Source organism: Martes martes, assembly GCF_963455335.1.
Source record: "Martes martes genome assembly, chromosome: 2".
Lineage (NCBI taxonomy): Eukaryota > Metazoa > Chordata > Mammalia > Carnivora > Mustelidae > Martes > Martes martes.
The window spans coordinates 46,005,581-46,107,498 of NC_137889.1; the positions used below are offsets into that span (position 1 = coordinate 46,005,581).

Below are 101,918 nucleotides of genomic sequence, written 5' to 3' on the forward strand. Positions count from 1 at the left end.
CAGACTCCAGTCTCCATGGGCCCCAAGTCTGTGATCTCCAGGAAGGAACACTTGGGTCATGAGTCAGCCCCAGGTGGTAGACTAGTCACACTTGATCCGCATTTGAATGTCATCATCATCATGAACTCCTGACCCCAGCACCAGCTGACTGTGGGGTGCCCACTTGCTCCTCTGAAAGAGAGCAAGGAAGAGGGGGGTCTGAAGGCTACTGCCCCCTGAAGACAGCAGGGACAGAGGACACAGCCCTGGCTCTGTTCTGAAAGAAACAGCCACCTCCAACAGTAGCTACTGGACATCTGAGAGCCAGCAATGGGGTGGGACATTTTTATTTGCAGCAGTGAAGTCATGACATTGCCCCCAAGTGTCCCTGGGCATCCGCCACCAGTGGGACCTCATAGAGTCTGGGCACAGGGAAGTTTGCCCATCTCACCCCATGCCTTCTCCACCGGCCGTGCAGCTCCGAGCTGTCTATTCCCAGCCTACAGCAGAGGGCAGCAGAAGCTTGGCTCCCAGGTCCTGCTTCTCCCGGACCCTCACCCCCCTCCACCCCTCAGCTCGCACTAAGACACAATGCTCCTGGGGCCTGCCTCTATGGATTGGAGAGGTCCTGGGATCCCCAGGATGCTCTGTAGCCCTCCTTCACTCTTGGCACTGGCCCAGTTGGCTCGGGTACTTGCCGGGGGCCCTGGCTCAGCCAGCGTTGGGACGCACCTTACAGAGCCTACACAGCTCAAGGTGCACATCCCAAAGGCAGGGCTGAACCAGGGGGTGGTCAGAAAGCTGGGGCAGCCTCGGTGAAGAAAAGCTGAAGGGCTTTTATCTGGGGGGTCTCCCATCCCCAGGTGAGCTGGATTCAAGGTCAGAGCAGGAAACTCCAGGGAGAACAGAGAGGACCCTAGGAAGAACTCAGGGTCTGCTTTGTTATTGCTTTGGGCAGAGGGGCTTTGCCCCCAGGAGATCAAGCTGGTGCCCAGAGGCTGGCACCACCATTCCCGTCCTTATCAGCTACAGGGTGGGCACATGAGGGATGAGTGAGCCGAGGAGGGCAGGGACCGTGTGCCTTCTCCAAGAAGAGAGCCAAGGTGATGAAGGAGAGCCTCTTTGGGCCGCCCTGCATCTACATGTGTGTGCACACAGAAATGGGAGAATCAGCAGGTGCGTGTGTGTAAACTGAGGGCGTCCATCAGCGTCTGCGTGTGCATGCCAAAGGAGCATAGTGCAGGGGACTGAGCCCCGCAGTGTGGAGGCTGCGGCCCCAGGCTGCAGTGCGGACGTGAGCAGGTAAACAGAGACCCGGAGCACCAACGGGAGAGACCAGAGAGTAGGAAAGCTAAGCTGAAAAATGGGACGGGTGGTTCTGCTCCCCCATGCCCCTCCCCTGGGGCCAGAGCCCAGAGAAAGCAGCAGATCAAGGGGGGCAGGGTCTTGGGGCGACCAATGTCCACACAGGAGAAGGCACAGGGCCACTGAGTTGCCTGGCACATCTCCAGGTCTCCACGCTGATGACAACTATGGTGAGTGGCTCCCCTGGGCCCACCCACAGTGTGTATCCATGCTCACAGGTGGGGGCAGCGGGGGGGGGGCAGGGGGGCATGTCCATGAGGCCGTGCACGCAGGTTGGTTACACCTGTCTTCACATGTGCAGGCACACGTGCTGCTCACAGAGAGACTTCCCTTCAGCCTCCCGCAGCCACCCAGACCCCAGAGGCCGGGCACCCTTTAGGCACTGAGATCCACCACAATGTGTCGGTACACGAGCGTCTGTCCCTTGAAGCTGGGGGCCAGGAGCAGCTGGGCGTCACCAGCAGGCATGTAGCAGAATGCCCGAGGGGCCTGCACAGCCAGCTCCTGGAACCGCACGAACTTCTGGCGCCCCTCGTCCCACTGGTAGATCTGCGTGAAGGAGAAGTCACTCCCCAGCGCCAGGTAGCGGCGGCCGCCCACAAGGAAGGGCTGCATGGCCAGGGAGCCTCTGGAAGGAAGGGCCTGCACTTCGGAGAAGCGGGTGCCCTCCCAGCGCAGGATCTTAGAGTCGCCGATATAGCGGCTGAGACACAGGTAGCTGTCGCGACCGGCACGGAAGTGTTTCACAGCCTGGGCGTCGGGCACCTGGGTCACCTCGCCCTGGGCCACAAACTGCTTCTGGGTGCGACTCCACTGGTAGATGACAGGCGCCTGGGAGCTGCTAGATACAATCAACCGTGGCTTGCCCTCGCCGTCCACAAACTCCAGGTCAGTGTCACGGTGCCAGGCGTGCAGGGCCTGGTGGGAGTAGAAGCCGTTCTGGTGCCAGCGGTAGAGGCTGGTGGCACCCGCCTTGGAGCTGTCGGCCACGGCAAAGTACCAGTCGCCATCAATGCGGAAAGCCTCGAGGTCGTTGGGCTTGCGCACACGCTGTGGGTCGATGTCCTGCAGCTTGGTGAAGCGTGTGGTGTTGGGGTCCCAGTGGTAAATATAAGAGCCCCCAAACAGCTGGGCCACAACCATGTACAGCTGGCTGTCCACCACCATTGGCTTGCAGTGCACGGCAGAGGGGGCTGCGGGGAGAGAGAGAAGCAGCCTCAGGCAGGGTCAGGCAGCCCCGCAGGCCCCCACCCCATGCCATGTCCTTGCAAGAGGGGGGGTCACTCCCCTCCGACCCTGGCCCAGAACTAAGGCTCTCGGGGACAGTGGTCCTCCCACCGAACTTCACCCACTTCTCCCAGCTGATCATCTGTCTCAGCATCATTCTCCCTCCACCCTTGCCCCCAGGGTTAAAACATCAGCTGACATGGAGCACAAAACAGGTGTCCCTACGTATTGACCGGATGTTTATCCATAATATTGATTATGGAATGTTTATTGTGTGAAGCCCCTGGGCTGAGTGTGAACAACTGATCATCAGAAATGGATCCTGTTATTTTGCCCATATTTAGCCCATTTAACATTGACAGGAGCAGGCTCAAAGTCTAAGTGACGCCGAAAGCTCCCTGGCTGGCCGGATGCCAGGCAGCGGAAGGAGGAAGAGACTGAGCCCTTCCACAGACAGGTCATAGAGCCAAGGTACACACCATGACACTTTGATGTTTGGATAGTTGTGTACAAAAACACATTATCCTAAGAATTCCCACTTTTGCAAGGGCTGTTATGGACGAGGATGTCTGCACGAACCTCCTTCTGCTCAACAACCAGATCGATCTGACCTCTTCTCAAGCACGTGAAGCACACAGGGCCACACTCTTCACCTGTCCTGGTGTCTCTATTTATCCGCCCTCCTCCTTCCCAGTGCTGCTTTACGCACCCTCCTCCTCCCCATCTCTCCCCCCAAGAAAGCCCATGCTGAACCCCAGGCCTCTGGCAGTCACCGCAAATCCCTTCCACAGCCCTAGTCCACCTGCCCAGATACTCATGACTCCTTGGCTCCCAAGCTCAGACCCTCCATGCCCACACACCCAAGAGCACCTCAAAATCCAGCTGGCCATGACTGGGCACACATCTACCCTCAAACCTGTTCCTGCTCTTCCTCCTCTATGTTCTCAACTTCCACCTGTGACTCCACCCAGTCGCCCCCTCCAGAAGCCTGGAGCCATCCCCAACACCTCCCTGTCCCTCACTCACCCACAGCCGATCAGTCCCAAGTCCTGTCAGCCCTCCCTTCTGCTTTCTAATACAGTTTGTGTAGGATTGCTGTTATTCCTTCTGTAAACATTTTCTAGAATTTACCAGGGAGACCATCTGGCCCTGGATCCTTCTTTTGGGGAAGGGTTTCTTTCTTTTTTTTTTTTTTTTAAAGATTTTATTTATTCATTTGTCAGAGAGAGTGAGCACAGGCAGACAGAGAGGCAGGCAGAGGCAGAGGGAGAAGCAGGCTCCCCGCTGAGCAAGGAGCCCGATGTGGGACTCGATCCCAGGACCCTGGGATCATGACCCGAGCCGAAGGCAGCCGCCTAACCAACTGAGCCACCCAGGCGTCCCAGGGTTTCTTTTTTTATAAAGACTTCAGATTCTTTCAGAGATACAGGGTAATTTAAATTTTCTGTTTCCTCTTGTGTCAGTTCACTCCTCCATCCTAAGTCTCTCTCTCCATCCCGACTACTGTTGCCCCAGTCCAAACTCCTGCCTATCCCCCTAACGGTGTGCCCACATGTCTTGCCCCATGCCAAGCCACTCTCCGCACGGCATACAGAGAGACTGTTCTAAAATACCAGGTGGTTTGTTTCACACACTCTGCTCAAAACCTGTCTGTGACCTGGTCCTCATGTCTCTTGGGTCTCACCTGCCTCTCCATCTTGAACCTTATGCCATAGTCACATGAGCTCCTTATGGTTTACACGTGCACACACTCATGCACTAAGCTGTTGCACACCTTCTTGAATTTGCTCATACTGTTCTTGCTGCCAGAATACCCTTGCCACATTTTTTCTCTGCACTAAGTCTCCCTCAGCCTTCTAGACTCAGCTCAAATTCAGTGGATCCCAAACTGAGCTCACTAGCCACTCCTATCTCCTTCTTGGTTCACTGGAACAAACGAGTTACTCAAGCCAGGCACTTGGGCATCACCTCTGACTCTCCCTCACCCTTCAAGGCTCAAGTCAGACATCCCCTCCACCAGGAAGCCCTCCTTGATTGCCCAGGGTACGCTTCTCCTTTGTGGTCCTAGAACATCATATTCATATCTCCCTCCTCATACCCACCTATTATATGGATGTTATCTGTGTATGTATTGGCCTCTCCCCAAAGACTGGAAAGTTATTATGAGCAGAGACCATGTCTCATCTATGCCTCTACCTGTAGGTACTCAATGGAGAGGAACAATGGAGCCCAGCGCCTCTCCACCCCTTTAAATGTGGGCCACCAAAGCCAGCCGGGGGTAGGTACCTGGTATTCTATCATAATCTCGAAGCTGCCGTTCCACATAGTCCCACTTGAGGACAGTGCAAGCGCTGGCACCTGGCTGGGCCAGAGCCAAGTAGAGGTCGCTGGAGTAAAGGAAGGGCTCGGCTGACACCGCTGGGAAGGACAGGGTCTGGTACAGCACGAAATCTGTAGGGATGAGCGGTGAGCGGTGGGAAGAAGAAGGCTAAGAGTTTGTTGGGGGGTAAGTGCTGCTGGACCAGGATGGTGGAGGCTGGGGGTGCTTCCCGAAGTGCCTGTGAGCACCCGGGGAGACCTGTGGTGGGGGGAGGGGGGCACCTCCTACCGGTGGTGATGCAGTCGAACTCTCGCAGCGGCAAGTCCTGCACCTTGTGCTCCTGGAAGCGGGGTGGGCTGGCACAGTAGATGGGAGCCACGGTGGTGTTGGTGTGCGCCAGCCACTCCACAAGCCACTTGACCTTGCAGTCGCAGTTGAGCGAGTTGCCCCGCAGGTCCCTGGATTGCGAAGGTGACAGAGGGAACACAGAGAGGAGCAGGCTCCCAGTGGCTCTGCGCCCCCCACACCTCCCACCCGGGGGCTCTCTGGGTTTTTGCAAGTGGGCATAATCAAGACTGCCACTCGCTGCTCACATGGCATCTTTGCGCAGATTAGAGAGAAGTCCCCCTTGGGCTAGATGCACCCCCATGGACATGGGTTTGGCCAGTGGTGCCAGGGCCGAGTTTCAGTCCCTGCTGGCCTCCTGGGTAGGGTGCCCTTTTGCAGTGTGTAACCTGCACCACTATGTTGCATCTCAGTTCCTTCAGACCTTCCACAATCCCGGGTTGTTGCTTTTTTTCTTGTGTAAATACTGACTGATGATTGTGGCTATACAATAGGACATTAATGTATGATCAAATCAAACATACGTTTTAAAAGCACATGTTTAAGAAGCATATACATACACATTGTGTATCCACGTAAACTTCCAGGAGGCATCCCCAAACCTAAGCCCTCCCAGGCTCTCAAGAACTTATGATCTTCCCAATTCTAGCTCGCACGCCCCTCTCTCCAGGGACGTGCCCCTCTGCACCATTGTTGAAAGTGGTAGGGCTCAGACTTACAAGTCACTAAGGATATCCAGGGGCCGGAAGATGTCTCGAGGCAGTGTCTGCAAGTTATTGTTGGCCAGCGATCTGTAAGAGAGACCCCTGGGTCACCTGACTGAGGCCAAAGACCACAGGAGATGCGAGGCTTTGGTCCCGTGTGTGTGTGTCCGTGATGTACTCACAGGTGTGTCAAAGACTTGAGTCCTCTGAAGGTAAACTTGGATAGTGCCCAGATGTCATTGTTCTCAATGAAGCTGGAGACAATGAGAATTTGTTGTAGATGCCACTCAGTATCCCAGACCCCCAATCAGCTATTTCTCTCCGCCCCAGCTAGATTCCTGCCCGTGGGCCTAAGGCAGGCTTCCATTCTGATTCTGGTGACATGAATGAAGACTGTGGTGACAGGGCATCTGAACAGGGTGGTCTAGGCAGAGGGATGGATAAAATGACCGTCTGCTTGAGTCCAGCAGTCAGAGGACTCAAGGGCTCTCCCTCCCCATTGCCCCCAGCCTTCCTCATCCAAGCTGCCCTCTCAGCCCACCCAGGCTGGGGCTCCCTCCTCCTTTCTGGTTCCTATTTCCCCCACTCCTTGACACACACAGGTACTGCAGGTGTGACAGTCCTGTGAAGGCGTTGTCTCCAATCAGAGTAAACTTGTTGGAGTTGAGTAACCTGGAGAGACAGAGAGCGAATTAGAGCTTCCAAGGGTGTGCCCGCTGTGCCAGCCCCCAGCCTGCCACCACACCCTGGGGCTTCCTCACAGTCCCGGGCCCTGCTGCCCCACGTCGGGACCCCAGAGCAGCCCAGCACCAAGAACAGCCAGGAGCTTGTTCTGGGCCCACAAGCTGTTTGCTTCAAGGGCAGAAACAGTCAGGGGCAGAGCTCTCCTACCAAGCTGGGTCCTTCCCCACTGTGTCTCTCTGTCTCTGTGTCTGTGTGCATCCTCTGTCTCCCACCCTCACCCCAGCTCACTCACTCCCTGTCAGACTGGTGGTGAGCTTGAGGGTAACCCATGTTGAAAAGGAGCTGGGGTAACTCACAAGCACTCTCTCCTGCGACTGGGGCTTCAAACAGGAACCGCCCTTGTTAAAATTCCACACCCTCCCACATCCCTCCATTTTGACCCCCCCAGCTCCTTCAGATCCTGGTCCCCGGGGTCAACTGTCTCTAAGACAACCCCTCTCCCTTGCAGTGTCCACCTTCTGGCACCAACCCCAGCTACTGCACCCAGTTCCTTTGGTCTATGAGGGGCAAGTCCATTCCTCATTGGGCCCCGAATACCCACTGTTGGTTTTCACAAGCACCTCCCACCTTCCTTCTCCCCACTGCTGTCCCCTGCACCCTTCCTGACTATGCTGCTCCACCTTTTGTGGCTTTCCTAACCAGCAGAATTTTAAGGGACACCTGCCTCTTAACCTGCAATGGCTACCTGTAATTGTTCTCCTCTCCCCAGTCCAGGATCTGTCCCCTTCCACTGCCCCACCCCGCACCCGCCCTTCCCCAAGGTCCAGCGTCCTTACAGGAACTGCAGCAGGGGCAGGTGGGAAAACGCTCCATCCTGGATCTCTGAGAAGGCGGCATTCACCAGCGTCCTGCAGGGGACACTGGAGTCAGTACTGTGGGGACTACGCAGGGACTGGGGGCGGAAGGGCACCCAAGGTGAATAGGGCACTGCCTCTCCACAGTCTTACACTGGAAACTCCCCATTTCACCAGCCTGGGCCCCCTACCTGGGGCTATCGTTCTTTTCCCTTCAGAAACTCACTGCCTTTCTTCATGGCTCTCCTCCCCTACGGCCTCCCTGAGCACCAGTGGCCCCAGGCTGAGCTTCCCCTTCAGCCAAAAAGAAGGTTCCATTACCCACACCTTCAAGATCATCCAAATGCCCACCGTGTGCTAGGTGCTGTTGAGGGATAGGGCACTGGAATGGGGGGCGGGTGGGGTTAGCCTCCTGCTCTCAAGGACCACACAGCCCATCTGGTCCCTGAGGCCACTTACTGCAAGGGACAGGCTGGCTGGCCCAGTCCAGAGTGGATGGAAGACCAGTGCAAGGCAGCGGTCCCGTGCCAGGGCACTGTGTGGGTGTATGTCCCTTCCACCCCTCCCCCTGCTTCCACCCTCCCTCCCCCTACAAAAAGGCTTTCTGCCCTTGGAGTGACATCACAGACAGGGGACCGCATGCTCTTGTAAACAACCCCTCCCCCCGTGTCCAGAGCCCTGCACACAGTAGGTCTCATTGATGCTGATGCCGGTGATGATTCATTCTTGGCTCTAAACTCCTGTTTTCCCCAGCCATGGCTGCTGAGCCTGCATGACTACAGAACTCCCGGCAGGGCTGGTGCCATGAATCTCCAGTCCTAAGGACCCCTGGAGTCCTCCTGCTCCCCACACTTTGTGCAGGGGGAGCAAGGGTTTTCCGCATCCACTGTCAGAAGGCTCTTGCCTTGCTCCCTCTATCCGCTCCCCCACCTCCTGAGCCAGGGCAGGACACTCACAGAGAGATGACCTCGGAGGGCAGGTTCCTGGGCACGGCCTTAGAGTCCACGCAGAAGGCGGTGTCCCTGGTGCAGGAGCAGCTGGGTGGGCAGGGGGGCGTCTTAGGGGGCCTCTTGGCACTGACTTGCAGCATCAGGCAGAAGCCGAGCGTGGACAGCGCCAGCAGCCGGAGCCGGGAGCCCCGCCTGGCCCGCAACCCCGCCATGCTGCCTGCAAGCTCTCTCGCGGGCCACCGGCCGCAGCCCCCGCCCCGCGGCTCTCTGCCACCCAGCGCGGGCTGCCACCTCCCAGCCACCGCCGCCGGCCGCCACTGCCGCAGCTAAGAGCCCGGCTGCCCGCTGCGGAGAGCGGACTCCTCCGGCCCTCGGGCGCCGGCTCCGTCCCCTCCCCTGCTCGTTCTCGCGAGCCGGCAAGGAGAGCTGCGCGGGCCCGGAGCCGAGCGAGGGCTGACCGGCGGGGGCGGGCGCGGGCTGCGGCGGGGGCGCGCGCAGGGCGGAGGGAGGGGGGGCGGGGGGCGGGGGAGTGGCGGGGGGAGTCCTGTGTTGGGAGTAGCCCGAGAAAGGAGTGGTTACGGCGGTCTCCGGGGCCGCCATCTGCTTGCAGGTCCGGCGCCCAGAGAGACTGTCGCGAATGCAGGTGTGCGAGGTGTGCAAGAGCATCGTCTGCTGGCATGACTGTGCACGTGTGCGCCTCTGCCTCTGCCTCTGCCTCTGCACGGGCACTTGCACGTAGGCGCCCATCCCCTCGTGGGGGCATTGCTGCATTGTGGATCCCCGTGCCTCTGTGTGCCTATCTGTCATGACCCTCAGGGGACATATCCTCTAAACAAGAGTTCATGGGTGTGTCATAAGCCACATGTGTGTGTAGCTGTGTTCACATGTGTTTCCATGAGCCAGTGAACAGAATGTGCCTTTGTGCCTCTGGGAGCTGAAAAGGGAAATGTTTGTCACTGAGTCTGAGTGGGAGTGTGTGGAATTCTGGAACAGCTCTCCCTACCCAACCACAGACTGTTGAAGCTGGGTAGAGCCCTGGATGTTTCCCAGGCCGGCTCTTTGTCACAAATGAGGAAACGGAGGCCCAAACTAAGAGGAAAGCAGCCCAGCTTGGTGTCACATCTACTGTGTGTTGTGTACTCTGCGTGCTTAATCCTTCCAACCTTTTAAGGTAGATGATATTAATCCCCTTTTACAGATAAGAGAAGTGAGGCTGGTGGTTCCAGAGGAAAGGGACAGAACAGGGATTTCAACCCACTCTGCCCCAATTCCAAAGTTCAGAGTCATACTTCTGTACCAGGGCTTTCCAAAGCATGGTCCAGGGAGTCCAGGAGAATCTTCTGGGGAGTCACTGAGGTCAAAATAATTGTCCTAAGAATGTTAAACTTAATTTTACTTTTTTACTTTCATAGTCTCACAAAAGTATCCTGGAATTTTCCAGAGGCTACACCATGTATCTTCAACTAAGCCAGCAATTAAAGAGATTTGCAAGGGGTACCTGGGCGGCTCAGTCCACTGAGTAGCCAAAGACTCTTGATTTTGGCTCAGGTCATGATTTCAGGGTCCTGGGCTGGAGCCCAGCGTGAGGCTCAGCACATAGGAGGTAGTCTGCTCGAGGATTCTCTCACTCTCCCCCTGCCCCTCCCTCCGCTCATGTTCTCTCTCTCTTTCTAAATAAATAGATCTTGAAAAAAATAAAGAGATTTGCAAAAATGTAAAACAACGGCACTCTTATCTCTAATTTTTTTTGCTTTGTAAAATAATTTTTAAGATTTATGTTACTTATGTTAAAACAGAATGGGTTTATTATTGCAATTTTCACTAGTTGATTAATACTTTTAAATTTCTTAGTAAATATCAATAGATATAACCCACATAAACAGATCTTGTGGGTCCCCAATTTTTTAAGAATGTTAAGGGGTCCTGAAACCAAAATGTTTGAGAACTGCTGCTCTCCTCCGTGTTACTTCCCTGGGGGTCTCTGTGTGGGACTGATTGTGCTTAAATTTCGCACAGGACCAGGGGAGCCTGGAAGTCAGGTGAATGGGCTGCCAGTCTGGTGTTCTTTCCATAGCAGGCTAGGAAACTGAGATCGCTGGGTTTAAGATGTGTCCCCAGCTGTGCCCAGCCTCTGCCAGCAGGGACTTCTCTGGTCAGAGCTTACGTCTGCCCATGTTCTCTCAACCAGGGATGCCCTGTCCCTTTGATGCTCACTTGCCACGGCCCATCCAGCTGCCCGTGCAGCCCTCCGCATGCCAGCTTGTGGGACAACAAGCAATGGGGGTGGGGAGGGAGGCCTGGGCAGCTGGGCAGCCGTCCCCACCCGTCCCTGGCACAGTTCTGCCCAGCGCACAAAGGGCGGAGTGATTCTTGTCCCAGCCACTGCAGCAGGGGAGCTGGAAGGGGGAAAAGAGGAGGTCCACACGGGAGGGGAGGCTACCATAGGGCTCTCCATCACCCACGGTTCTCCCAGAGGAATTTAGCCCAGAGACAGACAGAAAGGGAGAGACTTGGCCCTATTCTCAGCTAGGGAGAAGAGCTGTTTGGGGGGATGAAACAGACGATATTAATCATGACGATTGGATTGATGATGTCATTGGATCCTCACAACAGCTTGGAGAAGGGGACGGGACAGGCAGACTAGTCCCATTTCACAGCCGAACACACTAAAGGAAAGGCAGAAAGATGGATTCGTTCAGGGTCGCAGAGCTGGCTAGAGAAGCATCAAGAGCTCCATATGCGGAAGAAATGAACTATTGACCACTCCCCTGGGGCCCCTTCATGCTTGATGACCATCTTATCCTTGCATATAATGACATGCTGGCTGTGCGCATGCTCTGTGCCCTGCAGCAGGTACAAAGAAGCCTCAGGAAACCATGGCCTCAGGGCCAGTCCCCGGGGAAGATAGGGCAATGAGAAGCTCCCGCATTGCTGATGAGAACAGCTGTGAGGGCTAAGCGGCAGGTGAAAGGGCAGCAGGAAGTCCGGAGATTGGGGGGGGGGGGGGGAGTGGCAGCCTGGGTCAGCAAGGTGGCAGAGCAGAGACCATTGGCCCTTCCCTGGCCTTTGGAGCTTGATGGCACTTGGAGAGGTGGGGAGGCATTGAGGGTGGGATTTCCAGGAGGGAGAAAAGGCCTAAGCAAATGCCAGCATGTGAGAAGTCTACAGCAGAGCAGATAACTGGGGTGGGGGTGGGGGGTGAATGGGGGACAGCTCCCCACGCCCAGCTAAAGGTCCCTCCTTCCTTACTTCCAAAGAAAGACCTCTACTGGGTCAGTGTCAGAGGGGTAGGTGCTAGCATCTGAACTCCCCTTATGAAATTTGAGGGCAACCTTCTTTGCCCAACCTCCGAACAGGGCAAAAGCAAGTGAAGGGAAAAAAACAGAAAAAGAAAAGCCATAAAGCTTGTGAGAATTACAGCCTAAGGGCAGCCTGCAGGGGAGACTGAGGACCTGCAAGAACAGAGGCATCTCTCCAAGAGAGACTCCTTTCTCAGCCCCAGCTGATGACGGCAAGCCCTCCACACGGTGCCTGATCAGGACAAGCCCCACAGCTGGACCCTGCGGCCCCCTGAGATGCCCGCAGGGACCCCGAGATGCTTGCAGTCCTCCTTGGCTCTCCCACTGGCCTGCTGCCCACCTGGCTCAGGCCCAGTGCATGGGAGTCAGCCAATCAATCCCAGTGTTGCCAGGACAACCCAGGGGTGGGAGAGGGGCGCTGGGGGTGGGCAGGGGTGGGCACCGCAGGCAGCTGTCTCCTACATCTGGCACCTGCACACATTTGAGAGGAAGATGCCTCCCCCTCCTCCCTGGACACCGCCCCTGCGCCCCCCCCCCCACCCCCCAGCCACCAACACACACTGTTCCTAGGACACTTGCTGCTAGAGGTTTCGGCAAATATTTAAAGGAGCAGTTGGTGTGGGGTGGGGGGCGAGGAGGGTGGTGGGAGCAAACATTCCCTTCCCTCCCCTCTCTCCTTCCCTGAGCTTCTCAGGCACTCTCAGCTCAGATGTCATGCTGTTGTGCAACCCGGAGGCTGAAGGCTCTCCTGCTGGAGAGGAGGTCCTCATGGGGACAGGGTAACTCGCCAGGACTAGAGAGCTGGGGGCCAGCTCATGACAGAAGGGCAGGACCAAGGTGCGAGGGAGCCCCCAGGCCAGGGACAGGAACTGGGGTGAAGTGTTGGAAGTAAAGTAGCAGGAACCAGAGGAGTGAGGGTGGGCTGCTGACTTAGACACTTAGAAAGTTCCAAGGGAAAAGGCACTGTAGAGACCACCAGCAAGTGGAGGAGAACGCAAGAGAAGGAATGCAGCCGTGGGTCGATTTGGTTTAGTAGGACAAAGCAACAGAAGCGGCTTTGAGGAGGGAGGTGAAAGAGTTGGAAGAGAGAGGGAGGAGGTCCAGAAGGGGCATCACATGGGGTGAGGAGTGTTCTTTAGGGTCACAGGGTTTAAAAAGAGGAGCCTAGAGGGATAGGGTTATAGGTGGCACCAAACAGGTGAGATTTAAGAATGAAGAGATTGGTGGGTACCCGGGGGGTTCATTCGGTTAAGCGTCTGCCTTCGGCTCAGGTTGTGATCCGAGGGTCCTGGGATCCAGGCCCTCATCAGGCTCCCTGCTCAGCAGGAAGCCTGCTTCTCCCTCTGCTTGTGATCTCTCTCTCTGTGTCTGTCAAATAAATAAATAAAATCTTAAAAAAAAAAAAAAAAAGAATGAAGAGATTGGGACCCCATCAGTCATCACACCCAGCCCTGTGCTGGGCTGTCTGGGCACAAAAGAGAAGTGTCAGGTGTGGAATCTGCTACCAAAAGCCTTCCGCTTGATCTCTGAAAATAGTTCACTGTTTACTTGACGCAGAAAACCCAACAAAATCATTCACATCAAGAGGTTCAAATCCTCACATTCATTTTAAGAACACTCATGAAACTGCACAGGTCATCAAGGGCATGTACATCCCCAAAGCCACCAAGTATCTGAAGGGTCACTTTACAGAAGCAATGCAGGCCATTCCATCACTGTAACGGTGGAGCTGGTAGGTGTGCCCAGGGCCAAATGGTGGGCTGGACACAGGACCAGTGGCCTCAAAAGAGTGCTGAATTTTTGCTGCACCTGCTTAAAAATGCAGCGAGTAATGCTGAACTTGAGGGTTTAGATGTAGATGCTCTGGTCATCGAGCACATCTCGATGAACAGAGCCCCCAGATGAGCCGCTAAATTCACAGAGCTCATGGTCGGAAGCTCCCCACACTGAGATGATCCTTCCTGAAACAGAGCAGACTGTTCCCAGCCCAGAAGAGGAGGTGGTACAGATGAGAAAGCCCACAAGAAGACTGGAAAAACAACAACGTATGGCCTGGGGATAAATTCAACCTAAAATAAATGCGAATAAAAGCAGGCGGGAAAGGCCTTTAGCTTACAAACAGGTCCATAGCAAAGACTGAAAAACCACACAGTAGTAGGTAAAAATGTATAGCCAGAGGGGACAGAGTTTTCAGAATTAGGAAAAGCATGGCTACCGGCAAGGGAGGTTAGGTACCAGATGTGTGGGAAGAGACCAGGCAGGTGGCATACTTGAAGTGAAAATGTGAGGCTCTTTGAGAAATGGCCACATGCAAACCCCCACACTGATGCCGAAGCACCCACCTGCCTCCAGCAGGGCCTCCTGGGTCTGCAGGCACTGCCTCCTCACTCCCCTTCCTGACGCTCATCCCTGTGACAGGGGAAATTCTGCTAGGAGGTGTAGTGGACTCCGCACTGGGTCAGACCCCTGGCTGCCTGAGAGGTTCAACATGGCGGAGGAACAGGGAAAGCCACAGACTGCAGGGGCAGGTGCCAGCAAGAAAGGCGGCCAAAGCCAGGAAGACACCTATGGTGAGAGGCGCAGATTGCCCAAGGGTAAGTTTGCTCAGCTCACCCAGCTTTGCTCTGGCTGAAGCCAAGAGGACTCATGTGCCAGGGCCAAGGGCCCTCAGGGGCTCTTGCAGCTGGCTTATCGGGACCTCAGTTCTGGAGGGCCAGGAACAAACAGACTTCAAAGTCAAGGGCTTGGCTGGCAGAAGGGGGCCGGATCCTTCACCTCTGTTCGCTCTCCCTACCGGCACATATAAGACCCTATTCACACTTGGGAGATGAGAGGGTAAGGTGCCTGCAGCAAGATGGATGTGGGCAGCAAGGAGGTCTTGATTGAGAACCCGCCCGTGAGTATGACCATGTGGGGACATGTGTGTGAGCTGGGCTCCGCCTCATCCAAGCTCTTCGAGCTGGTCTCTTCACCTAGCTTCATTCATTGAGTTAACAAGGACTGTGCTAAGTCAGGTCAGGGACACCAACCACTAAGGGAGAGTCCCTTGGGGAGAGGGACATGGCAACCAATCATTCCAGCACGAGGGGCCAAGAGCCACCCTAGTGGTCAGTGGAAAGGGCGGCAGAGGGCACTGTGTAAGCAGCCACTATGCGGGGAGTCACAGGAAGCTTCACAGAGAAAATGACATTTGATCTGGCTTCAGAAGAATAGGTAGCTCACTAGGGGCAGAAGGCAGGCACTGCAGGAAGAAGGGGTGGTATGTGTAAAGACAGGGAGGTGTGAGAGAGCACACCCCATGGTCAGATCCTCCCCACACGGAGATGATCCTTCCTGAAACAGAGCAGATTGGGGGAATTGTTCTGGGGAACAGAGAGGGATGGGGATGGCTGGGGTGCCGGGGTACAGAGGAAACAGCAGGAGATGAGACTGGTGCTAGACTTCACATCTAAGCATTTCTGTTGGAATCCAGGCCACCTCCTCCAAGAAGCCTTCTCTGATCTCAGCCCTCCTCTGCACATCCATAGCATTGGTGTCGCGCTGTGGGAGAGGGTCTAGCTTGTGCAGGGAGAAGAGGCACCCTCTTCATGACCTCATACCTGTCTCTTTTCCTGTCCCACCATGTCAGGACTACTCGGCAGCCCCCCAGGGCCGTTTCGGCCTCCCCTGCTTCCCTTCGAGTCTCAAGCGCCTTCTCATCATAGTGGTGGTGATAGTCCTTGTGGTCGTGGTGATTGTAGGGGCCCTGCTAATGGGTCTTCACATGAGCCAGAAACACACTGAGATGGTGAGCAGGCCCAGAATGGGGTAGGGAGTGGGTAGAGGACCCACCAAAAAGGGGGGCTGGGTGGGCTGGGCAGACAGTGAACTGTTCGAGGGGGATGGAGGGGAGGAGGTAAGGGGTGCCTCAAGAAAGAACAGAAGCAGGAACAGGGTGGCAACCCCGGCTTTGGCTTTTCCACCAGGCCTGTCGCTGGCTTGGCAGCCTGTTCCTTCTAGCATCTGGTCCCATCCAACCTGTCTGAGCTCTCAGCAAAGAAGGGATTGCATTTTAGTAAAGAGGGCTGAGGGTGGACATGGGGACCAAAGGGATGAGTGGAGAAAGAGAAACACCAGGCCACCCTGTGCCCTCCCCCAGGTCCTAGAGATGAGCCTTGGGGGGCCGGAAGCCCAGCAGCGCCTGGCCCTGCAGGAGCGTGCAGGCACCACTGCCACGTTCTCCATTGGCTCCACCGGCATCGTAGTGTATGACTACCAGCGGGTGGGTATCCCTGAGCCCCTGACCCTGGGGAGGTGGCCCTATGACAGGACTACTAGACCATGCAGCTGTGCCACTCCATGCACATCCATCTCTCCCCAGCCCCTAGCCCTTTCCTCCCCAGGCGGAGCCCCAGATTCCAACGGGTCTCCCTCTGGGGCCTAACCTAGAGGGAGATGGCCCCGGATCAGGGTTAGGGAGTGAGCAAGGCAGGGCCTTCCTGAATGCACTCTGGGGTTCCTGTGTTCAGCTCCTGATTGCCTATAAGCCAGCCCCGGGAACCTGTTGCTACATCATGAAGATGGCTACGGAGAACATCCCAAGTCTTGAGGCTCTCACTAGAAAGTTCCAGAACTTCCAGGTAAGTGTGTTGGTGAGGAGGAGGGAGTTGTCCTCCTCCCAGGGCTGTTGGGAGGAGCATTTGAGATGGCAGCTGTTTGTCACCTGTAAAGTGCTACTCCCTGGGGGCTGCCAGGTGTGTGCCCTTCTCTAAACTCACCTGTGCCACACCTTCCCTACCTGTTCCCCAGCTCTTCTCTGATGCCAAGCTGCTGGCCTCAGCTGAACCTCACCAACTGGGGGCTTCTGACTCCAGCACAGCCCCCTCTTCACTGGTGAGGAAAGTAAGACTTTTAGGAGGCTCAGAAAGATGGCCTGACATGCCAGAGGTCCTACAAGAAGGGCCACAGGCAAGACAGAAACTCAGGTCCAGGGCTCCAAATCATGTGTTCTTCCCAGGTCAAGCCTGCAGTGTCTACCTCTAAGCTGGGCCAGGAAGAGGGCCATGATGCTGGTTCAGCATCCCCTGGGGACCTGGACCTCCTGGGCACAACTGTGAGCACCCTATGTGGCGAGGTGCCCCTCTACTACATCTAGGACTCCGCAGGTGAGCAGGTGTGACCGGCAGGGCAGCGAGCAGCAGTGGCCCAGGAAGGCTGACGCCACTTTGACATGTCAGCTGACCAGGAATTGGGGAATCCACTGAGCTGGGTCATCTAGGGAGCTGGGGGGGGGGTGTTTATAGATGGCCCCCTCCCAGTCCCTCTCCCGGACGCAATAAACAGTGCTTCTTTGCTTCCTAGGACCTGTGGAAGCCCCGAGTGAAGAGGAAAGAGCCATGCGCTAAGGCTCTTCTGCAGAGAGGCAGAAAGCTGCTCCTACCCACACCACAGACACTGCAGCTGGAGAAATGGGAGCTGTGGGGAGAGGTGGGAGCGGGCAGAGGAGACGCGGCTCCTAGGGCCAAGGGGCTCCTACCACGAAAGAATAAAGCAGCCTGACTGAAAAACAAAGGGTGCGCCTCTTCCATCCTCCCGCATCCCTCCGTCCTGCTCTTGGTGGGGCCAGTTAGGAGACGGATAGGTCCCTGGGGGAACGACGGGGCTTTCCCTCTTCCCCCTCGGTCAGGGCGTGACGGGGGACAGGGGCCAGTGGCGAGGGGACGAGGCAATCCACGGGCTTTAGGCGCCCTCCAGTGGTGTCTCCCGAGAGGACGAGAGACAGCGACAGAGACCGACAGAACTCGAGAGACAGGGACCGCGACGGGAGAGGGCGAGGGTCCGGGAAAGGCAGAGACCGACAGACGCCGGCGGGGAAACGCAGTCGGAGGCCGAGCGGCGGAGGCGCGCCGAAGCCGCGGAGCGACCTGACAGCGTGTCCCGCTGCCCGGGACGGGGCTCGGGCCCGACGCCCGCGGGACGAGCCGCCGCTAGAGGGCACCTCGCGGGAGCGGCCGTCGGCCGGGCACCCCGGGGCCCGGCGCCCCCTCCCCGGCCCCGCCGGCCCGCGCCCCGGGCCGCCGGAGCCCCCTCCCGGGGCGGGCCCGCTCCGCGCCGTCCCCGCCCCCGGCTGGCGCACCGCCCGGCCCGGCCGTGCGCTGTCCCGGACCCGAGCGGGGCCGAGCTCCCGGCGAAAACCCGCCCTCCAGCGAGCTCATTTCCCTAAAAAGGGGGGGGGAGGGAGGAGAGAAGGAAAGAGGAAAAGAAGGGAAGGGAGCAGAGAAGGCTGGAGGCGCAGGGAGAGGGCCGAGGAGCCGGGCCGGAGAGGGGGCGGGAGACAGGAAGGAGGGGGGCGAGGACAGGGAAGGGGGAGAGGTAGGGACGCGCGAGGGGGGGCAGCGCGGGGAGGGAGCGCGCGGGCGAGCGGAGGGGAGCGCCCTCCCCTCGCCGCCAGTCCTCCGCTTCCCCTCTCGCCGGCTCCCGCGTCCGGGCGCGACCCGCCGCCGCCGCCGCCGCCGCGCCCGCCGCCGCCACCGCCGCCGCCGCCGCCGCCGCGCCCTCCAGCATGCCCGGCGTGGCCCGCCTGCCGCTGCCGCTGCTGCTCTGGCTGCTGCTGCTCCCGCGCCCCGGCCGGCCGCTGGACTTGGCCGACTACACCTATGACCTGGGGGAGGAGGACGACTCGGAGCCCGTCAACTACAAAGACCCCTGCAAGGCGGGTAGGCGCCCCCCACCCTGCCGACCGGCCGCGGGGCGCAGGGGCCGGAGCGCGGGCAGGCCCGGCGGGGAGGCGCGGGCTGCTTAGGGTTCGGGGTTGGGGGAGGACAGTCCAGTGTGGGAAGCCGGGAGCTGCCTGGTTGGCAATGCAGTGGGGAACAAAAGAAAGAGGGAGAGAGGGAGGGGGAACTTTGGGGGACTTTTAGGACTGAAGTTTTGCTGCTATTTGTGGAAGCTGCTGCCGCTGCCTTCTCTTCCCAGAGGATTCCTGGGGAAAGCTCCTTGGGTCCCGGGAGAAACCTGCGGCCAAGGAGGCTTTTCCTCCTGCAGGAAACTTTTCTGGCCAAACTCGTGTGTGTGTGTGTGTGTGTGTGTGTGTGTGTGTGTGTGTACACGCGCGCACTTCTCCCTTCTCCCCCAGCTCGGGCTCCAGGCGTTGCTGTTTTCCAGCCTGTCTGGGCTGCCCCCCAGCCGGCACATCTGTTTGCCCAGGCGGTGCGGGAGGCCTGCATCTCCGAGGAGCAAGTCTCCTGAGGCCCCCCACCCAGCCCAAGTGAAGGAAGAAAGTTTTTCAAGGGATCCTCTGATGTCATGCTCCTGGGGTATCCCTTGGTCCCCCCACCAAACACAAGGCTTCTGGGACAGAGGAGACAGCTGTCAAAGTTAGAGAAGCCAGCCATGGAGGGGGGATTACCTCTGCCCTTAGGTGCCAGAGGTACCTACCAAGGCCAAGTTGGGGTGGAAAGGGGAAAACCACAGAGAACTCAAATACTGTGTATCAGTTCTCTTAGTCCAAGACACTGGAGGCTAATTAGCTGAGGTCAGAGCCCTGGAGCGTGTGTTTGTGTGTGTGTGTTCTTTGTCCATGAAGACCCCATGTAACCCCTTCACTCCTGCTAGACCCAGAGGGGTCTTGCCCCTGGAGTGACCAGATGGCCAGGCACTCAGGCCATTTGCCTAATCAGATGACCCTGAACAGGGCTGCCTGGAACAAGAGAACACACAGGCCATAAGATACCATCAAAATCTTTCCTCAATTTCCTGCCTCTGATTTTGGCCTGTCTCCAAATAGCTAGGACAGGGGTAGTAGCCTGGTCCACTTGAGTGGACTTCTAGAGTTCTAGAAGTGCCTGTATGTGGCATAAGGGGTTGGGTCCCTTTATTCCTGACCCTGGGCTCCCTACTTTGGGTGGATGGATCACAGCCAGCTACAGAAGAGGTAGAGCCTTCCTCCAGTGGGAGGAGGAGAAGCCAAATCTCTCAGCCCTTCTCCACCCTTGCTGGGCTGTGGGTAAACCAGACACTAGCCATCATCTTTCTCCCTGGGCTTGGAGTGGGCATGAGGCTAAGTGGATGGAGCTTGGGCTTTGGAGGCTGGCAGACCTAAGCTGTCAATCCTGGACCCACAACTCATTAGCTCCACCACCTGGGGAATGTTAATTATCATCTCTGAACTTTGCTTTTCTCACCTGTAAAATGGAACTGATCCTATGTCTCTCTGTAGAGTTGGTGGTAAAGATTAAATACGAGAACATATATAAAACACTTATTAGAGATTAACATACAGTAAGCACTTAATAAATGTGTGCTGCCTACTCCCCTGTTTTCTATGCCTCACACTCCCACTTCATTTTTTTTTTTTTTTTTCTGAAGGAATGGGCTGGGTTTGCAGGAAAAGGGAGTGTCTCCCTGTCCCTGTCCTTGTGTCACTTATTCATTCAGCTGATCAACATGGACTGAATGCTAATAATATGTGTCAGGCCCTGGGCTTGATGTTGGGGGAGAAAGAGAAAAGTGTAAGACATGTCCCCTGCCCTCAAAGGGTTTCCAGTCCAGGAGGGGCACAGGATGGACGGGGATGTCATCAACTGCACCAACCAAGATGCATTCCGTGCCACCTTGGAAGGACAGGGCTTAAAGGCTGAAGGAGCCTCTTCCCTCTCTGCAGTCCTGGCGACGGTGGTGGTGGCAGAGAACAGGGGTCACGGGAGGCTTGGAAGTTTTGGGGGTTCTTCATGGAGGAGGGAAGACCTCGAAGAATGGGAAGGAAGTCAATCTGACGTATCTCACCCCTGGAGGGTTTGGGAGTGATTTTTGGAGGAGGCAGCTGGAGGCTGAGGGCTCTATCCCCAGTCTCAGATTTCATGCTAGGGTGGGGCTGGCTGAGTTGGAACTTCAAACAAGGGCTCTGGAGAAGGCTCTGCCCCAGGGTGAAGTGAGGCTGGTGGGGAGCTGGGCCAGGCCTGGGGGTGGCCGAGAGGGCCCGAGAGCCTGACAAGGCCAAGAGTCAGGGTCAGATCAGGCCTCCCTCCTGGGTGTGACTGCTGCAGCCTTGCCTACCTCCGCCCTGACTCCCTAAGACCCCAAACCAACAGCTTCATGCCTCAGGTCCCTAGGCTTTTCTCTCTGTTCGTGTTGCCATGTCCTCTTGCCCCCTCTAAGCCTCGGGTGCTAGACATGATGGCGGCAGAAACACCTGGCTTTATGGCCTTCGGATGTCCCTGATAGGCCCGCTTACCTCTGCTCCCTTGACCCCTTCCAGCTCTCCTCTTCTCCTCCTTGCACACAAGGACCAGGAATGAAAGCCCTATTGACTCCCCTGGCTCACCTCTCAGGATAACCAGGTCCCTTCTTGTGAGATTACCTCCTGCACTTACGTCAGAGTTAGGGCAAAATTGAGGCCAACAAGGTAAAATTAAGACCCCTGATACCCTGGAGAGTTTCCTGGATCTTGTGGGCAACACTAGAACAATAAGTGGGAAGCTGCCTTGGTCTGTGTGTGTGCTGAGAGCTGGTTCCACCAAGCTCACACTCTGGTGTGCAAGCTCTCAGGTGCACATAAGAACTGTCTCTCTGTCTCTCTCTCTCCTTCTCTCCCCCTTGTCCAAAGAGATTGTGAGTCAGCCCTGATTTCTTACATGGTAGGATGCCAAACCATCCAGGGGGACCTTCCCTGAGATTCCCAGCTCTTGGGAGTGACCCTCAGGGCTCTGGGAGAGACCCAGGAGGCAGGAATTAGGACACAGTTGCTCCCATAGGCAGAGAAGCACACGGGGACTGCCCTTGAGCCAGTGAGGACCTGACTTTGGCCCCTGATGGCAACTCACGGGTTTGCTCTGAGAAGAGGAGGTGGGGGAGTAGCTCACCAACCCTCATCACTGTCCCCACCCAAAGGGCCTTGTGCCCCAGGTTTGGACTTCAAGGGCCCTTGGTCATAAGCTCTGGAGGTTGAGAAGCAATCCCTTCTCTTGACGGACCACATTCCCCCTCCAGACACTCGGAATGAGTCACCCACCCACCTGTGCCCCTGCTCCCTGAGTCACCTTCTCTTTTAGGTGCCCCAAGGGAGGAGGAAAAGACAGAATCTCCCTGGGCTCCAGATGGAGGGGGACCAATGGGACTCCCCCAGAAAGAAGGAATTCTCAAGAATTCTAGTTCCTCCAGAGGTTTTGGGAGGTGTTGGGGGAGGATAGGGAGGGTGTAGAATGTGTCTCTCAGGCCACTAAGAGCTGCCTAAGGATATCAGGAGGAATCAGCTCATCTCTCTGTGTCTCTGTCTCTCTCTTCACCCCCATTCATTTCTAAGGGTGCCCTTCTCCCTTAGGGGGTATGGGCTGTGAAATGTATACATGGAATTAGCTGTGTGTTTGAATATATGAGGGCTTGCACGAGGAAGTAGTCAAGAGAGTGTTTGGGCACATTTGTGGGTGTCCCCCTGCTTTCTGGGCAAGTCCCTTCAACTGTGCACGTGGGTACTCCGAGTGCACGTCAGGAGGCGTGCAAATACTCGCCTGTGTAGCAGCACACAGCTGTGATTAAGTACACGCACGAGTCTGTGGGAGCTTGAGAACGTTCTCCTCCAGCCAGAAGCTGCATTTGTGTGATGGGACGTGCGTATGCCCTATGCCCGTGGCATTGGGGCGCCATCACACTGGCGAGCTCCTCTCCCTCTCCCCAGACGGGGATGCCTTGCCGTGCCCCCGGGGAGGAGACTCTGCGGTCAAGAGGCCCGCCTAGAGGATGGGCACATGAAGTCCACCTTACTCTTCTCTTTCCTCGCCTGCTCCCAGCCTGGCTATGGAGTGGCCACGAGGGCTCCTGGCTGGTTTACAGCGAGAAAACAAAACAAACTTTTGATCCTGTGTTGAAAACAGCTACTACCCTGACCCTGACCCCAGGGCTTCCTTCCGGGTAAGGGGGTGGGGGGTTGTCCAGGACTCTCCAGCATCCAGATTCCCAAGAGCTTCCCCGTGGGGGAATCCCAAATGGGCAGGGCCTTCAGACTCAATGCCTGCCCACTCCATGTCTCCCCACCCCCACTCTGTTCCCACACATTCTTCAGCCATGACATTCCCCACCACAGGACGCCCCGCTCGGCAGAAGGGCTCTGTGGCCGGCCGAGGGCCTGTCCCGCCTTCCACTTGCCCTGCCCCCCACACTGCCCTGGTCTCGCAGGCCAGCACGGTTCCGTGTGCTGTGTGCTTGGAATTCAAGGTTCTGCTTCTGAGCACTCTGGGGCTTCACTCAGCCAGGAGCCCAGTGGGGTGAACCGATATGCCTTTAGGAAGTAGAGAACTGATCTTGAGCTTATGGGGCTGTTTTGGGGTTAAGATTAATAGGAGCCATTTAGTGGGTGCTTACTGTGCTCCAGGCTCTGTGCTAGGCGCTTTTTTCACATGCTTATTTCATTCCATCATCCTGGGAGACGGATTCTATTGTTAGCTCCTTTTTATGTAGGAGAAAATTGAGGTTTAGAAGAGTTTATGTGACTTGTCAGCTAATAGGGGCCAAGCTGGGATTCAAAGACAGGTCTGTCTGCCTACAAAGACTTTGCTTTTTGCTGCGATGTCCAAAGATGAGTCTAAATGTCCAGCTACACATGTATATGATGATGCCCGTGGGTGTGGGCACATGAGCCTGGAGATGCCAGTGTCTGTGCAAAGCGTGTAAAGGTGTGAGGGTATTCGTGTGACGTGCATGTGCTTTTGTAAATGTTGGCCTTGCCTTCTTGGAGTGTACCTTTCATCCCGCGAGCTTTGCGGGTCAGCTGAGAAATATCTCCTGTTGCTATCCCATCAGTTGCCAAGCCGAGGCCCCCAAAGATGATGTTTTACAGAAAAGAATCTTTCTCCTGTGGTGGAATAGATTCTGGGCCACTTACCAGCTGGTGACCTTGGGCAAGTCATTTCCCTTCTTAGGCCCAAGTGTTGTGATTTTTGAAGTCAGGGAGATGGGGCAGAATCAAGCCATGAGGTTATCTCTCAAAGAGTCTGTAACTGTACACTCCTGGGCAAATGGACAGGTGGAGTATGATTTAATGGGCATGGCCTGAGTGGGCCAGGGTCAAGTGAATTCATTAATGGGAAAGCACTCTGTCAGCTGGGAAGCACAATGTAGATTTCAGCCTTTACATAGAGTGTCCTTATGGCTACCATGACCGGCTTCCTGGGTCTGGAGCTTGCAGTTTGTCTGTGGGCCTTGAAACTTGTGCACATACGTGTTTTGTGTGTGTGTGGTTGTGTGTGTCTGCGTGAGTGTCTATTTCTGTGTGTATTTACAATATGGGTTCTACACACAATAATGCACTTGAATACAATGAGTGCTAGACTGGGAATCAGGAGGCCCGAGTTATGCATCCAGCCCTCTCCAATGACGAGCAGCTGGGAGACCATTTCCCTTCCAGGCCTCAGTTTCCATATCTGTAAAATGGAATGTGGCCTGGATAACTGCTAGAGGGACTCCCACATTCTGTCGATCCAGGTCTAGGTTGCATCAGAGTATGTGTTTGCAGGCCCAAAGAATATCGACGTGACGCCCCACTTGAACAAACATTCTGGAGTGCCTTCCACCTGCAGGGTCGATGCGGGCGGTGTGGGCGCTGCTTGGGGCGTGTGGGAGGTAGGGAGCATGTCTCTATGACTTACACTGCTTTGTGTTTGAGGGCACGGTTGTGGATGTCACCGTGTGTCTGATTCTACATATGATGAAGTGTTTGTGTGTGTGTGTGTGTCCACCCAGCGGGCCATCTGGGGCGGAGAAACCTGTGTGCAAGGCCTCAAGGTTAAAACAATTTGTGTAATGCCGCCGCCAGGCCTGTGTAGCACTCGGGATGAGAAGCAGATGTTGCCATGGGTGGAGCTTCAGGGAAGCGGCTCTGTGCTCCAGCTCCGTCCAGTTCAGCCTCCGGCCTCCCCCAGCCCAGCAGGAAGCTGCTTCCGAGCTCCTTCCAGAGCGCTCAGCACCACAGCGTCCTCCTGCTCCCTGCTCCCGACTTCTCAAAAGACAGGCAAATTGTTTAGCCCATCTCTCCAAACACATCTCTCCCCAGGTCCGGAGATCAAAATGGCCTATTCAGGGGGCTCTGTCCTCCCCCCAACCCGCCCTTCTTGCTCCAGAGAAGGGACCCTGAGACTCAGAATAGGAGTCCCTTGAGAACGGTTCAACTTCCTCCTAGCTGGGCAGCTCCCGTTCTGTGTCCTGCTTTCCCTGATGCGTCTCTTTGCTCTGTCCTTATTCACATCCTCTGCTCCGTCTAACTGAAACCGCATTTGCTGAGTGGATACCGTGAGCTCAGCACAGCGCCAAGGGTCTGGGCCTACCAAGTAGACACTGTTATCCGACCGCCTTCTGCTTTCTCCATGGCACCCATCACCGTTCTTGAGTTCAGTGTTTGTTTCCTTGTGTATTGTCGAAGGTTAGCTCTCCACAAACAGGGCCCTTTTCTATCTGGTTCATCACTCGAGTGGTGCCTGGCCCACGGAAGGTGCTTACTAAGTATTCGCTACAGAGTGATGGGCAAAGTGACATGACCGTGTCTTCCTCTGGTAGGGCGAGAGTATCAGCTTTGCTGGATTCCCAACTCCAAAGTGAGCATGAGTCTCCTGAGGGAGCCTCAAAGCCAGTCCCCCATAGCCTTCTTCCTCAGAAGGTGTTTGAGGACGAAAGTTTCTGTAAGGGAGCCCCTGGAGTGGAGGCTGTCAGTGCTGGGTAGAAGGATTAACTACCTCCCGGCCTCTTCTTTTCTCTCTAGCTGCCTTCCTTGGGGACATCGCCCTGGATGAGGAGGACCTCAGGGCCTTCCAGGCGCAGCAGGCTGTGGATCTTAGGCAGCGGGCAACCCACAGGTCTTCCGTCAAAACTGCAGGTATGCTGGGTACAGGCTGGCCCTCCTATGTCCCAGAAATGGGTTCCAGAATTGGAGAAACAAGGAACCTCCCTGTTTCCCAGCCAGGGTCTCTCAGGACAGAGGCTATGAGCTTGAACCCAGCATAATGGCTTGTCTTCCCTTGGGATAGCTTCATCCCTTCCCCGGAGGAACAGCAAGTGTAGACAAACCTGGGAACTAGACCTGACACTCTTTTTGCTTACAGTTGACAAAGGACTTTCAAAAGCATTACCTAACTTAACTGTCCCCAGCCACCTGCACAGGCAGGCGTCAGGACAAGCCCTGCCTTGCAGATACAGAAACTAAGGCTCACGGGGGTAACGTGACTTGCTCACGATCACAGAGCTGGTCAGTGGCAGAGCTGGGATAGGAACCCAAGCCTTCTCACCCCAAATCTGACGCTCTTCGCTCAACACCCCAACCCCTCCTGACTTCTTGTGCTCCCTCTTTGCAAGCCTTTACGCATCTTTCCAAGCCCATCTCCAGAGCTTTGCTGGGGAAACCTTCCCTGATCGTCCCTCCACTCTCTGTTGACCACGTCAGTGAACCATATTTCAATAGTTTTTTTTGTTGTTGTTAATATGTCTATCTTCCCTGCTGGACTCAAAGCTTTTCAAGGTCAGGGACGAGTCCTTCTCACCCTTGAGTGTGGCCCAAGCGGCTAGCAACCCACGGGGCCCTTGGGAATGGGTGAGAGAAGAGGAGGAGTCAGGGCACGGGCTGCTTCCATTCTGTCCAGCCTTGTCACTGCTCTGGGACGTGGTGCTGCCTCCAGGGAGCTCTCTGCCTGCCAGGGATGGGGATTCTCACCTGGAGCCCATTCAGCTTACACTCTACAGGGCTCAGAGAGTTGCCCTCTCCCCATAAGGGAGGACTGTGGCAGGGGCAGCTATAGAGAGCTGGCCCTGGAGGGTGACATGGTGGCCTGATAACTGGCAAGGCTTCCTGGGCCTGAGAGAGGACCGGCAGACAGTACAGGCAGAATGGAGGGGTTGGAGTGCCAGGGCCCATCACGAACCCATCAGGTGACTTTGGGCAAATCTTTGGCCTCAGTTTCCTCATCTGTCCAGTATACATAGTGACACTTGCCCAGAGAGCTACTATGTCACAGGAGAACGTGCATTTGGGAACACATAAAGACATCAAGTTACGTATGCTCCACAAGGAGGAAGTTTTATTAGGTGAGAAGGGAGCATTTCCTAGTCCCAAGCTCCCTGCATTTCCTAGGAAATTAGTACACCATGGTTTTCCTTTTCAGTTATGCTCAATCCCCGCTCTCCGTGGTAGTTATGAATAGAGCTATCGGACAACCTTGCTCCATAAAGTCACTGTGAACACTGAATTCGCAGACCCTAAGCCATTCATCACTCCTAGGAGAAATGCAGTGTTCGCTTCCTGCCAGCCTCTTGTCATATGATTTTCATCAACTGATCGGTTTGTGACCCCGTCTTACGTGTATGTGTGTTTCTGTTTAAAGACCCCTGATTTAGGGCACCTGGGTGGCTCAGTTGGTAAAGCGACTGCCTTCGGCTCGGGTCATGATCTTGGAGTCCCGGGATTGAGTCTCACATGGGGCTCCCTGCTCAGCAGGGAGTCTGCTTCTCCCGCTGACCTCTCTCCTCTCATGCTTTCTCTCTCTCATTCTCTCTCTCTCTCTCTCTCAAATAAATAAATAAAATCTTAAAAAAAAAAAAAGACCCCTGGTTTAACACACAGTGGATTCATTAACACGGAGCCATGGCCAGCAGCCCTCTGACTCATGACCGAATGAAGGTTATGTAACACACATGTATGTTCTCCATAAAGCACATCAAATCCATCTAGCACTCGGGACACCAGACGGCATGACAGTGCTTCAGCATCATCGGGGTGGAAGGAAGTCATTTTAAACAGCGAAGTCACCAACAAAAAGCCCCCAAATGCAAAATAAATAAATAAATAAAAGAGTGGCACTAAATAGACTCTAAAAAGGATACTTATTGACAGCGTCACCTTGTTCCACCTGAGCTGGGCATGTGGGTGACTCACACTTTTCCCCCCGGCTCTGCGCAGGTCGGCGAATAACCATGAGAAAGCGGACGGTATTGATTTGGGGATTACAAATAAGTTTTAGTGAGTGGGCGAATACGGAATCCCCCCAAAATGAGGATAGATTATATAATGTTTCCCCCGCTACCCCTTCATTCACTTGCTACCAACGTCTCCGTCTTCCAACCCCAGGAAATTCCTCTGCCTTTGACTGCCAGAGCACTGGTGGGCAGCTGCAGAGGAGAAGCCGGGGGAGATGGCGGGGCAAGTCCCGGAGCCGGCGGGCGGCCACATCCAGACCAGAGCGAGTGTGGCCGGATGGGGTCATCCCCTTTGTCATTGGGGGAAACTTCACTGGTGAGTGTGATTATGGGGGACGAGGGAGGGAGGAAGCCTGCGTCTGGGCCTGGCCTTGGGGCGGCCGGGTCACGTAGGAGTGGTACCTTCTGTGTACCTGTCCAACAACAGGCTGACACTCTAATAGTGGGTGGGCCCAGCTGGACCCTGTGACCCCTTCGCCCCCTTCATCCTGGCAGGTAGCCAGAGGGCAGTCTTCCGGCAAGCCATGAGGCACTGGGAGAAGCATACCTGTGTCACCTTCCTGGAGCGCACTGATGAGGACAGCTACATCGTATTCACCTACAGACCCTGCGGGTGAGCAGGGGCCCCTGGGCGCTGCACCCTCGGCCGCCATCCCAACCTATATTCTGCCCCGGGCACTGCTGCTGCCCCAACGGGACCTGACACTGCGTCACCTGTCTCCCCCCACCACCCCTGCCCTGGGACATCTCCCCAGGAGCTGCCCGGATGTGGCTATGACCCCTGCACACAGCCTGGGCATCCCGCGCTCAGGCCCCTCCCCCGCGCCTCGCTCCCCCGCCCCCCTGGCAGCCTCGCCCGGCCCCTGAGTGGATGCACTCCCCCAGCTCGGGACCGCCCCCCTGAGCTGGCCCCGCCCTCCAGGTGCTGCTCCTACGTGGGTCGCCGTGGCGGGGGCCCACAGGCCATCTCTATCGGCAAGAACTGTGACAAGTTCGGCATCGTTGTCCACGAACTGGGCCATGTCATCGGCTTCTGGCACGAACACACGAGGCCAGACCGGGACCGCCACGTCTCCATCGTGCGGGAAAACATCCAGCCAGGTAGCGCCTTGACCTTGGTGCCTAGCTGTGTGTCGCAGCAGCCCCGGGGGGGGGGTGGCGCTCCAGGGCCTCTGGTGGGGGTGGGAGCTGCTGCCTGGAGCCATCGCTTTTGGTCAGCTTAGTGGGCAGCCCTTGTCCAGGACCCAGGTTTGTCCAGACCCCAGCCCTGAGGCTTCTGCTCCCTGCCAGGAGCCGCTCTGTGACCGTTGATCAGTTATAGAGCTGCCTGGGGGGCTGGGAGAGGTCCAGGTCCTGGACGCAGAGGCCATCCGGCAAGCCAGAGCCCAGCTGCCCTGGGGTGGCGGGGATTTGGTGGAGGGAATTGGCACATCCCCCATGCCATCTCAGCCTTTCTCTTCACTTTTCCTCAGTCTTCTGCCCTTTGCCTAGTCTCTCCTCTAAGGGTTTTTTCTTTCTTGTTTCTCCAGGCTACCTCCCTCCCCTCCCATCCTGCTTCCTTCCTCCCTCCCAGGCCTCCTCCACTCTTCCCCGCTTTCATCTCCCTGTGGTTCTAGAAATGAGTGCTTCCTTCCCATACTCCCTAAGCCTTCCCTCCAGCCAGTCCTCATTGACCCTGCCCCTCTGCTGGACAGACTCTTCTAGAGACCTACCCTTACCCCCAGACTTCCCTTGGCCACTCCCCAGACCCCCAGGTGGGGGGGCACCTCTCAAGTGCAGGGAGAACCCCACCCCTGAAAATGTGGCACCGCACCCCACACAGACCCACCCCTCCTACCCCCCCACACCTTTTTCCTGGTCTTCGCAGGGCAGGAGTATAACTTCTTGAAGATGGAGCTCCAGGAGGTGGAGTCCCTGGGGGAGACCTATGATTTTGACAGTATCATGCACTATGCCCGGAACACGTTCTCCAGGTGAGAGATGGGGCCTGGCCTCCTCTGGGGCAGCCCAGTCCCGCCCCCTGTAGGCCATTCTCTTTGGGCCTCTCATTTTGCACTAGGCTGCCCGACTGGGGCAGTCCCCAAGGACAAGCATGGACTTCCGGGTGGCCGCAGCCCCCAAGCAGAGGACCCGTGGGAGCCACCCGCCCTGCTGTCCTCTTCCATGCTGGGTCCATGGCCCGGCCGGGACTCACAAAGCCTAGTACCATGTAACTGAGGGCACCTGGCCCAGCAGGCTGAAAATCCAGCCACTCTACTGGCCACTTAGATAAATGCTGTCGCCCCAGAGCTGTATCAGCCCAAGGGAGCTGAGCTTTTCCCTCATCTTTCAGCCAAAAGAGGCACATTTTTCTCACTGGGGTCATCCTTTCTAATCAGTCTGCCTTTTTGTAACTGACTAATTTGTACAAAGGCTTCCTCCTGCCCTGAACTAGCCTCTCTGTCCTGCTCACAAGTGCATGCACACTTACTCCTTTTCCTGGGCCCACATTCCCAGAAATCACAGCCAGAACCCCCCAAGGTAGTGGCCCAGCCTCTGGCCCCCACAGCTTCTCCTTAGCAAAGTGTGGGAAACGGCCCCTCCCGCCTCCTCCTCAGGCTCCCCTTCCTGGCCTGGCCTTTCCCATGCCTGGCTCTTTCCTCATCCTCTGTCTGCTCTCCTGCTCCGTCCCAGCCCCTCCTCAGACTCCCTGCCTCCAGACCTGAGGGAACAGAGACAGGAGGAAGGGTGGTGAGGTCATCTGCCACCCCCACCACGGCCACAGACCTCCCCTGGACATTTCCCACCATATCCCACCCTCCCCCCTGCTGAGTTCCACCCAACTGGGTGTGAGTCAGGGACCCTGGGGAGGTAGAGGGCTGCCTGCTTCCCTTCGCCCTGCTCCTCCCAGATGGCAACACCCAGGACTTAGCAGGCAGGAACTCAGGGGGGACAGGAGGCACTGATGGATCGGGAGTCATGGGGCTGTCCCCAGAGTCTGGTCTGGCCAGGGCAGAACTTGTCAGGAGCAGGCTGTAGCAGCAGGATGAGTGCGGGCCCTGGCAGTCCCAAGAGAGAGGGTTAGCCCGAGGGGCCACAGAGCAAGGACTGGGAGAGGCTGGCCACATGATCAGCAGGGGTCCAAAGATCTCCTGATGCTGGGCACTGACTGGGCCTAGACTGAGCCAGAGCACCAGCAGGTCCCCGAGTCATGCGGAACCTGCGTCTCTGACCTCCCAGAGTATTCCTGGGGCTCCCCCGGGCTCCAGCCGTGTGGCTGCCACGGAGCAGGGTGGCTGCTGGTCAGTGGGCAGCATAATGACAGGGTGAGATATTTCCACCCGTCCCTGACCCTACGGAGGAATGTCTGGGCTCTGGCAGGGTCGTGACCTTGGGTGCACACAGGCACGCCACCCGTCCTTCCATCAGACTCTCACCCAAGTCGGGCTTTTCCTCCTCAGGGGCATCTTCCTGGACACCATTGTTCCCAAGTACGAGGTCAATGGGGTGAAACCTCCCATCGGCCAAAGGACCCGGCTCAGCAAGGGGGACATCGCCCAGGCCCGCAAGCTCTACAAGTGCCCAGGTTGGGGCAGGGAGGGACGGGCAAGGGAGGGGTGGAGGACAGAGCCCCGAGGCAGCCAGTGGCCAGGGCCTGGGGCTGAGGAGGCTAAAGCCATAAGTCTTAGGGAAGGCCAGAGGCTGCCTGGTGTTGTGGGTGGGAGCACCCAGGCAGGGGCACTGTTCAAGATAAGGAAACAAACGGGGGCTGGGATTGGGTGGTGGTGAGGTGTCAAGCTCCACACCTTCTGGGGGTCTGGGAGAATAGGGCAGTCGGAGCAGTAAAGAGGGCTAGCAGCGCAATTCCCAGGAGTGAGGTAGAGCGAGGCCCACCAAAGGAACTGGACCTTCACTCTGGAAACCCTGTTGCCTTGACAACAGGGCATCCTGCAGCACTAGGCTGAAGAGGTCAGACCTGTGAGCTTATATGTGAGGAGCAGGGAGTGGATCTTAAAGGGACAGGACCACCCCGGACTCCCTCCCCTCCTCAGACATTCTTCTCCCCGTCAAAGGAAGCCAGAGCTCAGGGCGGGAAGCCAGAAGGCTGGGGGGGATTGGGCATCTGCAGCCAGCAGTTCAGTCATTTCCTTTCCTTGACAGCCTGCGGAGAGACCCTACAAGACAGCACAGGCAACTTCTCCTCCCCCGAGTACCCCAATGGCTACTCCGCCCACATGCACTGCGTATGGCGTATCTCAGTCACACCCGGGGAGAAGGTAACCGAGCGTCCCCTCCTCTGCCAGGACCCCAGAGTAGGAAAGCATAGTCCATTGTGGCTGTGAATGACCTACCTGGGAGATGTAGACCCATTCACCCCATAAAAAATGGAGCACTGCCTCGAGGAGGGGCTTCTAGCTATCCTTGTAAGGGAAGGCTGGATCACAGAGAGTCCTTGTTACACAAGAGGTACTTTTCTGAGGGCTTCTCAGGCTCACCCACAGGGTTTTCATGTGGAATCTGGACCCTTCACCCACCCCTGCACTTCCCATGTCCTTCCAAGCATTTTGACTGTTTCCAAAAGTCAGCGTTAAGACTTTATTTCCCTTGATTAGAACATTGCACTTAATGTACTAGTACCGTATGGAGCCCAGCTAGATTTTGTTCCTGGTCCTGTTGTCCAGTCCAGCAGCTCTCAGGACCATGTGGAATCCGAGTCCTCCATTCAGCAGGTAGCCGTCCCTCGCACTCTGTCCCGAATTGTCGATGAGCATGTCTTCTGGGTCTTTGGAACCTGGTCTTTGACTGAAACACTGAACGTGGCACGAATCAAGGCAGATCCAAGATCCCTTTCTGATCTGACATGGTTCATTGGTAGACTTTGGGCAGAGTTATTCCATTGTCTATGACACCCCTTAATATCACTACCAACCAGCCATGAGTCACTGCCTTGTTGACTGGGAAGTGAGCTTCTCACACCATGCTTTTGTCACCTTCATATTCCTGGTACAGGAAGTAGTTGCTGAACACTGAATAGGTAGACGGACTGCTTTACCAAATCAAATCTAGCGGTAGTAGATGGTAAAACACCTTTTAAAATGGAAGTGACATTTGTCTGATACTTTGTTTCAAGTGAACCTGCACTGGTTCCTAGGATTCAAGTGTCTCCTTTCTAAGTGGTGGCAGACTGTCTGTTTAACTGGGGATTGACATTCAACTCAGCGGTTTGCAATTCCCAGAATTCACTCCAAACCCTCCTTCTAACACAGGCACGCATGCGCGCGCACACACCCCGCTTTTGAAAATTGGCAAAGCTTTTGTTCTGAGCTCTCAAGATTACAGACACTGATCACATCTGTAAGTTATTTGAGTGTCCTCTGATGTCATTTTTGAGCCTAGAGGCAAAAGCCAGTTTAAAGAGGTGCTCCCTGACTCTCCTCCAGTATGAATCGGTTTCCATTTCCTTTCCAAACTGCTTATTTTATTTTTCGCAATTTAAAGATCATTCTCATTTGTGCTAGGCTTCTGTTGAGGGTTGAGTAATTCCATCACCTCTCTCAGTTAACATTCTGTCACCCTCCTTGAAAAATCAACCCATCCCCTATTTGTTCTTTTTTTTTTTTTTAATTCTGAATTGAACTTAAAATATCGCTGTCCTTTTTGCTGCCTCGTTCGGAGCATGCCCTGGCTTCCTTGATCCTTCTGCCAGAGGTCTCCAGTGCTGCAGCCTTTGGAGATCTCACAGCGGATAACAATAAAAACAACTAACGGTTATTGACCGCGTGATGGGCCGGGCATGTATTAAATTCTTTATGTGTTATGTCTTGTAATTAACACAGTGACATTCTCGGCTGGTGCTCATGTCATTCCCGTTTTGCATATGAGAGAACAGACTTGGGAAAATTAAGTAGCTGGCCCAAGAAACTGGATTACGACACAAAAATCCATGATTGCAGTACTGGGTATTCTAAAGCCTTGTCCCGTATCAACAATTGCTAAAGCGTCCTTCCCCAGACTGCTGTGCACACTGCTCACCCAGCACAGGGGGCGGAAAGAGGCACGAGGTAGTCCCGGCTCCAGGAACATAGAGTAGAGTAGAATATTGCCGTCTTTCCTGTTCAGAAGATTTGCTCAGTCAGCAAGGATATGACAACTTGGTCAGGATCCGTCTCCTTCCCTGCGGTTCTGAGCTGGCATGGGCTGGCCCTAGTCTCCAGTAGACACATGGCTGGGCCGCAGGATCCTCTCTGTGCCTGGAGCCTCTTCCCTCCACAACTCCCCAGAGACCCCCCAGCCCTTTTCAGAGGGCTGCCTGGGGCTCCAGAGAGAGAAGAAGGCTACAGAGAAAAATTCCAGATTCGTCAGTGCATGGTTGCAGAAAGAGCAAAAGTAAAACTCGCTCCCAGTCCTGGATGCAGTTGTAGAGTCATAAGTGAGCCAGAGATGGACCCCCGGGGGACAGGCGCCCTCGAAGGGCTCTCAGAGGCTGGGGAGCTAGGGAGGATGGCCTCGTGACGCCATAGCCGCCATTCCTTGCTGCGCGCCCGTTATGTGCCAGGCAGAGTAGTAGGCATCTCGTGTGCATGACCTCGTTATTTCTCTCATCTGTTTCGTGGCGCAGGGGCTGTTGTCTCTCAGGTATGGACGAGGGTGTCGGGGCTCAGAGTGCAGAACTCTGCCCAGGTTTACACAGGCAGTCGTGGTGGAACCAGCATTCAGTTCCAGGACTGCCCGACTCCAAAGTCTATCCTCTTTCAACAGTCACCCTGGGATAAACCCGCCTGCGTTCAGGGGTAGACTTTGATGTCTCTCCTGGGCTGAGAGGTTGTTTTCACTTGCTCTCCATTTCTCTGCTTATTGCCAGAAGTACGAGTGATACATGCATTTTATCTTATATGGTTATGCAAGTCAGGGATATGTCAGAGAAGAAAAAGCCCGGTTGGAAGCCTTCTTTTAGAACCCCCAAGTGTCCACACTGTGCGTTATTAGCAGCTGCCCCAAAGAGGACTGACAGTGTCTCCCAAGCCACAAACCCAGCTCCTTCTGAGTGGGAAAGTGGTTTTAGGAGATCACGGTCTACTGTCGCAAAGAAGCCGAGAAGATAAGAACTGAAAATGTCTTTTGGATTTGGCAGTAGTGTCCACCCCCATTCCCATCCCTGCCTTGTGATAACCTTCCCATGCTTCAAGTTACCCCTCAGATCCCGCCTCCTCTGTCATGTCTTCTCTGACCCCCACCTCCCGTCCCCCAGCTGGGAGAGGGGAGCCCACCCTCTTCTGGCAGGTCCCGTGCGGGACCCTCCCCTGAGCTCCTGCTTCCCCGTGCTGAAGGGCGTGGGGCTCTGAGGGTGAAGGCCAAGCTGACCCTCATTCTTGGCGCAACTGTTCGGCCAAATCGAGCGGCGGGCCTGGGGAGGCCACATGGAGTGGTGGTTCAGGGTGTGAGTTGAAGAGCCAGAGTAGAAGAGTGTCCGGGTCTGACTCCGGTCTGCTGTGCTGTTTACTGGATATATGATCTCGGGGAAGTTGCTTAACCACTCTGGGCTTCGTTTCCCTATTTGTAACGTGGGCCTGGTGGTAGTGCCTCCATCAGGGGGCTGATGATACAAGGATTAGACAAGTTCATGTACGTGAAGTGCTTAGAGCAGCGCCTAGCACGTGGTGGGGGTTCAATCGAGGCTAGCTGTTATTATCATTCTGTTAACGGAGAAATCCCTAGTCAACCTCCCCGGGTTCCACATCCCCCATCTGCCTCCCTCTACTTCCAGTTTCTGGAATGAACCCATTTCAAAGTTCAAAATCTTAGGCAAACTCAGCTCCAATAGTGAAATTAACTTTTTTTGAGTGATGTACACTGTAGTATATATGTGTGACCTGTATGTACGTTGTATGTGTGACTCTTACATGCGTCAGTGTTACAAACCTTACGTAGATTAACTCCCTGAGTCCTGTGAGGTAGGTCTATGACCATTGCCATCCTACAAAGAAGGGAATGGAGGCCCAGAGGTGTGAAATGATGGGCCTCAGTGGTCCAGCAAGGCAGACAGAAGCCAGGCCATGGGTCCCCAGGAGTCGACATATTGTCCCAGTTGCTCCCTGACGGCAGCCCGCAAACGTGATGCGTACCTCCCATGCACCTGGAGACCCTGCACACTGTATCTCATTTAATCCCCCAGCTCCTCAGGCTCACCTCCACGTTTTAGACAAAGACACCAAGGCACAAAGAAATCAGGCCACGGGCCCAGAGTCGCCAGCCAGGAAGTGGTGGAGCTGGCCAGGTTTTCTTTGGCCAAGGGCAGTGCCCCTGCCACCAGAGCACAGCTGTTTCCACATGACAGAAGCTGTTACGACGCTTAATTAGACAGCTCTGGTCTCAATATAGCCACGGCCGTGCCTCCCTGGAGGGGGACCCTAACCGCCAGCACAGGTCTCTTCCTCCTGAGTGAGGCCACCTCGGGTCCCTCCTGCCCGGTGGGAGGTCTTGGGTGGGCCCTTTGAGGCTGTGCTGTCTGGGCGTGGCCTCCTCAGAGGCTGTGAATTCATCCGCCCCGGACAGAGCCAGAGTTGTTCCCGAGGATGATGGGAAAGTTGCTGCTGTTCTTAGCCCAGCTGCTGACCAAATTGATTGGCAGACCCAGGGAGGCCGCATGGAATCATGGTGAGGGGTGTAAGCTGAGGAGCCAGGGCTCTCTCCCTGGGCCCTCTGCTTTCCTTCTTCCATCCAGCAACTTCTTAAAAGAGGGTTTTGTTATTTGTCAGATAGAAGGATGATGTATCCGTGCTGTAAGAATTTTGAAAAATAGAAGAATTCCTCAGGTAAAAAGTGGATACTCTCCCCTGGATTCTCCTTCAAATCCCACTCTTCAGAGGCGACTAGGCATGAGTAACACTTGCTAGGTCCTTTCAGACCCTTTCGAGTACGTGTGTGTGCATGTGTGTATGGATACATGGTCTCAGGTACCTTGCCTTTCACTCAACAGTTAATTGTGGTCAGGGTTCCGTGTCCACAAATCAACTTCTACCTCAGGCGTGTTCATGGCTGCTTAGCATGCTGTCATCCCCATTTCTCTTCACTGCTCGGCCATCGCCTGTAGGTCTCCACTGAGGGATGTTTCATTTAAGTTTTTTATAAGTTTCTAGTATTAATCAAAATCACTACAGTATATATCTCAAGATTTAGATCTTTATGCACTGGGGCAAATATATCTGTAAAATGGATTCCTAAAAGCAAAATTCTATTCAAGAAATATTTATGAAGCAACTCCTATATGCCATGCACCAAAGATTCTGTAGTGAATTAAAATTCCTGGCCTTGAAGGGTTTACGGTTTGGCAGGGTTGGGGGACGGGCAAGCAAATAAAAAGTAAACGCAGTAAGTTAGATGGTGATCGATGTCATGAAGGAAATCAGCAGTAGGAGATAAAGGAGCGAAGTGGGGATTACTGTTCCAGGTGGGAAGGCCTCATTCACATCAGGTGAGTTGGAGGAGAAATGGACAGGAAATGAGGGAACACTTTGGGCAGATAGCTGGGAAGAGCTTCTAGGCAGCAAATGCAAAGGCCCTGAGGCAGGAGCAGGCTTGGTATATTTGAAGACCAGCAAGGCCAATGTGGCCACAGCCAAGTAAGCAAGGAGGTCATTGTGGGGAGAGGGGGTCAGAGAGATGGTGGGGGGTTAGACCACAGATGGCCTTAGAGAACATGGTGAAGACTTTGGATTTTACTCTGAATAACATGCATTAAAGGATTTTGAGCAGTGGGGAGATAAGATCCGGTTTCATCACGAAAGGCCTGCTGTGGTGAGAGGTAGTATCAAGAGTAGGGACTACTGAACTAATCTTGGAAAAAGTTGATGGCAGGGCCAGGACCGCGAGTCAAGAAGGGGAACGGGTGGTTTGAGGAGAGAAGGGGAGGCTGTAAAAGGTGGGCCTGGCAGCTCGAAGGGCCCAGTCAGTCTCGCATTTCAAGTGAGACAGTCAATGTGCTTGTGTTTTCTCTAGCCACTACATTTGACCATCTGGGAAGAGGCACAGAGTAGGTAGAAGCCAGATTTAATCAGGGATTTTCAGGAAGAGGAGAAAGTTGAGGTCCTTTGCAAGGAGGTAATAATAAAGTTAGACCATGGATTTGCTGGCCTTTGCCACTTCCTCTGTGTCCTATTTCAGGCATTTTCTAGAAAGATAAAATATTGGGCACACTGTCTCCAGAGCAAGAGCCAGATTTTCAACATCAGTTTTTTCAAAATATGAGGACTTCTTTCTGGATAATAACAATAGCTCTCATGATGACTGATAACAATCATCAAGGGTAGTATAGGCACTTTTCCAAGCCTGGGCTTGCTCGGTTACATCCCAGAGAACCACAATTAAGAAACACTTCCCCAAACACAAACACATTTCAGCCCATGTTACGAATCAAAAGAAGAGAAGTAGGATGGGTGTGGGTCCCAAGCTAGGCAAGGAGAGATGTGAGTACGTGAAGGTAGAAGGCAGGAAAACCCCATAGGCTCAGGTTGACGGTCCTGGTGAATTGGAAGTGTTGCTGGACTCCATAGAGACCGGTAAGCGAGGACAGATGGGGGCACGTGGCCGGACGGTGGGCTCCTCGAAGCTGAGCTTCTGTGGGAGGAGGCATAGTTACTGGTGAGAACAAGGTCTAGGGCATGATGTGCCATGTGTGGTGAAGAAGAGGTGGGGAGAGGAGGTCATGGCGGAGAGGCCAGGAAACAGGAAGCATCGTCTAGGTGGATGTGGAAATCACCGAACATTCTGAAGGGAGTCAGGGAATGATGGCGAGCCAGAGCTCTTCCCTGAAACTCGACCATCACAGCTTTGATGACAGGCTATGGACCACGGTCACCGGTGCCAGCTTTGGGATCATTTTCATTCTCGCCTCTGCTCTGCCTGCCTCTAACTCAGCCATGTGCCAAAGGGGACACAGATCTCCTTATTTTCTTTTCCTCCAGCAGGGAAGCCAGCTAGATCTAACAAGTGGGCCTGGTAGGCACGGGACACACCCCTTAGGTCACAGCGAACCGTTCCCTGGAGTTCCCTGCTTGTTGGACTCTAAAGACACAAGAGGCTTTGGGGCACATTCTGGAAACCACTAAAGCAATTTCCCTCCTGGTCAGTGTGCTTCTGTACCTGTTAGTATGTGTACCTGCCAGGGAGAGTTGGACATTACCAAAGTGTCAAACATCCCTCCAGTGTGACGTGACCAGCTGGTGAGTTCATGCTCAGGAGGCACTCAGGGCAGTGGCGATGAGCTCCCATGTCAGGGTGACGTGCTCTTTCCTAGGGTCATTCTCGGGGCCGCTGAGGTCAGAGAGTTTGGGTGATTTACCCAAGGACTCACATCGGGAAATGCAGAGGTGACATCCCAGCTCAGGCCCATGTGTGTGGAGTCTGAGTTTTTTCACTAAGTGAGATTTCAGATGTATATATCCTTCTGAATCCTAAGCCCCTTGACAGGGACAGACCTGAAACCCATTCACAGGAAGCATTCGGACCTGGTATTCCCCTCAGCCGCTAGGATGGCCCCCTGCCTTGGATTGTTGTTCAATATATATGTGACCACAGTGACTCAGCCCTTCTTCTCTGCCTCTCCTCTCTGGACCCTTCATTCCCATTTCAGAGTCCCCGATACCCACATGCCACCCTGGGCCCTTCCTCCCACTGAGACAGCATCCCTCTAAAGGTGCTGGATTCGTGTTACTGAACTTGACCAGGAGGAGAGCTGGGTAGAGGCGGAAGCAATGGCTCCTCATGAAGGGAATAAGAAAAATGAGACATTTTACTTATTAGATTCCACAAGGCTACATATATTAAGTGAGAACCAGGATGTCTGAGAAGGATGCTGGCTGTCATTGGCAGACAGCTGGGGAGAGGAGGGACGTTTCTGTGCCTGGAGCTCATTTTCGGGACCTCTTCACTATTCACAGAGGGGAAGGCAGGCCCCCACCATGGGCTGGCAGGCGAGGCTGGTGAGACATAGGGGGCTGCGTAACTCTCCTCCTCTTCTTCCCATGTCCCCTAGATCATTCTGAACTTCACGTCCATGGATCTGTATCGCAGCCGCCTGTGCTGGTATGACTACGTGGAGGTCCGGGATGGCTTCTGGAGGAAGGCGCCCCTCCGAGGTAACGCAGGAGCCTACCCCCTCCCCCACCTCCTCTGTGGCTGTGGCAATGTGTGATTTGCAAATATCATCTCCCATTCAGTGAATTGCTTTTTTGTCTTGTTGACAGTTTCCCTCACTATGCAAAAGCTTTCAGTTTGATGTGGCTAATTCCTTCTTAAGAACTACTTAAATCAGTCTCTTCATCCTCTGCTGAAACCCAAAGCCTGGCCAAGGGTGATCTGGCCACCCTGGTGTGGGAGCCAAGAGTCCTGGCAAAACTAGTGCCTTCTAGCTCTATCACTAAGTCCCTTTCCCAATCTGGACCTCAGAGTCCCCGGTATGGGCTTCTGGGCCTCCTGCTGGGGTGGCGCTCAGTGTGTGGGTCGCGGGAGTCATACAAGTGGACACAGGGAGACAGACAGGCACAACTCCCCAGCTCCAGGCTCTCTTCCTCATCTGGGCACTTTCAGAAGCTCCATTTTCTCTTTCTGCAAGGTCTGGCTTAAGGGTGCCCACAGGGTAGCCTGGCACACTGTGGGGGCTCCCCACCTGGAATAGTGGCCCCCACTTGTTTGCACAGGATACTTTGTCCCTTGTTGGTGAGGGGAGTGGTGAGTAAGCGGGGGTGAGTATTCAGAAGCACGGGACAGAAGATGCTTTAATGGCATGGAGTTAGGGCTAAGAGAGGCTTTTCCTTCAAGCCTGAGGAGCTGTGTGAATTCTCCAATCTGGACATACTCCTAAGTTGCCCAGGACTGCCCATTAGCGTTAGAACCTTTGTTCCACAGCCCGGCCTGAAGCAGGCTGATGAATCATTGCTACCATCTCTTTATGATATTCGAATACTTCTTATTAGTCACCCAAAGCAGCTGTCATTACAACACTTCCTCCTCCAGACGTGAAAGCGTTTCCAAGATTCCACTTACTTGCTCGTAACTTGCATTCCTAGGTCATCACCCTCTGTCCCTTGCCGAAGGTTGGGCAACACCCAATCTTATTTGGAACGCGCAAGTCATCCCTCATTGATTCTTGACTACCAAGAATTCCACACATGGCCAGCTTCATCTGCTGACACGGATTCTTCTCAGGGTTTATTTCAAAGGGGACATTTTCTGACCCAGTCCCTGGATTCTAGGATTTCCTTGGGGTCCTCTGACATCTCTTGCATTTGGTCAGATGAAAACATTAGTAATGTCCAAAGAAAACTCTGTTCATTCTTGGTGATTATTTGTTTGAATGGAGATCAAATGAGAACAGTAATGGCGGTAATATGCTCCTTTAAAAAAAGTAAATAAAACACAGATACAGCTGGTTATCGTGAGGAGCCCCTTTCCTCCCTGAACTCATATTCCATCCCACAGGTGCACAGAACCCTCTAGAAGTCTAGTACTCTCTGGCTCTTCAAGGCCATGCTAGGTCCATGCTAGGTCTTGGACCAGACTCAGGCCAGCTGCAGGGTCTTGGGAATTCGTGCCAAGTGCAGAGCAGGGCCAGAGCCCCTGAGCCCCCTGCAGTAGCAGGACGGGCTTCCTGGAGCAGGGAGGTGAGAACGACCTGCTTCAGGCCTCACTGCCCTCTGTCCACACTGTCTGCACAGGCCGCTTCTGTGGGGGCAAACTACCCGAGCCTATTGTCTCCACCGACAGCCGCCTCTGGGTGGAGTTCCGCAGCAGCAGCAACTGGGTCGGGAAGGGCTTCTTTGCCGTCTATGAAGGTACTGAGGAAGAGTGACAGGAGGAGTCAGATACGGGGTCCCCGGGCATCCCAGAACTGCTTGCTCCCAGGGGCAAGGTCGAGGGCCCATGAGGGAGGAAGCAGAGATCCTGGTGGGATTGGCCAGGCCCCAGGGGCACTGAGAAGCAGGGAGGCCCGTGGGAAGGTTTGGAGGAGGGGGAGAGAAGGGCTCTTGAGTTGGGCAGAGCATCCTAACTGACCTCGCTCTGTGTCCCCAAAGCCATCTGTGGGGGAGATGTGAAAAAGGACAATGGCCACATCCAGTCGCCCAATTACCCCGACGACTACCGGCCCAGCAAAGTCTGCATCTGGCGGATCCAGGTGTCTGAAGGCTTCCACGTGGGCCTCACCTTCCAGTCCTTCGAGGTAGGTCAGAGACCCTTCAGGCACACTTCTTCGTGGGCTTCCAGGTGTTGGGCCTGGCAACCGCCCCTCCCCCTGCTGACTGAGCCCCAACCCTCAGATCGAGCGCCACGACAGCTGTGCCTACGACTACCTGGAGGTACGTGATGGGCACAGCGAGAGCAGCACCCTCATCGGACGCTACTGTGGCTACGAGAAGCCCGACGACATCAAGAGCACGTCCAGCCGCCTCTGGCTCAAGTTCGTCTCTGACGGATCCATTAACAAAGCCGGCTTTGCTGTCAACTTCTTCAAAGGTGCTCCCTCCCGTTCGCCATGCAGCCCATCCCCCGCGGCGGATCCAGCCCCTTCATTCCTTTTGCTAGTGTTTAAAATTGTCTGGTGTTGTGTGGTCAGAAGCCTTCGCATGAGATCCGTCCTGTGTCCACAGGTCAAAACGTGCTCAACAGCTTGCTCATCTTGCTTGACTGACCCTTTATGCGGGTTGATCAGCAACTCCCATCTCCCCCTCCCCCAGCCCCTGGCAACATCATTCCACTCTATCTCTTCGTACTTATGTCTTGGACTTGACTATTTTAGACAGCTCATGTAAGTGGAATCCTGCAGTTGTCTGTCTGTCACTGGCTTCTTTTACTCAACAGAATGTCCTGAAGGGGCTCCTGGGTGGCTCAGTGGGGTAGGCATCTGTCTCTTGATTTTGGCTTGGGTCCTGGGATCAAGCCCCAAGTCAATATGGAGTCTGCTTGAGATTCTCTCTCTCCCCCTCCCTCCACCCTTTCCCCCACTCGCGCCCTCTCTCTTTCTCTCTCTCTCAAATAATCTTAAACAAAGGTAATTTCCTTAAGATTCATCCATACTGCATATGGCAGAATTTCCTTCTTTTTTAAAGGCTGAATAGTATTCCACAGTGTGTCCAGAACACATTTTTTAAATTGAAGAATACTATGGTGAGTGCTGTGAAGTGTGTAAACCTGGCAATTCACAGACTTGTACCCATGGGGCTAATAGTTTTTAATAAAAAATAAAAAATTTTTAAAAATTAAAAAAAAAGAAATTGAAGGGTAATTGACATACCATATCCTATTAGTTTCAAGCATTCAAGCATAGTGATTCAACATTTATGTACATTACAAAATGGTCACTATAGCGAGTCTAGTTACCATCTGTCCCCTTACAAAGTCGTTACCGTCTTATGGACTATACCCTACACTGTACGTTACATCCCCCGTCTTCATTTATTTTATAGCTGGAAAACTGTATGTCTTAATCCCCTTCACCTGTCTTGTTCATCTCTCCAGTCCCTCCCCTCTGGCACCCATCGGTTTGTTCTGTGTGTCTATGAGTCTGTCTCTGTTCTGTTTTGTTTGTTCATTTGTTTTGTTTTTAGGCTGCACGTCTAAGTGGAAACATAGGGCATTTGTCTTTCTCTGTCTAGCTTATTTCACCTAGTATGAATTCACTTATTCCGTGGTGTTCAAATGGCAAGGTTTCATCCTTCCCATGGCTGAATGATGTTCCCCTGAACGGCTCTCCCCCATCTTCTTTATCCATTGATCATCTATCAGTGGACCCTTCGGGTGTTTCCATAGCTTTGCCGTTGTAAATCACGTCGCAGTGGGCAGGGGGGTGCGTGTATCTCTTCAAATCGCTGTTTCATCTTCTTTGGATAAATACCCAAAAGTGGAATTGCTGGATCATATGGTATTTCTATTTTTAACTGCTTGAGGAACCTCCATACTGTTTTCCACAGTGGCTGCACCGATTTGCATTCCCACCCACAGTGCAGAAGGGTTCCCGTTTCTCCACTCCTCCACCAACACTTGTTATTCTTATCTTTCTGATACTACCCATTCTGACAGGCATGAGGTGGTAGAGCTCAATGTGGTCTTGATTTGCATTTCCCTGATGATGAGTGATGTTGAGCATCATGTGTCTCTTGGCCATCTGGGTGTCTTCTTTGGAGAAATGTCTGTCCAGATCTCCTGACCACTTTCCAATCAATAGTTTTTTGTTTTCTTTTAAATATTGAGTTTTATGAGTTCTTTATATATTTTGGATATGAACTACTTATTACATATGACATTGGTAAATATCTTCTCCCATTAAGCTGCCTTCTCGTTTTATTGATGGTTACTTTCACTGTGCAAAAGCCTTCCAGTTTGACATCGTCGCATTTGTTTATTTTGCTTTCATTGTCCTTGCCTGAAGAGACAGAGCCCCCCAAAATATCACTGTGACCAGTGTCTGAGAGCTTACTGCCTATGTTCTCTTCTAGGAGTTTTATGGTTTCAGGACTTATATTTACGTCTTTAACCCATTTTTAGTTTCTTTCTGTGTATAGTGTAAGTGTCCAGTTGAATTCTTTGGCATGTAGGTGTCCAGCCTGTCTATTTATTAAAGAGACTCTCGGGGGGCACCTGGGTGGCTCAGTGGGTTAAGCCTCTGCCTTAGGCTCAGGTCATGATCGCAGGGTCCTGGGATTGAGCCCCGCATCGGGCTTTCTGCTCGGCAAGGAGCCTGCCTCTCCCTCTCTCTGACTAACTCTCTGCCTACTTGTGATCTATCTCTCTCTCTCTCTCTCTCTCTCTCAAATAAATAAATAAATAAATCCTTAAAAAAAGAGAGAGAGAGAGAGAGACTCTCGGGGTGCCTGGGTGGCTATGTCTGTTAGGCATCTGCCTTCAGCTCCGGTCATGAGCCCGGGGTCCTGGGATCGAGTCTCGTGTTAGGTTCCCTGCTCAGCGGGGAGCCTGCTTCTCCCTCTCCCTCTGCCTGCCACTCTCCCTGCTTGTGCTCTCTCTCACTCAGTCTCTCAAATGAATAAATCAAGTCTTTAAAAAAAAAAGAGAGAGAGAGACTGTCTTTTCCCCATTGTATATTCTTGCCTCTTTTGTCATAGGATAATTGACCATATAATCATGGGTTGTTGTTTTTTTTTCCTGGACACTCTATTCTCTTCCATTGATCTAGTTTTCTATTTTTGTGCCAGTACCATACTGTTTTGATTGATTGATTTTTTTTTTTAGAGTTGATTGATTTGTTTTTGATTATAGCTTTGTAGCACAGTTTGGATTATGGGAGCATGCTACCTCCAGCTTTGTTCTTTCTCAAGATTGCTTTGGCTGTTCAGAATCTTTTGTGGTTCTGAAGAGATTTCAGGATCACGTGTTATGCTCTGTGAAAAATGGCATATTGATGGGGATTGCATCAGATCTGTAGATTGCTTTGGGTGGTATGGATGTTGCAACAGTGTTAATGCTTCCCATCCCGTACCACATTTTCTTTATCCTTATCTGTCGGTGGACATTTAGGCTGTTTCTACATCTTGGCTCTTGTGATATTGCTGTGGTGACTTCACACGTTCTTTATTCAGCCTTTCGACACACAGGCTCTAGGAGGGGTGCATAGACCCTGGTGCCCTGCCCTTGAACTTATGGCCTAACTGGGGAGAAAATGTGAATTCCACTGAAAAACTGCGTATCTCATTGAGTAAACGACAAAGTTATATAAAAGTAGTTGACGCATGGTAGGTGCTCAGCTATGAACTGAAATAATAACTCAAGAGTGGCCCTAAAGTCCAGAAGTTTGTGTAGAAGACATGCCAATGAGGCACAGAGGCAGGGAGTGATGTAGAAGCTTGGGGAGGAAGCCGGACAGTGTGGAGATGTCTTTCCCAGTGTCACAGGGGGCCAGTAATCCATCTGAACCTCATTTCCTCATCTGTAAGATGGGGATAGTAAGAGCCCCTCCATCACAGGTCATGTCAGGATTAAAGGAGAAAGGAGGAAATAGCACTTACCCAGGGAATGGCACACAAGAGGAATCAGTTCATGGTGGTGGCCACCAGCCCAGCCACTGTGGAAGGCTCTGGGGGGCCCACCTGTCCCCTCTTTTAGGTCACTACCTGTTCCTTTGGGGCTCTCAGGAGTAGGATCACCTGGGGACTGGGTGGGTGCTGGGTGGGGCAGGGAGGCCCACAGCCTCAGAGCTCTGAGTGGTCCACAGCCTGCTGCCACCCCCTACAATGGGGCTGGAGGTGGTCACAGGAAACCTGAGGGAACCTAGACTTGACTCACAAGCAGAGGGCAGTAGGAGAGACCCAGGCCCCAGCCTGGCGGTCATTGTCCCCCTTTCCTTCCAACTGGCAGAGGTGGACGAGTGCTCCCGCCCCAACCGTGGGGGCTGTGAGCAGCGGTGTCTCAACACATTGGGCAGCTATAAGTGTAGCTGTGACCCTGGGTACGAGCTAGCTCCGGACAAGCGCCGCTGTGAGGGTGAGTGTCCCCTCCCCCACCCATGTGAAACTGCCCCTATGACCCAAGCCCTCCAGCCAAGATCTCTCCTGCTCTTGGACACTCCCCTCCCCTGTGAAGCTAGAACTCCCTAGCACGTTCTTCCCTACTGGTGGAAAGGAAGTCCCCCAGAACACACTTACTAAGTGGATACACTCTGGGTTGTTCTTTTGTTTTTCTTTTTTCTCATTTTTATTCCCTTAAAATGCTGATCTTGACTGGCTGACTGATTTCGTCACCCTCCAGAAGGTCATGATCCCCAGTTTGGAAACCACTGTCCTCAGACACGCACTGATTCTTTTTTTTGGCCTCTCCCAATACCCTGCCTAGGTGAAAGCTGGTGAAAGCACTCCCCGCCAGCTACCTCCAGCTCCACCTGGTCCTGCCGGGCGGGCTTCTCTCTACCCGCCTCACCAGGCTTCCGGTCCCCAGTGCCCACCGCCCAGCCTTCCCTGAGCCCCTCACCCCCCTCCTCCCTCTCAGCAGATGTCCTGGCCATTCTGTTGCTGAGAAGGTAGAAGTGTTCACACACACAGCTCCTCAGTTCCTCATACTCTGAAGATACCCTCCTTATCCTGCCTGCTTCCCTCCCGCTGCTGACAGAAGAGACAGACACAAGCCCCAGGGCTGCAGGGAATCCAAGATCCCCAGCTCCCACACCTGTCTCTGGCCCCGACCTAGAGTGGGGGCTCCTGGCGGGTGATGGCACCTCTCTTGTCCGCTCCCCCAGCTGCCTGTGGTGGATTTCTCACTAAGCTCAATGGCTCCATCACCAGCCCGGGCTGGCCCAAGGAGTACCCCCCTAACAAAAACTGCATCTGGCAACTGGTGGCCCCCACCCAGTACCGCATCTCCCTGCAGTTCGACTTCTTCGAGACAGAGGGCAATGACGTAAGTGCCCACTGGGCTGAGTTGATGCAGGAAGGTCTGAGGCGTGGGAGCCGGCTTCTGTCCCTATAAAAGAAATACCCAAAGAATGTAGAGGAGGAGGGACTGCTCCCAATTCTAGGAAGCGGGGGAGGCTGGAGGAGGAGGGCTTGAAGGCCAGGGGCACACACGTGGTGATGTGGAGTGAGGCAAGACTTGGGGCTTGCGTGGAGAGCACGAGAGGATCCAGTGGGGCTGACTTGGCACCCTCTTTGAGTTATTAGATTCTGTAAAGTGGGTGACTGAAGACAAAAGGACCCTCAGAGCAGGGAGCCTTCCCAGGTAGGGGTGGTCAGGAGAGACTTCCTGGAGGAGGCAGGCCTGGAGCTGCACTGCCCTGCAGGTGTGCAAGTACGACTTTGTGGAAGTGCGCAGTGGGCTCACAGCTGACTCCAAGCTACATGGCAAGTTCTGCGGCTCCGAGAAGCCTGAGGTCATCACCTCCCAGTACAACAACATGCGTGTGGAGTTCAAGTCTGACAACACAGTTTCCAAAAAGGGCTTCAAGGCCCACTTCTTCTCAGGTAACCCGGACTCCCCAGCTCTGAGCCCGCCCCCACCGTCCCTGCCACTGTACCCCTGCATTTTCTAGCCCTCCCAGTTGCCAGGTCAGCAGGCTTTGTCCCCTGCTCCCCCCACTAGCCCTCCACCACCAGGCCAGCCCCTCCATTCCGGAACCCTATTACTCCAAAATCCTCTGGGATTTGGAACCAGCCTGAGGATGGGCAAGACATAAGCATGCAGAAATGAAAGGAGAGGGCTTTCCAGGAATCAGGAGCCATCATGCTGAGGCCCCAGAGACAGCAGGCCCTGGGAACAGGGAGTTCATTGTGGCCAGAGAACACGGGGTACATGTAGAGGAGAAAGGTCTTTGACTTGGACTGTGTGGGGCAGATCTGGGGGTGACCACATCTCTAATCAGAACCTACACATGCCAAAAGGGTTCATTCCGGGACCTTCAGAAAAGATGAGGAGCCTCCCTCTCTTCAAGGCCAAAGCCTTCCCACTCATCCTCAGCCCTTGGGTGGGGGACTCAGAACCAACTGACATATGTTTACTAAGAGCTGTCCCACATAAGGCTTGGGATCAGGTCCCTTGGTGGCTTCATCTTTGGGTGGCCAGAAAGGTAGTCTCTGAGCAAGGCTTCCAGGGGTCCCAAGGGACACTTCCCCTGCTTTACTCATCTCTCTGTGCTTCATCCGGGGGTGAGGGTGGTGGTCTTTCAGAGGCAGTTGGACCTGGGACATAGACAGCGTGGGGTGAGGACTCCGTGAAATTGAGTAGGGGGAGTGGGAGGCAGAGGGAGTGGCTGGAGCGGCTGGTTTTCTGTGGGAGTGGCCCAGGGATCCTGGTCCCCAGCAGGCCTGGTGGGCCGGGCATGGGTGGCAGGAAGGCAGGAAGCCCCTGGCCGAGTCCATGCTGCCTTCCTTCTCCCCTCCTTTGCCCAGGGTCCTGCATCCTCGAGCCCCCTACATTGTGGTCCTTCACCCCTGCCTGCCCCACCTGGATGCCATGCCTTGCCCCTGTGCCCTGGTCCCTGCTTTGGCACTGCCAGCCATCCTGCTCTGCTTACCAGCCCAGCCCCAGCCCCTGCCCCACTGCTTGCTCAGACCCCTCCCCATGCAACACGAATCCTTTTCTTCCCTGTGCCCACCTGGAAATCCTACAGGGTGCTCACCTGAGGGCTGAGGGGGTGTAACACCTACTCAGGGATGGGCTTGGTCCTGGGGAAACCATTACCTGCTTACTCTCGTCTCTTCCTGCCCTTCTGTCGCTCCGGTCTTGGAGGGGGGAGGGGGACCAATACCAGCACATCTGTCAGGCCTAGAGCCCAGGGCTCTCCACCCCCAGGTACTGCCCTACCCTGGCATGACACTGGGCCAGCCGCCCCTCAGCCCCGCACGGACACGCGTGCGCACACACACACACACACACACACACACACCTGCACACCGTGCACACATGCGATGCCCTGCGGCACAAGAAACCTGCAGAAGACCCGCACTGGTGGGCATCAAGGTTGAGCCCTCAGGGCGTGGGGCATCTGACTCTGGCTCCCCAGGAGGGGGGCTCTTTGGACTTTTGGGACACCCAGCGAGGAGACCCTAAGCCAAGAAGGAGAAGAAAGAGCCTGAAGACCTTCAGTCTGACCCCAGCCACCTTCCGGGGCATTTGGCACTGGAGGGTGAGTGCCCTCTCCTTGTCCGGGCCCATGTCCACCCCCGCCCCCTGCTCCTGCCCCTCCTGCACCCTGCTCCCCTAGCTCCGAGGGAGGCTGCCTCACCCACTCCCACCAGCGTCCAAGCCCCGGCCCAGGACACTGCGGCAGGCCTTCCTCGGGACTCACTTTTCTATCACTCGTCTGTTCAACCACCCATTTACCCACGCAGTCATTCACGGGCAAGTATTTCTTCTACCCCTCCAGTGTGCCAGGCACCGTACTAGGTAGGCATTTAAGGTACACATATGAGGAAGGCGTGCGGATCAAGACGTTTCTGAGAAATCTTTGCTCAGTTCGTGAGCTGGGAGCCCTGAAGCTCCCAGCATAGTCACAGGCAAACCCCCAAGACAAGTCGTAGGGTGCCCCTCCCCACCACCTTCCTGCGGGAGGAGTGGGGTGTGCCCCGAAGGCAGCTTCCACAGGCCCTCAGCCGGCGTCCCTGGTGAGGTTCTGAGGCGGAGCTCTGGGAGGGACTTGGGGACTCCACCTCTCCATCCTGAGTTCCCACGGGCCCCCAGGGGTCTGGCCTACATGAGAATGGAGTGCAGAAGCAGGGCTCCGGTCCTCAGCCCCTCTGCTGATGGAGACCAGGAACAGGGCTCCCTTTGTCGAGGACCCCATTTGAACGGCAGGGGTCATATTTCTACCTTGCGGTTCTCCGCTGGAATTCTGGGTGTCCATCCAGTCTACACACCTTCCCCGAATGACTGCCTCTGTGCCAGGCACACCGTCCCCAGAGTGAGCTCAGACAGACTGGAGAATACGTGGGTGCCCGGAACCAGGTGTTTCTCTGTGTGTCAGTGTGCGTGGGTGTGCGTGTGGTGGAGCGCGTGTGGGGGTTGGCCTGAGCTTGAGACGCTGCGTGTGTGAGAGAACTTGAGACCCCCCCCCATCTGCCAAAGAGCCTGTGGTCTCTGCACGTGTTTGTATTTGTACCCATGTGCTGGTCCCTGAGTGCCTGCGTCCACCCCTGTGCCTCTGTGTCGGCGCCCGTGCACGCCTCCTCACACAGGTGGGGGAGTGAGGAGTGAGGTGGATGGCTGGTGATGTGCGTGCACCGGGTAGCCGTGTCTGCCTGTGTATCCTGGGCCCTTGTGCGTGCGTCCCCGAGGGTCAGTGTCTCTGCTGCCGTGTAGGGACAACAGCACATCCCTGGGGGCATCCTGCGTCTGGCAGCACGTGGGTGTGAGTGTGCACAAGGCAAGCTGCAGGGGCCAGAATGAGATGGCGGGGCTCTAGGCCAGGGCCCCCCTTTCTGTGGGCAGCTCCCCTCTAGTGGAGATCTGTCTCTCTCCTCCCCTAATCTGCGGCCCCAACCATTGGGGACCCAAACCACTTGATACTCCTGGATCTGTCCTCCACCTCCTCCACAATGGCCCTCTCACCTCCCCAAACCCCTCCTGGCCCTCTTCCTGCCACAGGCTTTCTCCCAGTCTGTCCCCTGTCGCTGTGCCCCTTCCCACCTGCTGCTCCTCCTTGAGCTGGCTGCCCAGACATGGCTGTCCCGCATGTGTCTCCCACTGCCATCCCGCAATGCCCTGTGACTCCACCTCTGAGTCCGGGCTGCTGTTCACTGCTCTCCCTCCCTGGTCCCTGCCCTCCACCCCCACCCCTTGGTCCCTTTTCTCCTTCTCTCTCTCGTTTCAGAAAAGAGGCCGGCTCTGCAGCCCCCTCGGGGACGCCCCCACCAGCTCAAATTCCGAGTGCAGAAAAGAAACCGGACCCCCCAGTGAGGCCTGCCAGGCCTCCCGGACCCTTTGTTACTCAGGAACCTCACCTTGGACGGAATGGGATGGGGGTTTCAGTGCCCGCCCACCCCCCACCTCCACTCGGCCATTCCGGCCTGCCCTCCTTCTGGCCGGACAGAACTGGTGCTCTCCTCTCCCCCTGTTCCCCCTCCTGTGGACAGGGGACCTTCCCCGCCCCCACCCCTCCCATTTTGATGGTGTCTGTGACATTTCCTGTTGTGAAGTAAAAGAGGGACCCCTGCGTCCTGCTCCTTTCTCTTGCAGTCTGCTTGTCCATGTGTCTGTTTTTTCATTTGTCCGTCTGTCCAGTAAGCAGGTAATGGTAGAGGGTGCCCACGTTGGTCAGCTCCAGCCCCCAGCCCTCCATCCACCCCACTTCTACTTTCTCTCCCCACAGCTGGGCCGCTCTGCTGGCTCTGCTGGAGGCACCGCCTGGGACCCCGCCACCACCACCACCACCGCCACCGCCACCATGGCCTGGGCACCCCGGGGGGAGGAAGCCCAGCCAGCCTCCCGCTGCCCCTGGGGCAACCACCTGGCCCTTGGCCCTGCACAGACCTGGGCCCCGCCTTGTTTGCTCCCCTGCAGACAAGGATGAGTGCTCCAAGGATAACGGTGGCTGCCAGCAAGACTGCGTCAACACGTTCGGCAGCTACGAGTGCCAGTGTCGCAGCGGCTTCGTCCTCCACGACAACAAGCACGACTGCAAGGAAGGTGAGCACTGCTGGGGCAGCCCCCCCAGAGCCCCCAGGGCAGGGCCCACCTAGAGCTGCAGGGACTGGAGGCGGGGGCCCAGGAGGCTGGGGGTGCCACCACCATCTGGCTCCAGTCGACTCAAGGACATGAGTGTGGCCTCTGAGGTCACCTTGTTCGGCCTCCCACCAGGTCCACAGACTCCCCACATACACTTCCATCTCTCCTTGTGCCCATCAGGAGGGGAGGGGCTCACGCCCATCCCCGACCTCCATCCTGAGAGTGATCTGGTGGTTAGTTCTTAAAATGGCATGGCAGTTAAGGGCATGGACTGCCTGGCCCAGCCCTGCTGCTTGGCCAGCCGCACACCCTCCAGGGCCTCCCTTTGCTCCCGCGGGACAGCTAGGTGGTCACAGAGCCGCTTCCTCAGGGCACAGAGCTCACAGCAAGCACAACTACGTATGTCAACCATATGGGTCACGTTTCAGACCCCCGGGGGACACTCAGAATAGGGTCACTGCCTCCCAGACACTGAAGCCCTAGATATTTGAAATATCTGGCTAGATATATAGCCCAGATATTTGAAAACAGTTCTCATATCATCACCAATATCATCCAGTACTTCTGTGGTCACGACACAGCATTGGCCTTCCAAGTCATTAATTCTGTTGTGTCCCTTCCTGCTGAGGACACTATCCCAGCAGCACAATGCAGACTCGGCTCTGCCACTGAATGTCTACGTGACTCTGGGTGAGTCACTTCTCCTCTCTGAGCTTCAGGTTCCTTATTCATGAGATGATCAAACAGTGGGCCCTACCTTGGCGCATGCTACGTTTTATAGATCTCACCTGAGCACCTAGCCCAATGCCTGGCAAATGCCTCTTCTCACTGTCAACCAAGGTACAGACAAATAAACTTCTGGCTAAGACAAACAGAACTGAAGCGCTCCACAGTGACCCAATGGGTGTTCCAGAGCTTCCAACCCCATCCCTTCGGGCTCTCCAAATGTGGAGTTCTGGACTCACAGGGCCTCCGCATCTTTTAGCTGGAGGGAACCTTATTTCGAGGCTGTCCAAAGTGCACTCCCCCCCACCTTTCTGTACTGTGTGAAAAAGAGTACATCAACACTAACACAGTAGCTGGGAGAGGGTTTACACTTCTGGGCGGATAGCCTGGACCTCATGCTGGGTCACTTCAGAAGCACTCAGCGGCCTTACTGACATGCGAGGCGAATTACAGGTCAGTAGTTCCTGAGTGCTGTGCAGAGTTTGGCAGGGGGCTCAAGGGGGGTCCCTCTGCCCCCAAGGAGGTTGCAGTCTAGCTGGGGGAGGAGTGGGCCTGCACACAGAAGTTGGAGGGCAGGCTAGTGTAGAAGTGGGGGACGGCAGTGAGTGTGGTGGTGGGGAACCACAGAAGGCTGACGGGAGCTCCACCTGCCTCCATGAGGGCCTCTGCACAGCCCGCCCGCTGCTCCCAGAGCCTCGTGGCTGTGCATCCGTCCTGCGAGCCGCTGACCGTAGGCACCCGCCTGTCCCTTTCTCCTCCCCAGCCTTCCGTACACTGGCTGCCCGTTTTCCCCCGGGGGCACCTGTCAGATTGGATGATAATAAATAACGAGCATCAGCCCTTCCATTTGTTGGGGAGGCCATGCTCTCAGAGGCAGACGGCAGATTGCAATGGATGAGGCAGCCATGAGTAGTGAGAAGAGGGTGACAGCAAGTTTTCTTGAAGGTCGACTGACAAGAAAAGGAGAGAGGATAGGCAGCAGCTGGAGGGGCACGTAGGGCCGTGGGAGAGCTGTTTCTGGGTGGGGCAAAGCTTTAGGAAGTTCCACGGCCTGGCAGAGCCGGCACAGGGAGTGAGGGTGGGTAATTTGCAGTATAAGCATCCCCAGCTGGTGGGTAGCAGTGAGCCCCAGTTCACAGAAGGAGAGACACCTTCTTAGAGACGAGAAAAAGGAATGGTAAGTTTGCAGGTAGGAGCCAGGAAGTTGAAGTGGTTCCTATCTGAGGCCCTGATTTTCTCCAGGAGACAGGAGGTGAGCTGGTCGTCCAGGTGGGAGGGGCTGGGAGTTGAGAGGGCTGAGGGTTTGGAGCCGCTGTTGAGGAGGTGAGAAGGTAAGAGGCAGAGCTGGTGAAGGACAGCTCCAAGAGTATCAAGTGGTTTGGATCTCCAGTGGTTGGGGCCACAGTTGAGGTTCTCCAAGATGACATAGTAGGGCAGCCAGGGTGATCAGCCCCATGGTCCAGCCAGATAGGGAAGTAAATTAAGTCAACCAAGGAGGAAATATTGGGAGAATCCAGAAGGATAGAGGCCATGGAGTGTTCTCTTAAAGCTGAAGAAGCAGTGAAGGGACAGTGAGGGCCTGAGCACCCTAGAAGAACAGAGAGATAATATTTGTAGCACGAGGAGATGGTGGGTGATGGCAAGGCCCATGGTAAGGTCATAAGCAAGCCCCCCTTGAGAGGAAGAAGATAACACCAGGAGAGCTGAGAAGATCAGGGACAGAGAGGGCAGCCCTAGGATGGCCTCAGGAGTGGGTAGAGAACTGAGTCAGGTACCAATGTCTTCTGCGATTGTGGAGGTGTGGCAAGCCAGAAGATGACAGCGTCACAGAGGGCAGAGGGGGTGTGGCCGATGGCCTCCGAGACCCAGGGATCTGCACAGGGGCAGCTGTGAGGGTGGCTTCCATGGATGCTGCCAGGCAGGGCCCCGCACGGAAGCAAGCAGCTTATTTCTCCAGCCGCGGGTAACAGAACAGAAAAGAAGTCATGCGAGCCTTCCATCCAGGGGCAGGTGAGGGACAAGAGAAAGAAGCAAAGAGGGCAGGAGGGAAGGGCTTTGTTCCTTCCTTCACAGGGGGCATTGGAGCCCTGGGGTCCTTGCTGATCCTCTGCCTCTCACTTCCCCATAGCCGGCTGTGACCACAAGGTGACATCCACCAGTGGCACCATCACCAGCCCCAACTGGCCTGACAAATACCCCAGCAAGAAGGAGTGCACCTGGGCTATCTCCAGCACCCCCGGCCACCGGGTCAAGTTGGTAAGGCAGCCACACCCCAGCCTGCACGGGCACCCCTGCTCCTGCATGCCATCCTGCCACCACCTGTTTCCTGTCTGCTCCAAAACCCTGAGTGACTCAGAGTGACGCAGACTGCAGGCTGTTGGCCTGGCTGAGCCCACAGGCTGTCACCCCTCTGAGGATCCTAGTGAGACGCCCGTCGGGTCTGGACATAGGCCCTGTCTTCCATTGCCCCCGGACCTGGGTCCTCCCTCCTTGCTTCCAGCCATGCCACCAGCAGTGACCACGTCCCCAGTCTCCAGGAGCTAGGGTCCAGAGGCCTAGATATGGGGCCCCCTTGCTGCCACCCCTCAGCCACATTCTGAATTTGCTATCCTCCCTCATGCCCTCCAGACCTTCGTAGAAATGGACATCGAGTCCCAGCCCGAGTGTGCCTATGACCATCTGGAGGTGTACGATGGGCGGGATGCCAAGGCCCCCGTCCTGGGCCGTTTCTGTGGGAGCAAGAAGCCCGAGCCGGTCTTGGCCACGGGCAGCCGCATGTTCCTGCGATTCTACTCGGACAACTCCGTCCAGAGAAAGGGCTTCCAGGCGTCACACTCCACAGGTGAGGCCACCTCAGGCCAGGGCACCGGGCAGCCAGTGCCCACATGTTGTCGTGTTCAGCAAGCATCTGCTGGTGCTGGTCCCAAAGGCAGGCCGAGGCTCGGGAGGCTCAAGGTGGCGGGGGGGGGGGGGGGGGCGGGCAGTGTGATAAAGAGCATGTGAAGGCACAGCTGGACCAAGCCTGCGGCCTGGGTGGGGAGAGGCTGTGTTCCAGGGGCCGGGCCAGGGAGCAGAGAGGGAGCATTAAAAGGAGAGTGGGGGAGGTCCCGATTAGGGGCCATGAAGTTGGAAAACAGAGGGCAGTGACGGCAGTGGGTGGGGAAGCCAGAGATAGGGAGGGAAGCCCCAGAGTCCCCAGCGGTAGGACGCCTGGCCATGCAGCAGCCCACCCACATTCCAACCCCCAGAAGTCACCCATTCATTCATTCTACAGATATTTACTAACACATAACATGTTTGAGGCAGTGCTGTAAGTGCCGGTCCCCAAAATGAAGCAAACATCTCGGCCCTGGAGGGGCTTCCTTCGTAATCCCTTGTCTGTTTATTCAGCAACCCTTTACTGAGCTGTGGCCCCCGCTGCGAGCCTCGGAGGGGCACGCGGCGATGAATCAGGCAGGAACCCTTCCCCCACCCTCAGCCCAGGAACTCCCAGTCCAGAGGTGAGCCGGGCGGTGCACAGATAACGAGAGCACCAGACAAAACATGATAAGCTCGAGCGGCCAGTGGGAGTTGGCGGGGTCATTCCAGCGGGGGGAGGAGCCCAGGCACAGCGGCAACCCCAGGATAACTCGGGGTATGTACAGGGGACCAGAGGTCCTCTTGTTTGGCCTGAGCAACAGGTGTGTGAGGAGAGGCGCGAGGTGAAAACGAAGCAGCAGCAGAGATAGGCCGGAGCCCGGGCTGGGGAGCCCTGGAACGTCAGAGCAAGGGTGTCAGGCGCAGGCTTCACAGGCTCCTTGTGGGTCTTGAGCCCCCTGTGGGGGCATCCCCAGGACCAATGGGTGCACAGCCTCCCCTCCACCCTTGCAATTCAGTTCCTGCTCTGGGGCCCGTCTCACCCCCTCCCCACCCCCTCCCTCCAGGGAAGCATAAGCACCGGGCCTCCTAGAGGCCAGAGGGCTTCCTGGGGCGAATGGACACCGCTGTCCCTGCCAAGCATGCTCTCCTTTGCCCCTCCCAGCAGAGGGTCACAGACTGGAGGCCCGGAACTCCCTCTGGCCCTCAGACCTGCTCTGTTTGGCCCACACTGTGTTTTTTAACAATGTGAGCCAACATTTAAAAAATCAAGAGTTTTCACCGAATATCCAGATGTAGCTCTTCTCTCTGAAGAATGGAAGCTCTGGCAACTAGGGCCCACATTCTTCCACAGCGGCCGTCAGACGGAGCAAATTAGCAAAGTCCTCTTCTGACAAGCATGCCCTCCCCAAGCAGCCCGGTGTGTCCCCAGGCCTCTGTGGGCGTCGATCCAGAGGTGGAGCCCCAGAGCACTTGTCCTGGGCCAGGTCCACACCCGCCCACCACCAGCCACGTGGCCCTCCCTGCGGGTCCTCTGTCCAGCCGTGAGGGTTCAGCGTGGTAAGGTGCAGCACCTGGCCCTCGGCTGGGCTCGGGCACTGGTGGCTGATCTTGCTGTCCTCCCACAGAATGTGGAGGCCAGGTGCGGGCAGAGGTGAAGACAAAGGATCTTTACTCCCACGCCCAGTTTGGCGACAACAACTACCCTGGGGGGGTGGACTGCGAGTGGGTCATCGTGGCGGAGGAAGGCTATGGCGTGGAGCTGGTCTTCCAGACCTTCGAGGTGGAGGAGGAGACAGACTGTGGCTATGACTACATGGAGCTCTTCGATGGCTATGACAGCACAGCCCCCAGACTGGGGCGCTACTGCGGCTCAGGGGTGAGACTCCACCCTCCTCCCCCCCTTGCCCCCCTCACCCCCCAGTGCCCATGCGGCCTCAGCAGTTGTGGGATACCGGAATGGGTGGTAGCATAGGCCTGGCCCTCTGCAGGAGCCTGGAGACCAGGCCTGGTGGGTGGCTGCTCACGGAGGCCTGCCCTGCCCTGGGCCATCCCCACCCAGGAAATTTGGTCCTTTTCTGGCCAACACTGTGGTTTCTGCAGCCTCTGGGACGGGCCCTGCCCTGACCCGAGCCAGCTCAGGACTGTTTCGTTGGACCTACGGGGTAGCTTGCATCTGGAGAGGAGGCTGGAATTCCCTCTGCCTAACCCCCTCATCCCTTGTTTCAGTCCCAAGGCAGCTTACCAGGGCCTGGGGTCAGGGGCAGCGGTTTGGGGCAAGAGCCAGGAACCTGGGGCCTGAGCCGAGCCTGTGCTCCCCAGTCATTCCGGCCCATAAAAACACCCTCATCTCTTCCACTGCCAGTTTCTCCCCTTGGTGGGAGGCCAGCTGGTCCCGGGTTTGTCAGTGCTGTCTGTCCAAGCAGATGCTGAGCATTGCTTCCTGGGCCATAAAAATGGCACTTGCAGAGGCAGTGGGCAAAAGCTTGCTCAATGGGATTTTAACCGAGGCCTCGGGAAAACCACAAAGGTGGATTTATTTTCCCCTCAGTCAGAGCTTGTGGCTTCTTTCATTTTTTTCTTTTGTTTTTGTGAATCCTTTCCCCCTTCAGAGAACGTCATCTTCCCTCTCCATTACACACGGGTGAACACATGGGCACACACACACCATTACAGGCACATGCACGCACCACATATACACATACACACACCCCATTACACACGGGTCCACAAACACACACCATTATACATGGGCACATGCACGTACCACACACAACCCATTACACATGGGTGCACACACACCATTACACAGGTGTGCACACACACCATTACACACGGGCATATGCACACACCACACACATTACACACAGGTACACACACACACCAATACACACGGGTACATGCACGCACCACACACACACCATTACACATGGGCACATCCACACACCACACACACCATTACACATGGGTGCACACATGGACACACACACCATTACACACGGGTGCACACACGGGTACATACACACACCATTACACACAGGCACATGCGCGCACGTGCACACACACACACACACACGTACACAACCTCCCTCCTGTCACCTCCCTGGTCCCTCCCCTCTTTCCTGGCCATGCTCCAGGGCAGCCTGGGCACCAGAGGAAGGGTTAAACTTCCCAGAGCTGCAGCACCCGCTGAGCCCAGCATTAGCCAGCTGAATGTGCCCTTAGGACAGAGCTTCAGCCTCTGTAGGACTGGGACAGGGTGAGGAGGTGGGGATGTGGGGCAGTAGCAGGGCACATAAACCACCCCCCCCCACCTGCCTGGCTCACTGCTCTGGAGTCCCCTGGCTGCCAAGCCAGCAACCCCTCCCCACTTTGCCCTTTGTAACTCCCTCGATCTGGCACATTCCACTGAGCCACACATCAAGTCCGGCGTCCCCAGGTAGCTTCTTCCAGAGACTTCCACCAGGCTGGAGCCAACAGGAGGGAACCTGGGGAAGGAACCCAAGCCCGTCAGGGCTTCCTGGCAAGGTTGTTGGAAATGTCCCCAAGGTTCTCGGAAATGACGCTTTCTATGCCCTGAGAGCCAGGGCATCTGTGTTGATGCTCTGCCGGTAGCTCTTGCTCCACTCCGAGGGCCCGCAATGGAGGGGAGGAGGAGCTTGCAGGAGCCTAGGAAGCTGACCGTAGCCAGAACTAGGAGAGGACAGAAGGGGAATGGCCACATCCACGGCTGGGGACACAGCTGTCCCATATTCTCCAGGAGACAGCTGAGACAGTGAGAAGACAGCCTCTCAGAGGACCCACTCCCTTTACAAAACCCTTTCACAACCATCCTCTCGTTTGCTCCCCGCCCTGAACCACCCCGCTTGATCCCTGCCCCCCCAGCCCTTCTAGGCTTGGAGAGCAGGGAGCTTTTCTCCCATTTGCCCTTGAGGGAAGCGAGGCCCAGAGAGGGGCAGCGCCTTGCCTAAGACTTCACAACTAGCTAGTTCATAGCAGCGCTGGGTTTAGAGTGAAGTGTGAGTCTGAACTGAAAGACAAGTTCCCTGTTCCCTGCTTTCTTCCCTCCTCCAGGTAGCCCCTTAAACTCCCGGTGGCAATAGTCTTCCTCCTGCTTGTCAGTGGGGCTGGGGGCATCTGGTGAATGTCTGGGAGCACCCACCTTCCTTAGAGCAGGGGATCCCAGGGAGGAAAAAAACAGCAGCCTCAGCCTCATGCCCATCCCTTTCCTCTGTCAGCCTCCTGAGGAGGTGTACTCAGCGGGAGACTCTGTCCTGGTGAAATTCCACTCAGATGACACCATCACCAAAAAAGGCTTTCACCTGCGGTACACTAGCACCAAGTTCCAGGACACACTGCACAGCAGGAAATGACCACTGCCCTCCCGTGGGGATGGGGACGGGAGGCCTGCTGCCCTCAGTCACCTGGACTGCACAGCGGGAGGTGGGCAGGAGGCGGGCACCCCGTCCCTGTCCCCCAGGAGTCCCCCAGGCGCCAAGACCTGCGGGCCGAAGGTCCAGGTGAGGCTGTCCTCAGGAGGTGGGGGAACTGGACTCTTTCACGATCCCTTCCTCCCTGCCCCCACCAGAGCAAGGGGGCCAGAGCCAGGGAGCCAGAGCTTTCACTGAGACACTTGAAGTGGCCATTCCTCTCTGGGGGCCTGGCCTGGTGGGGAGAGCATCTGTCAGCCCAGCCGCCCATTTTCCCTGCCCTCTCTGTGCGCTAGCTGCATTGCCTACAGCCGGTGGTATATCTTCATTGTAATGTACGTTTCCCACCCCTCCTCCAACCTCCCTTTGGTTTTTTGAAGCCCCCACTTCCCCACTTCCTGGGGCGTGAGTGTCCACAGGAGTCCCACAGGAGCCACAGTGGGGAGACGCAGGGGAGGGGGTGGGGGAAACAAGACAGGGCTTCTCTCGGGCCCAGCGGCTGGTCAGCCACACCAGGGCACCCAGACAATAAACTGAAAGTGTTACAGCCAGGATCTTGTGCCAGATGCCGTCTGGGACATGGTGGGGCGGGGGAGGAGGCGGGGGAGGGGGGCTGTCTCATTCCAGATGTGCAGACTTGCTGCGTCTGGGACTAGCCGATGGCCAGGACACCTGGCCTCGCTGGCTGCCCGTCCATCCCTGAGGGTGTGATTTCACACTCGGGCACACACAAACACAGCCGCCTCGCACACTTCAGCCTGTAGGCGTACAGCATACACGCAGTGCTCATAGCCCTCCCACACAGCGTGAGGAGTGGAACATTCTGTAAAGAGGCTGTGTGGGGGCAGGGAGGGGGGGTATGTAAAAGGGGACGGGCATGCCTCTGTCTAGCTGGTGTCCATCCGGGTTTTCTGTCTCTGTCTGGGAAAAGGGGTGGGTGGGCTGGAGGGTGTCCTACGGAGCCCACCAGAAGTCAGAACACTGGCATCAGCCAGAACAGGTCCACCAACGGCCATTAAACTCTGCCTTCCTGAAGGTCAAACGCTGAGTGCTGGCCCCCTGCAGGTCCTTCTCTTCTCATGGAGACAAGAGCCAGACACTCAGCAGCCACTGAGCAAACATTCCAGCTCTGGCCCCCCTCTCCCAAGGCTGTGTCACATCTGGCCTCCTCCTTCCCGCCATTGCCTCCTCCCTCCCCAGCCAGCAGTGAGGACCTGTTTCCCAGAGGCCAGGAGGAGAGAAGTCACATCCCTGCACCCTCTATTCAAACGAACCTCTCTCTCCCCTCTCTCTTCATGGATCTCAAGGGCAAAGAAAGCAGAGAGAGGACCCGGGTTCTCCGTCCTGGGCTGGTCACTACCGTATCTGAGAGAGAGCCAGGCATCTGGCTCCTGGCCCTGGGGCTCCTTGAGATCCTTCGGTGGGTCTGTAGGTCTTTCACTGGACTCCAGCGTGCTGCCCCCCCCACCCCGCCCACTGCTGAGGCACGTGTTGTGCCAGATGCTCCCTGGACTGTGGGAGGGGACCTACCCCCAGGCAGCAGCATTGCGTGGTGCACCCCAGATGGGCCCTTTCAGCAGAATGCCGTCGTGGAAACCAGACGCATTGCTGGCATCTGATGTGTAGGCAGGACCCTCTCCTTCCAGGAAGCCAGCCTGCTCCCACCACAAGGCTGCAGCTCTCTCATCCAGTCCTTATGGCAGCGGAGCCCTTGAGGTCCTGTGAGGCAGGGGGTGATGGCCTAAGGGGCTACTGCCTCTTGCTCCAGTGAGGTCACAGCCCAGGACATCATAGCCACCCCTCCCTACCCCCACCTCCTCCGACCTCGGTGCTCAGGACAGCCTGGAGGCCATGAGTAGAGTGGAAAGGCCCCCAAACTGTGGCAGCTGCCTGGGCATCTCCCCCAGACACTTTGCCAACCAACTTGGCCTCAGCTCCTCTGCAGCGGAATTTGTAGTCCGTGTCCACAGCTCTCCTCACCAGCCCCCCAGGTTCTTCGGAAGCTCAGAGGACTGTGCTCCCAGGTCATTACCCACACATCCAGAAGGAGCCAGAATCCTAAATCCCATGCAGAATTCAGGGCTCCAGCCCACAGAGAGCTGCATAAGGGCTGGGAACCCTGAATAAGGGCTCTGGGAACAGCAATGCCACAGGCAGGAGCAGCTCAGGCAGCCACCCCAGGCCCCTGTCCCCAGACACCATCACTGCCATAGACCTAGACCCTTCTAATGACACAGGGACCGTGCTGGTGGGCCCTCAGTGTCTGCCCTGGGCCTGTCTTAGAGGCTGCCGCTGGGTGGTAGAGGCTGCTTGGGACCTGGGTGCAGATCACTGACACATATTCCAGAACTTAATCAGCGCACGTGCCCTCAGAGCCCCACCCACCCTCACCTTCTGGGTTCTAGACTAGGCCAACTCCAGTACAGCTAGCCACCCAGCAGCTGAGCTGACTCCATGTCAGGGGAAGGGACCCTCTTTCCTCCAACTATCTTCAGGTCCCTGAGGGCTCCCTCACTCCTGAGTACATGGCCAGGAGTAGAAGAGCCGAGATGGACCTGCCCCAGACCATGCTCCCAGGTTGAGATTAGCGCACACCATGGAGCTTCAGGGTCCTGCCTCTGGGAGCACTTTTCTAGCCCACAGAGGCCCGAGGCCGGGGCAACAGTGTTAGCCTGGCAGTCAGGAGACGTGGCTCTGCCATCCTTTGTCCAATGTGCTGGCCAGCTGTCTCCTCCCTGCGGCCCTTGCTCCCCAAGCCTCTCCCCTGGCCCCGGCAACCCTTCCTGCCATGGCTGAGGTGGATTAGAACACCCAGGGTTTAGTCTCCAAGCAGCCCAAGGGTGGGGTTCCTCAGCAGTAAGGGGGCAGGGGAGCTCCTAGGGCCAAGTGTGTCTCAAGTATAGTAGAAGGAAAGTCACATGCCCTGCACCACCACCCTCTTCCTTCTCTTTCCTCCTTTTCCCTTCCCCTCCGTCTAACCCTCTATGCTTCTCTGTCTTCAAAAAGTCATAAGCTTGCATGCAAATATAGCCAGTTTCGAATACAAGCTCTACCCTTTGGTGGCTGCGTGCTCCTGGGTGAGTCCTTTAAACTCTCTGAGCCCCAGTTTCTTCATCCAGACACATGGAATGACAACATCTTACAGGGTTTCAAGGAAACAATGAGATGCCCTTAAAGGAGATCCTGATACGGTGCCTGGCAAATAGGAGGCTCTCTGTAAATGGGCCTTCTTTTCCTTCTCTTTGCCAGATAGTTGTCCAGATCCTGGACTATTCTCTTTCTATGCAAAAAGGAAACTTCTGGGTACACTAGTTTCCAGTCAAGCATTAGGAGCTTAGGGCAGAAGTATTCCTGCCAGAGAAGGCCATGCTTGGCCCACAGCAAGGCGGGGCCTTGTGGGACAGCAGGAGACATTTCTGGCTAGCTGGTAGCCTTTCTGGGCACCTCCCAAGTCACACCCTGTGCTTGACTGTCCCTACACACAGGGCTGATTCTAGAATCTGTGAAAAGATTTGCTGCTCCAGTTTGCAAAAATAGTGTCTGACTTGGGGAGTGGGGAGAGGGCAGCCAGATGTCTTCCTCAGAGAGACACGAGGCCCCCAACAACAGCCTCCTACTGACCAGCCTGCTTCTCCTGCTCCAACCTCCTCCCAGCCCCACAGCCTCCCCTCCCCCACCTCAGGAACATCTGGTTCCAATCTCCTCCAGATGCTGTGGCCAAGCTGTTTTATGGCCAATCACCTCAGCTTAGCTTCCTGAAGGCCTCCCTCCATTTGGGGGAATGGTCCCTCCTCATCCCTTTCCTTGGAACCCCTGCCACCTTTTTTCCTAACATGGAAAAGAGACACATACCCAAACCACACAAAACCATGAGGGTCCTCAGAACTGGCACCTCCCCACCCATCACCTTGGGGAGACTGTCATCCATCCAAGACAAAAAGAAAGATGCCAGCAGAGAGACAGAAACAGACAGCTGGGGGCATGAGGGCATGCAACCATGTGTCTCTGTTGGGTGTGTCTTTGTATTTGTGCCCCCACAGCAGAACACCCCACTTGTCACCTGAAGGCACCCTTTGGTGGCCACTGCCTCATTTTCCCTCTCTGCCTGCTAGTAGGGCTAAGTCGGGCAGCCCCTCTGCTGGACAGTGGCAGCTACAGTTCAGGGTCGTCCCTTACCTTGTGGCTCTCTGTGGCAGCCAAGTGTGTCTAGGGAGGTGGTGTGCGTGTGTGGCATGCACACACGTGCGTTCACTTGCATGTAGACCGCTCTCCCTCCATCAGGTCAGATTAGAGGGACACGAGCCAGAAAGGACCTCCAGGCGGCCAGATTCCAGCCGGTGCCCTGACCCAGCTCTGACAAGCGCCTCCAGCACCCGGCGAGCGGAGCAGAGCGGCCATCTGGAGAGAGCAAGGAGAGTGGCCCCACCCCCACCCCCACCTCAGTTGGCTGCCTTCATCCCCCACTAAGAGGACACTGGGAGCCAATCTTTCCTTTGGCTCCACAAAAGGAAGACTAATCCAGGAAGGATTCTGAAAGCCCTGCACCCCTGAAGGATTCTGGGGTGGGGTGGGGGGGTCTCCTGACCGGAGGAGGGAAGGATGGGCCCTGGAGGTCATTCCCAATCTGCGGAATTCTAGACACCCAGTGTTGCTCACCACTCCTTTAAAAGAAGGCACTTTGGCATTTGTGACTCCACAGCCCCCCCTGGTGTTATTCAAGATCAAGGTGCAGCCTTGATCAGCCAGAAGAGATGTCCAGGGGAGACCCTTTCCAGGGCCGTGTGTTGAGACCGGCCTGCCCATGACACACTGTTCAGGTGGCTCCTGGCATACACTAGGCGAGGCAGGGCAGTGGAATGGGAAGATTCCAGCTTCTGAATCAAATCCAGGCACCATTGCCTACCAGCTGGAAGGCATGGGCAAGCCTTTTAACTTTTTGTGCCTCAGTTTCTTCATCTGTTAAATGGGACTACTACGGCACAGGGCCATTGTAAACAGATGAACCGATGTGTGTGAAAGCACCTGGCCAAATGCCTGGCCCATAGCAGGCCCTCCGGAATCGGTCGTTTGCCCTTCAGCTTTCCCCTAGCCCAAGGAGGCTGTGCCCCAAGCTCTGAATGACACATGTTCATTTGGTCCTGAGCCAGGCAGTGTCAGCGAGGTGACTCTAATTTTTCTGGAGCTTTTCTACTCCAGCAGAGGATCATTTTAATAAGTCCATAATAATAGACGCAGAGGTGACTCAGATCTGCAAATGAGGAGCCCTGCTGGGGAGGGGAGAGTTGGGCTCTGGGGGAGGGATATTAGGCAGCATCTGGGTCTGATGCAGTGGCAGGCTGCTGCATGGGGAAGGGTTCCAAACAGGGGACCTTGGTTGTGTCTCCAGATTGCCCCAGGTTCCCCTCTCAGAGGCCTCAGTTTCCCCTTCTGCAAAGTGCAGGGGAATACCAAAAGACCTCCAAAATCCCTTCCAAGCTAAGAGATACAGCTCTGCTTTCTGAGCCCTGCCTCCTGCAGCAAGATTCGGAACACCCTCGGAGACGGTTCCAGATGTCTCGTCCTGGGGGACGTCCCTGGGTGAGTTCCTCTGTGACTGTACAACTGCCTACCCCTCCCAGAGCTCACAGAGAGTCAGGCTCAGGCCATGGCGCTTTATTGATGCACGGTCGCAAGCACAACACAGGCGGGTGTGCCCCCAGCTCAGGGCAGACACAGGGCCAGGAGAGAGCAGAGGGCCACTCCCCATAGCAACGCAGTCAGCAGAGGGGGAAAAGGCCTGGGGGCCCATGTCCTCTACTCCATGCATCTCCCAGGGCCTCCAGATCTGCTCCATGCCATGGAGACAGCTGACCACACCACTCCCTGTGGCTACACAAGAGGCGACCAGCTGTCCCACCTGCGCCCTTACTGAGATATGGCCTTGTTGGCCTTCTGGCCCCTTCTGTACTTCACTACAGAAATCTGGCTGTCACTGTGGGGGCTGCTGTCCTCTGCCTGACATCACCTCCACCATCCTCCCAAACAGATAGCTGCCTCCATCCACACCTCCACCCGCCCCCCCCCACCCCCTTTGCTTATCCCAGGGGTCCACCCTCACTGCCTTCATGACCTGTACCAAAGTAGGAGATAGGCGAAAACGCTGGGAGGCCCGGGAAGACTTCTCCAAGAACTCCCCAGGGAAGGGGCTCTCCGCCAACAGGCTCGCGGTGGGGAGCAGACAGTGCCAGTGGGCGGGGCGTGAGGTGCGGTGGCAGGGAAGCCACAGTCCAGATCACACGCAGGCACAGTGCAGTCACGGCACCGCGGCAGAGAGAGCGAGCAAAGCGCACAGTCAGGCAGGGTGCCAGGGCTCTTTGGAAACCCCGCAACTCTAGTTCCACACCGGGTCCCCTCGGGGCAGGAGGCGGCCCACTTCTGGCTGAGAAGGGGTACCTCTGGGTCTCAGGGGTCTCTGTCCCCCTCCTCGACCCCAGTGGCTGCTACTGCAGACCTCAGTGCTCTGAGCAAGGGAGAAGATACGCTGGGGTATACAGCATCTCCAGACGAAAAAGGAAAAGTCCCAACAGCCCGGAGCCCACAAAGCCAAGAGGAAAAAGAGGGCCCCTTTCTAGAGGGCAGGTGGAGAAGGGGGGTGAAGGACAGCTCTCCCCATGCAGGAAGAGGGTGCTGGGGGTCAAGGAGCAGCTGGGGGTCAGAGCGGTGCAGGAGACTATGTATAGAGGGAATGGGCCAGGCCTGGAGTCGGCAGCCCCGGGACCCGCACAGAGGGGAGGGGTATTCTGTGGTTGGCCCTGAGTGCGGTGGGCGGGGCTAAAGATGAGCGCCCCGCAGCTCTCTGCAGCGCCTTTGGGGGCGGGCAAGCAACACGTGGGCTCTGGCCCGGGGTGGCTGCTCAGCTACAGCCCCCAGGCTGTAAGTTTCCATGAGACGGAGGTTGGGAAGAAGCAAGAAACAGCAGGATTGGGGGAAACCAGGAACGGGGAAATCTCCAGAAATCTACCCTCCTTCCACCAACCTACGGAGACTAAGAAGCGTTACCAAGTCCACCGGGGGGGTGGGGTGGGGGGTGAATAGGCCATGCCTACCAAGGGGACACCCTCTGTTGCCTCTAACGCCAAGGGGTGGGAAAGGGGGAGGCCGTGGCGTGGAGGGAGCGGGGGGTAGGGGAGAGAAAGCCAGCTCCCTGAACCTATGCCACCCATTGCCAACCTGCCTGTCATCTCTCCCTAGCCCCCCAGCTCCCCAGGAGTCCCTAGCGGCCCACACTGATGTTGCAGGTCTTGCAGCTGGGGTCCTTCTTGGCGTCAGCAGTGGATAGGCTCATGAGCTGGTGCCCGCTGATCTCCCCCAGGGTGCCCAGGGACAGGTCAACGGGCTCCGTATAGATGATCTCCAGGATGAGGTCCTGGGCGTGGCGGAAGATCAGCTCCCCATCCTCCACGCTGCAGGTCAGGAACTTGTTGCAGGCAATGTCCAGGAGGGGCAGGCGGTCACGGCAGAAGCGGTCCCCCAGGGAGCCCTTGGGGGCCAGCACCAGGATGGCATAGTGGTAAGCTGTGTACATACAGTAGAAGTCCGCAAAGTAGAGGTTGGTGCTGGGGTTAAAGAGGCGCTGGGCGGGGATCTGGAAGCGCCAGCGGCCATAGGGGGAGTCCTGAGGAGGCTGGCCTGTGTTGAACTCTGTGTTGCAGCTGAAGAAGACGCCGTGGAGCATGCCACTGGTTGGGGAGCCATGGCTGCCACTGTTGTCCTTCAGGTAGGGCTGCAGCATGTTCCCGCAGTGGGTCCTACCCATCCCAGGGGAAAAAATGCCAAAGGGAAGAGAAAATGCTGCTGGTTAGCTGGGTTGAGCCTTGGCTGCTATGTGTGGTTGAGAAAGGAGCCAGCACGGCTCCCAGCTTTCCCACCAGCTGCCGCCTCCGTCCATCGCAAATAGAACATTCCAGAATGTGAGAGCGGAGAGAGCCCTGGAGATGGGCTGATGCAACCCACTCCTTCACAGAGGAGAGGTCTGAACCTACCACTCCCCAGCTTAAAACCCTTTGATGGAGCTTTCATGAAAAGCAAGGGCATCAAGATCTGGTCTTTCTGACCCCACCTCCCACCAGCCCCACACCCACAAGTAACATCCTCCAGCCACACACGAACCCCGACTTTCCTGCCTCTGTGCCTTTGCGGTTCTCTTCCCTCTGACTGGACTGCCTTTCCCACCTGTCTTCACCTGGCCCGGTAAACTCCTAATCATCCTTCCAGGCCCCGCACAGGTGTCCCCTCTTCTCCAAAATCTTCCAGGAACATCAGGCACTTCTATTCCACAAACCTTTGACTGCCTACTGTGTGCAGACACTGAATTTTACCCAACAATCACACGTACTTCTTACATTCCATCTGTCTGTACTGTCCCACTGATAGACTCTCAGATTTTCAAGAGGGGGACTCCGTCCTTTATTCATCTTTACATCCTGGCACATATGGGTGCTTTCCCTCTCTTGCCTGCTTGCTGACAGAGGAACTGGAACTGGGCCAGTGTGCTCACCATTCACCTTGCTGCCTCTCCTCTTTAGTACAAAAACCAAAGACCCCACTCGCTCCCTGCCACCCCGGGGTAGGGTGGGAGCACCCCACCCCAGCTGAATGCAATGACAAAGACAGTAAGACTAGCAGGTTGCCCTAGCTCAGCCTTAGAAGGGCATAGACTTGGAGCAGTGTCAGCAGGCCTGGGGGGTTGGGCAGCCCCAGAGAGCTTCACCCTTGTCGTGCTGGATGTCCCAGGTGACTAGTGACTTACTGTCTCCCTGAGCCTCAGGCTCCCCATCTGTAGGCTGGGTGGGTTGGACCAGATCATCAACTGGATCAAATATTTTTGGACTACAGAGCCCCTCTCTTTCCCAAAGGATATTATACAAAGGCAGTCAATAGGCAATGAAATTGAAGCTGCTTCAGTTGAACGACGGGTGTGGGGCCCACCAAGCCTCGCCCTAATTTCCCCCACAAAACCCTCATTACTACCCTAAAACACCCTGCAACACCTCCCTGGAGCCTCCAGGCTCCACAGTACACAGCTTGAAGACTAGGACCATTCGTACACAGAATCCTCTTGCCCTGTGCTCCCCTCACCACCTTCCCCTAGGACCCAGGGCCTGAACTGGAAAGACAGCTGACCCTTGGCATCAGAACCCAGTGCAAGGAACTGTCCCAAAGAAAGAACAAACCCAAGATCTTGTTCACCCAGGCCAGATACCATGGTTCCCCCATGCAGCCCCAACCCGAGAGCCCTTTCCTTCCCTGGAGCCCAGTCCTCAGCAGCCAGCTGTCCCCCCAGCAGCCAGCCTGGGGTAAGAGATCATAGGGTCTCCTTAGGAGGGGCCTGGCAGTGACAAGGTGGGCGTGATGTGAGACAGCCAGGGCCCTCCAGACAAAACAGAGGCAGGGTGGAAAGCAAGACCAGGGCCCTGCCGGGGGCCACGCTGTACCTGGCGTGTTGGAAGTACTCCTTGTGGTGGTTGCGGTAGAAGACGGAGAAGCGGAGCATGCGGCCTGCGATCTGCTCAGCCTTCTCCTGCAGCTGTGCCAGGTGCTCCTTGGCATAATCTGCAAGAGTCCCAGCTGGTAAACCCAGGGTCAGGCTGGGTATCACAGCCTCGCCCCGCCCCCACACTCACCCACTGCACACAGAGTATGTCCACCCACCCCTGTCCTCAGAGCAACCTCAGGGTACACCAAATAGTCACAGCACCCTGTGCAGGCCAAGGGGCAGGCCAGGGGGCCCAGCTGGGAACATGGACAGCTGGATGCTGCTTGTCCTCATCACCTCTGCCCTCCCATTGCCAGAGGCTCAGGCTTGCTGAATCCAAAAGGGGCAGGGGCTGCCCAGTTACACAGTCATACCAGGGGGCCCAGGAGCTGTGATCCCCAGCCATGCTCATGTGAAGAGGAGTCCTGGGGCCCAGGTAGAGCTGCTGCCAACCAAGACAGGGCCTTTGTACAGATTAGAAAAAGGTGCCCTTTCCTCCTTTGCAGATGCAGCCCTGGCCAGGGTGCTGGGTTTGGCAAGAAGAGTGGGGACTGGACCGCAGCCATCCCCAGCTCCCCAGTTTGAATTAAACCGCCACTGCGGGTGGGGCTCTGGGGTAAACCAAGAGGCTTTCCCCACAGGGAGCAAGAGCACCCGAGTGGGGCTTTACAGCGGAGCTAAGGAAAAGCACTGCTTGAAAGAGAATGGCAAGTCAAGGAGACTTAGGGCATGGGCCCTGGCAGAGGATGGAGCCAGCCGCCTCAGAAGCCTGGGGCTAGGAATATTCCCTGCCCTTTCCTTGTGATAGAGAGAGATCTGGAGCAGTTCTCACTATGGACACCAAAAGAGTGGACTATTTGTGGGGCAGATCCCGGGTCATCCACGACCAGGTAGGGACACATAAGCCTGGTGCTTATTCGTGCTGGAATTTGCCAACGAAATTCTGCTAAGAGGGTTTGCAGGACCCCTGAATAGGGGTCATGTTCCCCGGCTAAGTGGAGACTCGAGACAAGCAAATGGGATTAGTATTATTATTCCTACTCACTGACTGTGCATCGGCCAATGACGGATAAACAAGGTGCGGTCTACATATACAACGGGCTATTATTCTGTCTTAAAAAGGAAGGACATTCTGACACATGCTCAACATGGATAAACCAAACTTGAGGACATGATGCTGAGTAAAATGACAGAGCCAACGCTCCAGTCCCAGAAGGACAAATGCTGCATGATTCCCCTCACAGGAGATACCAAGAATAGTCATAGCTACAGAAGACACAGAGTGAAATGGTGGTTGCCAGGGGCTGAAGTGAGGAGGGAAGGGGGCTGTCATGTAGAGGGTATAGAGTTTCAGTTTGGAAGATGAAAATGTTCTGGAGATTGGTCGTGGAACCACTGTGAACGGACTTAATGTTACCGACCCGCACACTTAACTGGTTGAAATGGGAAACTCTGTGTTATGTATATTTTACCGTAATTCAAAACAGAATGTTTGCCCAGACCCAGAAAAGAAGGACATCCCCGTATGGAAGTGGTTTTGCCAACAGGACTAGGAGCCCTGACGTCTGCCTCCTGTGTCAGACCTCCGGCTTGTCGGGGGCAGGCGTGGGTCTTGTCCATGGGGGCCACCCTGTCGGCCAAAGCCTGGTGCCCACCCTCAGGAGGTGTTCATAAGCGGCTGCAGGGCTAAGACACAGCCCCCTCCTGACCCTAACTAAGCCTGATGTGTCAAAGCAGCGGGAGAGCAGGGCCTCACCCCCGGTGCAGAACTCGACCGTCTCGCTCCAGCCAGATACCAGGTACTCCCCGTCACTCTGCTTCACTGCCGTCTGCACAGCCACGCTGTACTCCGTGCGGGGGCTCAGAAACCAGTGGCCTCTCACGGTCATGGGCAGTGGCACGGCCTTGGCCACAAGCTTTGTGGGGACATCCTGAGAAATGGGATGCAAAGAGCCTAGAGTCAAAGAGGGGGTCACTCCCAGCCTTGGCATTTCGCCAGGCCTCATGCTCCCCAGCCAGCCCCTAGGCTGCCTGAGGAGGGCCAAAATCTCCATGATTCAATGGCTCGGTGCCCTGGCCACCATTTTCCTGCGGAAGCAAGCAGTGGCCATTGGAAAGGCCATACAGATAACCCCCAGCCTCCACCCCTCCGTAATGCCCCCTGATGCCCGTTCTCTTGGGAACTAAGGAGAAAGGCCACAGGGGTGGAGGCCGAAAAGTTGAGGACGTTGAGACCTCCGTTTTCGAGGGAGACTTCGAGAGCTCTGCACACTGCAGTGCCGTCTCCACGGCAACAGCAAATGCTGAGAGCCAGGGAGGAAGGGAAAATATGCCTTATTCTTTGTGGGGGGGAGGGTTAAGGGGGTGGTGTTGAACATTCACGTCACCGTGGCAACTGGCCTGCCAAAAGACACCCAGATCGGGAGAGCCAGTTCCAAAGAGAGAGAGGGTGAGTAACCCACATGATGCAGTCGTCGTGGGAACCAGCTCCTTCCCACCTCACTCTTCCCCCTTCCTCTCTGCCAGCGTGAGAAGATGGGAGCCTTCCTCCCACCCACCCCCACACCGGCTTTAACCCAGGGAAAGGACACCCCAGCCAGCGGAGGACTCCGCCATGTTGCTCTCCTCAACGCAACCACCAGTAGGCCAGAGGGCCGGGGGCCGAGAAGGATCACGGCAGTCTAAGAGGGGTCAGTGAGGACCAAGCAAAGAGCCCCAGTCCTCCCATGGCCCGTGTCGCCCACACAGTCAGCAACAAAACTGCTTCCTGAGTCAGGGGCTTTGTCATTCCCTGAGACGCCAGCCCCAGGTGTGGTGTCTGTGGCCTCCCTCAGGTTTTCCCACCCCGTCTGAAGGCCCAGTCGTGAGGCCTATAATGGTGTTCACGGTAGCTGGGCCCCAAGCCAGACACCAGGCAAACATTACCTCACAGAAGCCTCTCACAGGCCCGTGGGGGCTGGCATTATTATTCCCTTTTTACCAGTGAAGGGACTTGGGCTTAATGAGACTAAATAACTTTCCTAAGTTTCCACACTGAGAAGAGCCTGGGTTTGAACCAGGCCTGTCTGACTCCCGACGATCACCACACAGCGCTCCATTACCCTGCCTCCTTCAAGGAGGGGTATGAGTGAGAGGCCCTCTGGGCACCCTCTACTCACCCGGTGCTTGAACTTGTTGGAGTTCTTGTTCTCCTTCTTGTTAAGGTCAATGAAGTAATGGGTGACCCTCTCCAGGTCACTGTTCTCCATGGACCAGGAGATGCGGAAGGAGTCACAGGTGATGTTGTTGACCTCGATGCTGTGGGGCGTGGACAGCAGCTCCATGCTCCCCTCTGGCTTGGCTCCTGTGGGGACTGAGGGGAGAGGAAGAATTAGCCCCTTCCTCCCCACCAGAGTTTTCTGGAATGTCTCATTCCCAACCTTGGAACCTTGGGAATCCATTGACTGCACCCGCCTCATCACATCAGATGGGAAGAGTGCATGGAAAGATAGAGGGGTAGGACCAAGGACCAAGGGGTAGGACCAAGATAAAAGGGTGTCCCCCCTGGGGGGCTCTTGGCTCTTCTCAGAGGGGTCTGTGGAGCAGACGGCACCTGACAGGTGGCCGAGGCAGTGGGAATGCTGCAAACGCCGACAGGACAGATTCGCAGCAGATGGAGCCGAGGGGGGGGCCCTCAGCCAGCAGGCGTGAAAAGAGAAGGGGGTGGGGGTGGAGAGAACTGTATGAGGCGGTGTAGGAGAGACAGGAAGCACCCACTGAGGAGACCAGCGTGAGGGTTGAGGTGGGCAGAGGGCCCCAGTAGCCAAGAGGCCAAGGGTGCCAGGCCGCTCGGGCTCAGACCTCCCTCCTCCCTCAGGGTGACTCAGGGAGGGTTGCCAAAATGCAAGGCTGTGAGTCCAAGAGCCACGGAGATGCACATGGATAAACCAGTGGCAGGAGGGGCCAGCACCGGCCATAGCTCTTCCGCCCCCAACTTTTCAACTGCCACTCTTTCCTCTCAGCTGATCCTCTGTTGCTTGACTCATTTGAATAATTTGTTTTACCTTTGCCATCCACAACAGGCCCATCTGTGGTGATAATTGCCCAAGCATCATCTCAAGCAAGCCTCACCATTGGTAGGTACTATTATTATCCCCATTTTATGGATGGGTTCACTGAGGTTGGGGGATACTGAGATGGCAGAGGTCATGCAGCTGGGAAGTGATTTGAACTCACATCAGACTCCAGAGCCCAAACTCTTAGTCATTGAGCAAAGGTTGTGTCCCTTTGTGTGTGTGTGTGTGTGTGTGTGTGTGTGTGTGCGAGATATGTGTGTGATGTGCATGGCATGTGTATATGCGTCGGTGCACATGGTTTTACTGTTATTTTTCTTCTTCTGTCTTTCCCTTTTGAGTAACTACATTTTCTCTCATCTTCCTCTTCTCTCACCCCTTTGCTTCCACCCGGGCTGCTGTTTCAGGGATTAGAGGACCACACCACTGGCGCTCACCTGTGCTTTAGCTAGCAAGAGCTAACGCTGGCCTTGACTGTGGCCTGGCTCATGAGCTCTGGGGAACAGGGTGGGAAGGGAGAGGGAGAAGGAGAGGGGCAGGGAGAGGGACGGGACTGTCTCTGGGACAAGAACATGAACGTGGGTTGGACTTGCTTCCGGCCATTTGCTTAGTGCCCAGCGGAGCTCATGCCTTCCCGGTTCCTTCTGAAGCCCCATCCCAGCACACCTCAGGTTTCTGGAATGTTGTTTCCTTTTCTCCCCCTTCTGTTTCTTCTCCTCTTTTTCCCCAGGTGCTAAGGGTGAGGGTACCTCGTGCCTTCAAAAGCAGGTACTTCTATTTATAGCTTCCAGAAGATCCAACCCACACTTGCCTGTCAGTTAAAGCCTGTTGTGGAGCCTGGTGGGCTAAATTCATCCGTGGGCGCCTGAGTGGCAGGCACAGAGGGAAGGATATGGGTGATGGCTTCTACTTGTTCCAGGATGCCCCCTGAGCCCGCGTTTCATCTTGGGTTCCTACCCTAATCCTACCTGTCATGAAGTTCAGCCACACGTTGGTGGCTTGTGCGCAGGGAGTCCTGTGATAAACAAGCATGGGGGTGCTACCAGGTCCATCCCAAAATAAAGCAGGATAGGATTGTGAAACAACTGTATAATAAACCAGTTTATAATTCATGGGGACAGATGTGGAGACTTGGGGATTTGGTATGCTCTGGTTTCCCAGTGAGGAGCTTCCCAGGGAGACACACGTATGCACACAGACACACACACAGATACACACACACACACACCCCAACACAGACACACTCCTACCCCACAGAGGGCCTGAGTGACCACCTCCCACCCACAGCAGATTCAGTCTCTGCCTACCTCACAGGTGGGCACCTATTCCTGCCTCAGTACTCCTCTCCTCAGACTCTCCCCCAGAGAGAGGGGCAGCAATTGGGGGGGGGTGCAGACTCCAGGAGCTGGCTCATCGTTTCCTTTCTACAGTTCTAGAAGCGCTGAGATTACTCCCCCTGTGCTAGCCTGGAAGAGTGGTCGTGAGTGACACTTGGGAGAACAGCAAAGCCAGGGTGGACCAAGGGTGGGTGTGAGCCCCAGTTCTCCAAGTCCAGGTGCCTGGGGAACGTCAGGGTGTGAGGGACAGGTTGAGACAGCCCCTGAGAAACACCCACACTGCCAAGACAAGCACTTACACACCCACGCACAGGCAGGCCCATGAGTGCACACACATACATGCACGCACACACATGCGCCGAATGTGCCCACCCACACCTGCCACACAAGGGCTGCCCACACCTCCTCAAACAGCCTCGCTCCCACGCACTCACCTATGCACTCAGGTGCCTCCGCCACCTTCCACAGTCTAAGAATGTCCCATAGTTTTCCCTCTACGAGCTGTCACACCTCCACCCAGACCCACACATGTTGAAGTCCACAGGCTCACACACGCACATATGCATGCACACTTAGTCGCAAGCCATATTTGGGAAAAAAAAAAAGAAAGCCACGGGCGCCAACAGGCACCTGTGCTTCCTCCACACAAGGCACACAACTCACACGCCGGCTTGCACACACACATGCACACTCACACACATGTCCACCCCTGCCCAGATCCCGGTAGCCTCTCTCAAATCTTCTCCAGGCTCAGAGAGCCAGACTTTGAAAATCTGGTTTGTCCCTAGCCACACTCTGCCAGCCCCGATCCTCCACATGCCAACAGGTTTGCACAGTTACGTGGGTCTGCACACAGACAGTGGCTTCTGCCCACACTCTCCACCTACCTACCCCTTTCTGCTCCGGAGTTGCCCCTCCCCACATAGAAACCCTTTAGTTACATGCAATCCCTCCCTCACCATGTCCTCCCACACACATGACAAGGATATGTCCACTCCATAAATACACCGCCTCACACTGCCCCCACCCCCGGAACCCAGAGGCTACTCAGAGAAGTGAGCCCCCACACACGTAGCTCACGTGTACAAGAAACATATGTCCCTAAACAGGCCCCCCAGCGGCGGAAGCCCATACGAGAGCAGAAGTGCGTGCATACAGAACTATCTACGCAAGCAAACCTCCGGTCTCCTCACAAGCATGCCTACGTGCCGTACACACCGACAGCCCTTGCCCATGCCCTTCCAGAAAAGCCCCCCACCGGCCAGGGGGACATTGACCCCCACCCCGCTGTCCCCGTTGGCATAGCTGACTGCAGCAGAATGGTCACGGGGTGACTGACTATGGTGCCCCGGGGGGACTGGATCCAGCTGTTAATCCCTTTGCCAAGGCCCTGGGGGACAGGGGACAAGGTCGTTGGCCCTGGTGATCTAGGTGGGCATCGTGGACGGTGGCAGGCCCCTGGTGCCCCCAGCTCCTAGCCCCTTGCCACCTGAGTCGCTCTCAGAATTGACAGGGGGATGCTCTGGGGAGGACGCGCACTCACCTGGCTCCACCGGGCTCTGCGGAGGAAGACCTGGAAGGGAGGGAAGGGAGAGACCTCTGTGTGGACGTGCTCTCCCCAGGGAGAGGGGCAGCGGCGACGCCTGGGTCACAGGCAGCGGCGCTCGCTCGCTCCTCTCGCTCCTCTCGCTCCTCTCGAGGCTGCCAAAGAGGCTTCTTCCATGCCCCGCAGGCAGCTCCTGCCTGGCTCCGCAGCGCACGCACGGCTGCTGCCCCCAGAGAGGCGATGTTCCCAGCCGAGTGCAAGGAGAGGCAAGAGCGAAATCAAAGCAGCGTGGAGGAGAGCGAGAGGGAGAGAGAGAGAGGCAGAGAAGGCGAGAAAGAACGAGAGAGCCAGACCGAATCTGGCTCCACCAATGGGATCAGTGGCTGCCCAGCGTCAGGTGACAATAAGCAAGCTTGGTCCCCGCTCCCTGGGCTGGTGGGAGGGGAAAGGGCAGAGGGTCTCCCAGGAAGCTCCGCTGATGTCCTCAGACACAACGGCGGTGGCTGCCACTTTTCCCCTGTTCTTGCAGGACAAGCTGCCCTCAGAAGTCTCTCCAACACACCTCGACTTGGAAATCTCTCACTTGAATGCAGCCCCCAAACTTTAGGATGCTGGGAGAGGGGTGGGGCTGAGCCCAGAGGCTTTGGAGTCCCCAGACAAGGATTCTGAGTGGGGGAAGGGAAGGGGAGCTGTGACGGGAAAGGGTCCAGATGGGGTATGGGGGTTCGGTCTTCAGTCTGGATTCTCTCCTCGGGGACTCTGGCTGATCCATGGCTCCATTTTCTTACCAAAGCTATCACAGGATGTTAGACCCACTGACAATCCTCGATCATCTAGGGAGAGTCCTCTGGCTGCTCAGGTGTCCCCAGGGAAAGGAATGAGAAAGAGAGAGAGAGAGAGGTTGTGGGGCAGAGAATGGTGTGCAGAGGCAAGAAAGTGGGGGTGGGAAGAACGGGGTGGGAAGAACACACAGAGAGCTTGGAGTGTTCTCATCCCAACCAACCATCTGGGCTTGGGAGAATACTATCAGCTTTCTTATTGACAGGAGGCTTTTCTCCCACCACATGAAAACCCCAGGGACGCCGCTGTGAAGAGCACTCAAGGAAATTTGAATCAAACAACCAACAGTGACAAAGAGTATGCACAGTGTGGAAAAGCACGGACTTTACAGTCAGATATGGTTAAAATTCCTGTTCTATCATTTTCTAGCTGGGTGATCTTGGACAAGTTCCTCAACCTCTCAGAGCTTCAACTTCTTCATCTGCCGAGTGAGATAATAAATACTAAATGAGAAATTATGTAAATCACTCAGCTGTGGGGCTGGTACACAAGAAGGACCCAGTGACCCATCAGAACTGTTGTCATTGCCATCATTATTACTCGTGTCTGCCTGCAAGGAGCCCGTGGTCTTTTGGGGTGGGGGGGAGGTGGACATAGAGAATAAGAAATACACAACTAAATTGCAGGGTACAGATAGGGATTCAGAGAAGGAGGAGTCAAAACCAGCTTGAGTCCAGGCAGAGCACAGCCAAGAGGGGACTGTGGAAGCAGGAGCGTGGTGGGGGGTGGGGAGGGCTTGGTGCAGGAGCCAGGGACAGACCTCTCAGCTCCTGCCTGAGGGCTCAGTGTGCCATAGAAGACATGAACTGAGTGCAAGGGACACTCACCGAGAGGGACTTGGGGGCTGCAGACATCAGCAGGCAGCAAAGGTTAGAGGAGGTGACAGTGGACAGAATGTGAAAATTTTACAGAGAGCAAGGACAAGCAGACGCCAAACCTTCCCTGGGTGGGTGTGGAGAACCCAAGCAAGTCTGGTCAGATCCTGAACCACAGAATGCAGTGTGGTGCGGTACACTGAGACAGGATTAAGCACTGCCTCAGCCAAACATACCTAGGTCCCGCCCCTCACACACCTACATTGAAATGTCGCAATTCTGAAGGGGTGCAGAACGTAATCTCCTGTGTTATGGCCAGTGCCAGACATCTGGACCCAAACCTCGCCCCACAACTACCTTGAGGGGTGGTGTGAGGAAAAGTCAGGTTCTCTGACTTGGTTTCCCTGCTTAAGAGGAAGACGTGTCCTAGCACACCTCTGCCTCCCACCTTCCCGGGATGGCACGCGGAGGGCGCATGAGATCATGTGTCCCAAGGATGAACAGTAGCCATCTGTATGCGCTTCTGTGGAGCTGTGTAATAGCCTCGGGGGAAGCCACAGACCCCTTCAGGGCTTTTGCTGCTTCCTGTCTCTAAGGACTTCTCCTCAGATCACATGAGAGAACACATGGTAAGGAGAAAGCTTCACAACCCAAATAGAACTAACTCTGTATGAAACCAGACAACCGCCAAGATGCCCTTCTGCTGCATTTTTATTTTTAATAGCTTTTTATTACACAAGGAATCCATGATCACTATAAAAAGATGAGAAATTTTGATTCTAAAATTGAAGGGAGAATTAAAATCATTCATTTCCCCCACCGTTCAGATACATATTTTAATAACAAAAATAGCGTAAATATTGTTTTGTAACCTGCCTTTTTCACTTACCGATACCTTTTCTGTTCATGACACAGTCTTTCCACAGTATTGTTTTAAATTGCTGAGTATGTTCTGTTGTCAGATCACACACCAATCCCCTACTCTACTATGATTATTTTACCTTTTCTCCATTCTAAACAACACTGCAAGGGACATTTTTACAGCAAAAACTCTCCGCACACCTTAATTATATCTCCAATAAAATATTCAAGGGTATAGACCTTATTTGGATACTGACTTAAACCATTAAAAAAAGAAAACCCTGGGTGCCTGGGTGTCTCAGTGGGTTAAGCCTCTGCCTTTGGCTCAGGTCGTGATCTCAGAGTCCTGAGATCAAGTCCCGCCTCAGGCTCTCTGCTCAACAGGGAGCCTGCTTCCCCCCTCCTTCTCTCTCTGCCTGCCTTTCTGCCTGCTTGTGATCTCTGTCTGTCAAATAAATAAATAAAATCTTAAAAAAAAAAAAGAAAGAAAGAAAACCCTGTGTGACAATTGGGCAATTTGAATACCAAGGGGGTATTTGATAGTATTTAAGAAAGATACTGTGATAAAGATACTTCATGTTTACTTTTAAAAAGAATATCCTGGGCACCTGGGTGGCTCAGTTGGTTGGGCGACTGCCTTCAGCTCCGGTCATGATCCTGGAGTCCCAGGCTCAAGTCCCTCATCGGGGCTCCCTGCTTGGCAGGGAGTCTGCATCTCCTTCTGACCCTCCCTGCTCTCATGCTTTCTCTCTCTCTCTCTCTCTCAAATAAATAAAAATTTTTAAAAATATATAAAATAAAAAATAAAAAGAATATCCTTCAGAGATGCATACTATAATATTTATGAGTGAGTGACATGGTATCCATGACTATTTAAAAATAATCTGGAAAAAATAAAAATAATCTGGAGGGGCATGAAATGGACAGATGAAACAAGATTGGCATGGGTAGATAATTCTTGAAGCTGGGTACTTGGAGATCCAATAAGCTACCCTCTGCACTTTTGTGCATGCTTGGAAGTTTCCATAGTTAATATTATATCCAGGGTATGATCACAATAATAACAGAAACTATTTTATTATTATTGTTAATTTTATTATTTTATTCTTAAGCACCAAGACCCTAGGCATGGGATTCTCACCGCAGCCCTGAGAGGTGGACCTTTCAACCTTATCTTAATAGGGATGGTGGTGGGAAATGAGACTCAGCCCATAAGACATAAAACTTGATTCAAATTCAAGTCTGAGTACAAGGGCTGGATTCTTCATGATTGAAGGACATAGAGCAAATATAGAGTGTGAGGCAATAGAGAGAAGCTGTAAGCAAAAAAGACCTACAGTCTTAATATTGTTTGTAAATTTTATAGACTCAAGATGTTTACGTGTATTTCCCCATGGTTGAGCTAAGTGTAAGGATCTCAAGAGCCAATGAATGCAGACACATCCAGACAGCTCATAAAAACCACTTTGTTCATTTACAATGTGTTGGCAGTGACAGGAAAGGGCAATGACTGTGTGTAAGAACCATATGGATTTCTCGGTGCTTATTTGCTTTATCATTTTGAAATTATATTAGACCTCTTACAACTCTCACTCCATTTAACTTTTTAAGTGTTTTTAGCTGTTTTTTACTTAAATATTTAACAATTTTAAGATGGGAAAAATGCTGAATTATATTTAAGCGCCCTGAAAAACTATAGAAGAGACACTAATGAAATGTTGGAAGGGCAAAGAGAAACTTCAAGGGACAAAGCCCAAGAACAATGAAGAAAGAATCACAAGCTTTGTGAGAAGCGAAAGGACTGATAGGATGAATCCACAAGACTGGCATAGTCACTGAGCTGTACCTGAAGGGGAAGAGCACAACGTAGAAGGTATGGAATACCACTGGGCACTTCGTAGGAAGATCTCAAGGACAAGACTTCGATGCCGCGGATCCAGAAACTGCCGTCATGCCTCAAAGCCTTCCCTCCACTGGCTCAGCATTTACTTCACTTAGTGCATGTAAGCCACTGGCACACAGAGAACCTACAGAGAAGACATACAGACGTGCAATGCAAGGATGGCTTTTACCTCAGCGGTGCTAAATTTCAATCACTTGTATAATCCACCTGGAAACAATCCACCCTTTTTATTTCTCTAATTCACATCCGGATTCGCTACTTGGTCTCAACGCAGCCTGGAATTCATTCGTTCACTCAACAAAAATTTATTGGGTGATGACTCTGTGTCAGGTATTGTTTCAGGCAGTGAGGATACTGCAGGGGAGGAGGAAAAGAAGTCCCTACTCCTACGGGGCTTACTTTCTGGTGGGGAGAAGATGGAGAGGCAAATAAACTCTGGAATCTACTAGGTGACAGCGCTGTAGAGAAAAAGAAGTCAGTAAATAGGGATAGGGAATGTCATGGGGGAGGTTACAATTTTTAATACCATCAGAGAAGGCCTTCTTGAAAAACGTGACTTTGCGATTAAAAAAAAAAAAAAAAAACCCTGGTTGAGGAGGGGAGGAGAGCCATGCAGAATTCCATGGGGGGCGGGGTGCTCCTGGGTGGCTCAGTGGGTTAAAACCTCTGCCTTTGGCTCAGGTCATGATCCCAGGGTCCTGGGATGCGGCCACATTGGGCTCTCTGCTCTGCGGGGAGCTTGCTTCCCCCCGCCCCCTCTGCCTGCCTCTCTGCCTACTTGTGATTTCTGTGTGTCAGATAAATAAATAAAATCTTAAAACAACAACAAAAAAAGAATTCCATGGCGGGAAGGGCATTCCAGGTAGCTGTGCAGAGGCTCTGAAGACGGAGCATCCCAGATTGATCCGGATACCGCAAGGAACCAGTGCTCCTGGAGCAGAGTGAGTGACGGGCGTGTGGTAGGTGTTAAGGACAGAGAGACGGTGGGTAGGTAGGTAGGTAGAGAGATTATGTAGGGCTGTGTAGACCAGTCTAAACTCTCTGGTCTTTACTCTGAAATGGGAAGCCTCTGGGAAGTCAAGAGCAGAGACATGACCTGATGTGAAATATGTTAGTTATGCTATGTTGCAACTAAACTAATGGGACCCAGGTGGAAGCAGGGAGGCCAGTTAGGAGGCTATTAAAATAATCACAGCCAAAAAAAAAAAAAAAAAATTATGGTGGCCAGACCCAGGGTGGCATGTCAGTGAATGTGGTGAGAAGTGGTAAGATTCTGGATATATCTGGAAAAGCTGATGCACTGGAGGCATCACATGAGAGAAAGACAGGAGTGAAGAATAACTGTAAAATTTTGACTTGAGGGGTGCCTGGGTGGCTCAGTCGTTAAGCGTCCGCCTTCGGCTCAGGTCATGATCCCAGGGTCCTGGGGTCAAGCCCCGCATCGGGTTCCGTGCTCGCCAGGAAGCCTGCTTCTCCCTCTTCCACTCCCCCTGCTCGTGATCCCCCTCTTGCTGTCAAATAAATAAATAAATAAAATCTTAATTTTTTTTTTTTTTTTAAACTTGAGCAGCCTGAGGGATGCCATGTACTGAGATGGGGAACATTTCAAAGTAGTTTGAGGAGGGAGATCAAAAGTTTGGATGTGGATGTAAGTTTGAGATGCCTTGTAGACATCCAAGTGGAAGTAGGGGATAGGCGGAAATACACATCTGATGTTCAGAGAGGTCCATATTGAGATAGGCACCAAGGATTGTCAGCATTCAGCACAGTGTTTGAAGCCGAGAAACTGAACAGGGCCAAAGGAGTAAGTATAGAGAAAAAAGGGAAGAGTTCTGAGGACTGAATCCAAGGACTCTCCAATGTTTCAAGGTCAAGGAGACGAGGAGGAACCAGCAAATAATGGCCTGCAAAATGATGCAAACAAATCAGGAGAAATTACTCAGAGAGAACATGTAATGGCTTGAGCTTGGATAGCATTTTCATACCACACATTCCTTTTCTTCTACTGATACATATTCAAAACAGTTCCTTATTCATTTATTATTCCCAATGCCCAACAAGAGTTCACAGAAACAGTCTTTTTACAGACTCTGTTTACATCTTCTGAATTCTGCATTTAGAACCAACAACAGCAACAACAAACTGTATTTGCTCTTGTGTTTATTAATTTCATTAATCAATGAGACAACAATGAGATGATCACCTTTACTATGAAATATGTAGAAATAAAATGTTATTAATGACAATTAAGATCTGCTAGAATCACAGATGTGATGATATGGGGTTCAGCTAGTAAGGATTTACTAGTTTCTTTTAAGGCTAGATGAAAGAATATAGCCTTTGGAAGAAAACAGAGAGGGAGGTGTTAGAGCAAGTAAAGAAAGAAAAGAGAAGAGTGTGGGGCATCTAGGTGGCTCAGTCGGGTAAGCCTCTGACTCTTGATTTCAGGTCAGGTCATGATCTCAGGGTCATGAGATTGAGCCCTGTGCCAAGTCTGCAGCTCTGCCCTTAGCAAGGAGTCTGCTGAACGTTCTCTCTCTCCCTCCCCCACCTCACCTCCTCACCCCAACGTGGATGCACATTGTCTCTCTCTCTCTAGAAAAAGAAGAAGAAGTAGAAGTAGAGGAAGAAGATGAAAGAAAGGAGAATGGTGCCAAAGGTATATTAGCCTAATTAGAGGGAACAAAGGAGAATGTTCTTAACGGGAAACTATAGTAATTGTTGTTAAGAAGCAAGCGCCAAAATGTTAAAGATACAAGTCTTGATTTAAGTCTTCTCTCCTCTTGTCCTGTTGGGGTGAAAACTTTTGCAGAAATCCAATCAGCATTGCAGGAAGGAAACTGGTTTCCTGGTTAACAGGAAACCGGTTAAAGACATTATGGTGCAAGATAACAATGTGGAGTACTATTTAGCCATTAAAAATGATAATTTAAAAGAATATTCAGTAACTCAAAAATATTTATAGTATATTGTTAGGAAAAACAAAAGCAGATTATTGAACCTTGTGTAAAACATCTCAATTTTTAAAAAGCCACATGCCTGGGAAAACAACTTCAAGCATGTAATGGATGACTTTCATTTGATTCTGGGTGTTTGTTAAAATTTTCCAAATTTTCTACAATGAATAGGTATCTTTGTAAAAAACAAAACCATTTCATGTATGTTCATGGGGCTTTATTCATAATAGAGCCCAAAACTGGAAACAACCCAGATGTCCTTCAAAGAACAAATGGTTAAACAAACCATGGATACTTAGTAATAAAAAGGAATGAACTAGTGATACATTCAACAATTTGGATAATCTCAAGGGAATTATGCTGAGTGAAAAAAGCCATCCCAAGAAGTCACATATTGTATGATTCCATTTTTGAATGAGTTCCACTTCTGAAATAACAAAAGTATGAAAGTGAAGAACAGATTAGTGGTTGCCAGGGGTGGGCGGAAAGAGGGAGGTGTGGCTATAAAAAGAAAACTAAAGGAGATCTTTGCATTGATGGAAATGTTTTATATTTCTAATGTATCAATGTCAATATTCTGGTTGTGATATTGTACTATAGTTTTAGGATATGTTTCTACTGGAAAAAAATTGAGATCTCTGTATTATTTGTTAAAACCACATGTGCATATGGGGCACCTGGGTGACAGTCTGTTAAGCATCTGACTCCTGGTTTCCGCTCAGGTCATGATCTCAGGATCATGAGATAAAGCCCAGCGTGGGGGTCAGTGCGCTCAGCTCAGCGTGGAGTCTGCTTGAGATTTTTCTCTCCCTCTATCTCCCTGCTCATTCTCGCTCTCCCTCTTTTTCTCGCTCTAAAATTAAAAAAAAAAAAAAAAAGCCTTGCATGTGATCTATTTTCTCAAAAATTTTACTTAAAAAATAAAGTACATCTTCTCTTGGCCAGTTATCACAAGTGTGAAAAGTTGTCCTAGAGATATAATCCAAAAGAAGAAAAAACCTTAAATGCACCAGATGTTCACTACAGCGTTATTTACAGCAGCAGTAGGGGGAAACAATCTAAGTGTACAAATAGGAAAATAGGCAAATCATGACAAAGACCCAAGAATTACTCATTTGATGCAGCAACAGAGAAATGTTATTTTAAAAGGGAGGATTCAAAATTGTGGTACAATATGACAGCTCTACAAGGGGATTGCAATATATTACAAAAGTTTTAATAGTAGTATTCTATGTGGAATTGTAGCAGAAATGTTTTCCTCCCCTCAAACTCTCGGCAATGTTACGTGGTTTTTACATGGTTTTGGATTAGGGAGAACAGTAAAGGCATTTTTTATGTTAAATTACAAATGCCACAGTCACCATGAAAGTTCTTTAAATTCGTCCCTCCCAATCGAGCAAACTTCGTTTTTCGGGATCAGGGCTTGGAACGTGGGTGCGCGCAAGGGTAAGCAGTCAGGAGCCCAGGGCGGGTGCCCCAGCGCTGCGCCCACAGCCCCACCCCAGGATCCCACCAGCAGCCCAAGGGAAGGACCCCCCAAGCGAGGGCGAGGCCACAGCCCAGAGTACAGTGACCACTCCAAGGTCATCATCGAGCCCACAGCCGCAGCTCGGCTGAGCCCAGGCCTCCTCAACTCTGAGTCCGGCTCTCGCTCTCGCCCCTCGCCCCGTCCCGAGCCGAGCCGAGCCGAGCCGAGCCGAGCCGCGACCCCACTGCTCCCAGAGGTTCCGCCACGGCGAATTCCCATGCTGGGTCCTAGCGGCCGCTATAGCCCCCAGACTCGGAGCTGGGCGCGTCTGCCCCCTTGGCTCGGGCCAAGACCCCCGAGCGCTGCACCGCAGCGTAACCTAGACCAGACCCCTCTTCCTTTTTCGCCCTCTCAACCCAGCTTTTCCCGACTCCGGGAAGAACCGGGAAGAGAAGGCGGAGGGGAGCGAGGCGCCGCCGGATAAATACTGTGGCCCGGCCCCGCCCACCGACCTCACTTCCGCCCCGCGGCAAGATGGCGGCGCCCGGGCCCTGCCACGCAGACTTCCGCCGGGCGCAGAGACCCAGGGCATTCTGCGGGCCGCGAAGGAGGTGAAGTCGGGACGCGCGTGGTGTGGAGCCACAGCCCGGGTACGCGGGGGTGCGTGTCTGCCTTGTGCCTGGCCGGGGGCCTGGGCAGAGAGCGAGCCAAGGGCTCTGACTGGGTGGTCCGGGGAGTCTTGCCACGTGGAAAGGGAGGGACGCACTGACTGGGGGGCGGGAGGCCACGTGGGTGGGGTTCCGCCCAGGGTCCGTTTGTCCGCCCCCTCGAGTGACTTTGTTGCCCCTTTCCTTCCTTTCTCTCAGGCAAAATGTCGCAAGGAAACGCTGCGGGCGAGTCGAGCGCTCCGGGAGGTCCCCGCCCCCTCCTCTCTGGGGGACGGGGGCTTATTGGGCGGCGGCCGGCGCCTCCACTCACTCCAGGTCGCCTTCCCTCCATCCGCTCCAGGGACCTCACCCTTGGAGGAGTCAAGAAGGTACCCCGATGGCACCTTTCTAAAGAAACCCTGCTACCTTGAATTCCGGGACCCTGGGGTTCAGCTGGTGTTCACGTAGGGCCTACCGTGTGCCAGGCTTGGTATTGGGCCTAACGAAACTCGCCCCCAGACTTCTGCTGACGGATTCTAGGGAGTTTGCCTACCTTCAGGTCCAGATACTGGGTGCGAGATGCTGACCTGGTTTTCAGAGATGGCTGAAGGGCAGAGAATCCTAATTACTTCCCAAGCAACTTGAGCAGTGCTTATTTACCTTTTTTTTTAATGTGTTTTGGACACCTTTAAGAAACCGGTGAAGGCCAGCAGGCAATGAATCCTAGGCAGGACATTGGAGGCTCTGTGTCCTTTTCTGTTGTGTTTATGACTGTAGATGTAAGTATAGCCCTGAAACTTATCCCACCCCCTGGGGTGGGTGCTGTAATAGAAGCATAAAGCAGCCAGTTTTCAAAGACTTGTTTGCCTTTGGAAATGCTGGTGGCATTCTTGCAGGAACGTCTGTTTGGGAGTGCTGGCCGACTGACTTCCTACTTGAACCTTGCTGCTAGTGCTCTTTCCTGTGATGCCTTATGGTTTCTATAGCAGTTTGATGACCAGAAGTGAGATTAGACAAATAAGTTTTCAAAGTCTTCAGGGCTCTCCTTGGAGAGGGCAGAGCTGAGGCTGCTAACTTGAATAGGTTTTGGTGCCCTGTTCTGTGTGTAGGTCCACAGCTATCCAGACAGGCTGTTTGTCCCTTTTAGGTACATGTTTGTCTCTTTAAATCATTGACAACCATGGGGAAGGTAGAATGGTGGTCTTGGTCCATACAAGATGACCTTTGAGAATGTTCATTTTTCTCTCTACTTTGGGATCAGAACTTACCAAATCAATGACTCCCGTATTTTATTTTCAGAAAACCTTCACCCCAAATATCATCAGTCGGAAAATCAAGGAAGAGTAAGTAGCTGGGCCTTCTAAAAACTTTCCCCTCATTGCTCTGAATTTGGGTCTTCTGGGAAATAACTAGGGATGTGGCTCAGAAATCTAAATTTGTGCATTAATTTTTTTCACTAGTGATTTTTGGACGCTGGTTCCCAGGTGATTCTAATGTGCAAGTTTTAAAAAAATACTGATGGCCTGGAAGTCCGTCTCTAGAAATAACGAATTTTACTTTTTTGCAATGAAACGGAATGATTATCTTTTACAGCTAGAGTTCAGAGGCACTAGTTTAGACAAAAAATGGGTCAGGTTTTCACTTACGTTCTTTTGTATTACAACCTTCTTGCTTTCAAGCAATACAAAAAAGTCCACATTTTGGGGCAGTCTATAATTCAGTTTTTGAGTTGTAGTTCTAATGCATATTCTCAAGCAAGAAGGTAAAAAGTAAAGCAAACTGAAGGGACACTGCCCCATCAAGGAAATAGAAAAGGTACTAGACTTAGGGTCTAATTCTGCTTCTTCTGCTACAGTTATTATCTCATTAATTCTCCACTCAGGTGGAGTAGAGTCGTGTGGTAGAGTAAGACCAGTTCTCTGAGGCAGAGTGAGTGAGTGGTTCCCCTAACTCCATTCTCTTTTCCAGGCCCAAGGAAGAAGTAACCATCAAGAAGGAGAAGCGTGACAGGGATAGAGATCGCCAGCGAGAAGGGCATGGACGGGGCCGGGGCCGCCCAGAAGTGATCCAGTCCCATTCCATCTTTGAGCAGGGTCCAGCTGAAATGATGAAGAAAAAGGGTACAGAGCTTCTGGGGTTCCGGGAGGAAGGAATCAGTGGATTTCAGTCCAGACTGCCCAAGAGAAGGGCAAGGGCAGTAAAATTCCCCTGCTCCCAGTTCAGTTTTCCTTGCTGGTGGCCTCTTCCGTACCTCTGGTGAACTGAATGATTTCCCACAGGGAACTGGGATAAGACAGTGGATGTGTCAGACATGGGACCTTCTCATATCATCAACATCAAAAAAGAAAAGAGGGAGACAGATGAAGAAACGAAACAGATCCTGCGCATGCTGGAGAAGGATGATGTAGGTACCACTCGGCCAGGAGGAATGGGCTTCTAGGGAACCGGGCTTGGGGGAAGAAGAGCTCTCTGATATCCTGGAAGCCTGTGAACAGCAGGAATCTTCAGTCAGAAGAGGCTGTGGTGGTCTGCAGTGCAGGTATGTGTGCATGCTAGCCAGACCATGTGACCCCCTGACTCTTCCCTGGTAGTTCATCGATGACCCTGGGCTGAGGAATGACACTCGAAACATGCCTGTGCAGCTGCCGCTGGCCCACTCAGGGTGGCTTTTTAAGGAAGAGAATGAAGAGCCAGATGTTAAACCTTGGCTGGCTGGCCCCAAGGAAGAGGACATGGAGGTGGATGTACCTGTTGTGAAAGGTACTCTGTGTCCATTAATGTCTCCTCTCCTTCCCTGTGGCTGCCCCCCAGGACTCCTCTCCAGGAATGAGCCTCCCAGATTCATAAGCAGGTCCTCCCCCATTCTGGCTATAAAATACATGACCTGAACAGGGACACTGAATTCTCACTCTCAGAAGGTTCATGCTGACATGAATCTGTGGGCCTAGCCTCAGATGCTCCTTTTTAGATAAGTCACACAACTCCTGGATCCTTCTTCATAACCAGTGATTCTCTCCCACTTTGTGGCTGAGTGACAGTGAAGCAGAGGGGGATGAAGGGATGGGTACAGTGAGATCGCCACTTCATAGCCCTTTCATTTGTGTTACCTTGGGCAGTGAAAGAGGAGCCCCGAGATGAGGAGGAAGAGGCCAAGATGAAGGCTCCTCCCAGGACAGCCAGAAAGACCCCGGGCCTCCCAAAGGACGTATCTGTGGCAGAGCTGCTCAGGGAGCTGAGCCTCACCCAGGAAGAAGAGCTGCTGTTTCTTCAGCTGCCAGACACGCTCCCTGGCCAGCCACCTACTCAGGACATCAAGCCTATCAAGACAGAGGTGCAGAGCGAGGATGGCCAGATGGTGGTTATAAAGCAGGAGAAAGACCGGGTATGCACGGGAGTGAGTTCTGTGAAAATGCCAGGGGGACCAGGAAGGGAAACAGTGAGCTGTTGGGGAAGCAGAGGTGTGCCACCCAAGCCGAAATATTGTTCTCTCTACCCACAAGGGACTTGGGGCTTTGTACTTCAACCCCTATTATGCGTGTTTACTTTTTATAATGAAATATTTTGAACATACATGGATGAGAGAACATAAATGCTCATGTACCATCCCTCCGCCAGAGCAGTTACCAGTATTTTGTCCATTTGTTGATATGTTTGCTTTGGGTTTTGTCATTCGGCCAATGGCAGGGAGCCCTGGGGAAAGGTCCTCTGGAGGAGCTCATTCTAACCTCTGCTGCTGATGCCTTCCTTTGGAAAAGGTGTCATTCGTGGAGGATGGAGGAAACAGCTCCTTACCCTGTTTCCGTCTTCTGATTCTCTCCACAGGAAACCAGGCTGGCAGAGAATTCGTGTACCCTGGCTGACCTGACAGAGGGTCAGGTTGGCAAGCTGCTCATCCGCAAGTCAGGAAAGGTGCAGCTCCTCCTGGGCAAGGTGACCCTAGACGTAACAATGGGAACCACCTGTTCCTTTCTGCAGGTGAGAGCCTGTAAGGGTAGTAGTAGGGGCTCTTTAAGAGGTAAGGAGTGTTGAGGGGTCCGCGCCAAGGGAGAAGCGTTCTCAGGGTTATCACATGAAAATCAGGACTGAGTAACGGGCCGTGTAGCTTTGGTTCTCATCGCTGTCTCTGTTGATTGGCAGGAGCTCGTGTCCGTGGGCCTTGGAGACAGTCGGACCGGTGAGATGACGGTCCTGGGACACATAAAGCACAAACTTGTATGTTCCCCTGATTTTGAGTCCCTCTTGGATCACAAACACCGGTAAAATGAGCAGATGGAGGATGATGGTGACTGTGCCCACGACTGCTGCCTGCTCCAGACGTTTTGTTCTCAAATCTGTGCGACCCAGAAGGGGCCTGTTTAGCCCACCCACTCCAGCCTTTGGCAGCCATTGTCCCAGTTTCCCCCACAGAGCCCACGTGGCTCCCTCCCACGGCAGCTGTGAATGGCACAGTGGCCTTCCCACAGCATGGGTCCTGCACATCCTCGCTGCTGGGGGACTTGTCCCTTCTATTTATTTTTATATTTATGTCTTATCTCTTCAAGCGACTGTACCCTCCCCAGGTAGAGAGGGGAGGGTCTGTGGGAAAGTCCATACTCCTCCTTTTGCTGACTGGCTTGTTCTCAGGGTAGGAAGCGTAAGGACTGTTGCTGCTTTTGCTCCCTTCTCTTTCCCAAGAAGCAGTGTTGGAGAGAGAGCAGGGAATTTTTGAGTTTGGGACTCAGTGCTCAATCCCAGCTCCATCAGTTACTAGCTGTGCAACCTTGGACAAACTACCTAACCTCTCTGAGCCTCATATTCCTCATGGGACAAAATGAGGATAATACCTACCTCACAGGGTTGGTGTGAGGATGAAATGGAATGCTGTAGGTGAAAACTCCTTGCACAAGGCCAGATAAACACAGTGGGCACTCAATAAATGTTAGTTTCCCTTCCCTTTGCCTGAGTCTGTTTTCAAACAAAATAGAGATTCCAGGAATCTCTCAGAAGACGTGACTAGAGCTGCTCTCGCCCTGCCTCCTGACTGCTCGTGCCATCCCCCTGGGCCCGGAAGCTCTGAAGATACAGGTTCAGGCCGCTCTGCCCCTTTTCTCCTGAGCGCTCTTAGCTAAGTGCCGCCTGTTCAGTGCGGTGAGGTGCTAGCTGCAGGTTCTACGGGAGGTGAAGTCAGAGACTCCTCCCAGCACCCTACACTTGCCTTTGGGAAACATCAGAGGGGCGGGGGTTCCCAGGACTCATCCCCCACCCCCAAGCCCTGCAATGGCTAGCGGTATTCTTGGCTTCCATTTAAATATTTCCCAGCAGAACCCTGTGAGCACTCAGAATTAGAAGCATTCTCAAATACTGCTAAAAAACAACCTTGGGAAGACGGCGATTAGGGATTTATTGCATAGTGGCCTCTTTGATGCTTGACAGATGGCTTCCCACTTCAAAAGCTTTGAATTCGAGAGGTGCCCCTGTCCCTCCTGTCCTGCCATCACCAGGTCTGCATCCCAATCCCTGCTGGCCTTTTAGTTCATGGGTCTGTGACCTTGTTCTTTTTACCAGGTCATCATGCTCTTCATCCTCCCAGTGTGTCATTCATGGAAGAACAGCTTCTCCCTCATCCCCTGTCCACAGGACTAGGGTTTTTTTCCCCTGCTTCAGTGGTGGGAGACATCTTAAGGGTTAGGGAAAGCTGCCTGCAGCAGTGTCTGGTCATTAGACTTGTGACTGATGTCATAGCTCCCTTTGCTGTGAGCTTAGCCAACCACCTCTGGAACAGTGATGGACCACACAGGCTCAAGAAGACTGCCTCCTCCTGACTTGGAGGTTTAGGATGGGTATGCCTTCCTTTAGTCTCACCTTTCTGTCCCTTGGAGTCTGGTTTTTGTTCATGACGACTGTGGTTTGCCTATGCTGAGCCCCCTCAAACTGCCTAGCCAGCAGCTGTGAGGGGGATTGAACATTGCCCCTCCTGTAGCTAAGAGCTTTACATGTGCTCCATCTGTAGGATTGTTCTGGTCTCTTGTAAGGGACAGAAGCCTTCTGTGGAGACATGAACCGTGGAAGTTCTGTTTGGTCGAAGGCTGGGCTTTGTTCTCTGGGCTCCGGTGCTTGCTTCTTTTACAGAGGTGATGACCTGCCATTGGGCCTCTGTTGCAGTCCTCTGTTTCTCTTATGTTTCTTCAGTTCAGAAACACTGTTCTGTTTTTCTGGGCTAATTCAAAGGCCCTGCCTTGTTAACCCTTAGTATTTTGCCATCTTCAGCTCTCCCAGGAAAGCTTGAGGAAGAGCATGTACCACTTTCCCGTTCTCCCTTTCAGGTATCTTGGGAATTGACTGTTATGACCCTGCATCAGAGTCCCCATGGCCTGTCTCAGTATCCCCGATACACAGAATGGATGTCATCAGTGAAAGTGTGGGAAAAAGTTGAAACAAGTCTGCTTTCTTGACCAAGCCTCTGAAGCATACATTCCTACCAGCACATAAACACAAAATAACGGGAGGAAAAAGCCCAAAGTCCAAATTCATATGTGTGAGTGCAAATGTATGCAAATTTATTACTACCTGCATCTGTGTGTAGGCATTTTGTTAAAATTCTAAATTTTTTTTTTAAGATTTTATTTATTTATTTGACAGACAGAGATCACAAGTAGGCAGAGAGGCAGACAGAGAGGAGGAAGCAGGCTCCCTGCTGAGCAGAGAGCCCGATGAGGGACTCGATCCCAGGACCATGGGATCATGACCTGAGCCGAAAGCAGAGGCTTTAACCCACTGAGCCACCCAGGTTCCCCCATTTTGTTACAATTCTAAACGAGAGAACTATAGACGTGTTCATTTTTTAACTGTGTGAGTAGAGTGACAGTAGGCTCTAAAGCCAGGCTTGGGTTTGAATCCAACTCTGCCAGTAACTGGGGAAAATTACTTAGCCTCCCTAAGTTCAGTTATATTTGTTTTCTATAAACAGGAGGTAATAGTAGCTGCTTAATAGGGTTGTTTTTAAATTAAAGTGACCAGGGGCACCTGGGTGGCTCAGTGGGTTAAGCCTCTGCCTTTGGCTCAGGTCATGATCTCAGGGTCCTAGGATCGAGCCCTGCATCAGGCTCTCTGCACAGCGGGGAGCCTGCTTCCCCCTCTCTCTGTGTCTGCCTCTCTGCCTACTTGTGATCTCTCGCTCTCTAATAAATAAATAAATAAATAGATCTTTAGAATTAGAGTGAACATAAAGTGTTCATTTGGTGCCAGACAGAAGAGTGGCTCTGTAGAGTCTGAGCAGCACAAGTATAACAGGAAGCCAGGCTGACGGCATAAGCAGTCAGGATGTGTAGTTATCGCCTGTAACAAGAAGCCTAGAAATAAATGGCTCTAGAGTTGGGTGGCAGCCAAAATGTCAAGATTTGCTTAGATCCATTTGTTCTGCTAGCCTCCATGTTGCAAAGTGGCTGCCACAGCTCAGGATCATTTCTCCAAATGAGTGTCCAAAGCCACAGCAGGAAGCAAAGTGGGCAGTGGTAAAGGAACTTTCTCCTCATTGTACTCTTGGCAATATCCTTCAGAAGCCCAAAGATACTTGCCCCTGTGTCTCTGACAGAGCTGGGTCACATTCCCACCCTTGTATGCGGTGCTGCCAAGGAGATGGATGGAGCAGTTTGTCCCTGGGCCTTTGGCAACCTGTTACCTGAAACAGAGTTTTATTTGTGGGAATGACAAAGAGTTGAGGTATATCTAGGTAGAGTTTTTTAAATATCCAATTACCTTTTCTTCTAAATACATCAGTTTAACATTTTAGTACATATTCTTTTTCAGACTCTAAAATAGTAAAAATATTATGTTGTCTCATCATGTGCTTTATCTTAAAAATACATACAGTTCTTTGTTAATGAGCATCTTGTAGTTCAGATCTGTCTGAGCTGGCTGAATGAATTAAAGACAGGGTCTTTTAATCCTAGACCTACCTCCATGGTCCAATTAAGTTGACCACTTAACACTTGGCTCTTTAAAGGAAAGGAGGCTTATTTCTTAGGTATTATGTGAAAAATGACATCCACTGCCTGTTGGTCATGTGCTGCCACCCCCATCCTAATGCAGGACGTTCACAGTTGCGGCATTTCCCCTCTTCAGATGGCTCTAGCTAGTGACAGATGTGGTGTTTACAGCTCCTCTTGGATATGGTTCAGCAGCCAAAGTTCTACCAATAGAGGGTAGGGACTGGAGTGTGGTTGGATCTCAGGGGTATCCTCTGAAAAAAAATGGAGCGAGAATGCCAACTCTAGTAACTCCCTGTGTGGCCAACTTCTGCCTCCGCTCTTCTGAAGAGTTTCTTTTGTTCCCTTGTATTGGAGCAGTCACTGATGGAACTCCCCAAGGACTGAGGTAGGGGCGGGCTTTCTTCTGTTTGGCTCATTTACATCTAAGACCCAGTCAGTCAGAAAAAAATGCAGTCTTTTTTTTTTTTGGCATTGGTCCGATAGCTCTACCTCGTGTATTTTTCAGGGTTCCGTGGAAAAATAAAAGCCATTACAGTTATGCTAAGCAGAAGCATTTAATACAGGGAAATAAGTGTTTATAGACTCGTTGGAAAGCTGGAGGAGTGAGTAATAGGTTGAGCCTCCAGGAATCAGAACACCAGAGAACTCCCACCAGGGGTGCTATGACCTCTACGATGACCTCTACCATAGTGATAGTGATACCATACTATGGTAGAGGTCCATCCTCCTTCATGGGGAGGGTGGAGAATCCGGCTGTGGAGCTGTTGAGTTACAGAACACCACATAGCTGCAGTCCAGTGATCAAATCCCCACAGTTCCAGCTGCCTCTGGAGAACCACAGAGCTGAAGACTGGAACCTGGGACACCTGAAGGAAAAAGCCCACAGACAATGCCTTCTGAGTGCTAGGCACATTGCAGCTTAGTGACACAGTGACAAAGGCGGAAGATGTCTGTCCTGACAGAACTTTCATTTTAGTGGGGGGACAGGAAAGAAAAATAAGTTGTGTGATATTTAGAAGGTGACAGGCACTTGGGAATTTTTTGAAATGGGAGAGGGAGTCTACAGGTGGTAGCTCAGCTTATCACAGTTGAGGAAGTATCACTGGAGGAAGTGAACTGGCAGGACCAGTAGGGGGTGAGGACAGCCAGAATCAGGAGCAGCAAAGGAGGCTGGCTGGAGCTGAAACCAGGAGGGAGAACGGCAGTACAGCAAAGGAAGTGTGGAGTGGGTGGTCCAGGTCAGCTGGTCTTTAGACCACCGAGCAGACTTGGGCTGTCTTCTAAATGAAACGGTTCGCTGTCACAAGTGTTACCTGGGTTTTAGAAGGCTCACTGGAACTGCGGGGTCGAGGTAAAGCTAGAAGCAGAGATACGTCTGAAGGCTGCTACAGTCATCCCGGTGACTGTTGGTTGTGCTGTGGACCAGGGTGGGAAGAGGGGAGGTTATAGGAAGTGCATGGATTCTGGGTAGTTCATTCAAAGGTGGAGCCAGCATGCTATGCTGATATTAAAGTGGGGTGTGAGGGAAAGAAGAATCAGACTCCATAACTTTGGCGGGAATCAGCTACAATGGTAGGAAGTTGGCCTGCCTTCACCTTTCACATCTCAATTGATAGAACCTGATTTACATCCAGAACCCCAGCACAAGAGATTTGGGGAAATGTATTCCCTTTCTTTCATTTATTTTATTTTTATTTATTTACTTATTTATTTGGTGGTATTCCCTTTCTAACCCCAGTAATCAGGTGGCACTTGAGCTCCCATAAGCTGTATTCATCACAGTTGGCTTAAGGATCCAAAATTTTAATAAAAACTTTCTGTGACCATGTCATGGTGCCGATCCAAAGTTACAGTTCTCTCTGATTCATTCCTTCAAAACAGTATATTCCAAATGAAAGCACAGTCGGTGCATAAAACTGCCATACTCCATGTGGCTCTTAAACCTTTTCCTAGGGCAAGATAATCATAGGAATTCCTTCAGAAATGTCTCAGTTATTTTGGTAGGATTCTTTATTAAAAATGGCTTTGCCGAGTCAGGTCTGTGACTTTTTTTTTTTAAGGCTTTGATAGATACTGCCCTCCAGAATGCCTTCACATGCCCATCAACAGTGTGTAAGACTTGCCCCTGTATTTGTAAAGTTAAATGTATCATCAAGATTCTTTTAAAATTATATAAATGTAAAAAGAGGCTGAGTAGCAGATTTGACCCATACTCAAGTGGACAGGTAACATTCCCTCTCTTCCCTCCAACAAACATCAGAGAGGGTTGATGCTGGGAAGAATGCACTGCTCCCTCAGTTGGGTTATGTGCAAAGTCAGTTATGTTTTCCCCAGCTCGCTTCTGCCAGTTGTGTTCGCTGTTGTAATTGTGGAATTCAGTTAAACATTGCATAAACTAATAAAATATGAGGGCTAAGAGAAAGTACTTCTGATGAAAAGAAGGTAAATATGTAATGAAATACTATATAAACTGACAAATAGTGAGTGCAAAAACAAAGTTCTAAACCGAAGCAAATGCTATGGAAAGACTTAATAAAAGTGAGTCAATAAAAAATACTGTTGAATTAGGTATAGGCAAGGAAGACATAAAGATGGGAGTAATTGTAAACATCCAGGGTATTGCATTCACATGGCTTCACAAGTTCCCTAAGACTTTGCCTTTGCATTCTGCTTTTGGAGAAATCCAGACTGGTGATCTTAGCAGTGCATCATGGGCATGTGTAGTTTCTGTGGAGTGCTAATTAGTGGAACCCTACTCAAAGAGAAGGACTCGTCCCTACACCAAAAGACCAGTGGATGAATGTCCATTAGTAAGTGTCAAGTTAAAATATTTAAAATAGCTACATTTCTTTCACTAGGAATGTTCCCCAAAATATCAGTTAACATTAGATTCAGCTATGAGAAATGGAGCCATCCAAAAACAGTGGTTTAAACAAATAGGATTTTATTTCTCTCCCGTAAAATCTCTAAAATGTGGTCTGAACTGGTATGGATAGCAGCTCTGCGCCACAAAGAGCCAAGGGCCTAGGGTTCCTCCAGCTTATCTCCCTATAGTGTCTAGGGTGTGGGCCTCATCCTCTTGTTCTAAGTGCAAGACCAGAGCTCTAGTCAGTGCATCCCCACCCCAGGCAGCCAGATAAACGAAAGGTTCATAGCCCTCCCCTTTGCTAAAGGACAGAGTGTGTATCATATCTCCTTTTAGGGAGTTTCCTGGGAGCTGTCTCGTGATATTGATGATTATATATCTTTGTCCAGAAAGTAGAGACATAGTCACCCCTGGCCTTGAAGGAGGCTGAGAAATATGGTCTTTGTTTTGAATGAGCATGTACCCTCTAAGAGTCAAAGTTCATGATCATGGAAGAAGGAAACAGAGGATATTGTGGAACAACGAGTACACTTTGTCACATCTGCTTAACTTACTTTAATAATAACTGAACAGGAGCACCTGGATGGCTCAGTCAGTTAAGCACTGACTCTTGATCTCAGCTCAGGTCTTGATCTCATGGCTGTGAGTTCAAGCCCTGCACTGGGCTCCATGCTGGGTGGAGCCTACTTAAAAACAAACAAACCTGAACTGCTGGTCCCAGTTGTGACAGGGAAGAGTTTCTAAGGCACATCACTTACATAAGCAAACCCTCAATTGCCTCTGTAGATCTCATGCGTGGTCACTATAACGACTTCCTTGCATACACCCTCAGTGCCCTTGCTCTTCTTTCCTGTTTTATTCATTGGGAAAAAATCCCACTTTTAGGTAGATCTAAATCTCTGCTTAACTCTGCATTTCCTCTGAGAGCTTAAAGTTGGCTGAAGAAACACCCGGCAAGCTGATGGTCTCACTTTAAGACCAATAATCTATATTTTCTTAGCCTTTTTATTTTCCTCACTCCCCAGAGAGTACCAGCTAACCACTATTCCTGTGTCCTCAAACCTCCAACAGCTCTCCATTTCTCAGTCTTAGCTGACAGCCCTGTTTCTTACTGCAGTAAGCAAGCAGAAGCACTTAGAACACGTGGTCCCTCTATGGCATTGAGGGCTCTGTCTGCATCTGTGTCCCAGTGCACAGCCTCACCTCCTATTACTGTGGATGGACTGTCTTGCCCCCCCCCGAGACCAGACCCTTCCCTGGGGCACTAGATTCCATCCCCTCTTCCTATTCCAAGGATATTGCTCCAGCAACCCCCCTACACAATACCCCAACTTCCCCCTCTATTAGATCATTTTCACAGGATACAAATAGGCTCTTATTGATCCATCCTGAAAACAACAAATTTTCCTTCAAGGTTGTTAGCCTTTTTCCTCTGCTTCCCTTTGCAGTAAAACATCTTTTTTTTTTTTTTTTTTTTTTTTTTAGATTTTATTTATTTATTTGACAGGCAGAGATCTCAAGTAGGCAGAGAGGCAGGCAGAGAAAGAGGAGGAAGCAGGCTCCCTGTTGAGCAGAGAGCCCGATGCGGGGCTCGATCCCAGGACCCTGGGATCATGACCTGAGCCGAAGGCAGAGGCCCCAACCCACTGAGCCACCCAGGCGCCCCGTGCAGTAAAACATCTTGAAAGAGTTGTCTTTACATGTCTCCCCATGTTCTAATTGATTCTTGAACCCATTCCAAACAGCTCTCCTCAAGGTCACCAGTGACGTCTTTGCCAAACAATAGAAATTCACAATCCTTATTTGATAGAATCTGTTACCACATTTGACACAGTTGAGCACTCCTTTAAGTACCTTCTTTTCTTGGCTTTGGGGTCACTCCCCTCACATTGGATGTGCTCCTCATCCTTCCCAGTACCGCCCCATCTCCGCACCTCTAAACGCTTTGAGGGTTTCTCATGTCCTCTCATTCCCTCAGCTTTCTCCTTTCACATCTGGAATTGGCTTTAAACTCTCTATGCCCGTGACTTTCAATTTATTGTTGCCAGTTGGATCCCTCCTGTCTCTCAGCCTTATATCCAGCTGCCTACTCTCCCATCTCTTTTTGTATGTCTACTAGGCAACTCGACCCTAAGTACCAACTTCAGAGAAATATAGGATCCAAGAAACATGTTAAAATAAGCCATGAGAGGGGCGCCTGGGTGGCTCAGTGGGTTGAAGCCTCTGCCTTCGGCTCAGGTCATGATTCCAGGGTGCTGGAATGGAGCCCTGCATCAGGCTCTCTGCTCAGCGGGGAGCCTGCTTCTTCCTCTCTCTCTGCCTGCCTCTCTGCCTACTTGTGATTTCTGTCTGTCAAATAAATAAATAAAATCTTTAAAAAAAAAAAATAAGCCATGAGAATCCAGTAAGCAAAATCTTGATTGTGTCTACAGGACAAATGACTCCACTTCTTCAACAAACAAGGTGTAAGGGATAAAAAGGAAGAATCAGGAGGGCCCTATAGGTTAAAAGAAATTTAAGAGAGAATGTCAGTCAGTTACAATATATGGACCTTATCTGATACAGATTCTGAGAACTGCAAAAACCTCTCAATATGAAGGCTCTCTTTAAACCCCCACCCTGAGGCTTGACCAAACTCTAACATGCCTTCTAGCAGCCGAAGGCCTCATCTGTGGGACAACCCAGCTCCTTTTGAGTTCCCTTTTGGAAAAGCTCAGAGCTGTCCAAAAAAAAAAAAAAAAAAATTGCTGTTTGTTGTAGCTAATACCCAACGTCGGCCCCATCTCCTTTTCTTAGAGCACTCATTAAAAAGGGCTTGCAGGGGTGCCTGGGTGGCTCAGTGGGTTAAGCCGCTGCCTTTGGCTCAGGTCATGATCTCAGGGTCCTGGGATCGAGTCCCGCATCGGGCTCTCTGCTCGGCAGGGAGCCTGCTTCCCTCTCTCTGCCTGCCTCTCTGCCTGCTTGTGATCCCTCTCTGTAAAATAAATAAATAAAATCTTTAAAAAAAAGGGGGGGGGGGCTTGCAGTTGTGAATCCTTCCTCTGTCCCTTCAAGATGTTTGTGTATCTTCTGTAACTCCCGAATGTCTGTCTCAAGGACCGGAAAGCCATTCCTCTGAAGTATAATCAGGAAGAAGAGGTCTTTCATCTCCCTGTCTCTGGGAAGATGGATTCCTAACTTCCATAATTGCCAGCCAGCAGACACTGCTGGCCTAATCACATTTACAGTAACCAGCCCTTTATAATTTTTAGCGTGAGGCCATGCTCTTCATTCTCCATTTAAAATGCCCTGTTGCCTCTTCACAAATCAGAATGGAGCTCAGCTCTTTTGCCTACTGTCAGGGAATACTGAATAAGATCTGCTTTCACTGCTTTAACTACTATCCAGCTTTATCTTTGACATTTCTAACAAATGTTAAAAAAAAAAAAAAGGAGGTAATTTTGTATATTTGTGTATTGTCTAGATATTTGATAATATTAAATATTTATTGTTATTTTGTAAGCTGTGATAATGGTGCTGTGATTCTATTTTGCAAAGTCATAATTAAAAAGGATTTATCTGGAATGTTATCACTTCTTACCACACTTTCAGGATTATCACTCTTGACCCACCCAGCGTCCTCTCTTATGGGACTTTTATGATTGCCTATTAAACAATCTGCCTGCCTCTACTATGCCACCTCCCCACCCCCCTACCCTAGCCGCCCCCAGCCACCAGTCTGTTCTCAACACACAGCCAGAGAGATCCTGGTAAAATGTGCCATATCATGCCACTTACCACCTCACTTAGAGTAAAAGCCAAGTCTTTTCAATCTACAAAGACCTCATGGATCCTCGTGTGTCCTCTATGATCTCGTGTCCTACCTTCCCGGGTCACCCAACCCCAGCCTCACAGGTCTTTCTACTTTTGAAACAAAGCAGGCAGACTCCAGCTTTAGGGTCTTGGCATTATTTAACCCCTGCCTAGAACCCACTTCCCCAGATCTCTTCATGTCTTGTTCCTTCACTCCTTCAGGTTTCGGAGTCTACATAACCTGACCACACTACATAAATTAGTGAGGTCCCATCCCCCACACTCCTAGTGCCCATTTTCCTGCTCCCTTTTTTCCATAGCATCTATCATCATCTGACGTATTTTTTTACTTCCTTTTTTTCCCCTTAGAGCATAAGCTACGTGACAGTAGAGACTGTTTTGTTCATTTGTTTATTTTGTTTCCCCAGAACTTGAAATAGTTCCTTGCACATAATAGGCACCAAATGAATATTTGTTGAAAGAATGAAGGCTATTCTCATGTAGATTGTAGGTGTGTGCTGAAGAATTGGTCCACATTTCTGAGCAATTGCAAAAAAAGGACTTTGCAAGTCTCCTCGCTTCAAGAATGTCCCTCACTTTTCCAGAGAGAAGAAAGGATCTCATTGACCTTGTGGGCAGGGCTTTAGGCCAAGTCAGTGTACTGTTCTGGTGGCTTTCAATGCTGAGTGTGTAATTGGCATCAGTGTTTTCCATGAACGCACTGTGAATGCTCAGAAATGCCTGGAGGGATTAGATCAATCTGGAACTCTGCATCAGAGAAGTGCTAGTGTTTTGGGGACTCCACAACCTTATGACCCCTTTACACTAAAAATCTCTCTGATTCATCATTTTCCTGATGGATCATTTTCCAGGGAGGCGGCCTCCGCCAGGAGGCACCCCTTTTTGTGGCGGGGGGAGGGAGTAGAAGGGGTTTGCCTCCCTCATGTGGCTAAGAGGTACAACCCTTTCGAAAAGCAGCTCTTAGTTTATGTGGGGTTCTTGTCAAAGCTGAACACCTGATGGGGCTAAAACACATACCATAGAGACCGTGTGACTGTTATCTTGTGAGGGGAGGGAGTAGGTTAACTCAGACTGAACAACAGATAATGTGGGAAAGGGCCTGAGAAGCCTCACTTGTAGGATGGAAATGATATGTTGAAGTCTACCGCTACGGGGCCTCGGTGGCACTTTCAGCTTTACATGAAGGAAAGGCAGCTCTCCCTTTGGGGGAAAGGTTATCCTCCACTCCACAGCTGAAGCAAAGCCACTTGCTCCATGGGGCTCTCAGTCCACACAGGTTCCCCTACATGCCTGGGCCTGGTTCCCTGATGGTCTGCCTCTGCTGAAACCCGTCATGGCCACCCGGCTGCTGTGGCTGGTCCACATTGGTGCCAGCGATGTGGAGTGGAAGACAGATGTGCTCGCTGCTCTCAGTGGGCGGAGCTCAAAGCCATCCTCACAGCTCCAGGGGGGCTCCCTGAAGAAACTTGTTACGTCTTTACTGCCTCTTGGGCTGTTGACACTGGCCTAGCTGTTTGGTCTACTGCTTGGAAAA

At 53.5% G+C, this 101,918-nt stretch overlaps 5 protein-coding genes across 9 annotated transcripts; 3 read left to right on the forward strand and 2 right to left on the reverse strand.

Annotated features, from left to right (window-relative positions):
- Positions 1 to 316: 316 nt before the first annotated feature.
- On the reverse strand, positions 317 to 8,838 carry LGI3 (leucine rich repeat LGI family member 3). Its single transcript, XM_080797417.1, has 8 exons — positions 8,435 to 8,838; positions 7,461 to 7,532; positions 6,541 to 6,612; positions 6,123 to 6,194; positions 5,956 to 6,027; positions 5,180 to 5,349; positions 4,858 to 5,022; positions 317 to 2,537 (listed from the first exon to the last, which is right to left on the reverse strand). The coding sequence occupies exons 1-8, from the start codon at positions 8,638 to 8,640 to the stop codon at positions 1,720 to 1,722; spliced, it is 1,647 nt and encodes a 548-aa protein (XP_080653543.1). The 5' UTR covers positions 8,641 to 8,838; the 3' UTR covers positions 317 to 1,719.
- A 5,527-nt stretch (positions 8,839 to 14,365) lies between these two features.
- Positions 14,366 to 17,268, forward strand: SFTPC (surfactant protein C). The gene is made up of 6 exons (XM_080796855.1): positions 14,366 to 14,623; positions 15,356 to 15,514; positions 15,866 to 15,988; positions 16,236 to 16,346; positions 16,724 to 16,871; positions 17,068 to 17,268. The coding sequence occupies exons 1-5, from the start codon at positions 14,582 to 14,584 to the stop codon at positions 16,859 to 16,861; spliced, it is 573 nt and encodes a 190-aa protein (XP_080652981.1). The 5' UTR covers positions 14,366 to 14,581; the 3' UTR covers positions 16,862 to 16,871; positions 17,068 to 17,268.
- Positions 17,269 to 18,208: 940 nt separating this feature from the next.
- Positions 18,209 to 60,351, forward strand: BMP1 (bone morphogenetic protein 1). Of its 4 annotated transcripts, XM_080796709.1 has the most exons (20): positions 18,209 to 18,422; positions 25,451 to 25,564; positions 27,806 to 27,970; positions 28,150 to 28,267; positions 28,577 to 28,755; positions 29,522 to 29,627; positions 31,095 to 31,219; positions 31,795 to 31,910; positions 39,665 to 39,767; positions 41,346 to 41,462; positions 41,703 to 41,848; positions 41,946 to 42,141; positions 45,994 to 46,119; positions 46,868 to 47,028; positions 47,408 to 47,588; positions 51,622 to 51,747; positions 54,641 to 54,768; positions 55,141 to 55,354; positions 56,997 to 57,247; positions 59,607 to 60,351. In XM_080796709.1, the coding sequence occupies exons 1-20, from the start codon at positions 18,269 to 18,271 to the stop codon at positions 59,739 to 59,741; spliced, it is 2,961 nt and encodes a 986-aa protein (XP_080652835.1). In that variant the 5' UTR covers positions 18,209 to 18,268; the 3' UTR covers positions 59,742 to 60,351. The 4 variants fall into 4 exon arrangements, with proteins under 4 accessions (XP_080652835.1, XP_080652838.1, XP_080652836.1 ...); XM_080796710.1 differs by lacking the exons at positions 18,209 to 18,422; positions 25,451 to 25,564 and having other exon boundaries at positions 27,834 to 27,970; positions 28,540 to 28,755; XM_080796711.1 differs by lacking the exons at positions 18,209 to 18,422; positions 25,451 to 25,564 and having other exon boundaries at positions 27,834 to 27,970; positions 29,527 to 29,627.
- Positions 60,352 to 65,436: 5,085 nt separating this feature from the next.
- On the reverse strand, positions 65,437 to 72,659 carry PHYHIP (phytanoyl-CoA 2-hydroxylase interacting protein). Its single transcript, XM_080797000.1, has 4 exons — positions 72,471 to 72,659; positions 71,069 to 71,243; positions 69,272 to 69,389; positions 65,437 to 67,585 (listed from the first exon to the last, which is right to left on the reverse strand). The coding sequence occupies exons 1-4, from the start codon at positions 72,633 to 72,635 to the stop codon at positions 67,051 to 67,053; spliced, it is 993 nt and encodes a 330-aa protein (XP_080653126.1). The 5' UTR covers positions 72,636 to 72,659; the 3' UTR covers positions 65,437 to 67,050.
- Positions 72,660 to 85,612: 12,953 nt separating this feature from the next.
- On the forward strand, positions 85,613 to 90,671 carry POLR3D (RNA polymerase III subunit D). Of its 2 annotated transcripts, none has more exons than XM_080830780.1 (9): positions 85,613 to 85,751; positions 85,958 to 86,127; positions 87,038 to 87,081; positions 87,707 to 87,858; positions 88,018 to 88,142; positions 88,330 to 88,498; positions 88,855 to 89,120; positions 89,561 to 89,713; positions 89,876 to 90,671. In XM_080830780.1, exons 2-9 carry the CDS (start codon positions 85,963 to 85,965, stop codon positions 89,996 to 89,998), a joined length of 1,197 nt encoding a protein of 398 aa, XP_080686906.1. In that variant the 5' UTR covers positions 85,613 to 85,751; positions 85,958 to 85,962; the 3' UTR covers positions 89,999 to 90,671. The 2 variants fall into 2 exon arrangements, with proteins under 2 accessions (XP_080686906.1, XP_080686905.1); XM_080830779.1 differs by having other exon boundaries at positions 85,617 to 85,741.
- The last annotated feature ends 11,247 nt before the right edge of the window (positions 90,672 to 101,918 follow it).

Coding starts and splice junctions, on each gene's coding strand:
- POLR3D (XM_080830780.1), top strand. CDS start 85,963: ATGTCGCAAGGAAACGCTGCGGGCGAGTCGAGCGCTCCGGGAGGTCCC. Junction 87,859..88,017: donor TGAAATGATGAAGAAAAAGG/GTACAGAGCTTC, acceptor GATTTCCCACAG/GGAACTGGGATAAGACAGTG. Junction 89,121..89,560: donor TAAAGCAGGAGAAAGACCGG/GTATGCACGGGA, acceptor TTCTCTCCACAG/GAAACCAGGCTGGCAGAGAA.
- LGI3 (XM_080797417.1), bottom strand. CDS start 8,640: ATGGCGGGGTTGCGGGCCAGGCGGGGCTCCCGGCTCCGGCTGCTGGCG. Junction 6,613..7,460: donor CTGCCCCTGCTGCAGTTCCT/GTAAGGACGCTG, acceptor CTGTCTCTCCAG/GTTACTCAACTCCAACAAGT. Junction 2,538..4,857: donor AGATTATGATAGAATACCAG/GTACCTACCCCC, acceptor CTCTCCCCGCAG/CCCCCTCTGCCGTGCACTGC.
- BMP1 (XM_080796709.1), top strand. CDS start 18,269: ATGCCCGGCGTGGCCCGCCTGCCGCTGCCGCTGCTGCTCTGGCTGCTG. Junction 42,142..45,993: donor TGCTGTCAACTTCTTCAAAG/GTGCTCCCTCCC, acceptor TCCAACTGGCAG/AGGTGGACGAGTGCTCCCGC. Junction 57,248..59,606: donor GGCGCTACTGCGGCTCAGGG/GTGAGACTCCAC, acceptor TTCCTCTGTCAG/CCTCCTGAGGAGGTGTACTC.
- SFTPC (XM_080796855.1), top strand. CDS start 14,582: ATGGATGTGGGCAGCAAGGAGGTCTTGATTGAGAACCCGCCC. Junction 14,624..15,355: donor TCTTGATTGAGAACCCGCCC/GTGAGTATGACC, acceptor CCACCATGTCAG/GACTACTCGGCAGCCCCCCA. Junction 16,347..16,723: donor GAAAGTTCCAGAACTTCCAG/GTAAGTGTGTTG, acceptor TGTTCTTCCCAG/GTCAAGCCTGCAGTGTCTAC.
- PHYHIP (XM_080797000.1), bottom strand. CDS start 72,635: ATGGAGCTGCTGTCCACGCCCCACAGCATCGAGGTCAACAACATCACC. Junction 69,390..71,068: donor GGTCGAGTTCTGCACCGGGG/GTGAGGCCCTGC, acceptor GGACTCTTGCAG/ATTATGCCAAGGAGCACCTG. Junction 67,586..69,271: donor GAGTACTTCCAACACGCCAG/GTACAGCGTGGC, acceptor TGGGATGGGTAG/GACCCACTGCGGGAACATGC.